Source organism: Phocoena phocoena, chromosome 10 (assembly GCF_963924675.1).
Source record: "Phocoena phocoena chromosome 10, mPhoPho1.1, whole genome shotgun sequence".
Classification (NCBI taxonomy): domain Eukaryota; kingdom Metazoa; phylum Chordata; class Mammalia; order Artiodactyla; family Phocoenidae; genus Phocoena; species Phocoena phocoena.
In genome coordinates this window covers 83,971,634-84,076,249 of record NC_089228.1, presented here as the reverse complement: position 1 = coordinate 84,076,249, position 104,616 = coordinate 83,971,634, and the positions used below count along the sequence as shown (strand labels likewise).

Here is a 104,616-nt window from a genome sequence, read left to right as displayed (position 1 = left end):
CTGCCCTCCGCCAAATCTGGCTTGGAGCATCTTCTCGTTGACCCCCAGTCTTCCCTGGGTAGGAGGAAGGACACCTCACTCCGGGGCTCTGATCGCTTGGGGTCAGAACTGTCAGTTTGAGAGGGGCCCCCAAGAAGTAGAGTTCATTCAGGCCAAATGTTAAGTTTTTCTCTTTTTCCTAACTCCGCGATAGGGGAGAGTGAACTAGGAAGAATGTGATTTTTTTAATGTTAATTTTGGGTTGTTTTGGTTCTTTATGTTCCCTTTTCCCCACCCCCAGAAGAATTTGAAGAAACCGTTTTATTTCGTTTTCATTTAATTATCTAAGGAGAAACAACACAGCTATCCAGCGGCCGGTTAGCTCAGTTGATTAGAGCATGGCGCTAATAATACCAAAGTCGCGGATTCGATCCCCGTGCGGGCCAAGCTGTACACAGTGAGATCACTTTCTTACATTTATACACAGACGAGAGTTCTGCCAGTTTTAGGTTCACCGCGATATCACAATTAATGTGTGGAAGACAAACCTCTCGCTGAGAACTTTAAAAAATTTGAACACACGCCTTTGATGTCCCCCAAGGTTGCGGTCCTGTTTTGACTTCCATCTGCAGGGCGAAAGGTTAGCAGGGAGTGACCCAGCAAGGGAAATAGAGCCGCTTTGGGCATATTATTTTTCCACTGGGTAACTGATTCTTGCAAAGAAACTGACCCTATTGGATTACTTTCGTCCAAAAAAACCCTGGGAAACCATCCACACTTTCTATACTTCCACACTTGGGTCTTAACTAGTTCTGCGAAAGATGAAACAAGATTTTTTATATGACCTGTGGAAAAAATGCATTAATATCAACACTAAGAAAGAAACAGTTTCGCCAACTGTCTCTTTCTAACAGGGAAAGAGCTCCCAATGACCAAACCTGGAACAGTCTGAACAACAAAGAGTGTGGTTTTGGATTATAGAAGTTACCTTTTTGTAAGAGACACTTACAAAAGAGACACTCTATCTACTAAGTTGAAGATATACATACCCTATTATCCTAGAAATACACAAAGGAAATATGTGCGCAAGGAGATTCGTATAAGAATGTTCATAGTAGTATTGTTTGTATAGCCAAGAACTGGAAACAACCTGAATGAACCTTTACAGTAAATTGGATACATAATGTTGAAAACTATTCAACAATTGACAATGAACAGATCAGAGCTACACACAAATATATGGATGAATCTTACAAGCATAATTTTGTGAAAAGAAGACACAAAGGAAACATTTAGTATGATTATACTTATATAAATTTAAAAACCACAAAATTATGATACATTGTTTAGGGGTGTATGTGTAGATGGTAAAATGTATTAAGAATGTAAAAAATGATTACAATAAAAGTCAGGATTTTGGGGGGGATAAGAAGAGTGTGGAAGGCAGGGTGAGTGGAAGGGACATACTGAGGGCTTCTGGAGTGCAGCAATGCTCTTTTTTTTTTTTTTGCTCCTGAGTAATGGTTAAATGGGTGTTCAGTTTATAATTAATTGTTAAGTTGTAGAAATAAGGTTTTATTTACTTCTCTGTATTTTGCAACAAAATGTAAAACTAAGCAAAGACAAACAAGGAAGCTTTCTATGTCATCAATGTGTAAAGATTTCCAAAATATATTGTGAGGTACTAAAAGCAAGACCCAGAACATATGAATCTATATATTTACATGCAAATGGATAAAGAAACTCCAGAAGGTTAAGTAACAAATTAATAATAGTAGAAACCTATGGATGATGGAGAAGAGAGAAACAACCAGGTAGGTGAGTAACAGGGATGGGAAGGAAACTTTTAACTGTATAACAATTTATACATTTTTGAACTCTATGAGTGTGTTACCTTTTCAAAGTACAAAACAACCAAATAAATAAAATTTCTTAAAAGCACTATTCAGAAGCCCTATAGGAAAATGTGTCCTCTTTAGAACAGATTCCCACTCCCTCGGAGCCTCATGTATTATCTTCATCCAGCCTTAGCTCCAGTAGCTCAGGAGTCAGGGTTTATTCCTGGACAGTTGAAGGTCTGGAAAGTGGAACAACTACTGATTACACAGATCAACATCTGCAGCTCTCCAGATGGGATTAGAAGTCTTAGGTGCTTAGTCCTAACTGCAGGGTCAAGCTTTAAGTCCTTGCACAAGCACTGACTAGCAATGGTGGGTCACATAATTAAACAGAAGACCCACGGTTAGCAACTCAGTCAGGTTTGTACACACACCCACAACAGGGAGCTATATGAATGGAATTCAGAACCTTTACCTATGAACAGACCATTTCTGTCCCCTTTCAAGGTTGAACTCTTGAAATTTGCTTGTATATCCACCTGTGGAAAAACTCATTTATTGTACCCTGGTAGACCATTCATTCAACATGTATTCAACAAATTGTTAATGAGTAGCTGCTATTTAACATGTACTTCTCGAGATACTGGGACTAAACCTGTGAACAAAATGGGCAAAACTCTATCCTCATGGAGTTCGCATTGTAATGGGAAATGCAGACCAATGAATAAGTAAAATGTATAGTGCAGTAGATAGTGATAAGTATGAATGAAAAAATATAGCAAAAACATAATAGGGATTTTCTTTTTCTTTTTTAATGTCTTGTAATTTTAAATATGTTGAACAGGTAAGCCTGCACTGAGAGAGTGATATCTGAGCAGACCTGAAGGATATGAGGAAATGAGTTAGGCACGTATTTGGGAAAGGGTGTTTCCAGGCACAGGAAGCAGCCTATGCTAAGGACTGAGGCAGGAGTATGTCTGACTTGTCTGAGGAAGAGCAAGGAACTACAGAGGACGGTGGAGGGGAGGAGGGGAGGGCTCTTACAGGCCACAAGAAGCATGTTGGTTTTACTGAACAGGAGGGAAACTCTTGGAGAATTTCAAACCCTTGGGGAATTTTGCACTACTTCTGTGTGTAGAATAGACAGGAAAGGGGCAAGGTTAATAAAAACCAGGGGATCAGTGACGGGTCTATTACAAAAATTGAGGTGATGGATCAGAGAAACGCCTGAGGATCTACATACTGAAAATGTTCCCACTAGCCAGCTGTGATCACAACCACTATTGGTCACAGGGCAGGCTAAAACTCCGTTCTTTCTTCAATGAAATAAGGACTGTTTGGACTTCACCTCAGATTGTGTCTTGTGGCCAGGTAGAACTGGCCTGGAGGAAAAGACAGAAGCAAAATTCCAGAGTAAAGAACTCCCTGTTTATTCACAACAAGAGCAACTTTACATAAAACCTGACGTGCTCAATCAGTAAAATGCCTTTAAAATCGTTTTGCAGAAAGGAAACAAAAATGAATGTAAATTTGTGTCAAAGGAAATAAAGGAGAGGGGAGGAGGTTGGGATTACCATATACACGCTATTATATATAAAATAAATAATCAACAAGGGCCTACTGTATAGCACAGGGATCTCTACTCAGTACTCTGTAATAACCTATATGGGAAAATAATCTGAAAGAAGAATAGATATATGTATATGTATAACTGAACCACTTTGCTGTATACCTGAAACTAAGACATTGTAAATCAACTATACTCTAATATAAAATAAAAATTTCTTTAAAATTAGGTGAGAGATTGATAGGCCTTTTAGTATGATAGCAAAATAAATAGTAAAAGCTGGTTGAATTGTGGATATATTTTGAAGGTGGAGCTGATAGATGAAATGTAAGATCTCAGCAAAAGCAAAGATTCACAGATAACTGCACAGATGGAGTAGTTGTTTACTGAGATGTGGGGAGATTGGGGAGGGGAAAGTTTGGGGGAAAGATTAGGAATTCAGTCTTTGGCAATGTTAAATATAAAATACTTGTCGAGAAGGCAGCTGTATGTGTGAATTTGGAGTTTGAAGGAGCAGTCCAAGGTGGAAAGACATTTGCATATACGTGGTATTTAAGGACTGAGCCCTGAGTGTGCAAATGTAAGATTCATACAAGAGGTAGTTATAATACAACATGTAATAAGGACTATTAATAGGATTGAAATAACTTCAGGGACCCTGGGTGTATTCCAGGAGTTTCTAAACCAGTCTTGAGGAGTCAGCAAAAGCTTCGGGGAAGAGGTAGTGGGTAAGGTCTGAACTGGGATCCAAAGGACAAGTAGGAACTGGCAAATGGGAAAGGGAGAAGGAATTCCAGGGGAAATGCAACCTCGACGTCCAAAAGCAAGAGAGGACACGAAACAGTCAGGAATTCCCCTGCCCCTTTCCACTCCAACTTCTCTGTCACATTTACCCTCCTGCCAGAGGAGGGACTATAGACGTTTGGAGGAAAGTTACATTGGAGAGATTTAACATTTGGATTTGGTGGGCAATATTTTTGTGGCTTCTAGTTACTTCTGTGTGGAGTGAAGTTCTTATTCCGCACCTAGCAGTGCAGTTTCTGGAAGGTAGCACGCAGAGGCAGCCGTGAACAACAGGAGCCTTGGTGTGCAGAGGCTCCCAAAAGCCCTATTCCGAGACCAATTCCGAAAACAAAAATTCTGTTTTCAGACACAGGAATTCCTGTACCCTGTCGAAACGGATCCAAACGTTACCCAATCGGAAATGGAATTCTGAAAATCTGGCTCCCTTGCAGGCAAAGAAAAACCTCTTGAGATTTTTGACAGTTTCTTCTCAAGCGAGGGTTTCCTCAAGGCTTTGCCCCGCCGGCTCCTCCTAGGTTCCCCCTGCAGCTGCTGCTGTGAGCCCAGACAAGCTTCTGAGGAAGCGGGTTCAGAGACTGAATATTTGGCGGATTGGAAACGGGCAGACTTGGAGGCGCTACTGGAACCCTGTGGTTCTCATGGGGACCGAAAAGAGGCCGAGTAAAGGGAGGAGTGAGCTGAGCTAGGGGGGAGGAAGAAAAAGACGGGGGAAAACGAAAAGAGAAGAAGCCATTCTTGTGTTTGAAAACCCAGTTGTGATAACGGAGTTGAATATCGACGAGGGAACATCCGTTTATAAGCAGAGTGGACCAGCTGAAGTGTGTTGGACAGGAAACCCAGAGATCGATGCATCGGAACCAACCTTGGCTGCAAGTTTTGTAGCAACTCCATTGTTAAGCTGTATTCAAACAGTTGAACGAAATCTACTTCTAGATCTTACATCATATTTCACCTTTCCTAAGGTATTTACCTTTCAAAAGTCACCTCTCAGAGGATCAGCCTGCCATAGAAGTGTGGCACGTAAGTCCCACGTTCTCACCTTTCATGGAAAAGTCTCGCCCTTCTGCTTGATAAATTAAGACATTTCTGATAAATTAAGATTCATTTGGCTGTGGCACAGTGCCCCGGGGTGTAAATATGCTCTCCTCTCGGACTCCCATCACGGGAACAATGGGAAGAACTGAATCCTTCAGTAGACGTAGTCTTGTACACGATTTCATGGAGGAGGGAGGACAAATTCCACATTTATTTCCATTATGTCCTCCATTAAAGGGTGTTTATATTATTATGTGTTTATCATGCTTTGATTAATTATGTGCAAGTAGATGCAGATATAGCACAATCCACAAGAAGTATTTTTAATACAGATTTGGGTTCAAAAGAGAAACATCAGATTTCAATGTTTATACCTGGATTTGGTAGAGAGAAGCATGGTAGGAAAATCAAGAAGATACTAAATATAAAAAGATGTTGTATTGGAATAAAATTCTATGGGAGACACGGGATGGAAATAACGAATTCAAGGAAATAAAAGATCAAAGGAAAATCTTTCACAGAAGTTTTACAAGGGCTTTCTCTTCTCTCTCTTTCTCAAGAGATGTCGGTAAGTATTAAATTACTATAGTTTTAAGATTCCTTTGATATAAATTACTCTATCCTTCAGAAAAATTGAACCTTATGAAGAAGAATGTTACATGTCCACTGTAAAAAAATGTGAGGGGGAATATCGAATTTATCATAATTCCGTTGGGGGTTAAGAATGCCCCCAAAGCAATTGAAACTAATAAAGCAAAGGAGACCTAATAAAACGGTGCATACAGAGCCTGGGTAGCTCAGTCGGTAGAGCATCAGACTTTTAATCTGAGGGTCCAGGGTTCAAGTCCCTGTCCAGACACTATGGACCTCTGTTTCCTAGGGCCATTAGTACTTTAGCTTTTCTCCCAAGGAAAATTTGGGTTAAACTTCGAGGACTTTTACCAACCTACCGTGAGAAAAAGCCAAGAAGTCAGCTACCTTCAGCCTTAACTAGTAGTTGAGGTTTGATATTCTGTTCCAAACAAAAGATGGTTTTAGCAGTTTTGAATAATAGAGACTTCCTGAGGAACGCAGTACAAAACCCTTACAGCCCATGAAATATAAGAAGGCTATCCCTCTAGACTAGGGTGCTTTAGAAAAGGAACTGGAAACTATATTTGTTGGGTAAAGTATTCTCTGGGTCAGGACATTTAGATTTTCAGTTCTTCACTCTCACAACTGACCTACTTGGCAGATGGCAAAGCCCTCCACTAAACCGTGGTAATGTCACATTCTAATGATAAACCCAAATGGTAGGGAGTTATTTCACAAATACTGCAGTATGATCTTTAGGTGAAATGCTCACCCTACCCAGAAATATTGGCATACTTTACCATATGTTTCTGCAATTTTGTCCTGTTGTGTGTTGGTGGTGCAATTTCTTGCTCAGTGGATTGTATTTCTCTTTAGAAATATACATTTCCCCCCTCCCTCTCTGTGGAAGGATTGTATTTCCCATGCCATTTGAAGATTATGTGATGGTCTGCATAGAAAATGCTAAGGAACCTAAAAACAAACAAACAAACAAAATTCCTCCTAGAACTAATAAGTATGTTCAGCAAAGTCACAGAATACAAGATCAAGATAGAAAAATGAATTGTATTTCTATATACTAGCAATAAACATGTGAACACCAGAATTAAAATACAGTACTTTTTTTAAAAAAGGAAAAGAACACTTAGATGAAAATCTATCCAGACATGTGAACATGTATATGCTGGAAACAACAAAACTATAAAATTCTGATGAAATAAATCAAAGACCTAAATAAATGGAGAGAGATTCCGTGATTATAAAACTCAACATAGTTAAGATGTCAACGCTCCTGGAAATGATATAGAGGTTTAACATAATTTAATATAATTCTTATCAAGATCCAGGTAAGATTTTTTTTGTAGCTATAGACATGACTATTCTAAAATTTATATGGGAAGAAAAATGAGTTAGAATAACTAAAATGATTCTTAAAAACAGGAATAAAGTAGAAGAAAATATTCTTATTATTTCAAGACTTATTATACAGCCACAGTAATAAAGAGTGTACATTTTTGGCAGAGGGATAGATATATGTTGATGAAACAGTATAGAGAATCCAGAAAGCACCACATGCAGGTACATCTAAATTAATTCTTACAGAAGTGCAGAGGCAATTCAGTAGAGGAATAAAAGTCTTTTCACAAGATTGTGGTGGAGCAATCCATAGGCAAAAGAAGACAACCGCCGCCTAAACCTCACACTTTATTTAAAAAGTAACTGAAACTGGTTCATAGATTTAAAATAAAACATAAAACTATAAAACTTTTAGAAAAAATATGAGAAAATTTGGGGGACCTGGGGCTTGGAGGAGAGTTCCTAGATGTAACACCAAACACACAATCCATAAAAGACAAATTTGACTGACTGGGTTTCATCAAAATTAAAAACTTTTGCTCTGCAAAGGACTCTGTTAAGAAAATAAACAAAGCAAGGTACAGACTGGGAGAAAATATTTGTAAATCACATATCTGGCAAAGACATATCTAGAATATACAAAGACCTCTCACAACTCCACATTATAACAACACTCAATCCAATTAGAAAATGGTCAGAAAACATGAAAACACTTTTCACCAAAGAGGATATACAAATGAGAAATAAGCACATGAAAAGATGTTCAATATCACTAGTCATTGAGGAAATATATATTAAGACCATGGTGAGATATCACTACACACCTATTGCAAGAGATAGAATCACAAATGGTAACAGCTGCCAAACGCTGGTAAGAATACAGAGAAACTGGACCTGTTATACATTGCTCATAGGAATGTAGAACGGTGTAGCCACTCTGAAAAATAGTTTGTCAGTTTCTTAAAGGGCTAAACACACACTTACCATACAACTCAGCAATTCCACTCCTAGGCATTTATCCCAGCACAATGAAAACTTATATCCACACAAATCCTTGTGCATTATTATTTATAGGAGCTTTATTTGTAATAGCTCAAACCTGAAAACAACCAAAATGTTCCTTAATAGGTGAATAGGTTAAACAAGCTGTGGTCCACCTATACTATGGAAGTATACATCCATACTCAACAGTAAAAAAAAAAAGAACTATTGATACATGCAACCTTGATACATTATCTTTGCAACTTCATGTGAATTTATAACTATAATTACTTCATGTGAATTTATAATTATTTATGATTATTTCATTGAAATAATGTATTTATTATATAATAAACACACTTCCTCTTCCTCATGGACTTGGCCATGTGACTTGATTTGACTAATGAAATGTCAGTGGAAATGTCCAGTCTGACATATCAGAGAAGTAAAGAACCATTATGTGGGGATGAGGTAGAAGAGCCCTTGGTAATCAAATCACCTTGTTCATAGATAGGTGAGTTCTGTATGTTGCTGTGAGCTTTAAATGAACTGCTGTGACACAATCTCCCACTCAGAAGTAACCCTGCAAGATAATGGTGAAAAGAAATCCTCCCAGTGGCTAGAGCTTTAGATGGTTCATTTGATGTTCCTCTTTACATGGAGAGAGAAGTGGCCTAAGATAAAGCTGTATATGGGATCCTAGGCAAAAGGGAATGGTTGGCTGGAAGGTCAGGAATCTGAAAAGCATAAGATTTGAAGATTAGAGACCAGAGGTGTGGAGAAATGCATGTGGACTGACTGGTGGGAATTGTCACAATGTTGAGGATCTTTTCTCATATATTAATACCTTCCAGATAAAATCTACTTCATAACAGCCACTGAACAATTAGCTGCACAGATCAACTCATCCAGTAGATGTCATCACCCTCAGGCATCAATAACAGGAATTTCTCATTTTAAAATATTATTAAAAGATTGAAGGAAGGTTTTTTACCCTCTTTTTTTTTTCCTTCTTGGTGTGGGGCTGAACTTTAGTGAGTCATGTCTCCAAGTATCTCAAATGATCCCAAATACTTTAAGGTTGAAATTTCCAGTATACAAACATCTAACTGATGCTAGAGAGCCATAAACCACAGCTAGCAAGAGTAAATGCTGAATGGATGGGGTAACATTGCAACCAGTGTACTGTGACAACACAACAAAGGCAGGTGAGGATTATTCATCCTAGAAGAAATGATAGGAGAAGTTAATATACAAATCGTTTGAAGTAGTCACGGGAAATGGAGAGCAGACTGCATTTGTCCAAAACCTATGGATCCATTGATCCCAACATTTGAACAAAAGCTTGAAGGAGGCCAGGGAGTAAATCTTATAGATATCTGAGGTAAGAATTCTCTACACAGAGGGAAGAGCATCAGAACAATATGTTGGACACGATAAAATAGAGGAATAAAAGCAAAATATTCTCTAAGAGGTGAAGACAAATACCTACTTAGTCACACAGGCAAGAATCCTTCGGCAGATGAGGAGAAAAAGAATCCATATCACAACTGTGGAGTAGAGGTGGGAAAAAATTAAAAAACGGAATCAGAGAGGACTGTTTAGAATAAGTGTGATTTCCCTTCACTAACTGCAGGAATAATCACAGATAGGGGCATGTGGAGTGTAGTCTCTGGGAGAGTTAACACTGTGTCCTGTTTGATACAAAAAAACCCTGATGGCATTAGAACCATTTCCTTAATTCTTTGACCACTGTGGAACGGTCACTGTCTTTCGCATCTTCCTTATCTGACTCTAAAAGGAAGAGACATTTCGAATACCATTATATAAGTGACAGTGTTTTTCAAATCACTCAGAAGTGAATGGGTGTAAAATCAATGTAAAAAAAAAAAAAAGGTCATGAATGGTATTTTAATAAATGGAATAGAAGATATAGGAATAGAAATAGGAAATATCAGAATAAACCCATGCAGTAAAATACTGTTTGGTAGAGTTTGGTCTCTCTGTCTCTCCAAATATCTATCATCTATCTATAGCTGTATCGATATTGGTATAGATGATAGACAGAGATAGATTCAGATAGTTATCTCTCTCATATATATATATATATATATATATATATCTTTCTTACATATGTATAAATGTATATATATATATACATACATTAGTTTGCATATTGTACTGAGTTGTGACTTAAAATGTATTTCGACGCTGAGTTGCAGTCAGAAAAGTTTTGAAAAAAAACTTTCTTGAGAGGGTACAATTTGAAGATGGCAGCATCTCCTTGAGATGACAAATATCTGGGGGTGGGGAGTCGGTGTATGAGATCCAAAGGAATAATGGAGTTTTCCTTTCCTTGGCTGAGGTAGCTGTATAGCTGGGCTCAGGTGAGCGTAGCTGCAGACCCGAGGAGCTGCATAGCTGGGCTCAGTGCGCGTGGCTGCGGACCCGAGGAGGGTCCTCTGCTGGTGCGAGCTGCTAAGCTCGCCACTCCACCATCGTTCCTTAAGTTTTATCGTGGACGGGGACATGGAGTACAAGGAGAAAAAACAAACGAACAAAACAAACGAAAACACACTAGCATACAAGCCTCGACCTAGCCATGTGACTGAAGCAACACTCTATGCTCACTATCCAAAAGCTTCCAGTACTAAAGAGAAAAGATTTACAACCTTCCAGACGGGTCCCGTCTAGCGACATCGCAGAGGCAGCCGCAAATGATAGCTGTGTTCGGGAACTTCCCAAAGGTTCTGCTCTCTAATATAAGCTTCGGGAAAAGGAAGGTCCTATCTTATTAAAAAAATGTATTTGTTTGTTTAGTCCAAACGGCCCCAAACAAGATAGAATCGAAATTGTGACCCCCGTGTAATAATTTGAGAAACAAACTGGGTGAACTCTATTTCAGGCGCACCGTACTGAAAATCTTGCGCCCTTGCGAGCAAGCAAAATGCCTCTCTTTTATTCAAAGTGTCATCTATAAGATTTTTCGACAGGTAACAGAGGAGATGGTTAACACGTTTCCTTTCCGGTGGCAGCAGAGTTGGCTGCACGACTTCCGATCTTCTCCCCGAGAAGGGTCCACCCAGAGTTTTGCTCCGCGGGCTCTTCCTCCGCTCCGAGAGGCTAGCGGCTCCAGGGAGTGGGGAGGGGTGCTGGGGAGGAGGTTCAATGCCGAGCTTTGGGCACTCTTGGGCAGGTTGGAAAATTGCAGACCCGAAGGTGATGACCCTAGGTCATGTGGTTGCGGAAGAGCTGATCTACCTGCCTCGAGAGAGAGGGGCGACAGAAAGAAAGGAAATCAGAAAGAAAGGAAATCGAAAAAAATGTTCAGCGCAGAAACGGAGACATAATCATTGAAGGGAATAACAGTGGCTTCTGTCAGCGGCTAAGCAGAGTGGCGCAGCGGTAGCGTGCGGGGCCCATAACCCAGTGGTCGATGGACCGAAGCCATCCTCTGCTAGAGAGCTTTTCCATCCCTTGCTATTAAAACTTTACTCCAACTCGGCTACAAGTACGCACAAACACCGAATCAATTCCTACCTCTTCCATGTTCACTCAGTTAACATTCTCGAGTTTGAGAATCCTCTAGTTTGCCTTCTTGCTTCCCACCTTACTTTGAAATCCCACCATTCTCTCACTAGGCAATTCCAAAACCCTTCTAGCTATCTGAAGTGACACACTGCCCCGAACTGTAAAATTGTAAAATTCCTTCCATCCCTGGTGTCCAGTAGAGGAGCAATGGAAATATTCCTTCAGCGGAGGCGGTCTTATATCAATATATTGTATGCGACCTCCCGGAGAAAGAGGTGATAAATTCCATATTTACTTCTGTTACAACTTCCAGTAAAGGCCCTTTCAAATTTGTTATCTACTTACGATGTTTTCATTGATTGCATTCTATTAGTAAATGAAAATATAAATGAAACCAAAAAAATTAATCATAACAGATTTGTGGTTCTGTCACATATCAAAATTTCAGATTTCAGTGTTTATACCCATATTTGGTGCAGACTAGTATAGTAGGACGATCGAATAAAGACTTTAAGCGTAAGCATACGTTATATTGGCGTAAAATTCTGTGGAAATACAAATTCAAGGAGAAAGTGATCGGTGAAGTGGGAGATGTCTGGACCCATTTTTGGACAGTGTGGGTTTTGAATGGAACTCATTCTCCGAGTTCCTTAACTTAACAACCTTAAAATGACGTTTCTTGAAAGAATCGTATTCAATCCGTGCCATTTTTATTGTTATTGGAAGGAATGGTGTTACAAATCTTAAAACGTTATTCGTTTTTCAATTTCTCAGAATGTTAGTGCCCTAGTTCACTCAGGCTAAGCCTGAATATTCAGCCGCAAATTAAATCTCCCACTTCTTTGCTCCCCTCCTGGAGCTCCGACCCCACCGGGCTAGGTGAGGATCGCGATTGGAGAGGGTGGCCGGGGCGCGGGGACGGGGAGGCGTGGCTGAGCGAGGGACAAAGCCGGCTGCCTGCGGAGGCGCTCAGGCTCTTGGTCGGTAGACAAGAAATCCCTTTGGCCCCCTCCGGAGCCTCGCGAGCCCGCCAGAGTGCCATCGTACCTGCATACTCAAAGTGCGAACAATCGAGGGCGACACACATTCAGCCTCGGGGAGGCGTATGGAAAAGGAAGGAAGGAAAAGGCAAAGGCAAAGGAAAGGAAGAAGGGCGGGAATCCCCAAGCAGCAAATCCGGCCTCCGTTATTCCCCGCTGCTGGCGCCACGAACGCCGTCTGGGCTGCCCAGGTCCACGCGCCCGGGTCTCCGGTCCCGCGCTCCCGGCAGCGCCCCGCCCCTCGCCCCCAACCTCCACCGACTCACCCTGAGGGGCTCGGACTGCCCTCCCTACTCCGACTCCGGGGGCGGGCGGGCGGACTCGGTGCCGGGGCCGGGAGCCGGAGTCTGGAGACCCGGCGCCTGCTCGACTCTAGCTCTGGGACTCCGGCAGCGCGCTTCCTCTCCAATCCCTCTCCTCGTGCCGCGCGCCGCAACCCGGAGAGGAGAGAAGAGAGGCCAGAGCGGCCAGCTTAGGCCTCAACCTAGCAGAGCAGTCTACGGGCGCTGCTGAGGTCCCGCGTGTCCTCTGTTTCCACCGGCCGCTCACTTTCGGATGCAGGACCTGGAGGGTGAGGAGCTCCCCGAGACCCTTTCACTTTCCTCGCGCAGGGATCCTAACCGACACCGGAACACTTCGACTGCGGCTGAGTCACCAGGCGTCAGAAACCTCGGGAGCCCAAACCCGAAGTCAAAGTCACCGACCCCGCCTCACTGCTCCACATGGGCACTTACGTGGGCAAGCTGGGACTCTGGCCGTCATCCCAAGCAGGGGGGCGCACAGACTTGTCGGAGAGGCCCTTGAACCGCCGGCCAGCTCAGCCCCTTCATCAGGTTCCCTGGGTTCAGCAAGTCCATCGTGCCCACCCTGCCCCTCGGCACAGACCTGCGAGGAGCCTGCCGAACTGGGATCCTACCAGTCCCAACGCGTGCGTGGTCAATGAGGCTTGGAGGCGCTTTCGCATGAACAGGTCCCAGAATTCCATCGTGGGGCCTCTTCCCTCAGACTGGTGGGAAAGTTACTTCAAGGGGAGTATCTGGTCTCTTCGGCACCCCAGGGCAACATGGAGCCCGGTGACCAGGAGGCTCGCTCCTCGTGAGCCCCCCTCCACTGCCCCAGCAGAGGTAGCGAACTCTGCAGGGGTCTCACCTTCTGAGAAGCCCCAGACCCATGTGCGAAGGAGACAGTGCTGAGGGCCCTCGGAGAGTGCAAGAAGGGGAAAGTCAGATGGGAAGAACCACTTTTTCCATGAGAGCTTGGACAGTAAGAGAAGGATTCCAGAGACCAGACTATCTGCGTTTAAGCCTCTGACGAAAAATGGAGTCCTCACTTCTTTTGTACCCAGGCCTGGGCCTCTGAAGAGAAGCCTCGACTGCTGGGGCTCAGGTCACAGCTCGAATAACAGGCCCAGCTGCTCCTCCATGGACTCCTTGGCCAGCACACACACACAGGTGGCCCCCTTAGCTCCCAAAGAAATGCTATTACAAGCTCTTACAGCTCTTCTAGAGATTTCTCTGAGGCTTGGAAGAGAAGTATTCCCAGTACATAACTCCAGATACCAGAGTGGCCAATAAAAAGGAAAGAACATTGGTCATCCGTCTCACTCTCCAGTCCCACTGGTATCAGATGAGTCCCCAGAAACATCTGGCAGCTCTGGGCAGCAAAATCAGATTCCCCTGCTTCTGTCAAGCCCCTGGAGCCTGCTGTCCCTGACTCCGCCTCCTCAGCTGGGTTATGCAGTCCCCGAAGACCTGGCCTTAGGGAAGAAAGCTGGACTCCAACGGAGCAACAAAGCCAGAGAAGATACGACTGAGGTCACCACAGACTCTGTCCCTGACACTTGGTCTGCTATTCAGCCTCCCCTGTCCCAGGGCACTGATCCTCAGCTGGAAAGCTTACATAAAATGCAGAAGTCTCCAAGTCCACTGGCCTTCCCACAACCTACCGGAGAGGCAATCTGTGTGGCCCACTCGCCTCTGAAGACAGCGAGCCTGCTGGCCTCACGTGGGTGCTCCCAGTCAGAGCCCCTTTCAGGCACCTCTTCAGACTCAAAACCCACCACTACTTTCATCCTTCTGACCCTTGTTTCTCCCACAGCACCAGTCACTGACACCACGTGGCCACTTCAGCCTCTCAGGCTGCCATACCCCGAGACTCACCTGCCATTTACCCTGCAGCACCCACTATGCAAAGCACTTTGTTTGGATTGATGAGCAGCCCAGCCCCCCATCTTCCTGCATCTGCACTCCTGTTGCAACTTCTGGTAAGTAATTCCTCCATAATTACGAGTGAGAAATGCTCAAGTAGGGAACCAAAGCTTCTACTTTTCTTTTAATTTGTACCTTATAAAATCACCCTCTACCTCACATCTCTCCCAGATAGGGTGGGTAGGGCAGGAAGACTCTTGGACCTGAGAACAAAGGGAGAAAGGGAGGAAGAGCAGATACCGAAGCTGACCTCTGTACTGTAACCAATGGGAGGTCTATGAGTAGCTACGACATATTCCTTAGCACGTATCATCCTGATGGAAAAAAAGAAAAGGCAAGAATGACTCCCTGAATACATCTATCTCCTGTTTTACGGATACCTTGGAAGAGACCTAACTGGAAATATAATCAATCTTAAGTTGGTCGATAAAATAAATTGTTGAAATGAGTTTATGATACAGGAATTGCTATAAAACTCATATCTATTCAGAGGCAGAAGGATATTAAGAAACTTGCCCAAGCTCAACTAGTTAGTAAAGGTTAGATTTGGGATTTCAACCCTATTGGCTCCAAAGTGTGTGTTCGCTTCTCCCTCACTACAGCAAGTCACCAAAGTCAGGACTCTAACCCAGGTATATACGACTCTAAATATCCATGCTGTTTTTACTCTGAAAGGCATTCCACAACCCAAGATTGCCATCTTACAGTGCGGGGGGGGGGGGGGGGAGGGTGCAAGAGGAAAAGTATTAGACAATTTCTACAGCTCTTTACATGATAATTTAACATTTATACAGTGATGACTGTATACCTTGCATCGTGCTTTGCACCAGCCATTCAGAGGTGAAGGAAAACTTCTGCTTTGGAGATTACAATTTAGTGGGGAGACTGGTAAGTAAGCCAGTGATTCCATAACAAGCGACAGGTACTAAGGGAATGGAAGCAGGGCAGAAGGTCATCTTATCTAAGTCTTGAAACTTGAATTCTGTCTTACGGTGTGTGTTCTCCAGTTCTAGCAACTGGAGAAGGGTATTTCAGGCCAAAGACAAAACACGTGCACAGGAGGGTCTGGAAGACAGAACGCATCTATCTGGGTAACTTTCAAGGAGTCACACATGGTTTGGGAGAAGAAGGGGCAGATCATGGGTATGCTTATAAACCATATCGCGCAGTGTGCACAGGGTTCCAAATACAATGGAGAGTCATGGAAAGATTTTAAGTAGGAAAGAGACAAGCTTGGGTTTAGATTGCTCTAGCTGTCATGTGAGGGAGGAGTCAAACGGGGACAGGCTGGAGGCTTGGAAATGTGTGGGAGGCTGCGGAGACACCAACAAAGATGAAAGATACAATACATTCAAGCTAGGTAATTAATTACCTGGTTAACAGGGATTGTTAACCAGGTAGTTAACAGTGGGCATGGGGAGGCAGTAGAGAGAGGAGGGATTAAGAAGCAGGACTTGGTGACCGATTGCACCGTGTGGGCAGAGGAGATGGGCAGAATAAGGGTGAGGGGGAGTTGGAGAAGACCGACCCTTAGCCATTTGACTTGGAGGATGGAAAATGTAATTTTGGCAGAATACATGGAATGTTTATAGACTTGAGTGTGAAGTGACTATGGAATATGAAGGAAATATTTGTCATATTCAATCATTCATTCACTGAAAAAATACTGGGCATCTGATACTGGTTACTAGGCACTCTTCTAATATTTGGGATGTTCTCAGTGACATAAAATTCCTGTTCTTCTGGAGTTTATGTTCTAGTAGGGGGTGTGATTAAAAAATAAACAATAAACATAATAGGAAATAACTCCCATGTGAAAGAGATTGCAAACGGCATGGCAAAAATATAGAGCAGGGTAGGTGGGTTAAGATGGCGCTACAGTTTCATCTGAGCTCTTATGAGAGGTTGACATCTGAGCAAAGACTTGAATTCACTGACAGACTCAGCCATGCCAGAGTACGAGGGAAGAGGATTCCAGGCAAAGAGAAAACCTGGTGGAAGTCCCCCGGAGTGAGATGTGGAACAAGCAGAGGCTTTGGGACAAATAAATGACATGACTTGACTCACTTTTAGGATTGTTCTGGCTGCTGGCTGAGCTGGGACGGTAGAGGAGTGAAAGCGGGGAGACTGGGAGGAGGGTTCTGCGGGAATCCAGGTGGGATTCAATGGTGGCCCAGACGAGGACGCTTACAATGCAAGTGGAGAGAAGTGGTCAGATTTATATATATATTTAACCGATTTGCTCTTAGAGGGGTTGTGAGGTGTGAGATGAAGAGAGGAATCCGGGATAAAGCAAAGGTTTTTGGTTAGAGCAAATGAATGTATGGAGTGTCTGGTGAGGGCTAGGGAAAGATTGGAGCATTGTCAATGTACCTTAGAATATTGAAATCTTGGGAAAAGGTGAGATCCCTTACGGGGAGGGTATAGAATATGAAAAAGAGGGCTAAATTCGTCGCTTTAGATCGGCAGGAAGTTAATGAACTTTTCAAGTGCAGTTGGTACAAGTAGCTAAACTCTTCAAAAACATTTTTTTAAACTGCTTCATCTCATACAATTAAAAAAATGAATTCCAGATGGATTAAGGACTCTGATAGTATGAAATAAAATTATTTTAAAATAATTTATTTTTATAAATTATTTTAAATAGGTAGGAGGAAGGAAGCCTCCCTGGGTGAATCTGATCTTTTGGGGGGCTCAGAGTCGTCAGTCAGAGAGAGGCCCCCAAGAAGTAGAGTTCAATCAGGCCAAATGTTTTGTTCCCTTTTTCTTTTTCCTAACTCCGAGATGAGGCAGAGTGAAATAGGAAGAATGTAGAGATTTAAAAAATTAACCTTACTTTTCAGTTGTTTCAGTTCTTTGTGTTCCCTTTCCTTCTCCTCCCTCCCCGCCTCCCCCCGCCCCATCCCTCCGGACCCCCGGACCCCCGCCCCGAGAATTTGAAGAAACCATTTTGTTTCCCTTTTACGTAATTGCCGACAGGGGAGGAACAGGCTACCGGTTAGCTCAGTTGGTTAGAGCGTGAGTGCTAATAACGGCAAGATCTGTGGGTTCGATCCCCATACAGGCCAATTTGTACGACGACGCTTACCTCTTACACTTCTACACAGATGAGAGTTCTTTCAGTCTCAGGTCCACTGCGATGTCACAATTAATGTCAGGGAGACAGACAAACCTCGCGCTGAGAACTCAAAAAAAATTTAAACACACATCTTTGATTTACCCCAAGGTTGAAGTCCTCCTTTGAATCCCATCTACAGGGTGAAAGGATAGTAGTGAGTGACTAGCAAGGGAAATAGAGCCGCTTTGGGCATATTAGTTTTCCACTGGGTAACTGATTCTTGCAAAGGAACTGACCCTACTGGATTATTTTCGTCCTAAAATAAACTGGGAAACCATCCACACTTTCTACACTTCCACACTCGGGTCTTAACTAGTTCAGCGAAAGGTGAAACAAGATTTTTTTATACGATGTGTGAAAAAAATATTTATTAATATCAACGCAGTAGGAAAGAAACAGCATTGCCAATTGTCTCTTTATAACAGGGAAAGAGCTCCCAATGACCAAAGCTGGAACAGTTTGAACAACAGATGGTGTGGTTTTGGATTATAATCCAAAGTATAAAATACATATTCATGAGTCCATACTGATGTAAATAAATCAATGAATACAAGAGAAGGGAAACATTTTCCTTACAGAAGAATTCCAACTAATATAAGTAAATGCTCCCCCCACCCCCCCAGGAGATGAAGCTTAATCCCCTCCCTTCCGGAATATGGGCCATACTGAGTGACTAACTTCTAAATAGTAGAGTAGAAAGTAGGAAAAAAATAGGAACTTCACAAGGAAGAAAAATGGCAAACACTACCTTAAAAATGATCAAGGTTGGCATCACCAGTGGTAAGCTATGCTCCTATCATGTAACATCCGATATGATGCGATGGGACAAGTACTTTATCTTTGTGGTCTCCCACAAAAACCTATAACCCCAAACCAATCATGCAAAAAATATCAGACAAACCCAGATTGGAAAACAGTCAAGTATGCTACAGAAATACTTCATCAACACTGAGAAACTGTCACAGACTAGAGGAGGCTGAATACAATGTAGGATCCTGGAAACAAAAGGGACATTAGTGTAAAACCTGGTGTGATATAGTCAAAGTCAGGAGTTTAGTTATTAGTAAAGTACCCACATTGGCTTCTTAGTTTAAACAAAGGTACCATGATAATGGAAGAAGCTAATATTAAAGGAAACTAGGTAATGAGTATAAGGCAATTCTCTGTATTGTCTTTGCAACTTTTCTAAAATTATTCCAAAATAAATATTTAATTTAAAAAATTACAATAAGAAACATGTCTCTTTGCCACCACTGAAATCAGTGTTGAGGCAAACGCCTGGTTGACAGTAGTTCCATGATAGGTAGTTGTTCAAAGCTGAAGGAATGTGGTATTGATGTCTTATTTTGGTGAGGGACATGGCAGAGATATTTATATGGTTATCTGTGCTAGATGATGTATACTTGTCCTGCCAAATACTCTCCTAGAGTCCCATTCGCACACTGAAATGCAAACCAGACCAATGAGATTTGTCTTTAGCGTGTAAAAGACATCTGAAATGGAGCCATCTGGTTTATGTTGAACTTGAAGTTTGGTGGGTTTCTCTCACAAAGTTTCACATCACACCCAAAGGGTCCTCTTTCCTATCTTGGGCCTAAAATATTTCCATTTGGGCCAATAAACATCTGAACCCCTTCTCTTTGTTACATCCTGCCCCACAAAACTGGTATGTTTATCTATCACACCAAGGTCCCATTATAGAATCCAAGTTTTTCAGAAAGAACAGTGGCCAGTTCAATGTTCTTTGGTGGGTTCTTCACAGAGCTCAGACTTCTCCCAGGTAGTATTAATCACGCCTTCTTTTTTGTTCTTAAATACTTCATAGATTACTTTAATGCTGGGTGGATTTGTGTGTGTGTGTCTGTGTCTGTGTGTGTTTTAAGTTTTGGGCATCTCTGATGTGCATAAATGCAGGTGGTTCCTAATTTAACTTAGTCTTCCCATTAATACACATAATACCTGATACTTAAAATACAATAGGAGAGGTGTATTGCATTGGGCAGAAAATTTTAGATCTTACCGATTTGATTACAACGAAGGAGTTCTTCAAGTAGAAATGAGTGGAAAGAGTGACCTACCTTTACAGAAGTACTTGAGCTGTTGAAACACACAACAAAAGGAAACAAATTGCCTGCTATTGCAAGAGATACAGGCAGTTTCCTTACACTGTTCTCTATCAGCTCAGGAAGCAATGCTGTGTACCTGGCCTAGATATAACACGCTTGTAGAAGTCTTATAGATTGAGGCTAGTCATAACCCACACCATGTGCCAGCACTCCCCAAAGAATTTGAGTAAATGAAAACAAGAAATGGAGATTTGACATTATTTTCCCAAGGTCCCAAATATAATGACAGGTTTGGGACAAAGAACCAATGGAGCCTGACATCACAGTTTGTGCTCTTAAGCATCATTCCATACTGCCTCTCATTCTCAAAGGGGAGGACTACTCTCAGATATTTATGCGTTGATTGTTGATTTCAGGAACTAGGACCAGTTAAGAACTTTATGACATTTTAAAGTAAGACATGTCTACCTAAGTTTTATATTGTCTGTATCTCTGTGACAAACATCGTTCTTAACATGTATACATTTGCTGAATTCTTACCTTCTTTTTTCCTTTTGCATGCCTTTACCTGCCACATAGCTCCAAAATCAATATTGGGAAGCACGTTTCTCTCTTGTAAGATATTGCTTTTTCACAGTACGAGTAGCAAATGGTGTGGTGAAGTTCTTCAAAGTGCTCCAGTTCATGTTATGTTTCAAGACCGATAAGCACCATCATTTCCCAATTGCAGATTTGAAACTGAGAAATATCTCCTATAACGAAGTTGTAAAAGCTCCTAGAAGTGAAATGGCTTGGCTACCTATTTCAAGGGTCCAGAGGCTCAGAAAGTTTTTCTTGTCTTGGCACAGCATGTAAACTTCTGTGCATATTTCAGGCGAGAGAAAGTAAAAGAACTTGATAGAAATTCTGAGAAGTAGTCCCGAGACTCTATCATTAATCAAAAATTCTTGAGAAATGCATTGGTGAAACAGGAAAGTGACATCTCCCTCAAAAACTGTAAGCCTGAGTTTGGTGTCATAGTTGGCTCCGTGGCTTAGTTGGTGAAAGCGCCTGTCTAGTAAACAGGAGATCCTGGGTTCGAATCCCAGTGGGGCCTTAGGTGGCAGTGTTTTAAACATGGCAAATAAAAATTGGAATTAACTGCAGTTGACATGCCTTCAAGTCCCAGGAGGAGATGGGGACAGCATTAGTCCCCTTGCTTACAAAATAAATATAATATCAACAACTCTCCCAAGAGCGTTACTTGCCCTGAAATCATGAGATGAAGATTAGAATTACCTAGAGTGATTGCTTCTTGGTCTTTCCTTTACCTTTTAGATCAGGTGTCAGACATTGCCAGTTCGGTTTTGTGTGATCTTTTCAATTATTTTTGCCTCCTAGAACTTTTAACACAACGGAGACATTTGTTCTTCTTCATTGATTCATTGAATGGTCAACCTCTCCCCTCAGATCCCCCCAATTTTGTGCCAGATAGCTTTCTGGCACATTGAATAGCGCCTTAGAGCCATGCTTCTCAAAATTTTGTGAGCATATGAATGACCTGGTATGGTCCATTACAATGAGGGTTTTAGATGACTACATCTGCAACAGGGCCTGAAAGTCACCACTTCCACAGTCTCCCGGATGAGTGACGTCTACACTACTGTTACGTGGACCATCCAGTGTGAGGCAAGGCTACTGAATTAGTGATCTAGTTTCGATGGGCGTGCTTTCAAGTTCTGCACTTACATATGTTTACAGCTATTTTCCACACCCATTACTTAGTCTGGAGCTGTTTTTACCCGTTTGCCTTTAGTCAAATCTAATCCAAAACCAATAAAAGAACAAGGGAAAAGTTCTAATATAAATTAGAGTAGTGTAAATCAAGTAGTGTTATAACCATTTCCTCTTTTCTTTTTAGTTTATTTTTACTGGATTATAGCTGCTTTACAATGTTGTGTCTGTTTCCGCTGTACAGCAAAGTGAATCAGTTATACATACACATATATCCCCTCTTTTTTTTTTTTTTTTTTGATTTCCTTCCCGTTTAGGTCACCACAAGCATTGAGTAGAGTTCCCTGTGCTATGTGGTAGATTCTCATTAGTTATCTCTTTTACACATAGCCGTGTATATATGTCAATCCCAATCTCCCAATTCATCTCACTCCACCTTCCCCCCTTGGTATCCATAACTTTGTTCCCTACATCTTTGTCTCTATTTCTGCCTTGCAAATAAGTTCACCTGTACCAGAAAATGAATGAGCATTTATCTCTGTGGTTTCATTTGGCAATTTTAAAAATAATTAACTGATTTCGTGCAATCTTATTATAATACTCAGTGCATGTGCCCTTTGCTACCTCAGGCTTGCATGCTTTTTCAGGACAGCTGGTAGGGTCAGGATTGGCCACGTTGGGGGCCACTCATTGACTGCTTTACAGTAAACTTCTAATCAAATTATTGGAGAATAATAAATCATCACTTATGCTGCCAACTCGATATCAGGGAAAAAGCGGACTCCAATCTTGCTAGCTGGGAAATACTGTCTCACTTCTGTGTTTCCTGCAACCTTGGGACCAATCCAAGTTGGAGTTGCTGAGAACAGGAGTTTTCAGCTTTGCTCTTGGTCAGACGTGCTGATGCAGAGCTGTCCTATCAGGAAATTCTCACAGAGAATTCGAGGAAAGACCATGGTTTTGCTGCTGAGCACCTCCCTGATCCTTGAGGTAAAAGCTGGGAAGTGGACAAATACAGTGACGAAGGTCAGGTGAAGTGAGGAGAAAAATAAAGTATAGTCTAGTACGTCAGCTGTTGCACAGATTGACGTCGCTCAGAGCACAGGCGTTCCAGGCCAGTGTGAGTGACACTGGATAAGAAGTTGACTGACGACTCCCACCTCAACCTACTCGGCACAGAGTCCGGTCCCATGAATTCCCAAACACTACTCCTTTTGTCACTCCCTCCTGGGGCACAGCCCACCCCGCCCCTGCTCAGCAGTCTCCTCCGGACAAGCATGCCCTCTCGGAAGTTTGCGGGTCTTCGGGGCTCTGTGTGTTATGTCCTGGGTCCTACGATGAGCAAGAGACGTGGAAATGAAAGTCACAGGGTACTGTCGGGTAGTTCCTTGTAATCACATGCCCTAGGAGCCTGAGGTCACCCTGCGTGGTGTTGGGGAAGGAATTTGGACTCTGCTTTTGAGTTACGTTTGGTTATGAGTCGTAGAGTTCCTATATTCTTATTTTAACACGTTTTTAAAAAGGAGGGAAAGCAAAGTGAGTGAGTGATAATATACTAAAAGAGAAATACTCAAAATTATTAGACTTGGGGAGCACCAAGGAAATGCCGTTTTATTGGACTTGTAAAATCCAACGTGTGTGTGACGTTTCCGTGGTGCAGCGGTCAGCACGTTCGCCTTACACGCGAAAGGTCCCCGGTTCGAAACCGGGCGGAAACAGTGCCCTTCCCAGGCTTTTGCCACTTTACCCACAAGTACAACTACTTCCTTACTACCTTGTTGCCCTCTCTAAGGTGCCCGACCTCAAAACAAAGGGTTTCCAACCTATCCTCACAGCAGCAGTGCTCAGAGCTACATCTTGTTAAAGTACTTACTGCATTTTAACATTTCTGTAGGTTCCTCGGACTCCAACATCTTTTACAATGTGTGAATTATGAGTGTGTCCTGCCAGTCTGTGCCTAGTGTTTTTCTCTCCGAATGGACTTTTGAGGAAAAACGTGCTCAGTTTTTGTTGTTTTGTTTTGCGGGGGGATGGGGGGTGGGGGTGGGGGTGGGTACAGTGTAGCAATCTTTCTTGTATGCTTAGTGCTTATTATGTCCTGTCTAACATATAGTTGCTCATCTCAAAGGCATGGAGTATTTTGCTAAATTTTCTTCAACAGACTTTACTGTTTTCACTTTCACTGTAGAGGCAAATGATTTGAAATGCAAGCAAATGGCCAGGAAGCAGCTGAGGTATGCTTACCGCAATTAGAAATGAATAACTGAATGAATGCCATCAGACAAACAAGGATGTAAATCAAACAAACGAACAACAAAAGGTGATGTTTCCAGATGTCTTCCATCTCTGGCATTTTCTTTTTTTCCTTGCCAGAAATATTTTCAAAAACCTTCAATATGAAATTTGTGTGTGGAGAAGGTGGAAAGCAATGGAGGAGGGGGTGGAGGAAATGAATCAGAAACGTTTCCCGTCCCCAGAAAGTACACGTGGATTTTGTGTCCGGCAGAGGCCGTTGCTTAACCTCACTGTCCTTTCCTTTTTCTCCTAGTTCCCGGGGTCCGCGTTGGTACCCCCGTCAATACCCTCGGGGACTCGGTCTGCAGTCCGCCTTGATCCGGGTCTCTCTGCTCAGGTGTTTCCACAACGCGGTCAAGGCCAAGCCGCCCCTTCTCCGGAAGCCCAGGCTGCGCGCCGGGATCCGTAGGCCGACTCGCCTCAGCCACCTAGGCTTGCCTGGGAGGGGTGGCCGCTCGCTGCCACGAGTTGTCCTTTGGGCGCAGAGACCTGTCGCTTACGTGGGTTCAAAGGGCAGTTGCCTTTAGGCACAGAACAGTCCCGGCCGGGCTCGGAAAGGGGTTAGGGTGGGTTTACCGGCGTGTGTGTTTAGAGACAAGTCTGTGGGACAGACGTACGCGGAATGGGGCGCGGGGGCCCTCGCAGGCAGGGTATCGAGGCCGGCAGGGGCTCCTCTCGGACACTTCAGGGGCTCGGCATCCCGCTCAACTCAAGGTGCGTGCCCGGCGGGCGGAGATGGTCCGCGTTGCCACCAGGAAGCCCGCCTCTTCCCGGAGTCAGGACCATGAACAGCGCACTCTGGATTTGCCGGGCTGTGTGAGGGATTTCTCAGAAGAGAGAAAGGACAGGGGGAAATGTTCTGATATAGTATATTGAGCTGGTGGTGTGTGTGTTTTAGGCACCGATTTTTTTTTATTTACAAAAACACATGAAGTACCGCATACCGTATTTCTACTTGATGGTTATGGAAGAAATGTTCACATATATTAAGGTGTGGGGAAGTCATGGCTTACATATGATTTAACTAAAACTTAACCCTGACTAGAGCAGCCTGTTTTGCGACCTATTAAACATACCTTTTACATCAGCTTTAACCGTTAAAAAAACCCAAAAAACATAAAACAAAACCATACCGTTACATCTGCTTTAACCATTTAACTTTTACCATTACCAGAAGTAAAAATGTCTGTTTTAAAGATGAAGATTAAACGCCTCCCTTCCTGGGACGCCAGTGCCAGTAGTACTTCCGCTCTACAGGGACCCTGGCTCTTGTCCCTCGTGGACTAAGGGGAGTCACATGATCTGAATGCCTGGGAGTTTTCTCAAACGTTTGGGGGAATTTTAGCTGGCTTTTGCTTAGATTGGGTCAGACTAGATCTCAGATTCTGTGAACTTTGAGAGGACAAAAGTATGACAGACAGAAAGCAGTGTTTCTAAAAGAGTTGCCTATCACCTAAACATCTGATGGCTATTTTATTATGTGGCCCTGAAGATTATGGCCTGAAATCCTCTCCATGGCCACTCCTGTGTCTTCAGCTTCATTTCGTACCTCACTGCCCCCTCTCTCCCAACCAGCAGCCCTTTGTCCTACCTGCCAGCAGTTCCTCTTGTTTCCCAGGGATGTGTGCACATATCATTCGTTCTACCCCAAATACTCCTCTATACCTAGTGAACATCTCCTCAACCTTGAAACTTGACCTCCACCATTACTCCTTCAGACAAAACTTTCTAAGTAAATCTTCACATTTCTTCTAGCACTGTACACCTCTCTTTTATTGCAAAAGCCAGTTAGGTGAAAGATGGCAAAGCTGGGATGAGAACGCATTGCACTCTGGATTCCAAGTTTGGGCCGTCAAGAACATTACCATACCATGTCTGTCTCTCAACATCCAAGGTCCTTCTCTCGAGGCAGTTGTACATTTTGAGGCATCTCTTTTGCCCAATTTGAAAACTAAAATAAACATACAACCAAATTGTCTAAAAAGAGCATGTCTGTCTGTTTGAAATGTATGTGGTATTAAATCAGTTCCTAAATTCCCACATTCTATGTCAAATTTGATTTCTGGAATGTGTGTACCTTTACTGAATGACTGAATTCTTGCCTCGTTTTGCCTTTACCGTTGACTTTTGCATGCTTTTATCCGATGCATGGTTTATCACAGAATTTGCCCATGATTCTCCCTCTTAGTGAGGCTTACTCTTTTAACAGTAAGAGGAAAAGATGTGATTCTTACAGCCGAACTCATTTCCAAACCAAATAAATGTGCACTATTTTTTAACGCTTAATTAAAGAGAATACAGGGCAGTCATTAGTCATCCACGCACACATCATCAGGGTCCAGTAGAAGTACATCAGAATATATGACGCGGGTGGAAGCATGGCAGATTAACAGATCGATTGCAAAAATTTGCAAAGAGCACTCGCAGGAGAAAACTTGCTTTCAGGGAATGACATTCTTGCTATCACGTATGGAATGTTCTAAGGGTAACAATTCTTATGATTTTAAATATAGAAATTGAAAACAACGTTGTAGTATATACACTCACCGCGAATTACATGAATCTGTCGGAGTCAATGGTTTTGCGGTTATTTCCATCCTCATTCCGGAACCAGCGACTTCGGAGGTTTCATTTAATTAAATAGGCATGCTTAAGGCCCTGTTTCACGCAGGGGCCAGTGGCGCAATGGATAACGCGTCTGACTACGGATCAGAAGAGTCTAGGTTCGACTCCTGGCTGGCTCGGGACCCTTTTGACACCCAATCACCTTGCAATTGACACGCCGACCAATTCTTCAAACTTTCTCCGATCGCAAGGACGTGCTGGGAAAAGCTCCCTCACCTTCCTTCTTGTTGCCCCACAGGGCAATCAATCCCGCCTCTTGCGCAACTCGGAAGGACACTTCAAAGGCGATCACAGGAACGTTCACAATCTAACGCTTTCTGGTTTCAATCTCATACCGCAAATATGGAGAAAGGTTCAGTCTCACACGGCAAATATGGAGAAAGGATCGCACAGAGACACCTATACACAGATTCAAATCAAAGAGGCTTTAAGAAAAAAGAAGAGGAGGAGGAAGAACAAGAAGAAAGAAAGAAAGAATCAATGTGGATCTACGAGTGTCTTCACCAATATTAGCTTCACTGGGTTACCCCTCAACCCCTTCCGAATAGAGAGACGAGAGGCTTTGACTGAGGCAATGGTAAATCTAGGAAGGCTGGGCTTGTGCGGGCCGGATATTGGAGCTGGTCCTGACCACCACGCACTCCACATTCCATGCCGCAGCTTGCTTTCCAGGACCGCGACTTCCAGAAGAGCGCTGGTTAGACAGTTCCAAAATGCGGGGGGTAACGTGAGTGACGTGTATGCTTTTTTTTTTTTTTTTTTTTTCCTTTAAGTAACCTGCGCCTTCCAACTCTCAGAGACGTGTAACCACCTTGGGTGGTAAGGAGTAAAAGCACGCGTGGCCCGTACGGGAATCGAACCCGCGACCTTGGCGTTATTAGCACCACGCTCTAACCAACTGAGCTAACCGGCCGTGACGTGACTTGCGTTTTCCCTTAAAACTTTTAACCATCATTTCCCGCAGTACCTCTTCGGCCAAAGACAAACGTTTACTTTTCACGGTCCTCGGACACCTAGCTGCTCCATGTGTAACCCACCAAAGATCTGCTGTGCCCTCTACACAGAGAGCCAAACTCGGACAGCAGCCCTTTGTCCAAAATGCAGCCTTGGGTTCCACGGCGCCGAGCCATTTACACAACAGCACATACTTCCATGGACTCCCCCGGCCGTTGACCGCAGCTTCCTCCAAAAACGTCGGCTTCCTCTTTCACGTCCAGGAGTACGACTGAAAACCGGTGTGCCTTCTTTCCGTTTGGTTTTCTTTCAGGAGACAGCGTCTCATTCTGTTTATTTTGGGTGGAAAGCAACAACAACCACCAAATTCTCCTGAGAGAAGCTACACTTAGAACTTAACCTTTGAAAGAGGTTGGGGGGTGGGGGCGGGGAAGGAGAGAGGGCGCAAGAGGAACGAAAGAGGAGAATAAGGGTTGGGCACTCGGGGGCCGGTTAGCTCAGTTGGTTAGAGCGTGGTGCTAATAACGCCAAGGTCGCGGGTTCGATCCCCGTACTGGCCACCCCTTTGGGTCACCTCCGCAGGGACCTTCCCCTGCCGAATCCGTCACGAGGAAACTTGCTTCTTAACCTACACACACCTGCGAAGAGGGTAGAGTCCTCTCTATAACAACACGTTCCAAGTCCAACCGTCCCTCGCGGACCTTTTATCCACTCCTTACCCAACTCGGCTCTCGGCCTACTACAACTTCAACATTCTTCCCAGCAGGCAGTGTACTCTTTCCTCCGGGACCAGTGGCTGAGGACAGAGACACGTGCAGGGCCAGAGGACGCAAGAGTGGGAGCTCGACCTAACACGAAAAATGGGCGGGAAAAAGTGGAAAAGATTACTGGCAACCTTTGGTTACAAGCTTATTCGCTTTTCAATTCTCTTTCCAAAGTAGTTGCACAAGCAACGTCCTTTCTCAAATCCTCAAGAGATACAAAGTAAATAGGCGTTCTTCAAGGGTCGTTCTTTCCACGTCTCTGACGACTCTTTCAGAGGAACTGACAGCCGAGATTGCCCTGTGAGGAAGGACCACGCCAGGCAGACTGATTCAGGATACTTCCTCTTCCCTCCATGTCAGCAGCTCTTTGAACACTTTGAGAAAGAAACACAAAACACAGACTTTTCTTTTCTTTCTTTTCTTTTCTTAAGGACAGGAATCGAATCTGGATTCCTTAGACAGACGTGCGTCTCATATCGTTGCTTCTGACTTGAAAGGACAGTTCAGTATCATGGTAACTTCTCTGATCTTTGTGGGAAGTCCTTCCACAGACTTGTACAGTTTCCCTACCTGCGTGCGCTACCAGTGCTAAGCTCCACGTGGAGTGCTTTCTGGAGGTTTCTCTTCTCGCGGCTCTCTCCTTTCTGGTACTCTGTCCTGCCAGCTTTAGCTGCCTTGGTCTCCTGGACTATCCGCCCCGTCACTGCAACTCAGGGAGTTCACCAGCCTCCGCCTGGGTTCCTGTTCCACGCACTGGGGCCTGGAAACTCTCTCAAGGCTGCAATCCCAGGTCTCACCTCATGCCCAGAAAACTCGCTCACTCCTTTCTTTCTGTCAGGGAGCACCATCCTTCTTTGCCTGATGTTTGGTGTCTTGAAAACTGTTTCGTCTATTTTGTCGGGTTTTGCTTCTTTCAAGCCGGAGGGTGTATCTGATCCTTGAGATTTCGTCTTAACTGGAAACAGGACTTTCTGCCCTTTAGAAGACGAAGGGGGAAAGCTGAGGCCTCTTCGGTGTGTGCTGGGGGTTGCAGGCTCCGAGTGAGCAGAGGCAGGCGGGCTGCTTAGTGCAGCGGCCTGTCTCAGGGCAGTTGGCATTGCCTTCCTGGGAAACGTGGGGCCTCATGTTGCGTGTGGCAAACAGTGTGCACAGGTATTGCACTGGGGCTCCAGGCTGCAACTGGGCCAACCTGTCTGGAGGGCTCAGGCTACAGGCCTCAGCGCCGGTCAGGTGGTCTCCTCTGGTGTGTGAGTGTGATGTGTGTGTGTGTTGGGGAGCGGGGGTGGGGTGGGGGTGGGGTTTGGGCCAGGGGTGTTTCCGGGACAGCAGGGCTCTTGTTTGAGAGCAGGGTTGAGTCCAGGAGTGCTGAGGGGCCGATGCCGCCAAAACGGGCATTCGGATCTCTGTCCGGCTGGCAGGCTGAAGGTGGGAGTTTTCTGATGAGGGGGTGGGAGCCTTGGAGGGCGTGGGATCTGGGCACTCTTTCCTTATCGCCGCCCCGCTGTCGCCCGCGGGGCATCGGAACACCTACGTGCTCCGTCAGTGCCTCACCGTGGGTGAATTCCGGTCGTCCTCTTGGTGGCCTGGTGATGACTGCCACTTAGCACAGCCTCAGAGGCTGAGATTGGATGAATCAGTGGGACCCGCCCAGCACCTGAGTCCACTGGAATGACCCCGCTCCGTCCTTCCTTCCCTTGCTGCCTCTAGTACCCTTTCTCTCTCTCTCCCCACACACACCCCCGTCTCTCCTTTCCATTAGGTTACTACTTCTCTGTGGTACCCTTTTCCCAATACTTTATTGAAGTACATTTTTAAATGAAAAGCGTTTATGTGTGGTTTGAGCTGATAAACTTTACCGATGTATCCTACTCCCATGTGACCACCACCCAGATGGAGACTGAGAACATTCCCATTAGTCCAGAAAATTGCCTTATGCCCCCTTACCAGTCAAGATTGCATCCTGCAAGCTAATCGCTGTCTGATTTCTAGCACCAGACAGTTTGCCTGCTCTTGAACTTCATAGAAGTGGAATCATATAGCATATCCTATCGTGAGGCATTTTGGGGGTCCAGCGTGATATTTCTGAGAGTGATCTGAGTCCTTCCACGTGCAATAAGTCACAGAACTTTGTTCCTCTTATTGCTGGGAAGTTGATTCTTTCGATTTTATAAACAAACCAAAATTTGTCTGTATATACAAGGACACATGACATAGCTCATGATGTTCATAGTGGGGGAAAAAGGAGGTCGGCGCAACAGCCTGTCAGCAGAGTGGCGCAGCGGGAGCGTGCTGGGCCCATAACCCAGAGGTCGATGGATCGAAACCATCCTCTGCTAAGCTTCCTTCTTCTAACGCCCAGTTCTTTTCTCCTGGATCGCAGGCACAACATAGCGAGAAGAAATTTCGTCAACTTACACATGCACCTTCTTCTTCGACCACCTCTATAGAATCCATTGCCACCCCCTACCTAACCACTGTAAACCAGTTAGCGTTTTCCTTTCCCCTCCTTTTCCTTTCCTTTCCTTTTCTTTTTTTCTTTTTTCTTTTGCCAGTTGGGAGGGGGGGACGGGGGTGGGGAACACAATCCACCCTCCTCACTCATTTCAAAAGAGAAGCGAATCTCTAGCCCTTCTCACTCGAGAATACTTTAAAAATTTACCGTTCATTTCCAATGGATCAGTATCATTTCTTCCAGGCAATAAAATACACACTTCACTCCAGTTAGGGTTTTATATTTTCTTTACACTCGAAAGAAAAACATTTTTTCTTGATTTCTGCCCGATGACTATGTCGCATTTTTACTTGGGCTCGAGTCTCCTACCCTTTGTCGCCTCTTTTTTCGCTCCTACGCATGATTTATCAAATTTAGATCAAGTTAATGCGAAAGCTTTGTGAATCCTTTTTGAAAGCAATACATGTTGCAATTACCATGAAGACCCCATTCGCGTGCACTCTATGGGAAAAACAGAAGCAAAGGAGTTAAATGTGAAATGGCAGGAGAAAATGAAATGAATGTGTTAAAATAAAAACATCTGTGCATCACTATCTAACTGTCAAACTCAGGGGGGAAGAACACACACATGGAAGTCTTAGGAAAAAAAAATTTTTCCCCCGTTTTTTGAGGAAAACTTTTTAGTGAAAGTACTCTTTAATGAGTCCTTACATCATGACAAGGAAGTATAAATTCCTCCAAACAGGAAGCACCCTAAATAATGAGAATTTTTAAAAATCAAAGGGAAAACTAGAAATGAGCTGAAGATGGGGATAGAGGGACCTGTTCTCTTCCTCTACCTGTTGCTTTGAAGGTGTTCTTATCTGGACGTCCACTAAACCAACACTCTTCAACTTATTTTGCCTGCTTACCCTCTAAATTGTTCAGAGGAGCGAATAGCCAGGTTCTGACCAAAACTCTGGGTCCTTTGGCTCTGCAACGTGTGCCACCAATGTGACGGAAGGGAGGGTTTACGCCTTCAAGACACCTTTCCTATGGGTCCCCAAGAGGTCGACGCCACATCACTTCCGTGTGTGAGATGTGATGAGATAAGCAGTAAACCACGCTCTAAGAGTAGAGAGGAATTGCACTCAGCCAGCCAAGAAAGAACACTCGAGAGTCTGGGAAGGACACGTGCAATGCACAATTCTTTTGTCAAGATAGAAGGTAAAAGAGCAAATGGCACAATCCCCACCACTAGAAAAGTCGACGAGGATGGGATTCGAACCCACGCGTGCAGAGCACAATGGATTAGCAGTCCATCACCTTAACCACTCGGCCACCTCGTCCCACTGTGGAGAAGTGCTTTTGAATACTTTTTAAAAGTCTTGCTTTTGGCAAAGCCTTACCTTTTCATCTTTCTGTACAGTACCATTCTTCAAAGTGCAGTCATTTTAAGAGAATTTTCACACAGAACCAGTTCTTTCCCTCTTTCTCCTGGGAGCCTTTCACACTTTGATAATCTTTTAACCTGCTCATGTCTCCAGCCTTAATTGTCATCCTTCCTCAGTACTCGCATTGCCTTCCAGTCAAGATAAAATTTTTTCTATTCTCCCCAATCTCCATAATCTTCTCATTCTTCACCGGCAACACTCTAGTCCCCACCTGTGCCCTCACTTCCCCTGTCTTCATTCTCTACACGTTCCTCAGATCTCAGTTTGGGCCTTACAGCTCTCCTCCCCGTCTCCCTCCTCTCCCCCTTTCCTTCCTCTTCCCCCCCACCCCTCATCCTCCGTCGAAAAGCCCTTCTTACTGAGCTTTTACAGTTGAAAATATTTCGAGAATACGTTTTCTCTCAAAACATATTCTCATTCCGTTTCTATCACAGAATTTTATCCTAATACTATGTATTTTTATGCTCAATTACCCAATCATGTCACTATGCAATAGAAAGTATTTATTTACATTAACTGGAATCCAAATTTCAGTTATTTCCAGTGACTATAAATCTGTGTTTAAGTGTTTTTTTTTTCTCGGACTTGAATTACCTTCACATTTAGTAAGAGCACTCAGTAAAAATATTAATAGCTAATTTTGATAAGGAAGTTGTTACATATGTAAAGTAGAATTGCATTGGTAAGACATTTTTTAGTGAAAGGGCAGGGAATATTTTCTCCCATCAATTCATGCGTTTGTGGATGAAAACTTCTTATGGCTGGAATAAGAAGAATTTGGTGAAAATTAGCAAAAAGACCATTAGTTTTGAATAAGTGTGTGGCTTACAAAAGGTGCTTTTATGATTATTTAAGGTGCATTATTAAAAGTAGAATCTTCAATACATTTCCACTTTTCATCTAAATTTAACAAACAGTGGCAATAAGTAAGAGTGATAGTGAGCAGGGGTCTAGTAACTACATAAAAATTATTTTTACAAAATATGGATTTCTATTTGACAGATTCAAGGAGAATAATTTTTTTACGAGTCTGAATAAGTGTAAAAATATTAAAGCACTAACTTTCTGTGATATATATGTATGTTCCCTTCATTAAAACTGTAGTGTTCGTAGTTGGAAGTAGATGAAGAACTTGTCACTTTCTCCTCTGTGAAACTGTATAAAATACACAAAGGAGACGCAGCCCTGTGTCTTGTTTACAGGTGAGACTTTGGAGACACCAATATTCCCATTTGTGTTTTGTCAACAGGGAATATTTTTACCCCTGAAGTAACGTGCCACAGTAAAATGTTGTATAAAAAGTAATAGAATGGCATGATTTGCAAGGGAATGTGAAAGTAGAATCCGTTCACATCCATCGGGAGCCAGCGCGCGATCAGGAAGATACATTTTAGGAAAATGTTTCACTGTCTCCTACTGGATCTGGCCATCTCCAGAGTAGCAACGATGTAGTTGAGTTGCTCTGGGGTACAGTGCTCTCGATTTTTCCATCTTCCTTAAACACTAGAGCTGAGTTTTCCTGTTCACATTTCTTTTCTCCTCGCCTCTTCCATCCCGGGCTCTCTCCAAAACTAAAAGACCCCAGCAATTCCTAGGACGACCACTCTTTTCGAACAGGCAGAAGAGGGTCCGAGCTCTGGGCCAGACCAGGAACCGCAGAGAAAGCCAAGGAGCAGCGCGCCCAGCAAAGTCCTCAGGGAACCCTCACTAGGAAATGTCGGGGTCGCGTGGAGTAAACTCCGCCGTCAACAGGGAAAAGTCTGTATAATTCAGTTCATTTGCCCGCTTTTCGAGAACAGGCAAAGTTCCAGGTGCAAACGACAAAAGCGGCGCGTGCAGCATTCCTGCCTCAGTTCCTCCCACCTCCCACTCGCTTTGGTCAGGTATTTCATGTCATTCCCAGACTCTCGAGTGTTCTTTCTTGGCTGGCTGAGTGCAATTCCTCTCTACTCTTAGAGCGTGGTTTACTGCTTATCTCATCACATCTCACACACGGAAGTGATGTGGCGTCGACCTCTTGGGGACCCATAGGAAAGGTGTCTTGAAGGCGTAAACCCTCCCTTCCGTCACATTGGTGGCACACGTTGCAGAGCCAAAGGACCCAGAGTTTTGGTCAGAACCTGGCTATTCGCTCCTCTGAACAATTTAGAGGGTAAGCAGGCAAAATAAGTTGAAGAGTGTTGGTTTAGTGGACGTCCAGATAAGAACACCTTCAAAGCAACAGGTAGAGGAAGAGAACAGGTCCCTCTATCCCCATCTTCAGCTCATTTCTAGTTTTCCCTTTGATTTTTAAAAATTCTCATTATTTAGGGTGCTTCCTGTTTGGAGGAATTTATACTTCCTTGTCATGATGTAAGGACTCATTAAAGAGTACTTTCACTAAAAAGTTTTCCTCAAAAAACGGGGGAAAAATTTTTTTTTCCTAAGACTTCCATGTGTGTGTTCTTCCCCCCTGAGTTTGACAGTTAGATAGTGATGCACAGATGTTTTTATTTTAACACATTCATTTCATTTTCTCCTGCCATTTCACATTTAACTCCTTTGCTTCTGTTTTTCCCATAGAGTGCACGCGAATGGGGTCTTCATGGTAATTGCAACATGTATTGCTTTCAAAAAGGATTCACAAAGCTTTCGCATTAACTTGATCTAAATTTGATAAATCATGCGTAGGAGCGAAAAAAGAGGCGACAAAGGGTAGGAGACTCGAGCCCAAGTAAAAATGCGACATAGTCATCGGGCAGAAATCAAGAAAAAATGTTTTTCTTTCGAGTGTAAAGAAAATATAAAACCCTAACTGGAGTGAAGTGTGTATTTTATTGCCTGGAAGAAATGATACTGATCCATTGGAAATGAACGGTAAATTTTTAAAGTATTCTCGAGTGAGAAGGGCTAGAGATTCGCTTCTCTTTTGAAATGAGTGAGGAGGGTGGATTGTGTTCCCCACCCCCGTCCCCCCCTCCCAACTGGCAAAAGAAAAAAGAAAAAAAGAAAAGGAAAGGAAAGGAAAAGGAGGGGAAAGGAAAACGCTAACTGGTTTACAGTGGTTAGGTAGGGGGTGGCAATGGATTCTATAGAGGTGGTCGAAGAAGAAGGTGCATGTGTAAGTTGACGAAATTTCTTCTCGCTATGTTGTGCCTGCGATCCAGGAGAAAAGAACTGGGCGTTAGAAGAAGGAAGCTTAGCAGAGGATGGTTTCGATCCATCGACCTCTGGGTTATGGGCCCAGCACGCTCCCGCTGCGCCACTCTGCTGACAGGCTGTTGCGCCGACCTCCTTTTTCCCCCACTATGAACATCATGAGCTATGTCATGTGTCCTTGTATATACAGACAAATTTTGGTTTGTTTATAAAATCGAAAGAATCAACTTCCCAGCAATAAGAGGAACAAAGTTCTGTGACTTATTGCACGTGGAAGGACTCAGATCACTCTCAGAAATATCACGCTGGACCCCCAAAATGCCTCACGATAGGATATGCTATATGATTCCACTTCTATGAAGTTCAAGAGCAGGCAAACTGTCTGGTGCTAGAAATCAGACAGCGATTAGCTTGCAGGATGCAATCTTGACTGGTAAGGGGGCATAAGGCAATTTTCTGGACTAATGGGAATGTTCTCAGTCTCCATCTGGGTGGTGGTCACATGGGAGTAGGATACATCGGTAAAGTTTATCAGCTCAAACCACACATAAACGCTTTTCATTTAAAAATGTACTTCAATAAAGTATTGGGAAAAGGGTACCACAGAGAAGTAGTAACCTAATGGAAAGGAGAGACGGGGGTGTGTGTGGGGAGAGAGAGAGAAAGGGTACTAGAGGCAGCAAGGGAAGGAAGGACGGAGCGGGGTCATTCCAGTGGACTCAGGTGCTGGGCGGGTCCCACTGATTCATCCAATCTCAGCCTCTGAGGCTGTGCTAAGTGGCAGTCATCACCAGGCCACCAAGAGGACGACCGGAATTCACCCACGGTGAGGCACTGACGGAGCACGTAGGTGTTCCGATGCCCCGCGGGCGACAGCGGGGCGGCGATAAGGAAAGAGTGCCCAGATCCCACGCCCTCCAAGGCTCCCACCCCCTCATCAGAAAACTCCCACCTTCAGCCTGCCAGCCGGACAGAGATCCGAATGCCCGTTTTGGCGGCATCGGCCCCTCAGCACTCCTGGACTCAACCCTGCTCTCAAACAAGAGCCCTGCTGTCCCGGAAACACCCCTGGCCCAAACCCCACCCCCACCCCACCCCCGCTCCCCAACACACACACACATCACACTCACACACCAGAGGAGACCACCTGACCGGCGCTGAGGCCTGTAGCCTGAGCCCTCCAGACAGGTTGGCCCAGTTGCAGCCTGGAGCCCCAGTGCAATACCTGTGCACACTGTTTGCCACACGCAACATGAGGCCCCACGTTTCCCAGGAAGGCAATGCCAACTGCCCTGAGACAGGCCGCTGCACTAAGCAGCCCGCCTGCCTCTGCTCACTCGGAGCCTGCAACCCCCAGCACACACCGAAGAGGCCTCAGCTTTCCCCCTTCGTCTTCTAAAGGGCAGAAAGTCCTGTTTCCAGTTAAGACGAAATCTCAAGGATCAGATACACCCTCCGGCTTGAAAGAAGCAAAACCCGACAAAATAGACGAAACAGTTTTCAAGACACCAAACATCAGGCAAAGAAGGATGGTGCTCCCTGACAGAAAGAAAGGAGTGAGCGAGTTTTCTGGGCATGAGGTGAGACCTGGGATTGCAGCCTTGAGAGAGTTTCCAGGCCCCAGTGCGTGGAACAGGAACCCAGGCGGAGGCTGGTGAACTCCCTGAGTTGCAGTGACGGGGCGGATAGTCCAGGAGACCAAGGCAGCTAAAGCTGGCAGGACAGAGTACCAGAAAGGAGAGAGCCGCGAGAAGAGAAACCTCCAGAAAGCACTCCACGTGGAGCTTAGCACTGGTAGCGCACGCAGGTAGGGAAACTGTACAAGTCTGTGGAAGGACTTCCCACAAAGATCAGAGAAGTTACCATGATACTGAACTGTCCTTTCAAGTCAGAAGCAACGATATGAGACGCACGTCTGTCTAAGGAATCCAGATTCGATTCCTGTCCTTAAGAAAAGAAAAGAAAGAAAAGAAAAGTCTGTGTTTTGTGTTTCTTTCTCAAAGTGTTCAAAGAGCTGCTGACATGGAGGGAAGAGGAAGTATCCTGAATCAGTCTGCCTGGCGTGGTCCTTCCTCACAGGGCAATCTCGGCTGTCAGTTCCTCTGAAAGAGTCGTCAGAGACGTGGAAAGAACGACCCTTGAAGAACGCCTATTTACTTTGTATCTCTTGAGGATTTGAGAAAGGACGTTGCTTGTGCAACTACTTTGGAAAGAGAATTGAAAAGCGAATAAGCTTGTAACCAAAGGTTGCCAGTAATCTTTTCCACTTTTTCCCGCCCATTTTTCGTGTTAGGTCGAGCTCCCACTCTTGCGTCCTCTGGCCCTGCACGTGTCTCTGTCCTCAGCCACTGGTCCCGGAGGAAAGAGTACACTGCCTGCTGGGAAGAATGTTGAAGTTGTAGTAGGCCGAGAGCCGAGTTGGGTAAGGAGTGGATAAAAGGTCCGCGAGGGACGGTTGGACTTGGAACGTGTTGTTATAGAGAGGACTCTACCCTCTTCGCAGGTGTGTGTAGGTTAAGAAGCAAGTTTCCTCGTGACGGATTCGGCAGGGGAAGGTCCCTGCGGAGGTGACCCAAAGGGGTGGCCAGTACGGGGATCGAACCCGCGACCTTGGCGTTATTAGCACCACGCTCTAACCAACTGAGCTAACCGGCCCCCGAGTGCCCAACCCTTATTCTCCTCTTTCGTTCCTCTTGCGCCCTCTCTCCTTCCCCGCCCCCACCCCCCAACCTCTTTCAAAGGTTAAGTTCTAAGTGTAGCTTCTCTCAGGAGAATTTGGTGGTTGTTGTTGCTTTCCACCCAAAATAAACAGAATGAGACGCTGTCTCCTGAAAGAAAACCAAACGGAAAGAAGGCACACCGGTTTTCAGTCGTACTCCTGGACGTGAAAGAGGAAGCCGACGTTTTTGGAGGAAGCTGCGGTCAACGGCCGGGGGAGTCCATGGAAGTATGTGCTGTTGTGTAAATGGCTCGGCGCCGTGGAACCCAAGGCTGCATTTTGGACAAAGGGCTGCTGTCCGAGTTTGGCTCTCTGTGTAGAGGGCACAGCAGATCTTTGGTGGGTTACACATGGAGCAGCTAGGTGTCCGAGGACCGTGAAAAGTAAACGTTTGTCTTTGGCCGAAGAGGTACTGCGGGAAATGATGGTTAAAAGTTTTAAGGGAAAACGCAAGTCACGTCACGGCCGGTTAGCTCAGTTGGTTAGAGCGTGGTGCTAATAACGCCAAGGTCGCGGGTTCGATTCCCGTACGGGCCACGCGTGCTTTTACTCCTTACCACCCAAGGTGGTTACACGTCTCTGAGAGTTGGAAGGCGCAGGTTACTTAAAGGAAAAAAAAAAAAAAAAAAAAAGCATACACGTCACTCACGTTACCCCCCGCATTTTGGAACTGTCTAACCAGCGCTCTTCTGGAAGTCGCGGTCCTGGAAAGCAAGCTGCGGCATGGAATGTGGAGTGCGTGGTGGTCAGGACCAGCTCCAATATCCGGCCCGCACAAGCCCAGCCTTCCTAGATTTACCATTGCCTCAGTCAAAGCCTCTCGTCTCTCTATTCGGAAGGGGTTGAGGGGTAACCCAGTGAAGCTAATATTGGTGAAGACACTCGTAGATCCACATTGATTCTTTCTTTCTTTCTTCTTGTTCTTCCTCCTCCTCTTCTTTTTTCTTAAAGCCTCTTTGATTTGAATCTGTGTATAGGTGTCTCTGTGCGATCCTTTCTCCATATTTGCCGTGTGAGACTGAACCTTTCTCCATATTTGCGGTATGAGATTGAAACCAGAAAGCGTTAGATTGTGAACGTTCCTGTGATCGCCTTTGAAGTGTCCTTCCGAGTTGCGCAAGAGGCGGGATTGATTGCCCTGTGGGGCAACAAGAAGGAAGGTGAGGGAGCTTTTCCCAGCACGTCCTTGCGATCGGAGAAAGTTTGAAGAATTGGTCGGCGTGTCAATTGCAAGGTGATTGGGTGTCAAAAGGGTCCCGAGCCAGCCAGGAGTCGAACCTAGACTCTTCTGATCCGTAGTCAGACGCGTTATCCATTGCGCCACTGGCCCCTGCGTGAAACAGGGCCTTAAGCATGCCTATTTAATTAAATGAAACCTCCGAAGTCGCTGGTTCCGGAATGAGGATGGAAATAACCGCAAAACCATTGACTCCGACAGATTCATGTAATTCGCGGTGAGTGTATATACTACAACGTTGTTTTCAATTTCTATATTTAAAATCATAAGAATTGTTACCCTTAGAACATTCCATACGTGATAGCAAGAATGTCATTCCCTGAAAGCAAGTTTTCTCCTGCGAGTGCTCTTTGCAAATTTTTGCAATCGATCTGTTAATCTGCCATGCTTCCACCCGCGTCATATATTCTGATGTACTTCTACTGGACCCTGATGATGTGTGCGTGGATGACTAATGACTGCCCTGTATTCTCTTTAATTAAGCGTTAAAAAATAGTGCACATTTATTTGGTTTGGAAATGAGTTCGGCTGTAAGAATCACATCTTTTCCTCTTACTGTTAAAAGAGTAAGCCTCACTAAGAGGGAGAATCATGGGCAAATTCTGTGATAAACCATGCATCGGATAAAAGCATGCAAAAGTCAACGGTAAAGGCAAAACGAGGCAAGAATTCAGTCATTCAGTAAAGGTACACACATTCCAGAAATCAAATTTGACATAGAATGTGGGAATTTAGGAACTGATTTAATACCACATACATTTCAAACAGACAGACATGCTCTTTTTAGACAATTTGGTTGTATGTTTATTTTAGTTTTCAAATTGGGCAAAAGAGATGCCTCAAAATGTACAACTGCCTCGAGAGAAGGACCTTGGATGTTGAGAGACAGACATGGTATGGTAATGTTCTTGACGGCCCAAACTTGGAATCCAGAGTGCAATGCGTTCTCATCCCAGCTTTGCCATCTTTCACCTAACTGGCTTTTGCAATAAAAGAGAGGTGTACAGTGCTAGAAGAAATGTGAAGATTTACTTAGAAAGTTTTGTCTGAAGGAGTAATGGTGGAGGTCAAGTTTCAAGGTTGAGGAGATGTTCACTAGGTATAGAGGAGTATTTGGGGTAGAACGAATGATATGTGCACACATCCCTGGGAAACAAGAGGAACTGCTGGCAGGTAGGACAAAGGGCTGCTGGTTGGGAGAGAGGGGGCAGTGAGGTACGAAATGAAGCTGAAGACACAGGAGTGGCCATGGAGAGGATTTCAGGCCATAATCTTCAGGGCCACATAATAAAATAGCCATCAGATGTTTAGGTGATAGGCAACTCTTTTAGAAACACTGCTTTCTGTCTGTCATACTTTTGTCCTCTCAAAGTTCACAGAATCTGAGATCTAGTCTGACCCAATCTAAGCAAAAGCCAGCTAAAATTCCCCCAAACGTTTGAGAAAACTCCCAGGCATTCAGATCATGTGACTCCCCTTAGTCCACGAGGGACAAGAGCCAGGGTCCCTGTAGAGCGGAAGTACTACTGGCACTGGCGTCCCAGGAAGGGAGGCGTTTAATCTTCATCTTTAAAACAGACATTTTTACTTCTGGTAATGGTAAAAGTTAAATGGTTAAAGCAGATGTAACGGTATGGTTTTGTTTTATGTTTTTTGGGTTTTTTTAACGGTTAAAGCTGATGTAAAAGGTATGTTTAATAGGTCGCAAAACAGGCTGCTCTAGTCAGGGTTAAGTTTTAGTTAAATCATATGTAAGCCATGACTTCCCCACACCTTAATATATGTGAACATTTCTTCCATAACCATCAAGTAGAAATACGGTATGCGGTACTTCATGTGTTTTTGTAAATAAAAAAAAATCGGTGCCTAAAACACACACACCACCAGCTCAATATACTATATCAGAACATTTCCCCCTGTCCTTTCTCTCTTCTGAGAAATCCCTCACACAGCCCGGCAAATCCAGAGTGCGCTGTTCATGGTCCTGACTCCGGGAAGAGGCGGGCTTCCTGGTGGCAACGCGGACCATCTCCGCCCGCCGGGCACGCACCTTGAGTTGAGCGGGATGCCGAGCCCCTGAAGTGTCCGAGAGGAGCCCCTGCCGGCCTCGATACCCTGCCTGCGAGGGCCCCCGCGCCCCATTCCGCGTACGTCTGTCCCACAGACTTGTCTCTAAACACACACGCCGGTAAACCCACCCTAACCCCTTTCCGAGCCCGGCCGGGACTGTTCTGTGCCTAAAGGCAACTGCCCTTTGAACCCACGTAAGCGACAGGTCTCTGCGCCCAAAGGACAACTCGTGGCAGCGAGCGGCCACCCCTCCCAGGCAAGCCTAGGTGGCTGAGGCGAGTCGGCCTACGGATCCCGGCGCGCAGCCTGGGCTTCCGGAGAAGGGGCGGCTTGGCCTTGACCGCGTTGTGGAAACACCTGAGCAGAGAGACCCGGATCAAGGCGGACTGCAGACCGAGTCCCCGAGGGTATTGACGGGGGTACCAACGCGGACCCCGGGAACTAGGAGAAAAAGGAAAGGACAGTGAGGTTAAGCAACGGCCTCTGCCGGACACAAAATCCACGTGTACTTTCTGGGGACGGGAAACGTTTCTGATTCATTTCCTCCACCCCCTCCTCCATTGCTTTCCACCTTCTCCACACACAAATTTCATATTGAAGGTTTTTGAAAATATTTCTGGCAAGGAAAAAAAGAAAATGCCAGAGATGGAAGACATCTGGAAACATCACCTTTTGTTGTTCGTTTGTTTGATTTACATCCTTGTTTGTCTGATGGCATTCATTCAGTTATTCATTTCTAATTGCGGTAAGCATACCTCAGCTGCTTCCTGGCCATTTGCTTGCATTTCAAATCATTTGCCTCTACAGTGAAAGTGAAAACAGTAAAGTCTGTTGAAGAAAATTTAGCAAAATACTCCATGCCTTTGAGATGAGCAACTATATGTTAGACAGGACATAATAAGCACTAAGCATACAAGAAAGATTGCTACACTGTACCCACCCCCACCCCCACCCCCCATCCCCCCGCAAAACAAAACAACAAAAACTGAGCACGTTTTTCCTCAAAAGTCCATTCGGAGAGAAAAACACTAGGCACAGACTGGCAGGACACACTCATAATTCACACATTGTAAAAGATGTTGGAGTCCGAGGAACCTACAGAAATGTTAAAATGCAGTAAGTACTTTAACAAGATGTAGCTCTGAGCACTGCTGCTGTGAGGATAGGTTGGAAACCCTTTGTTTTGAGGTCGGGCACCTTAGAGAGGGCAACAAGGTAGTAAGGAAGTAGTTGTACTTGTGGGTAAAGTGGCAAAAGCCTGGGAAGGGCACTGTTTCCGCCCGGTTTCGAACCGGGGACCTTTCGCGTGTAAGGCGAACGTGCTGACCGCTGCACCACGGAAACGTCACACACACGTTGGATTTTACAAGTCCAATAAAACGGCATTTCCTTGGTGCTCCCCAAGTCTAATAATTTTGAGTATTTCTCTTTTAGTATATTATCACTCACTCACTTTGCTTTCCCTCCTTTTTAAAAACGTGTTAAAATAAGAATATAGGAACTCTACGACTCATAACCAAACGTAACTCAAAAGCAGAGTCCAAATTCCTTCCCCAACACCACGCAGGGTGACCTCAGGCTCCTAGGGCATGTGATTACAAGGAACTACCCGACAGTACCCTGTGACTTTCATTTCCACGTCTCTTGCTCATCGTAGGACCCAGGACATAACACACAGAGCCCCGAAGACCCGCAAACTTCCGAGAGGGCATGCTTGTCCGGAGGAGACTGCTGAGCAGGGGCGGGGTGGGCTGTGCCCCAGGAGGGAGTGACAAAAGGAGTAGTGTTTGGGAATTCATGGGACCGGACTCTGTGCCGAGTAGGTTGAGGTGGGAGTCGTCAGTCAACTTCTTATCCAGTGTCACTCACACTGGCCTGGAACGCCTGTGCTCTGAGCGACGTCAATCTGTGCAACAGCTGACGTACTAGACTATACTTTATTTTTCTCCTCACTTCACCTGACCTTCGTCACTGTATTTGTCCACTTCCCAGCTTTTACCTCAAGGATCAGGGAGGTGCTCAGCAGCAAAACCATGGTCTTTCCTCGAATTCTCTGTGAGAATTTCCTGATAGGACAGCTCTGCATCAGCACGTCTGACCAAGAGCAAAGCTGAAAACTCCTGTTCTCAGCAACTCCAACTTGGATTGGTCCCAAGGTTGCAGGAAACACAGAAGTGAGACAGTATTTCCCAGCTAGCAAGATTGGAGTCCGCTTTTTCCCTGATATCGAGTTGGCAGCATAAGTGATGATTTATTATTCTCCAATAATTTGATTAGAAGTTTACTGTAAAGCAGTCAATGAGTGGCCCCCAACGTGGCCAATCCTGACCCTACCAGCTGTCCTGAAAAAGCATGCAAGCCTGAGGTAGCAAAGGGCACATGCACTGAGTATTATAATAAGATTGCACGAAATCAGTTAATTATTTTTAAAATTGCCAAATGAAACCACAGAGATAAATGCTCATTCATTTTCTGGTACAGGTGAACTTATTTGCAAGGCAGAAATAGAGACAAAGATGTAGGGAACAAAGTTATGGATACCAAGGGGGGAAGGTGGAGTGAGATGAATTGGGAGATTGGGATTGACATATATACACGGCTATGTGTAAAAGAGATAACTAATGAGAATCTACCACATAGCACAGGGAACTCTACTCAATGCTTGTGGTGACCTAAACGGGAAGGAAATCAAAAAAAAAAAAAAAAAAGAGGGGATATATGTGTATGTATAACTGATTCACTTTGCTGTACAGCGGAAACAGACACAACATTGTAAAGCAGCTATAATCCAGTAAAAATAAACTAAAAAGAAAAGAGGAAATGGTTATAACACTACTTGATTTACACTACTCTAATTTATATTAGAACTTTTCCCTTGTTCTTTTATTGGTTTTGGATTAGATTTGACTAAAGGCAAACGGGTAAAAACAGCTCCAGACTAAGTAATGGGTGTGGAAAATAGCTGTAAACATATGTAAGTGCAGAACTTGAAAGCACGCCCATCGAAACTAGATCACTAATTCAGTAGCCTTGCCTCACACTGGATGGTCCACGTAACAGTAGTGTAGACGTCACTCATCCGGGAGACTGTGGAAGTGGTGACTTTCAGGCCCTGTTGCAGATGTAGTCATCTAAAACCCTCATTGTAATGGACCATACCAGGTCATTCATATGCTCACAAAATTTTGAGAAGCATGGCTCTAAGGCGCTATTCAATGTGCCAGAAAGCTATCTGGCACAAAATTGGGGGGATCTGAGGGGAGAGGTTGACCATTCAATGAATCAATGAAGAAGAACAAATGTCTCCGTTGTGTTAAAAGTTCTAGGAGGCAAAAATAATTGAAAAGATCACACAAAACCGAACTGGCAATGTCTGACACCTGATCTAAAAGGTAAAGGAAAGACCAAGAAGCAATCACTCTAGGTAATTCTAATCTTCATCTCATGATTTCAGGGCAAGTAACGCTCTTGGGAGAGTTGTTGATATTATATTTATTTTGTAAGCAAGGGGACTAATGCTGTCCCCATCTCCTCCTGGGACTTGAAGGCATGTCAACTGCAGTTAATTCCAATTTTTATTTGCCATGTTTAAAACACTGCCACCTAAGGCCCCACTGGGATTCGAACCCAGGATCTCCTGTTTACTAGACAGGCGCTTTCACCAACTAAGCCACGGAGCCAACTATGACACCAAACTCAGGCTTACAGTTTTTGAGGGAGATGTCACTTTCCTGTTTCACCAATGCATTTCTCAAGAATTTTTGATTAATGATAGAGTCTCGGGACTACTTCTCAGAATTTCTATCAAGTTCTTTTACTTTCTCTCGCCTGAAATATGCACAGAAGTTTACATGCTGTGCCAAGACAAGAAAAACTTTCTGAGCCTCTGGACCCTTGAAATAGGTAGCCAAGCCATTTCACTTCTAGGAGCTTTTACAACTTCGTTATAGGAGATATTTCTCAGTTTCAAATCTGCAATTGGGAAATGATGGTGCTTATCGGTCTTGAAACATAACATGAACTGGAGCACTTTGAAGAACTTCACCACACCATTTGCTACTCGTACTGTGAAAAAGCAATATCTTACAAGAGAGAAACGTGCTTCCCAATATTGATTTTGGAGCTATGTGGCAGGTAAAGGCATGCAAAAGGAAAAAAGAAGGTAAGAATTCAGCAAATGTATACATGTTAAGAACGATGTTTGTCACAGAGATACAGACAATATAAAACTTAGGTAGACATGTCTTACTTTAAAATGTCATAAAGTTCTTAACTGGTCCTAGTTCCTGAAATCAACAATCAACGCATAAATATCTGAGAGTAGTCCTCCCCTTTGAGAATGAGAGGCAGTATGGAATGATGCTTAAGAGCACAAACTGTGATGTCAGGCTCCATTGGTTCTTTGTCCCAAACCTGTCATTATATTTGGGACCTTGGGAAAATAATGTCAAATCTCCATTTCTTGTTTTCATTTACTCAAATTCTTTGGGGAGTGCTGGCACATGGTGTGGGTTATGACTAGCCTCAATCTATAAGACTTCTACAAGCGTGTTATATCTAGGCCAGGTACACAGCATTGCTTCCTGAGCTGATAGAGAACAGTGTAAGGAAACTGCCTGTATCTCTTGCAATAGCAGGCAATTTGTTTCCTTTTGTTGTGTGTTTCAACAGCTCAAGTACTTCTGTAAAGGTAGGTCACTCTTTCCACTCATTTCTACTTGAAGAACTCCTTCGTTGTAATCAAATCGGTAAGATCTAAAATTTTCTGCCCAATGCAATACACCTCTCCTATTGTATTTTAAGTATCAGGTATTATGTGTATTAATGGGAAGACTAAGTTAAATTAGGAACCACCTGCATTTATGCACATCAGAGATGCCCAAAACTTAAAACACACACAGACACAGACACACACACACAAATCCACCCAGCATTAAAGTAATCTATGAAGTATTTAAGAACAAAAAAGAAGGCGTGATTAATACTACCTGGGAGAAGTCTGAGCTCTGTGAAGAACCCACCAAAGAACATTGAACTGGCCACTGTTCTTTCTGAAAAACTTGGATTCTATAATGGGACCTTGGTGTGATAGATAAACATACCAGTTTTGTGGGGCAGGATGTAACAAAGAGAAGGGGTTCAGATGTTTATTGGCCCAAATGGAAATATTTTAGGCCCAAGATAGGAAAGAGGACCCTTTGGGTGTGATGTGAAACTTTGTGAGAGAAACCCACCAAACTTCAAGTTCAACATAAACCAGATGGCTCCATTTCAGATGTCTTTTACACGCTAAAGACAAATCTCATTGGTCTGGTTTGCATTTCAGTGTGCGAATGGGACTCTAGGAGAGTATTTGGCAGGACAAGTATACATCATCTAGCACAGATAACCATATAAATATCTCTGCCATGTCCCTCACCAAAATAAGACATCAATACCACATTCCTTCAGCTTTGAACAACTACCTATCATGGAACTACTGTCAACCAGGCGTTTGCCTCAACACTGATTTCAGTGGTGGCAAAGAGACATGTTTCTTATTGTAATTTTTTAAATTAAATATTTATTTTGGAATAATTTTAGAAAAGTTGCAAAGACAATACAGAGAATTGCCTTATACTCATTACCTAGTTTCCTTTAATATTAGCTTCTTCCATTATCATGGTACCTTTGTTTAAACTAAGAAGCCAATGTGGGTACTTTACTAATAACTAAACTCCTGACTTTGACTATATCACACCAGGTTTTACACTAATGTCCCTTTTGTTTCCAGGATCCTACATTGTATTCAGCCTCCTCTAGTCTGTGACAGTTTCTCAGTGTTGATGAAGTATTTCTGTAGCATACTTGACTGTTTTCCAATCTGGGTTTGTCTGATATTTTTTGCATGATTGGTTTGGGGTTATAGGTTTTTGTGGGAGACCACAAAGATAAAGTACTTGTCCCATCGCATCATATCGGATGTTACATGATAGGAGCATAGCTTACCACTGGTGATGCCAACCTTGATCATTTTTAAGGTAGTGTTTGCCATTTTTCTTCCTTGTGAAGTTCCTATTTTTTTCCTACTTTCTACTCTACTATTTAGAAGTTAGTCACTCAGTATGGCCCATATTCCGGAAGGGAGGGGATTAAGCTTCATCTCCTGGGGGGGTGGGGGGAGCATTTACTTATATTAGTTGGAATTCTTCTGTAAGGAAAATGTTTCCCTTCTCTTGTATTCATTGATTTATTTACATCAGTATGGACTCATGAATATGTATTTTATACTTTGGATTATAATCCAAAACCACACCATCTGTTGTTCAAACTGTTCCAGCTTTGGTCATTGGGAGCTCTTTCCCTGTTATAAAGAGACAATTGGCAATGCTGTTTCTTTCCTACTGCGTTGATATTAATAAATATTTTTTTCACACATCGTATAAAAAAATCTTGTTTCACCTTTCGCTGAACTAGTTAAGACCCGAGTGTGGAAGTGTAGAAAGTGTGGATGGTTTCCCAGTTTATTTTAGGACGAAAATAATCCAGTAGGGTCAGTTCCTTTGCAAGAATCAGTTACCCAGTGGAAAACTAATATGCCCAAAGCGGCTCTATTTCCCTTGCTAGTCACTCACTACTATCCTTTCACCCTGTAGATGGGATTCAAAGGAGGACTTCAACCTTGGGGTAAATCAAAGATGTGTGTTTAAATTTTTTTTGAGTTCTCAGCGCGAGGTTTGTCTGTCTCCCTGACATTAATTGTGACATCGCAGTGGACCTGAGACTGAAAGAACTCTCATCTGTGTAGAAGTGTAAGAGGTAAGCGTCGTCGTACAAATTGGCCTGTATGGGGATCGAACCCACAGATCTTGCCGTTATTAGCACTCACGCTCTAACCAACTGAGCTAACCGGTAGCCTGTTCCTCCCCTGTCGGCAATTACGTAAAAGGGAAACAAAATGGTTTCTTCAAATTCTCGGGGCGGGGGTCCGGGGGTCCGGAGGGATGGGGCGGGGGGAGGCGGGGAGGGAGGAGAAGGAAAGGGAACACAAAGAACTGAAACAACTGAAAAGTAAGGTTAATTTTTTAAATCTCTACATTCTTCCTATTTCACTCTGCCTCATCTCGGAGTTAGGAAAAAGAAAAAGGGAACAAAACATTTGGCCTGATTGAACTCTACTTCTTGGGGGCCTCTCTCTGACTGACGACTCTGAGCCCCCCAAAAGATCAGATTCACCCAGGGAGGCTTCCTTCCTCCTACCTATTTAAAATAATTTATAAAAATAAATTATTTTAAAATAATTTTATTTCATACTATCAGAGTCCTTAATCCATCTGGAATTCATTTTTTTAATTGTATGAGATGAAGCAGTTTAAAAAAATGTTTTTGAAGAGTTTAGCTACTTGTACCAACTGCACTTGAAAAGTTCATTAACTTCCTGCCGATCTAAAGCGACGAATTTAGCCCTCTTTTTCATATTCTATACCCTCCCCGTAAGGGATCTCACCTTTTCCCAAGATTTCAATATTCTAAGGTACATTGACAATGCTCCAATCTTTCCCTAGCCCTCACCAGACACTCCATACATTCATTTGCTCTAACCAAAAACCTTTGCTTTATCCCGGATTCCTCTCTTCATCTCACACCTCACAACCCCTCTAAGAGCAAATCGGTTAAATATATATATAAATCTGACCACTTCTCTCCACTTGCATTGTAAGCGTCCTCGTCTGGGCCACCATTGAATCCCACCTGGATTCCCGCAGAACCCTCCTCCCAGTCTCCCCGCTTTCACTCCTCTACCGTCCCAGCTCAGCCAGCAGCCAGAACAATCCTAAAAGTGAGTCAAGTCATGTCATTTATTTGTCCCAAAGCCTCTGCTTGTTCCACATCTCACTCCGGGGGACTTCCACCAGGTTTTCTCTTTGCCTGGAATCCTCTTCCCTCGTACTCTGGCATGGCTGAGTCTGTCAGTGAATTCAAGTCTTTGCTCAGATGTCAACCTCTCATAAGAGCTCAGATGAAACTGTAGCGCCATCTTAACCCACCTACCCTGCTCTATATTTTTGCCATGCCGTTTGCAATCTCTTTCACATGGGAGTTATTTCCTATTATGTTTATTGTTTATTTTTTAATCACACCCCCTACTAGAACATAAACTCCAGAAGAACAGGAATTTTATGTCACTGAGAACATCCCAAATATTAGAAGAGTGCCTAGTAACCAGTATCAGATGCCCAGTATTTTTTCAGTGAATGAATGATTGAATATGACAAATATTTCCTTCATATTCCATAGTCACTTCACACTCAAGTCTATAAACATTCCATGTATTCTGCCAAAATTACATTTTCCATCCTCCAAGTCAAATGGCTAAGGGTCGGTCTTCTCCAACTCCCCCTCACCCTTATTCTGCCCATCTCCTCTGCCCACACGGTGCAATCGGTCACCAAGTCCTGCTTCTTAATCCCTCCTCTCTCTACTGCCTCCCCATGCCCACTGTTAACTACCTGGTTAACAATCCCTGTTAACCAGGTAATTAATTACCTAGCTTGAATGTATTGTATCTTTCATCTTTGTTGGTGTCTCCGCAGCCTCCCACACATTTCCAAGCCTCCAGCCTGTCCCCGTTTGACTCCTCCCTCACATGACAGCTAGAGCAATCTAAACCCAAGCTTGTCTCTTTCCTACTTAAAATCTTTCCATGACTCTCCATTGTATTTGGAACCCTGTGCACACTGCGCGATATGGTTTATAAGCATACCCATGATCTGCCCCTTCTTCTCCCAAACCATGTGTGACTCCTTGAAAGTTACCCAGATAGATGCGTTCTGTCTTCCAGACCCTCCTGTGCACGTGTTTTGTCTTTGGCCTGAAATACCCTTCTCCAGTTGCTAGAACTGGAGAACACACACCGTAAGACAGAATTCAAGTTTCAAGACTTAGATAAGATGACCTTCTGCCCTGCTTCCATTCCCTTAGTACCTGTCGCTTGTTATGGAATCACTGGCTTACTTACCAGTCTCCCCACTAAATTGTAATCTCCAAAGCAGAAGTTTTCCTTCACCTCTGAATGGCTGGTGCAAAGCACGATGCAAGGTATACAGTCATCACTGTATAAATGTTAAATTATCATGTAAAGAGCTGTAGAAATTGTCTAATACTTTTCCTCTTGCACCCTCCCCCCCCCCCCCCCCGCACTGTAAGATGGCAATCTTGGGTTGTGGAATGCCTTTCAGAGTAAAAACAGCATGGATATTTAGAGTCGTATATACCTGGGTTAGAGTCCTGACTTTGGTGACTTGCTGTAGTGAGGGAGAAGCGAACACACACTTTGGAGCCAATAGGGTTGAAATCCCAAATCTAACCTTTACTAACTAGTTGAGCTTGGGCAAGTTTCTTAATATCCTTCTGCCTCTGAATAGATATGAGTTTTATAGCAATTCCTGTATCATAAACTCATTTCAACAATTTATTTTATCGACCAACTTAAGATTGATTATATTTCCAGTTAGGTCTCTTCCAAGGTATCCGTAAAACAGGAGATAGATGTATTCAGGGAGTCATTCTTGCCTTTTCTTTTTTTCCATCAGGATGATACGTGCTAAGGAATATGTCGTAGCTACTCATAGACCTCCCATTGGTTACAGTACAGAGGTCAGCTTCGGTATCTGCTCTTCCTCCCTTTCTCCCTTTGTTCTCAGGTCCAAGAGTCTTCCTGCCCTACCCACCCTATCTGGGAGAGATGTGAGGTAGAGGGTGATTTTATAAGGTACAAATTAAAAGAAAAGTAGAAGCTTTGGTTCCCTACTTGAGCATTTCTCACTCGTAATTATGGAGGAATTACTTACCAGAAGTTGCAACAGGAGTGCAGATGCAGGAAGATGGGGGGCTGGGCTGCTCATCAATCCAAACAAAGTGCTTTGCATAGTGGGTGCTGCAGGGTAAATGGCAGGTGAGTCTCGGGGTATGGCAGCCTGAGAGGCTGAAGTGGCCACGTGGTGTCAGTGACTGGTGCTGTGGGAGAAACAAGGGTCAGAAGGATGAAAGTAGTGGTGGGTTTTGAGTCTGAAGAGGTGCCTGAAAGGGGCTCTGACTGGGAGCACCCACGTGAGGCCAGCAGGCTCGCTGTCTTCAGAGGCGAGTGGGCCACACAGATTGCCTCTCCGGTAGGTTGTGGGAAGGCCAGTGGACTTGGAGACTTCTGCATTTTATGTAAGCTTTCCAGCTGAGGATCAGTGCCCTGGGACAGGGGAGGCTGAATAGCAGACCAAGTGTCAGGGACAGAGTCTGTGGTGACCTCAGTCGTATCTTCTCTGGCTTTGTTGCTCCGTTGGAGTCCAGCTTTCTTCCCTAAGGCCAGGTCTTCGGGGACTGCATAACCCAGCTGAGGAGGCGGAGTCAGGGACAGCAGGCTCCAGGGGCTTGACAGAAGCAGGGGAATCTGATTTTGCTGCCCAGAGCTGCCAGATGTTTCTGGGGACTCATCTGATACCAGTGGGACTGGAGAGTGAGACGGATGACCAATGTTCTTTCCTTTTTATTGGCCACTCTGGTATCTGGAGTTATGTACTGGGAATACTTCTCTTCCAAGCCTCAGAGAAATCTCTAGAAGAGCTGTAAGAGCTTGTAATAGCATTTCTTTGGGAGCTAAGGGGGCCACCTGTGTGTGTGTGCTGGCCAAGGAGTCCATGGAGGAGCAGCTGGGCCTGTTATTCGAGCTGTGACCTGAGCCCCAGCAGTCGAGGCTTCTCTTCAGAGGCCCAGGCCTGGGTACAAAAGAAGTGAGGACTCCATTTTTCGTCAGAGGCTTAAACGCAGATAGTCTGGTCTCTGGAATCCTTCTCTTACTGTCCAAGCTCTCATGGAAAAAGTGGTTCTTCCCATCTGACTTTCCCCTTCTTGCACTCTCCGAGGGCCCTCAGCACTGTCTCCTTCGCACATGGGTCTGGGGCTTCTCAGAAGGTGAGACCCCTGCAGAGTTCGCTACCTCTGCTGGGGCAGTGGAGGGGGGCTCACGAGGAGCGAGCCTCCTGGTCACCGGGCTCCATGTTGCCCTGGGGTGCCGAAGAGACCAGATACTCCCCTTGAAGTAACTTTCCCACCAGTCTGAGGGAAGAGGCCCCACGATGGAATTCTGGGACCTGTTCATGCGAAAGCGCCTCCAAGCCTCATTGACCACGCACGCGTTGGGACTGGTAGGATCCCAGTTCGGCAGGCTCCTCGCAGGTCTGTGCCGAGGGGCAGGGTGGGCACGATGGACTTGCTGAACCCAGGGAACCTGATGAAGGGGCTGAGCTGGCCGGCGGTTCAAGGGCCTCTCCGACAAGTCTGTGCGCCCCCCTGCTTGGGATGACGGCCAGAGTCCCAGCTTGCCCACGTAAGTGCCCATGTGGAGCAGTGAGGCGGGGTCGGTGACTTTGACTTCGGGTTTGGGCTCCCGAGGTTTCTGACGCCTGGTGACTCAGCCGCAGTCGAAGTGTTCCGGTGTCGGTTAGGATCCCTGCGCGAGGAAAGTGAAAGGGTCTCGGGGAGCTCCTCACCCTCCAGGTCCTGCATCCGAAAGTGAGCGGCCGGTGGAAACAGAGGACACGCGGGACCTCAGCAGCGCCCGTAGACTGCTCTGCTAGGTTGAGGCCTAAGCTGGCCGCTCTGGCCTCTCTTCTCTCCTCTCCGGGTTGCGGCGCGCGGCACGAGGAGAGGGATTGGAGAGGAAGCGCGCTGCCGGAGTCCCAGAGCTAGAGTCGAGCAGGCGCCGGGTCTCCAGACTCCGGCTCCCGGCCCCGGCACCGAGTCCGCCCGCCCGCCCCCGGAGTCGGAGTAGGGAGGGCAGTCCGAGCCCCTCAGGGTGAGTCGGTGGAGGTTGGGGGCGAGGGGCGGGGCGCTGCCGGGAGCGCGGGACCGGAGACCCGGGCGCGTGGACCTGGGCAGCCCAGACGGCGTTCGTGGCGCCAGCAGCGGGGAATAACGGAGGCCGGATTTGCTGCTTGGGGATTCCCGCCCTTCTTCCTTTCCTTTGCCTTTGCCTTTTCCTTCCTTCCTTTTCCATACGCCTCCCCGAGGCTGAATGTGTGTCGCCCTCGATTGTTCGCACTTTGAGTATGCAGGTACGATGGCACTCTGGCGGGCTCGCGAGGCTCCGGAGGGGGCCAAAGGGATTTCTTGTCTACCGACCAAGAGCCTGAGCGCCTCCGCAGGCAGCCGGCTTTGTCCCTCGCTCAGCCACGCCTCCCCGTCCCCGCGCCCCGGCCACCCTCTCCAATCGCGATCCTCACCTAGCCCGGTGGGGTCGGAGCTCCAGGAGGGGAGCAAAGAAGTGGGAGATTTAATTTGCGGCTGAATATTCAGGCTTAGCCTGAGTGAACTAGGGCACTAACATTCTGAGAAATTGAAAAACGAATAACGTTTTAAGATTTGTAACACCATTCCTTCCAATAACAATAAAAATGGCACGGATTGAATACGATTCTTTCAAGAAACGTCATTTTAAGGTTGTTAAGTTAAGGAACTCGGAGAATGAGTTCCATTCAAAACCCACACTGTCCAAAAATGGGTCCAGACATCTCCCACTTCACCGATCACTTTCTCCTTGAATTTGTATTTCCACAGAATTTTACGCCAATATAACGTATGCTTACGCTTAAAGTCTTTATTCGATCGTCCTACTATACTAGTCTGCACCAAATATGGGTATAAACACTGAAATCTGAAATTTTGATATGTGACAGAACCACAAATCTGTTATGATTAATTTTTTTGGTTTCATTTATATTTTCATTTACTAATAGAATGCAATCAATGAAAACATCGTAAGTAGATAACAAATTTGAAAGGGCCTTTACTGGAAGTTGTAACAGAAGTAAATATGGAATTTATCACCTCTTTCTCCGGGAGGTCGCATACAATATATTGATATAAGACCGCCTCCGCTGAAGGAATATTTCCATTGCTCCTCTACTGGACACCAGGGATGGAAGGAATTTTACAATTTTACAGTTCGGGGCAGTGTGTCACTTCAGATAGCTAGAAGGGTTTTGGAATTGCCTAGTGAGAGAATGGTGGGATTTCAAAGTAAGGTGGGAAGCAAGAAGGCAAACTAGAGGATTCTCAAACTCGAGAATGTTAACTGAGTGAACATGGAAGAGGTAGGAATTGATTCGGTGTTTGTGCGTACTTGTAGCCGAGTTGGAGTAAAGTTTTAATAGCAAGGGATGGAAAAGCTCTCTAGCAGAGGATGGCTTCGGTCCATCGACCACTGGGTTATGGGCCCCGCACGCTACCGCTGCGCCACTCTGCTTAGCCGCTGACAGAAGCCACTGTTATTCCCTTCAATGATTATGTCTCCGTTTCTGCGCTGAACATTTTTTTCGATTTCCTTTCTTTCTGATTTCCTTTCTTTCTGTCGCCCCTCTCTCTCGAGGCAGGTAGATCAGCTCTTCCGCAACCACATGACCTAGGGTCATCACCTTCGGGTCTGCAATTTTCCAACCTGCCCAAGAGTGCCCAAAGCTCGGCATTGAACCTCCTCCCCAGCACCCCTCCCCACTCCCTGGAGCCGCTAGCCTCTCGGAGCGGAGGAAGAGCCCGCGGAGCAAAACTCTGGGTGGACCCTTCTCGGGGAGAAGATCGGAAGTCGTGCAGCCAACTCTGCTGCCACCGGAAAGGAAACGTGTTAACCATCTCCTCTGTTACCTGTCGAAAAATCTTATAGATGACACTTTGAATAAAAGAGAGGCATTTTGCTTGCTCGCAAGGGCGCAAGATTTTCAGTACGGTGCGCCTGAAATAGAGTTCACCCAGTTTGTTTCTCAAATTATTACACGGGGGTCACAATTTCGATTCTATCTTGTTTGGGGCCGTTTGGACTAAACAAACAAATACATTTTTTTAATAAGATAGGACCTTCCTTTTCCCGAAGCTTATATTAGAGAGCAGAACCTTTGGGAAGTTCCCGAACACAGCTATCATTTGCGGCTGCCTCTGCGATGTCGCTAGACGGGACCCGTCTGGAAGGTTGTAAATCTTTTCTCTTTAGTACTGGAAGCTTTTGGATAGTGAGCATAGAGTGTTGCTTCAGTCACATGGCTAGGTCGAGGCTTGTATGCTAGTGTGTTTTCGTTTGTTTTGTTCGTTTGTTTTTTCTCCTTGTACTCCATGTCCCCGTCCACGATAAAACTTAAGGAACGATGGTGGAGTGGCGAGCTTAGCAGCTCGCACCAGCAGAGGACCCTCCTCGGGTCCGCAGCCACGCGCACTGAGCCCAGCTATGCAGCTCCTCGGGTCTGCAGCTACGCTCACCTGAGCCCAGCTATACAGCTACCTCAGCCAAGGAAAGGAAAACTCCATTATTCCTTTGGATCTCATACACCGACTCCCCACCCCCAGATATTTGTCATCTCAAGGAGATGCTGCCATCTTCAAATTGTACCCTCTCAAGAAAGTTTTTTTTCAAAACTTTTCTGACTGCAACTCAGCGTCGAAATACATTTTAAGTCACAACTCAGTACAATATGCAAACTAATGTATGTATATATATATATACATTTATACATATGTAAGAAAGATATATATATATATATATATATATATATGAGAGAGATAACTATCTGAATCTATCTCTGTCTATCATCTATACCAATATCGATACAGCTATAGATAGATGATAGATATTTGGAGAGACAGAGAGACCAAACTCTACCAAACAGTATTTTACTGCATGGGTTTATTCTGATATTTCCTATTTCTATTCCTATATCTTCTATTCCATTTATTAAAATACCATTCATGACCTTTTTTTTTTTTTTACATTGATTTTACACCCATTCACTTCTGAGTGATTTGAAAAACACTGTCACTTATATAATGGTATTCGAAATGTCTCTTCCTTTTAGAGTCAGATAAGGAAGATGCGAAAGACAGTGACCGTTCCACAGTGGTCAAAGAATTAAGGAAATGGTTCTAATGCCATCAGGGTTTTTTTGTATCAAACAGGACACAGTGTTAACTCTCCCAGAGACTACACTCCACATGCCCCTATCTGTGATTATTCCTGCAGTTAGTGAAGGGAAATCACACTTATTCTAAACAGTCCTCTCTGATTCCGTTTTTTAATTTTTTCCCACCTCTACTCCACAGTTGTGATATGGATTCTTTTTCTCCTCATCTGCCGAAGGATTCTTGCCTGTGTGACTAAGTAGGTATTTGTCTTCACCTCTTAGAGAATATTTTGCTTTTATTCCTCTATTTTATCGTGTCCAACATATTGTTCTGATGCTCTTCCCTCTGTGTAGAGAATTCTTACCTCAGATATCTATAAGATTTACTCCCTGGCCTCCTTCAAGCTTTTGTTCAAATGTTGGGATCAATGGATCCATAGGTTTTGGACAAATGCAGTCTGCTCTCCATTTCCCGTGACTACTTCAAACGATTTGTATATTAACTTCTCCTATCATTTCTTCTAGGATGAATAATCCTCACCTGCCTTTGTTGTGTTGTCACAGTACACTGGTTGCAATGTTACCCCATCCATTCAGCATTTACTCTTGCTAGCTGTGGTTTATGGCTCTCTAGCATCAGTTAGATGTTTGTATACTGGAAATTTCAACCTTAAAGTATTTGGGATCATTTGAGATACTTGGAGACATGACTCACTAAAGTTCAGCCCCACACCAAGAAGGAAAAAAAAAAGAGGGTAAAAAACCTTCCTTCAATCTTTTAATAATATTTTAAAATGAGAAATTCCTGTTATTGATGCCTGAGGGTGATGACATCTACTGGATGAGTTGATCTGTGCAGCTAATTGTTCAGTGGCTGTTATGAAGTAGATTTTATCTGGAAGGTATTAATATATGAGAAAAGATCCTCAACATTGTGACAATTCCCACCAGTCAGTCCACATGCATTTCTCCACACCTCTGGTCTCTAATCTTCAAATCTTATGCTTTTCAGATTCCTGACCTTCCAGCCAACCATTCCCTTTTGCCTAGGATCCCATATACAGCTTTATCTTAGGCCACTTCTCTCTCCATGTAAAGAGGAACATCAAATGAACCATCTAAAGCTCTAGCCACTGGGAGGATTTCTTTTCACCATTATCTTGCAGGGTTACTTCTGAGTGGGAGATTGTGTCACAGCAGTTCATTTAAAGCTCACAGCAACATACAGAACTCACCTATCTATGAACAAGGTGATTTGATTACCAAGGGCTCTTCTACCTCATCCCCACATAATGGTTCTTTACTTCTCTGATATGTCAGACTGGACATTTCCACTGACATTTCATTAGTCAAATCAAGTCACATGGCCAAGTCCATGAGGAAGAGGAAGTGTGTATATTATATAATAAATATATTATTTCAATGAAATAATCATAAATAATTATAAATTCACATGAAGTAATTATAGTTATAAATTCACATGAAGTTGCAAAGATAATGTATCAAGGTTGCAGGTATCAATAGTTCTTTTTTTTTTTACTGTTGAGTATGGATGTATACTTCCATAGTATAGGTGGACCACAGCTTGTTTAACCTATTCACCTATTAAGGAACATTTTGGTTGTTTTCAGGTTTGAGCTATTACAAATAAAGCTCCTATAAATAATAATGCACAAGGATTTGTGTGGATATAAGTTTTCATTGTGCTGGGATAAATGCCTAGGAGTGGAATTGCTGAGTTGTATGGTAAGTGTGTGTTTAGCCCTTTAAGAAACTGACAAACTATTTTTCAGAGTGGCTACACCGTTCTACATTCCTATGAGCAATGTATAACAGGTCCAGTTTCTCTGTATTCTTACCAGCGTTTGGCAGCTGTTACCATTTGTGATTCTATCTCTTGCAATAGGTGTGTAGTGATATCTCACCATGGTCTTAATATATATTTCCTCAATGACTAGTGATATTGAACATCTTTTCATGTGCTTATTTCTCATTTGTATATCCTCTTTGGTGAAAAGTGTTTTCATGTTTCTGACCATTTTCTAATTGGATTGAGTGTTGTTATAATGTGGAGTTGTGAGAGGTCTTTGTATATTCTAGATATGTCTTTGCCAGATATGTGATTTACAAATATTTTCTCCCAGTCTGTACCTTGCTTTGTTTATTTTCTTAACAGAGTCCTTTGCAGAGCAAAAGTTTTTAATTTTGATGAAACCCAGTCAGTCAAATTTGTCTTTTATGGATTGTGTGTTTGGTGTTACATCTAGGAACTCTCCTCCAAGCCCCAGGTCCCCCAAATTTTCTCATATTTTTTCTAAAAGTTTTATAGTTTTATGTTTTATTTTAAATCTATGAACCAGTTTCAGTTACTTTTTAAATAAAGTGTGAGGTTTAGGCGGCGGTTGTCTTCTTTTGCCTATGGATTGCTCCACCACAATCTTGTGAAAAGACTTTTATTCCTCTACTGAATTGCCTCTGCACTTCTGTAAGAATTAATTTAGATGTACCTGCATGTGGTGCTTTCTGGATTCTCTATACTGTTTCATCAACATATATCTATCCCTCTGCCAAAAATGTACACTCTTTATTACTGTGGCTGCATAATAAGTCTTGAAATAATAAGAATATTTTCTTCCACTTTATTCCTGTTTTTAAGAATCATTTTAGTTATTCTAACTCATTTTTCTTCCCATATAAATTTTAGAATAGTCATGTCTATAGCTACAAAAAAAATCTTACCTGGATCTTGATAAGAATTATATTAAATTATGTTAAACCTCTATATCATTTCCAGGAGAGTTGACATCTTAGCTATGTTGAGTTTTATAATCACGGAATCTCTCTCCATTTATTTAGGTCTTTGATTTATTTCATCAGAATTTTATAGTTTTGTTGTTTCCAGCATATACATGTTCACATGTCTGGATAGATTTTCATCTAAGTGTTCTTTTCCTTTTTTAAAAAAAGCACTGTATTTTAATTCTGGTGTTCACATGTTTATTGCTAGTATATAGAAATACAATTCATTTTTCTATCTTGATCTTGTATTCTGTGACTTTGCTGAACATACTTATTAGTTCTAGGAGGAATTTTGTTTGTTTGTTTGTTTTTAGGTTCCTTAGCATTTTCTATGCAGACCATCACATAATCTTCAAATGGCATGGGAAGTACAATCCTTCCACAGAGAGGGAGGGGGGAAATGTATATTTCTAAAGAGAAATACAATCCACTGAGCAAGAAATTGCACCACCAACACACAACAGGACAAAATTGCAGAAACATATAGTAAAGTATGCCAATATTTCTGGGTAGGGTGAGCATTTCACCTAAAGATCATACTGCAGTATTTGTGAAATAACTCCCTACCATTTGGGTTTACCATTAGAATGTGACATTACCACGGTTTAGTGGAGGGCTTTGCCATCTGCCAAGTAGGTCAGTTGTGAGAGTGAAGAACTGAAAATCTAAATGTCCTGACCCAGAGAATACGTTACCCAACAAATATAGTTTCCAGTTCCTTTTCTAAAGCACCCTAGTCTAGAGGGATAGCCTTCTTATATTTCATGGGCTGTAAGGGTTTTGTACTGCGTTCCTCAGGAAGTCTCTATTATTCAAAACTGCTAAAATCATCTTTTGTTTGGAACAGAATATCAAACCTCAACTACTAGTTAAGGCTGAAGGTAGCTGACTTCTTGGCTTTTTCTCACGGTAGGTTGGTAAAAGTCCTCGAAGTTTAACCCAAATTTTCCTTGGGAGAAAAGCTTAAGTACTAATGGCCCTAGGAAACAGAGGTCCGTAATGCCTGGACAGGGACTTGAACCCTGGACCCTCAGATTAAAAGTCTGATGCTCTACCGACTGAGCTACCCAGGCTCTGTATGCACCTTTTTATTAGGTCTCCTTTGCTTTATTAGTTTCAATTGCTTTGGGGGCATTCTTAACCCCCAACGGAATTTTGATAAATTCGATATTCCCCCTCATTTTTTTACAGTGGACATGTAACATTCTTCTTCATAAGGTTCAATTTTTCTGAAGGATAGAGTAACATATCAAAGGAATCTTAAAACTATAGTAATTTAATACTTACCGACATCTCTTGAGAAAGAGAGAGAAGAGAAACCCCTTGTTAAACTTCTGTGAAAGATTTTCCTTTGATCTTTTATTTCCTTGAATTCGTTATTTCCATCCCGTGTCTCCCATAGAATTTTATTCCAATACAACATCTTTTTATATTTAGTATCTTCTTGATTTTCCTACCATGCTTCTTTCTACCAAATCCAGGTATAAACATTGAAATCTGATGTTTCTCCTTTGAACCCAAATCTGTATTAAAAATACTTCTTGTGGATTGTGCTATATCTGCATCTACTTGCACATAATTAATCAAAGCATGATAAACAGATAATAATATAAACACCCTTTAATGGAGGACATATGGAAATAAATGTGGAATTTGTCCTCCCTCCTCCATGAAATCGTGTACAAGACTAGGTCTACTGAAGGATTCAGTTCTTCCCATTGTTCCCGTGATGGGAGTCCGAGAGGAGAGCATATTTACACCCCGGGGCACTGTGCCACAGCCAAATGAATCTTAATTTATCAGAAATGTCTTAATTTATCAAGCAGAAGGGCGAGACTTTTCCATGAAAGGTGAGAACGTGGGACTTACGTGCCACACTTCTATGGCAGGCTGATCCTCTGAGAGGTGACTTTTGAAAGGTAAATACCTTAGGAAAGGTGAAATATGATGTAAGATCTAGAAGTAGATTTCGTTCAACTGTTTGAATACAGCTTAACAATGGAGTTGCTACAAAACTTGCAGCCAAGGTTGGTTCCGATGCATCGATCTCTGGGTTTCCTGTCCAACACACTTCAGCTGGTCCACTCTGCTTATAAACGGATGTTCCCTCGTCGATATTCAACTCCGTTATCACAACTGGGTTTTCAAACACAAGAATGGCTTCTTCTCTTTTCGTTTTCCCCCGTCTTTTTCTTCCTCCCCCCTAGCTCAGCTCACTCCTCCCTTTACTCGGCCTCTTTTCGGTCTCCATGAGAACCACAGGGTTCCAGTAGCGCCTCCAAGTCTGCCCGTTTCCAATCCGCCAAATATTCAGTCTCTGAACCCGCTTCTTCAGAAGCTTGTCTGGGCTCACAGCAGCAGCTGCAGGGGGAACCTAGGAGGAGCCGGCGGGGCAAAGCCTTGAGGAAACCCTCGCTTGAGAAGAAACTGTCAAAAATCTCAAGAGGTTTTTCTTTGCCTGCAAGGGAGCCAGATTTTCAGAATTCCATTTCCGATTGGATAACGTTTGGATCCGTTTCGACAGGGTACAGGAATTCCTGTGTCTGAAAACAGAATTTTTGTTTTCGGAGTTGGTCTCGGAATAGGGCTTTTGGGAGCCTCTGCACACCAAGGCTCCTGTTGTTCGCGGCTGCCTCTGCGTGCTACCTTCCAGAAACTGCACTGCTAGGTGCGGAATAAGAACTTCACTCCACACAGAAGTAACTAGAAGCCACAAAAATATTGCCCACCAAATCCAAACGTTAAATCTCTCCAATGTAACTTCCCTCCAAACGTCTATAGTCCCTCCTCTGGCAGGAAGGTAAATGTGACAGAGAAGTTGGAGTGGAAAGGGGCAGGGGAATTCCTGACTGTTTCGTGTCCTCTCTTGCTTTTGGACGTCGAGGTTGCATTTCCCCTGGAATTCCTTCTCCCTTTCCCATTTGCCAGTTCCTACTTGTCCTTTGGATCTCAGTTCAGACCTTACCCACTACCTCTTCCCCGAAGCTTTTGTTGACTCCTCAAGACTGGTTTAGAAACTCATAGAATACACCTAGGATCCCTGAAGTTATTTCAATCCTATTAATAGTCCTTATTCCATGTTGTATTATAACTATCTCTTGTATGAATCTTACATTTGCACACTCAGGGCTCAGTCCTTAAATACCACGTATATGCAAATGTCTTTCCACCTTGGACTGCTCCTTCAAACTCCAAATTCACACATACAGCTGCCTTCTCTACAAGTATTTTATACTTAACATTGCCAAAGACTGAATTCCTAATCTTCTCCCCAAAGTGTCTACTCCCCAATCTTCCCCCATCTCAGTAAACAACTACTCCATCTGTGCAGTCATCAGTGAATCTTTGCTTTTGCTCAGATCTTACATCTCATCAGCTCCACCTTCAAAATATATCCATAATTCAACCAGGTTTTTTTTTTTTTTTTGCGATACGCGAGCCTCTCACTGTCGCGGCCTCTCCCGTCGCGGAGCACGGGCTCCAGACGCGCAGGCTCAGCGGCCATGGCTCACGGGCCCAGCCACCCCGCGGCATGTGGGATCTTCCCGGACCGGGGCACGAACCCGTGTCCCCTGCATCGGCAGGCGGACTCTCAACCACGGCGCCACCAGGGAAGCCCTCAACCAGGTTTTACAATTTCCTTTGCTATCATACTAGAAGGTCTATCAATCTCTCACCTAATTTTAAAGAAATTTTTATTTTATATTAGAGTATAGTTGATTTACAATGTGTTAGTTTCAGGTATACAGCAAAGTGGTTCAGTCATACATATACATATATCTATTCTTCTTTCAGATACTTTTCCCACATAGGTTATTACAGAGTACTGAGTAGAGATCCCTGTGCTATACAGTAAGTCCTTGTTGATTATTTATTTTATATATAGTAGCGTGTATATGGTAATCCCAACCTCCTCCCCTCTCATTTTTTTCATTTGACGCAATTTTACATTAATTTTTTTTCCTTTCTACAAAACCATTTTAAAGGCATTTTACTGATTGAGCACCTCAGGTTTTATGTGAAGTTGCTCCTGTTGTGAATAAACAGGGAGTTCTTTACTCTGGAAATTTGCTTCTGTCTTTTCCTCTCGGCCAGTTCTACCTGGCAACAAGATACAATTTGAGGTGAAGTCCAAACAGTCCTCATTTCACTTAAAAAAAAAAAAAGAATCTTAACCTGTCCTGTGGCCAATAGTGGTTGTGGCCACAGCTGGCCATTGGGAACATTTCCAGTATGTAAATTCTGAGGCGTTTCTCTGATCCATCACCTCAATTTTTGCAATAGACCCGTCATTGGTCCCCCGGTTTGTATTAACCTTGCCCCTTTCCTGTCTATTCTACACACAGAAGTAGTGAAAAATTCTCCAAGGGTTTGAAATTCTCTGAGAGTTTCCCTCCTGTTCAGTAAAGAAACCAAAGTGCTTCTCGTGGCCTGCAAGAGCCCTCCCCTCCTCCCCTCCACCGTCCTCTCTAGTTCCTTGCTCTTCCTCAGACAAGTCAGACATACTCCTGCCGCAGTCCTTAACACAGGCTGCTTCCTCTGCCTGGAAACACCCTTTCCCAAATACGTGCCTAACTCATTTCCTCATATCCTTCAGGTCTGCTCAGATATCACTTTCTCAGTGCAGGCTTACCTGTTCAACATATTTAAAATTAGAAGACAATAAAAAGAAAAAAGAAGCCATCCCTATTATGTTTTTGCTATACTTTTTCATTCATACTTATCACCCTCTACTGCACTATACATTTTACTTATTCATTGGTCTGCATTTCCCATTACAATGCAAACTCCATGAGGATAGAGTTTTGCCCATTTTGTTCACAGGTTTAGTCCCAGTATCTCGAGGAGTACATGTTAAATAGCAGCTACTCATTAACAATTTGTTGAATACATGTTGAATGAATGGTCTACCAGGGTACAATAAATGAGTTTTTCCACAGGTGGATGTACAAGCAAATTTCAAGTGTTTAACCTTGAAAGGGGACAGGAATGGTCTGTTCATAGGTAAAGGTTCTGAATTCCATTCATATAGCTCCCTGTTGTGGGTGTGTGTACAAGCCTGACTGAGTTGCTAACAGTGGGTCTTCTGTTTAATTATGTGACCCACCATTGCTAGTCAGTGCTTGTGCAAGGACTTAAAGCTTGACCCTGCAGTTAGGACTAAGCACCTAAGACTTCTAATCCCATCTGGAGAGCTGCAGATGTTGATCTGTGTAATCAGTAGTTGTTCCACTTTCCAGACCTTCAACTGTCCAGGAATAAACCCTGACTCCTGAGCTACTGGAGCTAAGGCTGGATGAAGATAATACATGAGGCTCCAAGGGAGTGGGAATCTGTTCTAAAGAGGACACATTTTCCTATAGGGCTTCTGAATAGTGCTTTTAAGAAATTTTATTTATTTGGTTGTTTTGTACTTTGAAAAGGTAACACACTCATAGAGTTCAAAAATGTATAAATAGTTATACAGTTAAAAGTTTCCTTCCCATCCCTGTTACTCACCTACCTGGTTCCTTCTCTTTTCTCCACCTTCCACAGGTTTCTACTATTATTAATTTGTTACTTAACCTTCTGGAGTTTCTTTATCCATTTGCATGTAAATATATAGATTCAAATGTTCTGGGTGTTGCTTTTGACACCTCACAATATATTTTGGAAAACTTTACACATTGATAACATAGAAAGCTTCCTTGTTTGTCTTTGCTTAGTTTTACATTTTGTTGCAAAATAAAACATACAGAGAAGTAAATAAAACCTTATTTCTACAACTTAACAATTAATTATAAATTGAACACCTATTTAACCATTACTCAGGAGCAAAAAAAAAAAAACAAACAAACAAAAAAACAGAACATTGCTGCACTCCAGAAGCCCTCAGTATGTCCCTTCCACTCACCCTGCTTTCCACACTCTTCTTATCCCCCCCACAATCCTGACTTTTATTGTAATCATTTTTTACATTCTTAATACATTTTACCATCTACACAAACACCCCTAAACAATGTATCATAATTTTGTGGTTTTTAAATTTATATAAGTATAATCATACTAAGTGTTTCCTTTGTGTCTTCTTTTCACAAAATTATGCTTGTAAGATTCATCTATATTTTTGTGTGTAGCTCTGATCTGTTCATTGTCAATTGTTGAATAGTATTCAACATTATGTGTCCAATTTACTGTAAAGGTTCATTCAGGTTGTTTCCAGTTCTTGGCTATACAAACAATACTACTATGAACATTCTTATACGAATCTCCTTGTGCACATATTTCTCTTGGGTGTATGTTTAGGATAATAGGGTATGTATATCTTCAACTTACTAGATAGAGTCCAACTGTTTTCTAAAGTAGTTGTATCAGTTTAGACAATAGTGGTGATGAAAGTTCTTATTATGTCACATCCTTGCCAAATAGTACTTCTTGTCATATTAATTTTAGTAATTCTGGTGGAAGATCAGTAGTATTTAATTATAGGATAACTTGCATTTTCCTAATTTCTAATAAAGTTGGTTGCTGTGGTTTTCAAATATATATATTTCCACAAATTCTTTGGCACTCCTCTTATCAAAAGGTGGAGTCTGATTGCCTTCTCCTTGACTATGGGCTGGACTTAGTGACTCGCTTCTAAGAAACAGAATGAAGCCGAAGTGACGCTGTGTTTGACATCTCAAGCTAAATAAAAGACAAACGTCTTCTGCCTGTCTCACTCTCTCAAGAAGTCATAGACTTCATAGAGTCATGGACTCATAAAAGTTCTTTATACCATATTTTCATGCTACTCCTGTTTGTAATTTATATTGGAAATATCTTCTCCCATTCTGTGTTTCATTATTTTATAGTGTTTTTTTTGGATTAACAGAGTTCTTCATTTCACTTAAATTTATCAAATTTCCCCTTATGTTTAGTGCTGTTGTGTCTTATTCCTTTAGAAACCCTCTCCTATCCCAAAGTCCTCCAGGATTTCGAAATATTCTCTTCTAAATGCTTTATACTTTTGCCTTTTACATTTCAGCAAATTAATGCAGCTGAATTAATTTTTATGTTTGGTGTATATTTTCCATATAGAGATCTAATTATGCCAGCACAATTTATTGAAAAGTCCTTCCTTTCCTTACTCTTCTACAGGGTCCTGTTTATTACATACCAGATGTGTTCTTTTTTTTTCTGTTCCATTGGTCCATTTGTCTATCCTTGCACCAATACCACTCTGTCTGAGTTGATAAGTCTTTAAAGGAAGTTTTCATGTATGGTTGAGAAAGTGTCCCCTTCTTCCTCTTTCTCTTCTTCTTCCTTTTTCTTGACGTTTTTAGCTGTTCTTGGCTCTTTGCATTCTCAAATATTTAGAAAGATCTTATTAAATTCAACAAAATGTTGAGATTTTAATTGGAATTACATTAATCTATTAATCAATTTTAGAAGAGTAAATATTTTTACAATATTGTATTATTTTACAATCTATAAACATAATATGTAACTTCAGTTATCTAGGTCTTATTTAATGCCACTCAATAGAGTTTTATTTTTCCTATGAAGAATTTTACATTGTTTCTTAAATTTATTCCTGTGTATTTGATATTAATGCCATTTTAAGTTTAATGTTAGAATTCATAGAAAAACAATTTATTTTGTATCCCACAATCTTGCTAAATCTCTTACTGATTTTAGTTATTTATGAGGATTTAAAATTTTCTGCATACTGAAGTAATAACTCTAAATAATAAGAATTTTATCTCTTCATTACAATTCTCTCTTTTGTTTGTCTTGCTTTGCAGCACTGGCTAGGACCTACAGTACAGCATTGAGTGGTAGTGGCCTTACTACTCTGAGATAGCTGAGATAGCTTTCACAATTTCACCATAAGTGTGATGCTGCCCTTAGCTTTTTATACATGTTCTTTTTCAAACAAAAGAAGTTCTTCTCTATTTGTAGTTTGCTTAGAAGTATTATTATTACTGGTGAATGTATGTTGAATTTTATCAAAACATTTTCTGCATCCATTGAGATGATCATATGTGTTTCTCCTTTGATTTTTAAAAATAATGTTAATATTCCTTTATTTTTTATATATATTTTTTATAGCTGTGCAGCCTGTGGGATCCTAGTTCCCCTACTAGGGATCGAACCTGAGATGCCTGCAATGGAAGTGTGGAGTCCTAACCACTGGACCCCCAGGGAATTCCCTTCTTTGATCTTTCAGTGGGATGAATTAATGTGGATTGATTCTATAATCTTCAGCCAACTTTCATTCTTTGGATAAATCCAACTTGGCAGTGCTGTATTATCTTTCACACTTACGTTGATAGACAGTGGGTCAATAGTTTGTTCAAGAGTTTTGTATCTATGATCATGAATGAGACTGGCTTGGAATTTTCCTTTCTAAATATTGTCCTTTTCAGACTTCTGTATGAAGGCTATGCTAGACACAGAATGAGTTGGGAAGAGCAGACTCTCTTACTCTCTGGAAGCATGGAACTGTTCTTTCTTTACTGTTTGACAGAATCCACTGGTAAATCTATCAGTGTCTAGAGCCTTTTTTGTGGGAAGATTTTAAATTATTGATTCAAGTATACCCCAATAAACCTGACTTTAAAAAATGTCCTTTGGCAAGTTACATTTCCAGTCAATTTTGGTTTCAGGGCCATTAGGTACTATTATTATTGTTCAATAGAAAGGATATCTCCTACCCCTTCTGAGTCTACCATTTTTTGACTGACTAAATAATTTATGCCATCATTGAGGTCACAGCATAATAAAATAGTTCACATAAGTTATGATATAATATGAACAGTATACTATAATAGCTTACTGTAATAACTATTATGGTATATTGTATACTATATATTACAGTATGTTATATTATATAATTAATAACATATAATATTATATATGTTATATAATTACAATAGCAAACTTCCCACAAAGTGTCTGGCACATTTATATATCATCTCATTTAATCCCTAAGGTAACTCTTGACAGGTAATCTTGTCATTATTTTACAGATGAAGGAAATAACTCTGAGAATTTATATGCTCTGACCAAAAGTTACACAAATGATAGGTTGAGAAATTGGTGCGCTTAACCATTTTCCATACCAATTCCCTCAAATGAGCTATTTCTCAAGAGAATGTGCAGACTGCTCAAATTTTTTTTGGTTTTGCCTATTTCTTACTAAATTCATTCCTAAATATTTTTTGTTTCTGTAGCTATTGTGAATAAAATCTCTTTTGCATTACATTTTCAAATTATTGTTAGTATAGTGTATATGTATTTGTAGTACTATTAACTTTATTTTGTAACTGCTTACAAAATTGTGTGAACGTGTCATGCATTTTTCTGGTGAGAAAGTCTGCGACTTTCATAGGTTCTTAAAAGGATACATAAATTCAGAAAAGCTTAAACACTGCCGCCTTAAGTCCAGGTTTTCCCAAAGCTTTTGTAGCAAGTCCATTACAGTTTATGCTTTGTGTGAACAGTCTTCTTGGACACCAAAACAAACACCAAACTTTGAAAGTCTGGACTACTCTCCAAAACCACGTACTGGATAAGTTCCATAAGTGGATTTTTTTCTGTCCCTAGGTAGTGAATTTAAAATCACAGGATTCTGAGGTAAATCTTCGTATTTTCAGGCCATTGTCTCTATAGCCACAGGAAGAAGTCAGACAACAGACCAACGGACTTTTCTAGATGTTCTGAAACTCAAAATGTATTCTCATTCAGATGACCCTTACATATATAGGTGTGTAAATAACAAATGAACTTCCCAATTTCATCTTTTCTTGGTAATCTGCCCAAGACATATTTCTAGTTCCTTTTCATCTGGGAGATGATGGCAACACTACTCAATTTAGTAGAGAAAGTTACATTGCAAGATTAAGTTTGAATAAATTCTAGGAAAGCTAGCTTTATTTTATTATTTTTAAAATAAATGTATTTATTTATTTTTGGCTGTGTTGGGTCTTTGTTGCTGCGCGTGGGCTTTCTCTAGTTGTGGCGAGTGGGGGCTACTCTTCATTGTGGTGCTCAGGATTCTCTTTGTGGTGGCTTCTCTTGTTTCAGAGCACGAGCTCTAGGCAGCCGGGCTTCAGTAGTCATGGCCCTCAGGGTCTAGAGCACAGGCTCAGTAGTTGTGGCACACGGGCTTAGTTGCTCTGCAGCATGTGGGAACTTCCAAGACCAGGGATGGAACCTGTGTCCCCTGCATTGGCAGGCATATTCTTAACCACTGCACCACCAGGAAAGTCCCGAAAGCTAGCTTTATATACCAACAGTTCGATTCATTCTTTGCTGGGGTTTTATCCAACATCATATCCCTAAGAAAAGATCCCAATGTTCTTACTGAAATAAATCAAGGAATTTATACTATTTTATCTCAATATTCTTCAATATTCATAATATGTTGCATTTTGGAGAAAAAATACAAGGGTAATATATAGCATATATGGCATATGGTCTGTATCCTCACTGAATCACACTTGATGTAGAGTAAATAAGTCACAATTTAAGAACCACATCTACAGAAGCCTGCATTAGTAATAAAAACAATAAATATGGACCTTAAATATAAATTAATCAGGCAGTCCAAATTTTCAGGTAAGTAAATCAAAGTTTAAAGAGGTAAAGCAACTTACCTCAAAATAATGAATAGACCTAGTTAGTAATAGAGCTGAGATTAGAATCCTGGACTTCCAAAACCCAGACATGTGCTCTTTCCACTGAACTATGTGGTCACCCTAGGAAGTTGACAGGTTTTTTTGTTTGTTTGTTTTGTTTCTGGCTGCGTTGGGTCTTCGTTACTGTGCTTGGGCTTTCTCTAGTTGCGGCGAGTGGGGGCTATTATTTGTTGTGGTGTATGGGCTTCTCATTGCAGTGGCTTCTCTTGCTGCGGAGCACAGGCTCTAGGTGTGCAGGCTTCAGTAGTTGTGGCACATGGGCTCAGTAGTTGTGGTGCACAGGCTCAGCTGCTCCATGGCATATGGAATCTTCCTGGACCAGGGATCAAACCTGTGTCTCCTGCATTGGCGGGTGGATTCTTAACCACTGCACCACCAGGGAAGTCCTGAAATTGACAGTTTTCAAGATCTTCTTTCTATTTTCCTGCGGAAGGTCTCCATACTAGCCAAGTTCCCAAGGCATTCAGAGAATTTCTTTCCAGTGTGAAGCTTTTCATGTTGAACAAAAGAAGAGCTTTGTCTAAAGGTTTTCCTACACTCAGTATGTATATTTGCCTTCTCGCCACTATGAATTTTCTGGTGTTTTTTAAGATATGTGTTCTGGCTAAAGGCTTTCCCACATTCATTACATTTGTAGAGTTTTTCTTTAGTATGAGTTTTCTGATGTTTTTTAAGGTCTGTCTTCTGGCTGAAGGCTTTGCCACATTTATTGCATTCATAAGGTTTCACTGCAGTATGAATGATCTGATGTTGAATAAGGCCTGAACAGTAACTAATGGCTTTTCCACATTCATTGCATTTATAAGATTTTTCAATGGTATGAGTTTTCTGGTGATTTGTGAGGTTTGTACTCTGACTGAAGGCTTTTCCACATACATTACATTTATAAGCTTTATCTCCAGTGTGAGTTCTCTGATATTGAATAAGTGCTGACCAATCACTGAAGGCTTTTCCACAGTCATTGCATTTAAAGGGCTTCTCTCCAGTATGAATTCTCTTGTGCTGAATAAGAGCTGAACAGAAACTGAAAGCTTTCCCACAATTGTTACACTCATAGCACTTCTCTCCAGTGTGGGTTCTCTGATGCTGAATATGCCCTGAGCGGTCACTAAAAGCTTTCCCACATTCATTACATTTGTAAAGTTTTTCTCCAGTATGAACCCTCAGTGCTGTGTAAGAAATGAACTCTGGGTAAAAGTTTTCCCACATTCATTACATTTATATGGTTTCTGTCCTCTATGACTTCTCTGATGTTGAGTAAGGTACATACTTCTGCTGAAGGCTTTCCCACATTCCTTACTTTCATATGGCTTCTCTCCAGTATGAGTTCTTTGATGTCAAATAAGAGCTGAGTAGTTACCAAAGGTTTTCCCACATTCATTACACTCATAAGGCTTCTTTCTCTCCAGTGTGAGTACTTTGGTGCTGAATAAGGGCTGAACAATCATTAAAGGCATTCCCACATTCATTGCATTTGTATAATTCCTCTCCAGTATGCATTCTCTGATGTTGAACGAGGTCTGAACAGTAACTGAAAGCTTTCCCACAGTCATTACATTCAAAAAGTTTCTCTCCAGTATGGACAATATGATGTCGGGTAAGAGCTGAGTGATCACTGAAGGCTTTCCCACATTCGTTACATTCATAGGGCTTTTCTCCTATATGAATTCTTTGATGTTGAGTAAGATGTGCACTCTGACTAAAGGTTTTACCACATTCACTGCATTCATAAGGTTTCTCTCCAGTATGAATTCTTTGTTGTAGAGTAAGATGTGTGCTCTGGTTAAAAGCCTTTCCACATTGAAGACATTTATATGGTTTATCACTAGTATGAATTCTTTGATGCTGAGTAAGTGATGTACTACGACTGAATGTCTTGCCACATTCAGTACACTTGTAAGGTCTTTCCCCACTATGAATTCTCTGATGTTGAATAAGGACTGAGCAATAACTGAAGGCCTTCCTACATTCATTGCATTTGTAGGGCTTTTCTCCAGTATGAGTCTTCTCATGGTTTGTTAAATGGGAACTCTGGTTAAATCTCTTTTCACATTCATTATATTTAAAGGGTCATTCTCCAGTATGACTTGTTTGATGTTGAATGAGAGTAGTGTAGTCTCTGAAGGTTTTCCCACATTCACTATATTTATAAGGTTTCTTTACATCACATTTACTTTGTATAATTAAATCTGAGTTTTGTTTGAACATTTTCCCATGTGTACCACATTCGTGGCAATGCTCTTCTATAGTAGGACTTCCCTGGTTGTCCAGTGGTTAAGACTCTGTGCTTCCAATGCAGGGGGCGCAGGTTCAATCCCTGGTCAGAAAACTAAGATCTCATATGCCGTGCAGTGCATCAAAACCAAAACCAAAACCAAAAAACCTACTAGAAAATTTTAAATTATATATGTGGCTTGTATTATAGTTCTATTGGTCAGTGCTCGTTTAGAGAGATTAGACATTTGCTCAAGGCTACAGAGCTAGTTAGTGGCAGAGCCAGGACCCAACCCAATCAGCTGGGTGAGAGAGTCCACCTTCTTCAAGACTGGTCCCCATGTTGTGTCAGCATATTCTCCATCACAGAACTAATCAGTCTTTTTTACTAGACTTTGAGCTTCTGGAAATCATAAACTAAAGTCTTTAACCTTTGAATCGTCAATTCCTAACACAGTATCTGACATATAGAATATGCATGAGGAACGTTTGGTGATTTTTTTTTTATGAGAATGCCACAACGATAGCAGTTTTTTTTTTTTTTTTTTTTTTTTTTGCAGTACACGGGCCTCTCACTCTTGTGGCTTCTCCCGTTGTGGAGCACAGACTCCAGACGCGCAGGCTCAGCGGCCATGGCTCACGGGCCCAGCCGCTCCGCGGCATGCGGGATCCTCCCGGACCGGGGCACGAACCCGTGTCCCCCGCATTGGCAGGCGGACTCCCAACCACTGCGCCACCAGGGAAGCCCGATAGCAGTTTTTAAAAATTAGTTTGTCCACTTTTTTTTTTAAACTAAGCCCTAGAAATTACTTAAAGCAAAAGCTGAGATAAAGCCACTATCCTAATACTTGGAAGAATAATGTTTGATATTGTGTATCTCCTTTTAAAATAATTACAGGCATAAATGCTAAGAGGGATATTCAACCTGTAAACTGAAACAAATTTCAGTTTACAGTTCAGTTCCTAGAGTTTCCTTCAGAAACCATGAAGGAACCCATGGAGTAGCTGGAAATTTAGGTGAGTCAGAGCTTTACACTGTCATGCACAGCATGAAAAGATGGTTTCATAAAGGACAGTGAACTCAATCAATTTTATCGGAGAAAATAAAAGAGGGCTAGGAAAAGATAATCAGATTCTTTCTGAAAGAAAAGTAGAAATGCCCTTCATAAGCATATTTGCAACACAGTGGTGAAAGATAAACAGAAATTATAGTCAAGAAGTGATTGTGTGATCATTAAAAGAGCAACATTAACAACCACTTTTAATATTAATTGACTTGCTTCAAAAATTACTTGCATTTTAAAGGAAATTTTATATCAAGATCATTAATATTACAAATAATTCAATTAAATATATAGCTATTAGCATAAACAATGTTCTTTTGTGTATTATCCTGTGGAACTGTGTAAATACCTGCCATGAGGGTTGGTATAAGAGAAAGGATGCACAGTAGATGGAAGTACATAAATAAAGAGGCTAAGACTAAAATGAGGATGAGATTCAGATAACTGAACTTGAAAATCTGCAACTTTATTAGGGTTTTCTTGGTTGCCTAATATACATGATTAACTTCATAATTCTTACTGGACTTTATAGTAGAAAATGTATTTTCCATTTGTAGAGGTAAAAAATCAACTTTAATGAATTATCCATACATTCCTCATCTTTATTTTTTGCTTGTTTGATTTTGTCCAGTAGTATGAAAGGCATATGATCATTGCATGCTTGTCAATATATCTTACATTTTTAATAATTTTATATATCATAGATATATAATTTTTTTCCCCCTGCACTGGGCAGCTTGCGGGATCTCAGTTCCCTGACCAGGGACTGAACTTGGGGAATGGCAATGAAAGCCCAGAATCCTAACCACTAGGCCACCAGGGAACCCCCCCTCCCCCCACCTAAAGCCTAGTTTGAAATTAACTTTCAGCTTAACTTCATTTTTATTTATATCTGTCCAATCTTTTATTTGAAACTTCTTTATTACTTTCATCCAAAAATCAAAACACAAATAAATAGGAAGCCCATATTTTAGGGACAATAACAAGTTCTACAACTCAGGCTTATCACAAGGATTAGATAAATTAATATGTAACAAATATGTAAATACGTTAATATGTAAAGCACTTAGAACACTTAGAAAGTAGCTATGTGAGGTTAGTTTCAATTAATGTCATCCATTACATCAACAGACTAAAAAAGAGAAATTATATGATCACATCAATAGATGCAGAAAAAGCACTTGAAAAAAATCCAACAACATTCATGGTAAAAACTCTCAGTAAACTAGGAATGGCGGGGAACCTTCTCAACTTGCTAAGACAATTTTTAAAAAATCTTCAGCTAACATCATACTTAATAGTGAGAGGCTTGAAGCTTTTCCACTATGATGAGTTACAAGGACAGGATGTCCACTCTCACCTCTCTTTTTCAAAAATGTACTAGAAGTCTTTGGTAATGCGATAAGACAAGAAAAGGAAATAATGGTATACAGACTGGAAAAGAAGAAATAAAACAGTCTTCATTCACAGATAACATGATCATCTTTGTAAAAAATCCTAAAGAATCAACAAAAACTCTTAGAACTCATAAGAGATTATAGCAGGATTGCAAGATACAAAGTTCATACACAAAAGCCAATTGCTTTCCTATATATAAACAATGAACAAGTGGAGTTTGAAATTAAAAACACAATATCATTTATATTAGCACTGAAAAGAATAAAATACTTTGGTATAAATCTAACAAAAAATATATAAGACCTATATGAGGAAAACTACAAAATTTTGGTGAATGAAATCAAAGAAATAAATAAATGGAGAGATATACCATACTCATGGATAAGAAGACTCAGTATTGTCAAGATGTCAGTTCTTTTCAACTTGATTTATAGATTCAGTGCAATCCTAATCAAAATCCCAACTTATATTATGAATATAAACAAACTGGTTCTAAAGCTTATATGGAAAGGGACAAGACTCAGAATAGCCAACACAATATTGAAAGTGAAGAACTAAGTTGGAGGATTGACAATACCCAACTTCAAGACTTACTATAGAACTACAGTAATCAAGACAGCATGGTAAAATAATTGGTAAAAGAATAGACAAATAGATCGATGGAACAGAATAAAGAGCCCAAAATAGACCCACATAAATATAGTCAACTGATCTTTGACAAAGGAGCAAATGCAACACAATGGAGTAGAGATGAATTCTCAACAAATAGCACTGGAACAACTGGATAGCCACATGAAAAAAAATTAACCTAGACACAGACTTTACATCCTTCACAAAAACTCAGAATGGATCATAGACACACATGTAAAATACAAAACTATAAAACTCTTATGAAGGAACATCGGAGAAAACCTAGATAATATTGGGTATGATGATGCCTTTTTAGATACAAAGTGATCCATGAAAGAAATAATTATTAAGCTGGACTTCATTAAAATTAAAAACATCTGCTCTGCAAAAGACAATATCAAGAGAATTAGAAGACAAGCCACAGACTAGAAGAAAATATTTGCAAAAGACACATCTAATAAAAGATTGTTATCCAAAATATACAAAGAACTCAGACCTCAGCAATAAGAAAACAACTCTGTTAAAAAAATGGACCCAAGATTTTAACAGACACCTCCCCAAAGATACACAAATGGCAAATAAGCATATGAAAAATGTTCCACCATGATATGTCATCAGGGAAATGCAAATTAAAACAAATAGATAACACTACACATCTACCAGAATGGCCAAAATCTGGAACACTTACAAAAACAAATTCTGGGGAAGATGTGGAGTAATAGAAACTCCATTCACTGCTGGTGGGAATGCAAAACGTACAGCCACTTTGGAAGACAGTTTGACAGTTTCTTACAAAACTAAACATACTCTTACCATATGATCCAGCAATTGTGCTCCTTGATATTTACTCAAATGAATTGAAAACTTATGTTCACACACAAAAAAAGGGGCAGCATAAATAGACAGACAGACAGATAGATAGATAGATAAAGATACATATACAAGCACAGGTAGTGAAAAATTCTATCAAAAGAGTAAGGTAAGGGGATAAGGAATAAAGAGGATCTTTATTGTAGATAGGATGGCCAAGGAAAATTTTTATGGGAGGAAACATTTGATCAGACCTGAGTAAAAAGAGGGAGTGAGCCATGAAGATATCTGAGGACAGACTCAGAGAACAGCAGGTACAAGATCTCTACATCAGAATCCTGAGGTGGGAATAACTTCAGGATGCTATGGGGAGAATGGGAGGCCAGTGTACCTGGAGAGAGTAGTAAGCTAGGAGAGTGTAAGAAATGAGGAATGGATCATTACGTGGTGTAAAATACAGCCAGCCCCCGGGATCTGAGGTTCGTTTAATCCATGCGTGCAGAACCCACGGTTACTGAGGGCCAACTATACTGAACAATTTTACAGAAAAGACTTGAACATACCAAGATTTTGGTAGACACGGGGGTCATGGAACCAGTCCCTTGTGGATACCAAGGGACAACTGGAATGCCATCTCCCTTATTCTTCAAGGATATGGGAGAACTTGCTTGTTAAATTCTTACAGTATAGGACATACTGGCTTTATTATCATAGGCAGTGTTATTTAATGGAAAAAAAACACTCAGCTGGGGATAAAGGACCCTGGATTCTAATATCTGAGTAAAATGCTGTAAAAGTATTAAGCAAGTCAATTTGAGTCTTGGTTTCTTCAGTAACAAAATAATAGGGTTAACAGTAACTGTTCCCCTTGTTTTACAGAATTTTGTAGGGATTAAGCAAGATTAAAAAATTTTAAAGGCCCACTAAATTTGAACATTTGAAGGGAGAGGTTTGGAACACTGCTTTTCAAAATGTGGTCCCTAGACCAGCAATCTGGAAATCACTTTGAAACTTGCCAGGAATGCAAACTCTTAAGTCCCACCCCAGACCTACTGAATAAAAACTGGCAATGGTCTTAGTAATCTGTGTTTTAACGAATCCTTCAGGCGATTCTGATGCACACTCAAGTTTGAGAAGCACTGGTTTAGAAGAAGGTGAAATTGTTGAGCCAGTCCCCAAATTACCAAGCAATGAGAATTTCCTCTTGGAGGTTCAGAACGTTGCTGCTTGCAGCTGCCATGAGCTAGTAAATATACTGAATATTTCACATAATTCAGGATCTCAATGAGCAGGAACTGGCCCATATAATGACTGGAGGAAAGGGCCCCTACTAGCATTTAATGTGTAAGAGCCAGGATGCTAGATGCCCTTCAGCATGGGATAGTCCCATACAATTTTCAAATGTCCTGCAGGACATTCACATGGGTGTAAATCTGTTGACAATTAGCAGAGCCTAGAACCTAACTCTTTTTTACACACGACTACAGAGTTTTGTGTTTGTTTTTCCAGTGCTAATATACAATGATTTTTCTCTAAAGGTAACTACAGTCTAAATCAAGGTACTTTTTCTGAATTTTACTAATATTTGGATATTTTATCAGTCTGAGATGCAGTGTGTTCCTTTTTTATTTCTCCTCTATTTTAGAGTTGGAGCATTATATAGCTTTTAAAAGTATGTAGGTTAATTTTACTAATTTAATAAACTTTATTTCAGGATAGAAATGAAAGCATTACAAAATATTTTTTATAAAAAGGGACTGTTCAGTCTGAAAGATTTGAGAGCCACTGACATATATTGCATCATTTAACCTCACAACATCCTGATGAAGGTACTCATCAAAGTTAAGTAACTTGTGCAAAGTCACCACACAGTCAATAAGTCTCAAAGCTAGGATTCAAATTCAGACTTGTTTGCCTTCAAACACCAGGCTTAATGAAAACTATTTTCACACAAAAACCTGTGCATGAACACTTAGGTCAGCATCATTCATAATTACCAAAAACTGGAAAAATTCAAATGTCCATCAACAGGTGAATTGATTTTAAAAAAAACAAAACTGTGGTATATCTATTTAGTGGAATATTACTGAGCAACAAGAAGGAGCTGACACACACAAGATAGATGAACCGCAAAGGCATTGTGCTGAATGACGGAAGCCAGTCTCAAAATGTTATGTAATGTATGATTCCATTCAAGACATTCTGGAAAAGATAAAACTACAGAGATGGTGAGTAATCAGTGACTTCCAGGGGTTAATGGTGTAGAACCGTACGCCCCTCTCAGATAGATTTTACTGTATGATAATTACAAAACTAACTAAACCAGCCCGTTTTCTCTGTGCCATGATGGATAAAGGACTGGCGTGGAAAAATGGGGTTACTCGAGGCAACACAAGGCGTGATTTTATTTTGGTCGAGGCTTCAAGCATCCCTTCTCATACAGACCCCACCACGCAGGCCCGGAAGTTTTCTCCCCACCTTCTCACACAAAGCTCCTGCCCCTGTGTTCTCTCACCCATCAAGGTGAGGAAAAGGAAACCTACCTTTCCTCAAATTCAGTCTCCAGATCTCTCTCACACTCGATCTCATCGATTTCTTACCTTTTAATGCAAAGTCATCGCCTCCACCTTGCAGTGCTCTGGCTGCTGTGACATCACGAAGGCTCTGTTCTCTGTATTATCGTTGGCTCTGTTTCCTTAGTGACCCTGGGCCTCCACCAGATGAGTCCCCGGTCCGGGCTAGGGGGCTTTCTCTTATCCAGTTTGAGGCTCTTAGAGAATTCGCCTCTGCCCCTCCCTCTCGCGCACCTACCTCTTTCTGACATCTGGAGGCCAGGCAGGGCCTTGTATTTTATCACCAGCGCCCGCCAGCTGCTGTCACTCTCTGGATGGTCCCCTTAGCGCCAGGCTCCAACGCTCAGAAGCCGTCGCAATCCCGGGGTTCCTGAAACCCCGATCTTGCACGGCCCCCGAGCTGGCTCGAGTTTCCGCGGAGTCACACCGCAAGTTCGATGGCCAAGAGGGAGCGTCCTGGTTTCCCCCGGGGCCCTTCAAGGGTCAGCGACAGCCACAGGTAAAAAGGTGAACCTCCGCCCCCACTTCTGAAAGAGCAAGGCCTACCCCCAGCGAAGCTTCAGACTCTGCGAGGCTTGACCCACTTGTCCCGAGTAGGAGAACCCCAGACAACTCGCAGCTGGGAGCACTGACAGTGTTCCCCCGTCCCAGAACTACGCTTGCGCGCCTCTAGCCGTCCCTTGAACCCGTTCTCCCTCCAACGAGTACATTTCCCAGCAAGTCTGCGACTGCTCTGATTCAGGGGCAGGGGCGTGTCTAGATTCGACCCCTGTAATCCTAATTGGGCAGAACTAGGCGTGGCCACTGGAGAGCATCGCTCGCCTGGAGTTTTCCCAGTATGGTCCTGATTTATGTGACACCTCCACGATGACTGGGATTTATGTGAATAATTTGCATGAAACAAAGTTCTTCCAAATTACAGCATTCACTGTTCTATAGTAAGCAAAGGACAAAGGCAGATTCCTATTAACTTTTTACGACTTACATTAAACCACTAATTAAAAATTAGTGTCATAGGAAAAGCAGTCTCCTTTATTTTATAATAACAATAGCCAGTGATTATTAAGCACATACTGTGTGCCAGGCACTCTTACACTTTATATGTATTATCTCAACTGAAAAAGCAAAAATCAGCCCTGCCATTAACCAGACTCAGATGACACTGATAAAACCTGCTGCAAAGTTAATAGCAAACAATCTTTCCCCCAAATCATACTGCAGCTGTAAAGTGTCATAATGGTCCTCTTTAAATACCACTTTCTTACCAATGCGACATCCCCATCTTTGCCTTGCTACTCCCACTTCAAAAAAAAATACTGAGAAGTGTTGCTTGCTAAAATCACAGACTGTCAAACTATTTGACATCCTATCAGGAAAAATGAACGTCTCACTCTTGCCTGGAAGATCAGAGCCCTCTTTGAAAGAAAAACAATCTCTATTTCCAAGCCAGGTGCAGAGCTTCAGATACAGCATTTTCAGACACAACGTATCACATTTACCATAACTTTGAGATTTCTAAAGAGAGAGGACCTGGAGTCCACTTTTTAATCCAAACCTGCCTTGCAATGAGCCTGTTAAAATGCTACAATAACCCTGGTTCATCCTTTGTGAGATGCTCCATGGTTCTCCTGGTGACCTTGTGGTAGCAAGTGAATAAATCTAATTTTGTTGGACTATAAGTTTATCTCTGTTAGCCCTTATCAGATATGTTTTAACACATTTTACTTCGGAACATAAGCTCAGAGACTGGCACATTGTAATCAAATAGTTAATGATTTATGTAATCTGTTTCCTCATTTTACAGATTACAGATGAGGAAACAGATTCAGAGAGGATAAGTAACTCACCCAAAGTCACCCATATGGTTTGGCTACAAGAACTCATATTCTTAATTGCTGTGTTTTGCACCCAACTACTTTCCAAATGCAAAGAAACAGCCCCAAGATGTTACTTGCTTAACGTTTCACAAATAGCAAATGGCAAAACTACAATTAGAGTCCTTATCTAATCCCAGTCCAGTTCTTTTCCTACTCTACGTCACTGTACTTTCTGGATATGTATGTGTGTACAGTCTAGCTCATCTGCCTGATTTTGTATAGACTTCTGTATACTATTTATCCATGCATGACAATATCTCTGAGATCCAATACCTTCATATTTAAAATGGAAAATAAATTAGGTGCCATCCCTTGGTAAGGTATGACCTTGATGTTTTTTGTTGTTCATTCTAGCAGTGATGAATGTTAAGGGGCCTCACACTGAGAAGCATATCGGTTATTGTGAGAAATCAGTAATGCACAGAAAAGCACAGTGCCTAGTACTGAATAAGTGTTGTTTTGTCAGCATCACTTAAAATGTCTTCAGTTCCTTCCTAAATGGACAAGCCTGAGAAAACCACCATCAGTGGATTTAGGGGATTGGCTCTCTACATTTCTAGATTCTTATATCTAAGCAAGTCTCTCATATATTTTGATTAATAATGGACAGAATTTGAGAGCTTCACAAGGTATGGCGTTCTCCCGTGGTACATTTTGAAGATTGTTCCTTAGTGGTTCCTAAGGCGGTTGTGAAGATTAAACGAGTTAGTAATGTAATGTTGCTGAGACCACAGCCTGGCAAATGACACAGGAGCATCTCAAGGAAGTTGGGAACAGTTAAGAGAGAGTCAAATGGAACTCATAATTAAGTATCTAGGACCTCGATAAAAACTGCCATGGACATTCAAATAAAGCAAAATAAGAAAAGTACAAGGAATACTATCTGGGAAAATTAAAAACTAGAAAATCATTGTCAAAATAAAATAGGCATGATTAAATTTTATGATATTCAATGATGCAGCAAGAGATGGAAATATGTATATATGTGTGCATGTGATATGTGTATAGAGAGAAAAAGAGAAATGAATGCTGCTGAATTTGAATCTGGATCCTGTAGATTTTCAAATTTAAATAAAGACCCAGTTTTACAAACTTTTTAAGAATGTTACAGATCTTAAAGAAAAAATATATTACCTGAAAGAGAAACAACAGAAATTATTGAATGGGCTATTAAAATTAAAAAATTTCAAATATTTGTTGACATATAATTTTTAAGTATACAGGTAATGACTTGACAAATGTATACACTTCAGTAACCATCACCCCCATCTCTCTCTACAGAAAGCTTCCTAGAGACACTTTTGCAGTCAGTATCCCTGTATATAACATTTTAACAATTTCCCATTAAATATATGAAATCAGAATTTTTAAAATTAAAAATACAGTTGAATCATAGATTCTATAATGAAAATTTTATATAGTACTTTATTTGAAGTTATGTCTCTTGGATTTGTTAACTAAATGATTTTGCAAATGAAAATCAGCATTATTGACTTTTACATACTCAAACTGCCCAAAATACCAGTTGTTAGAACTGTACCAAAATAACCACAATGTCATTAACCCATCAATGGATAGCTTAAATTGAAGTTAGTTGAAATTTAACTTGTATTTTCCATTTATTATCACTAAATATTGACCTAAAGATTTAGAGAAATAATTTTTGTACAATATATTGAAGCTATTTCTGTTGCCAATGTTTGGCTGTATTGTAATTGTTGCAGTGCCATACAATCTAGAGTATATTTTAAGTTGTGTTTGAACTTACACTGATTAACAGTCAACTAAAACTAAATAGAAATAAAGTTTAAGGAGGAAGCAGAGCAGTTCTGAGAAGGAACAGGAGTAAACCAAGTCCCCCAGTTCCATCATGTTTAGGTGATTTCTGGTTTTATTCTTCTATGTTGTGGGTATTTCAGGGGAAATCTGATTTATTATCATCTTACCTTTCTACCTAAGGCCGAATCTCTTAAAATGATGTGCTTTGTAAACCAAATACAAAGTAATAAGAAATAGGCTTGGAGATTTAGTATCTTTGTTTTTCCCAATCTTCTACTTGCTCACTGGTATGTTCAAAGGGGAGAAGATAGACTTCAAAGAGTACATGCTTACATCCTGTAGAATGTATTTTTGTGAAATAAATCTTGAAAATCACTCTCTGTCCATGTGTCTTTCCTTAGATAAAACCTCATGGTGTTGGGGACGAGAAGGTAAAGAGAAGCATAGTGATGGAATTGCTCTGGTAAAGGGATCAGTTATTTAAAAGGTATCCTCTTGCTCTTGCAGGTCCTCTGTTATTGTCTCTGTTATGGTGGAGAAGACCCATGTGATAGATACCTGGATTCCTGGCTTCTCTGAATAGAAATTGTAGATACAGAATTTGAGATGCTCTTCCTAATTAAAAGCAGTTTCTCAATTTTATTTGGGTGATTCTATTTCCAGTTGGGGCATTCCTATTTTTAAAAGCCTAAAAAAGTTTCTGAGGATGGGAGTACAACAAATCTGACCAAAAATCTATTAACGATACAAGCATTTACTACAGTCACTGTACAAAGCCCTAAGAAAAAGCTGCTAAGGAATATCAGAACCACACAATACCTGTCCTCAAGTATAGTATCTCACAAAACTTATTTAGTGCTCTCTTGCTCAGAATATTAACTTGCTGACCTTTCATGAAATGTCAGATCTTACATAAACTTTCCTTATGTTAAAATCTTTGATATCTGGTGATGACTGATATTTACCAGAAGTCATTAGTACTCATCGCATTAACGAAATTTCTAGGCGTGTGAGTTGGCAGATGCTTAAAAGAACTGAACTATGGCTGAAGGCTTTTCACACTCACTACATTCACAGGGTCTTTCTCCAGTGAGCATTCTTTTGGTGTTTGGTGAGACTTGCATTCTGGCTAAAGACTAACACATTTACCACATTTACCACATTCATAGGGTTTCTCTCCAGTATGTATTGTCTGATGTGTGGTAAGGTGTGAACTCTGGCTGAAGGCTTTTCCACACTGGCTACATTTACAGAGTCTCTCTCCAGTGTGTTTTCTGATGTTTGGCAAGATTTGCACTCTGGCTAAAGGCTTTCCCACATTTATAAGGCTTCTCTCTGGTGTGGATTACTTGATGTATGGTAAGGTGTGAACTCTGGCTGAAGGCTCTCTCACATGCATTACACCTGTACGGGTTCTCTCCAGTTTGAGTTCTGTAGTGACTTCTGAAAGCAGAGTGGTCTCTTCAAGCCTTCCCACAATCAACACATTTAAAGACGTTTTCTCCATTATGAGTCCTCTGATAATGAGTCAGGGATGATCTTTGGCCAAAGCCTTTCCCATACTCATTACATTCATATGTTTTCTCTCCAGTGTGTATTTGTGATGCTGAATAAGAGCTGACCAATTTCAGAAGGCTTTTTTACATTATAACTTTGCACTCAGAGGGTTTCTCTCCAGTGTGTATTCTTTTATGTTTAATAAGTGATGAGCTCTGGCTGAAGGACTTCCCACACTCATTATGTCCATAGGGTTTCTCACCAGTGTGAGTTCTCTGATGTGTGTGTGTGTGTTTTAAAAAAGGTTTATTTATTTTATTTATTTTTGGCTGTGTTGGGTCTTGGTTGTGGCATGCGGGATCTTCACTGAGGCATGCGGGATCTTTCGTTGCAGTGCGTGGGCTTCTCCCTAGTTGTGGTGTACGGGTTTTCTCTTCTTTAGTTGTGGCACGCAGGCTCCAGGGCACATGGGCTCAGTAGTTTGTGGCATGTGGGACCTAGTTGAGGCACGAGAGCTCAGTAGTTGTGGCACACAGGCTTAGTTGCCCCGGGGCATGTGGGATCTTAGTTCCCTGACCAGGGATGGAACCTGCATCCCCTGCATTGTAAGGCAGATTCTTTACCACTGGCCCACCAGAGGAGTCACTGTCTGATGTTTAATAAGAGAACTCCTGCTGAAAGTTTTCACACAGTCATTGAATTTGAAGGGTTTCTCTCCACAGTGGATTTTCTCATGCTGAGTAAAGGTTACATTCTCACTGAAGATTTTCCAACTATTACATTCAGAAGATTTCTCTCCAAAATGAGAAGATAAAGGGTGACTCTTTGGATGATTATTAAGAATAGTAACTGAAAATTTTCCCACATTCCTTACAATCGTATTGTTTCTCTACACTGCACATTTTATGTTTCATTAGCTCTGTATTCTGTTTGAAAATACCTTCAGTCATATCACACTTATATGCTCTCTTTCCTATAGGAATTTTTGTTGTATAATAGGATATATTCTTGCAAATTTTCTTTTTGCCTGGCCCCTCTCTTTGTTGAGTATTTTTTTGCTGGCAACTGACATTTGATCCTATACTCTGCTGGTCTCCCTCTCTTGGCACTCCAACCTATTCTTTACATTCCCTATCTTCTCTCAAGTTTAGGTTTCAGGGACCATCTTTGGTAAGTCTTTTCATTATTGCTCCCAAGGCGGTCTTATTCAGAAACATCCTGATTTTCAATAGACTTTTTGGTCTCCAAGATTATTTTCTCAGCGTGAAAGAAAATTTTTTAATGCATGTGTCTTGTGCTGAGTGACAGGAAACTGGTGAAGGTGAAGTGATATCATGAAAACATGTCCACGGATATATATGGCTCTTACACTCTGAAATATGTCTTTGCATTTAACAGCACAGAGGGATGAGGAACGAAGATATACATAGGACAAGAATGGTATGAAAGGAGGCCACATCAATCTATATACATAATTCAAAATGTGAGAGAAGGAAGGGAGGTGATCTAGTGGGAAGCATCATCAGAAGTTAGACAGATGGACCAGAAAAAAGGAAAATGGTCATGCCATTTGCAGGGAAATGACGGGTTGGGGGTAGTGGGGTGGGGGAGAGAATACTGGAAAGCTGGAGGCAAAGCAATTACTCGGAGATGTTTGGGCACTTATTTCGCTTTTTACAGTCGAGTGAGAATATCACCTCCTGCTGGTGTTTTCAATACCAGAATCAGGAAAGTCCAATCTGAGTAAACATTTCTTTTCTTTCTTTCTTTCTTTCTTTTTTTTTTGCGGTACGCGGGCCTCTCACTGTTGTGGCCTCTCCCGTTGCGAACACAGGCTCCGGACGCGCAGGCTCAGCGGCCATCGCTCATGGGCCCAGCCGCTCCGCGGCATGTGGGGTCTTCCCGGACCGGGGCACGAACCCGTGTTCCCTGCATCGGCAGGCGGACTCTCAACCATTTTGCCACCAGGGAAGCCCCCTGAGTAAACATTTCATTAAATGAAAGTAGCAGGCTTCCTGAATAGTGACAAATGCCCCTACTATAAAATTATGTGGTACACCATGTGCAAAACAATGTCATCTTCAGGTACCTGGCTTTTGTTGGGGGATTCTGAGGAATGTGGTGAGCCACAGTGAGATATGCTGCATCTGTTCCTGCTCTGTAGGACCACCTAAGTTTCAAGCTTGAAGACAGTTGGCTAATTAGTTTAGAAATTTTCAGGGTTTCTTTTTATTTGGTAAAGAGGCTCTCTTTCCCCCAATCCCTAGCCCATTTGAAACATGCATATGTATAATAAGTGGGAAGGTATCTGAACTTAAAATCTAGGTCTTCGTGCCTAAATTATGTGTTTCCTGACTAATTTCATGGCTGGCAGTCTCTCCTCATCATAGCCATCTACGTTCTCCCAATCTGTTCTCTACAATTTCAAGGTGACACTGTTTTGCACACAGTGGGGTTTTATAACCATGGACCACACAAGAGTCTAGGTAGATGGTGAGGGCAATCATGGCATTCCGAAGTGTCAGGAACCCAGGCTCTTCTATCTTGTTTGTCCATCATGTATAAACTTGACCTCAGACTCCAAGATTATAAGGAGAACAGAAGGGATAAAGAAGGGCAAAGATCAGCAATTTCTTCAGAAAGTTTCCCAGAAGCTGCCACCTGACACTTCTGCATATATTCTATTGAGTAGAATTCTAAGATAGCTCCAAGATTCCCACTCCTGTGGTACTAACTCTGTATAATCTCCTCCCTTTGAGTGTGCATAGTTCCTGTGACTATGGTGGGGTAGTCATTTCCTTGATTAGGTTACATTATATAAGACTCTATGGTAGCAGACTGGACAGATTCTCCTTCTGGCTGTGAAGAAGCAAGATGCCTCACTGTGACAGGGCCATTTGGCTAAAACCAAAGGACAGCCTCTAGTTGCTAAGAACAATGCCCAGCCAAAAGCCAACAAGAAAATGGGTCCTACACAAGGAACTGAATTCTACTAACAAACTAAATGAGCTTAGAGAGGATCTCAAGCCTCAGATGAGACTGTGGTTCCAGCTGACATCCTGATTTCAGCCTGTATTAAACCCTGAACAGAGAACCCAGTTGAGCCGTGTTCTGACTTCTGACCTACAAAAATGTGACATAATAAATGGGTGTTGTTTTCAGCTGCCAAATGTGTGGTAATTTGTTATGCAGCAACAGGAACCTAACACAAAATGTTTAATGGATGGATAAATAAACCAATGACTTGAAGAAGTGATTACTGGAGAATGGTACTGTTGAAAGGGAGCTTTTTCTACAGAACCTACCATTAACTACAATAAGTCAAATAACTTTAGATTTGATTTTAGAAGTGTATATATGGGAACATAAATTTTAAGGTGAGAGGATAAAATGTGTTAATGCTCTGAACACTGGAATGGCATTTCTGATGGGAATAAACTCATATTTACCTGGTGTCCTGCAGTTAGATGCATGGTAGCCAGCCTCTCTCCTTTGGGCTCCATTTTGAGGGAAGGAAGAATCCTGGGAAGACAGAGATGTCAAAAGAACATGCAGTCCTGAAGACAAACTACTGACCAGCAAGTCCCTCAGAACAACAGATGTGGCCCCTACCTTCTCTCCAAAGAAAGCTATCAAAAGAAGCAAAAGGACAGATATAACTCCCAACTCCTAAGTTTCAGAGAAAGGAATTCTTATCTCTGTTATTAGAGTCGGTTTCAGGCAACAGTTATCTGGATGCTATCGGGGGCAGGAACAGAGAGGGAAGCATGAGGACATAGGATGCCTGGGCAGGGAACACTAGGAGGTGACAATCAGATACAAAAAAGGAAGATGAAAATATTAAGGAGAAACTTTACCTCAGTAAGGTGTTCATGTAGTATAAAGTGTTATATCCTTTTTGGAGAGTAATTTGACCCCTCATACCACAGGATCATGCAGCATTTTGTTGAAGTAATAGTACTCTTAACAACTAGTTATAAGAGAATCATTTTTTACAAAACAGAATCTTTTAAAAACAAAAACAATCACAGGTTAAAAGATGATCCCTGCAGAAAGCATTAAAATATCAAAAATTCCAAACAATCTAAATATGCCATAAAAAGAAATAAAATTTACAAAGTATTAAAATGGCATCTTGAGGGAACAGCCCACCCCTATCAAAATAATTATGAAAACTACACAGCCAACATATAAAATGCTTGTGATAGAATGAAAATGTCTGAAACAATTATTGTGACTATTCTACAATTATAATTGAGTAAAAAGTATGCATTTATCTAGTCAGGGAGTGGAAAGAAACATGGAAAATACACTTGATGTGTTTTAAGATTCTGGCTGATTTTTGCCCTTTTCACTCTTGTTGGAAAGTTTGTGCAGTAATAGAAAATAAAATTACCTAGGATTGACTCTGTGCCTAAAGAAGGGTAAGGAAAACTTATGTTTCCTACTTTTACTTTGCAGACTGCCTTCTTCTAAGCTTATTCCATTAGTACATTTTTTCTATAAGCCATACTTATTTCTTCCTCATTTGGGTTAAATCCTCCAGAGACACAATCTTCATTATTTTCAGAGTTTTGAGACAAAATTTAAACTCCTTGTTCAGGAGGATCTGAAACTGTTTCAGCACAAGTAATTTCACCATTTCTTTGATCTTGCCAGTGCCAATGCTCTAAAGACCTCTGGGTCAAGTTTGTCTGTCGATTGATCCTGCACAACTAGCTTTTCCTCCACATAAGGGTTCAGAAGATGTCTGAAAGGAGCTGGAAGATAAAGCTTCTCTTCAGACTGCAAATCCTCTTCCAACATGCAATTTCTTTGGAGGCTCACCTTCATCTCAGGCATTTGAGCTGTACTTTCAACCTCTGAAGTTCCAAGCTGAGGCCTCTATCCAGAAAACCTGTGGGCAGAAACACAACTGCAAACATTTACTGAACAGTACTCTGTAGAGGACACCAGGATTCCAAACTTTTAAAAGATGTTAAACTATTAGGGGGAAGGTTGACAGGAACCTTTATTATATATAAATCAGATGGACAAGCAAAACAGTGGGACATCAAGCCATCATATGCCTCCTGCAAAAAGAAGGACAAAGCCACATGTATCAGTATTCTTGTCAGAAAATTGAATCTAAATCTAAATATAGTCTTTAGATATAACCACCAGCTTGTAGAGATTACAGAGGACATAAATTGTTTAAAAAAGAAATGTTAATTGATACCACTAATATGTAATTATCCAAATCCAAAACGTAGGAAATTCTACATGATGAATGACCCTGTTTCTTCAACAACAGCAACAACAAAAATGGCATGGGGAAAAAAAGAAAGGAGATTGTGAGAAAATGGCAGAGTAAAGAAATCCAAAAGTCTGTCCCTCCACAAAAGCAACAATTGCAATTCTGGAAAAAAACTGTCAGAATCAACTGTTTTAAAATTCTAGAAATTAACCAAAACTTGCAGCAGCCATTGGAATGCTTAATAATCAAGGAAAATCATCTGAATCTTAGTAAGAACAGTGAGCTTTATGGCATTTTAACTGGTCCCATTCTACACTCCCTAGTTTGTCAGTAGCCTTGAAGATAATAGCCCTCATTTTCAGCACGGGTACTAGTACCAGAGGGAATAGAATAGACCTCATCCACAAAGAATTGTGGTTTTTTTGTTTTACCTGTCAGGTGGGTTCATGGAGGAATGACTCAAAGAAAATATAAGAAGACTGAACACTTACTAATTCATTGTATGAGGCCAATATTACCCTAATACTAAAGACAGAAAAAGACATCACAAAAAAATCAAAACTACCTAACAATATCCCTTATGAATCCAGATGTTAAAATCTTCAACAAAATACTAGTAATGTGAATTCAGTAGCATATTTAAAATATTATATACCACAGCCAAGTGAAAGTTATCCCAGGAATGCAGGATGATTCAACATAAAAAATCAGTGTAATATACCTTATTAACAGAATGAAGGGGGGAAACCACTAGTTCATCTTAATAGATGTAGAAAAAGCATTTGACAAAAATCCAACACCCTTTCATGAATATATATATATATCACAACAAACTAGGGAAAGAAGGGAACTTCCTTAGCCTAATTAAGGGCATCTATGAAAAAAACCACAACTAACATCATGCTTAACAGTGAAAGACTGAAAGCTTTCCCCCTAAGATCAGGAACAAGACTAGGATGTCCATTCTTGCCACTTCTATTCAACACTGTACTGGAAGCTCTAGCTTAGGCAATTCAGAAAGAAAGGAAAAAAAAAAAACAAACAAAAAAAGCATCCAGATTGGAAAGGAGCAAGTAAAACTATCTCTATTCACAGATGACACAATCTTCTATCTAAAACCCTAAAGAATCCACACACACACAACACACACACACACACAAACTATTCCAACAAACGAGTTCAACAAAATTGCAGGATAAGATAAAATTGAAAGATCAATTTGCAAAACTCCGTTGTATTTCTATATACTAACAAAGAATAATCCAAAAATAATATTGAGAAAATAATTCTATTTATAATAGTATGAAAAAGAAAAAATACTTAGGAATAAATTTAACCAGAGAAGTGCACAAAATTTAAAATGAAAGTTATAAAACACTATTGAAAGAAATTAAAGAAGATCAAAGTAGGGCTTCCCAGGTGGCTCAGTGGTTAAGAATCCGCCTGCCAATGCAGGAGACATTGGTTCGAGCTCTAGTTAGGGAAGGTCCCACATGCCGTGGAGCAACTAAGCCCGTGTGCCGCAACTACTGAGCCTTCACTCTAGAGCCTGCGGGCCACAACTACTGAGCCCACATGCACAACTACTGAAGCCTGTGTGCACTGAAGCCTGTGTGCACTGAAGTCTGTGTGACTAGAGCCTGTGCTCTGCAACAAGAGAAGCCACTGCAAGGAGAAGACCGCGCACCTCAACGAAGAGTAGCCCCCGCTTGCCGCAACGAGAGAAAAGCCCCTGTGCAGCAACGAAGACCCAATGAGGCCAAAAAGAAAGAAAGAAAAGAAAAGAAAAGAAAAGAAAAAGATCAACGTAAATGGGAAAATATCTGGTGCTTATGCACTGGAACACTTAATACTGTTTTAAAGGCAATATTCCCTGGATGATCTACAGACTAAGTGATTCAAAATCTTAGCTGCCTTCTTTGCAGATATGGACAAGCTGATCCTAAAATTCATATGGAATTGCAAGGGACACCAAATAGGGAAAGCAATCTTGAAAAGAACAAAATAAGACTGACACTTCCTGGTTTCAAAACTTACTACACAGCTACATTAATCAAAATAGTGTGGTATGAGCACAAGTCAGTGGAACAGAAGTGAGAGTCAATAAACATATGTGACTATGGTCAATTGATTTTCGACAAGGGCTTCAAGACCATTCAATGGGGAGTCACTTTGGGGAATCACTTTTTCAACAAATTCACATCCAAAAGAATGAATTTGGATCCCTATGCCCACGTATTCAAAAATTAACTCAAAATTGATCAAAGACCTAAATGTAAGAACTAAAACTCTTAAAAGGAAATGTAACTATAAACCTTTGGGACACTGGATCAGGCAATTATCTTAAATATGGCACCAAAAGCACAAGTAACAAAAGAAAAAAAATAGATAAATTGGGCTTCATCAAAATTTAAAAATTTGTGGATCAAAGGACACTATGAAAAGTGTGAAAACAACCCATATAATGGGTGAAAATATCTGCAAATAATATATCTGACAAGGATCTAGTATATAGAATACACAAAGAACTCTTATAACCCAGCAACAAAAACACAACCCAATTTTTAAAACAGGTAATGGATCTGCATAGTCATATTGTCGAGGAAGACATGCAGATAGCCAATAAGCATATAAAATAATGCTCAATACCATTAGTCATTAGGCAAATGTGAATAATAAAAACCACAAGATACCATTTCATACCCACTAGGGCAACTATACTCAAAACAATTTGATTTTCAACAAATATTGATAAGGACATTGAGAAATGGAACCCTTACACATTGCTGGTGGAAATGTAAAATGGTGCAGCTGCTGTGGAAAAGTTTGACATTTCCTTGAAAATTTAAATATAGAGGTACCATATGATCCAGCAGTTCTACTCCTAGGCATAAACCCAAGAAAACTGAAAAACAAAAACAAACAAATAAACAAACAAAAACACATTCACACAAAGTCTTATACATGAATTTCCATAGCAGCATTATTCATAATAGGAAAAAGTGGGAAAAATTCAAATGCCCATCAACAGATTAATGGATAAACAAAATGTGTTATATACACACAATGGAATATTATTCAGTCTTAAAAAGAAATGAAGTGCTAAAAAATGTTACATGTGTGAACCTTGAAAGTGAAAGAAGGCAAACACAAACAGCCACATATTGTATGACTCTATGTGAAATGCTCAGAACAGGCAAATTCATAGACAAAAGAGAACAGTGTTTGTCAGGGGCTGGGGAAAGGGTGGAATGAGGAGTGACTGCTCAGTGTGTACAAAGCTTCTTTGGGGGTGATGAAAATGTTCTGGAATTAGATAGCTGTGATGGTTGCACAACATTGTGAATATACTAAAAGCTAATGAATTACACACTTAACTGGTTAAATTTTATGTTATGTGAATTTTACCCCAATAAAACAAGAGAGGCATAACCCACACAAAAACTTGCATGCAAATGTTTATAAATGCTTTATGCATAATCTTCAAAACTTCAAAGCAATCACGATGTCCTTCAACAGGTAAATGAATAAACAAATGGTGTACGCCCAACTACTGTGGATCCAATACAATCCAACAATAAAAAGGAATGAGAGATTAATTCACACAATATCGATGAATCTTAAATCCTTTTTGCTAAATGAAAGAAGCAAACTGAAAAGGCTACATACTACATGATTCCATTCATGACGTTCTATTAGAAAGGCAAAACTAGAGGGATGGAAAACAGATCAGTGGTTGCCAGTAGTTTGGGGAGAGGAAGGTATTTGACTAGGGGAAGCACAGAAGATTTTTTAGGGTGATGGAACTAACCTGTATCATATTGTAGTTTGGATATATAAAACTATGCAGTTTTTTAAACCAACAACTTTACAACATAAAGAATGAGCTTTAATAAATTAGAATTTTTAAAAACCCAATCAGGAGATTGGGGGATCTTAGGATAGATTGTAAGATGTGAAAAAAGATTCTAATTATGTTACAAATGTATGACATGACCTCACTAAGGAGGATGGAGAATAAAGGGAATGATTTAAGTATCTTTGGAAATGACTGGAAACTGTAAGACTCAGACAAAAGGAATTAACTTCACACAGCACTCTAGTTGGTATATTTGTTTCTCTTGGGAATATGAGAAACAAATTCTGCAACAGCTGTACATGTACACTGGAGTTGAACAGATAAGTAAATGGATGGTTGACTGTGAGTGCCAGGTTTCTCACTACTGGGCAGGGAAGTTACAAATAAGCTAGAGAGAAGGTTAAAATGATACACGTGGTATTGGATTAGAGTCAGAGACATCAGCATGTATTCACCTTTAGCTTAATATAGATATGGATGGATACAGAAATAATTATAGATATGTATGGATATATTGGTTAGTATACATATATAGTATAGTCTAACACTGGCAGCTGAGAGAGCCCAGAAGCAGTGACACCTCAGTGACAATGAGCACACCCTATATTGTTGACTCCAGGACTGGGACAGAGAAAATACAAGATGAACCTGGAGCATCTTGTATTGACAGAAAGTAAGAAAATGCTTAAAAAAATAATGGGGAAATGGGTAGGGGGAATGTCAAAGTGACATAGGACCCAACCTAAGAGCACCCAATGGCCAAAGCTGAAATAATTTGAGCAATAAAATAGTGTGCTCTTGTATTATAACACAAAGTATAAAATAAATATCAATGGATTCATATTGATATAAATAATTGAATAAATAAATAGGGGATTAAAAAACTAATCTCCCTTACAGAGCATTCCAAATAATTTATATAGCTACTCTCCCCTGCAGGATGGGGAGGTAAATTTCCCCTTCTCCCACTCCTTCTATGGGCTATGCTTATTGACTTGCTTCAAAGAATAGAATATGGAAGGAGAGGTAACTTTACAGTGGGGAAACCTGGTAAATAATACCTCAGTCAGGTGATCAAGAATAATATCATCAGTGATAAGTCATGTTAATAGCATGTATCCTTGATATGAGATGTATCCTTGATGTGATGAGATTGGGACTTCTCTTCTGTGGTCTTTTGTACCCAAACCTATAACCCCAGTCTAATCATGAGGAAAAAAATTAGAAAAATCCCAACTGAGGGGCATTCCACAAAATACCTGACCAGGTCAAGGTCATCAAAAACAAGGAAAGCCTGAGGAAAATGCATAGATCAAAGGAGACTAGGGAAACATGACATGTAAATGTAACATTGTATCCTGGAAAGAGTCTTGGAACAGAAAAAGAACATGAGGGGAAAACAGTGAAATCCTAATAAAGTGTAGTGTTTAGTTAATAGTAATGTACCAATGTTGGTTTCTTAATTGCGATAAACATACCATAGTAGTATAAGATGTTAACAATAGGGGAAACTAGGTCAGGGGTATTCAGGAACTCTCTATACTACCTTTACAACTTTTCTGTAGATTTAAATTTAAATAGATCTAAAAGTATTTAGAATTAAAAGTTCATCTTTTAAAAAGAGAAAGACTTAAACACAATGTGTGCACCTCATTTGGGACTAATTCAAACAAACAAACTGAAAAAAAGTGGAGGGGCCTCCCTGAAGAAGTAGTTGATCCAAGTCTCAGGTGGGGAATACATAGTGAGCATAAAGGCAGTTATGCCAGGAAACAAGGAAGGTCTCTGAAAATACAGCAAAAAGACACAGAAGCTGACTTAAAGGTCTTTCCATTAGCAAAATTTTAGATAATTCGAGAATCAAAAGAATGATGACAGTAATGCATATAACATGTTGAATTTTTAAAAGAATGCTTGAGGACATAAAAATATTGATAAGAGGGGAGAAATGTACCTTAACATTATGCAGATACCGCCTTAACCTAAGTGATCAAACTTAACCAATAGTGGGACAAAGTGACATAAAGTACCTTCTGATGTGATGCAATGGGAGATACATATGTGGTACTCATGCCAACAATGCTTAATCATAATCTAATCATAAGAAAATAACTAGCCAAATCTTAATTGTGAACATTCTACAAAGCAACTGACCTTTACTCTTTAAAAATGTCGATGTTAAAAAACACAAAAAGGTGGATGTAGTATTCAATATCACAATTTATTTATCCATTGTACTTTTTTTTTGGATATTTGAGTTATTTTCAGTTTTTGCTACTATAAATTATTCAGCTATGAACATTCATGTACATGATTTAGGACACTTGTGTATGTATCACTGTTGAGAATTTACCTGGGAAGGGAATTATGGGCTCATAGCATATATATCTTCAATTTAGTTAATACCAAACTTATTTCCAAAGTCATCATACCAACTTAAATTAAGGGGTTAATTGTGCAAAGTTCTGTACTTTTGTGTGGTTGGATCTTTCCATAATTTTTTAAAAATATAAGGTTAATAAGGAGGATAATTTCCTTCTCCTAAGACATACTACCAAAGGGGACAAAAAGAGAAAGAAGGGAGGGGGGAGGAAGAAGGAAAATAACCCTAAAAATTATATATGATTATCTCTAACATTATTCTAAGTTTTTTTCCCTTTCCTGGTTTAATGGCTGGGTGACCAACACAGAAGAGTTGAAAAAGAAAGTATGATACGCTCTTACCGGCACAAGCCAACAGTATCTATCTTCAATCCCTAAGGATAGAGTTACTTTTCTTTCCTTGAATCTCAGTTTCAGAGTCCCTCACTTCTACTACAATCCTTGAAATGGCTGTGTTTTACTCATTCTGAGAATACCAGCATCTTTCCCTTTATTCTCATCTATAACCCTCAAGCATTTCAGTTTAATCATCTACTAGTGAAGTACTTTCTTTCCATTCAGAAATACATTTTACTTTGCAACTATTACAAACTTGCCTCTATGTGTGTATGGTGTGTGTCTGAGCCAAAATTTCACAAAACAACAATTATTCCTACTATACATGTTTGCTGTTACTCTTATTGTGTGTATAAGCTACTCTGGTATACATATTTGCTATTCTATTTCTTTCTTTCTTTTTTAAAACGCTGTTTGCAAGCCAGTGGCTCAATTTCATAACTCACAATGGTCCCAAAGTTTGAAAAACACTAGTCACTACAGCTTCTGATCCTCAGATACTGTGCCACCATCTAAATGCTAATCTTTCCCGGCAGTCTATTCAGAGCATTCCTTAGCAGCAGAGGACTTTGTCCATCTGAAAATCTCGAGTCAAAGGTTATCTCCTGACAAAGGGAGTTCTCTGTGTCTCACGCGTCTCCTCTGTCCTCCTATATGGCATATAGTTCGTTGTAAGTCAGTGTCTACTTTTGACCACAGAGTAATACGTTTTATAACCCATTACACACACTTGAATACACAAAAGCTTCACGAAACAAATACTTGCCCTTTCTATATGTGTTGCTCTCTGATACTTTCTATTCCATTTGGGTAAAAAAATGCTTTCACTCTGAAGAAGCACTTTATTTCTATGGCTCTGGGACCTGGAGATTAAAAGAAACAATGAGAAGTGTCCAACACAAAAAAAATGAATCTCTGTGGAGAGAACCCTCACTCTGCAGCTCGAGAAAGAATACTGCAGCCTTCATCCCCAAGTCCTACTTACTCCGGGAGGTAACAAGAATGGCCAAATGATTTTTATAAAGCCCATTTTAAGGATGTAAAGTAGGTGCATGACGTTGTTATTAAAGAAAAAGCATGAGTCCCCAAAATCACTCTGGCAGAAACAGTCATCCTGAGTGTGTCCCAACCGATCTCTTGAACAGGGAGCAACACAGATCCCACAATGGGGAAACCTACGAGGAAAAACAGAACGGAAAAGGCCGACAAGTGCTAAAGAAAGGCCTTGATGTGCACACTTGCCTGGAACAAACCTCAGCATTGGCGATAAAACTCGAGACTTCACCTGGAGGACAGGCGGTTGCCAGGATACGTAGCTATCCATCCAGACACTCCCACGACTCTGTCCGGAGCGTTGTGGTGCCGCAGCCTCACAACTGACAGTGGGGCATCTCCATAGAAAGCTTTTCCGAAAGGGCAAAGCGTACTGTCAGCCAATACTCCGGAACACACTATTCAGGCTCCCACTAGACACTCACCCTCCCAATTAACGCGGGCTGGGGCGACGGAGCCAAGGGCCAGCGGTGGGAAATGACGCAACAGAGGCGCCGGGAATCCTGTGCAACCAGCCGCTCCCGCCGTCTCCATGGAAACAGCCAGATTGGTCCCAGCGCTCAAGGCAGCGGTTTTTGATCTGAACCTAGGAACCAAGGGTCAAGCTTAGCACTCTAAGTCCGCCTGTCTTCCTGCTAGCAATCCAGTTTTGTTTATCCTCCCATGTCTTCGTCTTCTTGGCAGAGAATAACGCCTGCGCAAAACCAGAGTCTCAGGTTCCATTTATGTTGTTTAGGAATATAATCTGGGTACCCTTACCAAGGCTTATTTAACATCCAGAGCAGATAACTTTTTTTAACACTTCTCTCCTCTGTACAAGAAAAATTATTTTCAGTAATAATCCTGAAATGGAATGAATAATAATAATGGCCAGTGAAATAGTCTTTATTTCACTTCACATATAATTATGAAAGTTTTAAAGAAGTTTTTAATATAGGCCAAAAAGTTTTTAAATAATGGATTGGTATTTTTAATTACATGAATGTATTTCTGGGAAAAGATGAAAGAAACTCACCTACATATTAGTGTGTTGCAGTAATGAATAATCACTTCATAGTTTCTGTTTTTGAGTCTTCTGCAAATTTCTCAATGACTGACAAAATTTATCCTGTTTGTATAATCACCTTCAATAGACAGTATAGCCAGATTTGTCAATTTATCATCCCTTGTAGCTGATTGAAGAACGCTTTATTTTTTTTAACATCTTTATTGGAGTATAATTGCTTTACAATGGTGTGTTAGTTTCTGCTTTATAAAAAAGTGAATCAGCTATACATATACATATATCCCCATATCTCCTCCCTCTTGAATCTCCCTCCCACCCTCCCTATCCCACCCCTCTAGGTGATCACAAAGCACTAAGCTGATCTCCCTGTGCTATGTGGCTGCTTCCCACTAGCTATCTATTTTACATTTGGTAGTATATATAAGCCCATGCCACTCTCTCACTTTGTCCCAGCTTACCCTTCCCCCTCCCCATGTCCTCAAGTCCATTCTCTACGTCTGCGTCTTTATTCCTGTCCTGCCCCTAGGTTTTTCATAACCTTTTTTTTTTTTAGATTCCATATATATATATGTTAGCATACGGTATTTGTTTTTCTCCTTCTGACTTACTTCACTCTGTATGACAGACTCTATGTCCATCCACCTCACTACAAATAACTCAATTTTGCTTCTTTTTATGGCTGAGTAATATTCCATTGTATATATGTGTCACATCTTCTTTATCCATTCATCTGTCGATGGACACTTAGGTTGCTTCCATGTCCTGGCTATTGTAAATTGTGCTGCAATGAGCATTGTGGTACATGACTCTTTTTGAATTATGGCTTTCTCAGGGTATATGTCCAGTAGTGGGATTGCTGGGTCGTATGGTAGGAAGAACGCTTTATTTTATTAAATTCATTTTAAGAAGTTTCTTTCACATGAAGCAACAGATATACAAATTGGGAAAATCTTAAAGGTAAGTTTGGTAGAAGTTCATAAAAGTCCCATTTCAAAATTCACAGCAATTGTTTACAAATGGATTTTAAATTTCTCTGCAGTACAAAAATTGTAAAGACATGAAGTCCAAGAAGTCACATAGAAAGGTGTAAGTTAAGTATGCTCAGCATTTCTTCTGTTTTTAAGATTAAAATTTTTTTCTTGTCCCTCTTCTTCCAACCAATTTCTCTCCTTATATTGCTTAAACTCCTTATATTCAGGAGACCCTTTCCCCCTTAAAGAACACAAGATTTAATTCTAGCCTTGTATCTGTCTGTGTCGTTTCACTCTTCATTCCATGATTTGTGAAAGGAAATGACAGTTATGTCATGGAAGAGGGATGAGTAGGAACGTCCAGGACTCAGTCCGTCCATAGAAACAACTATTGAGCTCGCAGGACTGTGTGAAGCAACTCTTTTGGAAATCTGGGGTCTAGTCAAACACTTGCAGAGTCCAGAAGAGAGATTGATGAAGAGATTGATAAATTTTGGTGAATCTCACTGTTTCATACAATGGCTACCATCCCCCATCTCCTAGCACTATGGCAGGCAGCCAGTGGGGACTATGGGCCTTGCTCCTGGTGTAGCTTTCTGGTGCTGTGGTAGGCAATAAAGACCTTGCACTCTAAACATTGGGGTTTAATGTTTTGATTGCTTATCACTGCTTTTGGTTGCTGAGGAGCCAGTACAGAGTCCAGCCATAGTTTTAACTCCAAAGAGCTGAAATGGCTTCCCAACCCCTAGGGGTTTTTAAAAAACAGTGCTTCACCCCATAAGCTTTGGTGTGTTGTGCTTTTGTTTTCATTCTTCTCAAGTTATTTTCTAATTTCCTTTGTGATTTCTTTTATGTTCTTTTTTGTTTAAGACTATGTTATTTAATTTCCACACGGTTACAAATTTTCTAATTTTTCTTCTGTTATTGATTTCTAGTTTCATTCCATTTTGATCAGAAAATATTCTTTGTATGATATTAATCTTTTAAAAATTATTAATGCTTTTATTGTGGTTTTACATATGCTCTATCCTGGAGAATGTTTCATGTTCACTTGAGAAGAATGTGTGTTCTGCTGTTGTTGGGTGAAATGTTCTATATGTATATTTTGTTAGGTCTAACTGGTTTATATTGTTGCTCAAATCCTCTATTTTTAAAAAACTAATCTTGTTGCTCTATTCATTAAAGAATTCCATCTGCAATAGCATCAAAAATAATAAAATACCTAAGAAGAAATTTAGCCAAGGAGGCAAAAGATTTGTACTTCAAAAAGTACAAAACATTGCTGAAAGAAATTAAAGAAGACCTAAGTAAATGGAAAGACATACCATGTTTATGAATTAAAGACAATATTAAGATGGCAATACTACTCAAAGCAGATTTGATGTATTCCCTGTCAAAATCCCAACAATGTTTTTTACAGAAATAGAAAAACCCATCCTAAAATTCATATGGAATCTCAAGGGACCCTCAAAACCAAACCAAATTTTGAAAAGGAACAAGTTGGAAGACTCATACTTCCTAATTTCAAAAATTATCACAAAGCTACACAGTGGTAATCTCAACAGTGTGGTGCCGGAATAGGGATATACGTCTAGACCAATAGAATAGAAAAGAAAGCCCAGAAAAAACAAATTCCACGTATATATCAACTGATTTTCAACCAGTGCTAAGACCATATAATTGGGAAGTAACAGTCTTTTCCAAAAAATGGTACTGGGAAAACTGGATATCCACATGCAAAATAATGAAGTTGTACCCTTACTTTACACCAAATACAAAAAAATAATTCAAAGATCTAAATTTAAGAGTAAAACTATAAAACTCTTAGGATAAAACATAGGTAAAAATCTTCATGACCAGAATAGGATCCTGATTTTACTTACCTTTACTTCTCTTGATGGAATTTGGGAAGTGTCCTGCATTTAATTGCATCTAAGCATCTAGACTGTGCAAAAAAGCCTGTTTCCCCAGAGATGGTCTGAGGACCACCTGTGTTAGAATTACCTGGGATGCCCCCTGAAAATGCAGTGTTTCTGGGACTTTCCTCTGACCAACGAGTGCGAAGCCTGGGAATCTGCATTTTAACCAGCTCTGCGGGTATGCTGTTTAAAACTAAACCACTGGTTTGGACTATACTGCATAGAATGTATTAAGATCTTCAGGACCTTTCTAGGGTCTCCAGCATCAACTTTCTCAGGCCTCTAGCATCAACTTCTCAATCTCGGCGTCACACACACCAGGGTAAGTGCTTTGCAAAAATCTCCGGGAAACAACCTGGCGGTCCCGGACTCTGCAGCGCAGGCGCAGAGCCACGGCCTGTGGTGTGCTGCCCATTCTCCTCATCGTCTCTGTTCTCTAACAGATCATCTGCTCGAGGAGAATTAGGTCAGGGCCGTTGATCAGGCAATGCCTGGCCCCACATACTGACAAGGACACGACCAAGGGTCTGAGTGGAAGAGTGTCTGTGACCTCGGGAACCTTGGTGAGCGCGGGAGCAGTGGGTCGACGCAAGCGTTTGCCGTTAATCCTTCCGGCTTCCTCAAGCCCCGCGTACTAAGGTTCCGTCTAAGCGTGGGTCCGGCCCAGGGTGTGTCCCGGCGCTCGCCCCGAGGCGGCCGGTGAGTGGGGCACGTAGGGCTCCGGGGCCCGGGGCCTGGACGGGTGGGCCTGGAGGCTCTAGGAATTGGTTGTGCGGAAACACTCAACTCTCTCGGGGGGAGACCGGCGAGAGGTCCAAGGGTGGTCTGGCCTCAGATCCGGCCGAGAGGTGCCTCCGCGGCTGGGACGCGGCACGGTGTCTGCGCGGCGCCCAGCGCTCGCCTTGCGGGTGGGCACAACCTAGTTCCTCAGCTGCAGTGACAGCAGGTGGTGTTCTCCGGTGAACCCCTGGGAGATGGAAAAGCTCAGGGTTTCATTCCGCTCCGCTCTAGCTGGGCGAGGAAGGGCTTCTGTACTCGGGGTGTTTCCCAGATGCTTACCGTGTACCAGGCACTGTTCTAAGAGTTTTTACCTGCGTCAACTCATTTAATCCTCGCGTTAACCCCATGAGATGTACGGTTATTATCCTCATGTTACAGATTTTAAAATTGGGGCACACAGAGATGAAGTACCTTAAAGTTACAGAGCTTGAGAGTAGTAGTATTTATTTTATGGTTCTGATGATGACGGTTGTACTTCAGTATAGTAGATGTTGTTAGGGGTATTGACAAATGCTGTATATCCAATTCTGTGAATTTGTTGTGATTTTGAACCAATCTTCAAGGACACTGTTGTCTGAAGACCATCTTTTGGTAAGCCTGGAGACTTGACTGTCTCTGTTTTAGAGTTGAACAGAGGCTGCCTAGGCCCTCCTGCTGACTCTTGTGTATTCACAAAGGCTCCAGGAAGTAGTCAGCCCGATACCAGAAAGCAAAGCACCAGAAGAAGAGCTATTCCAGAACCTTCAGAACCTGCTTCCTTCTGAATGAGATAATTTCTTAATATTCAAGAGAGTATATACAAGGGAAAATTATTCCAAGATCAGCAGTTGATTATAAGAGAAAGTGGCATGGTCAAAAGAATTTCAGATGGTTAGGGTAACAGGAGGGGGTCAGGGCTGTGAGGGCTGGAAAGTTAGTCATATAAAGAGGAGAATGGGTTTTGCTGGTGCTGCAGCACTTTGTGACCACTGTACTTTCGAGAATAATGATTTGGTAAGGTTACAATATCTATGGACCAGTAAGGTGATCCAGATAAAACTAAAGTATGAGGAAGAAAGGAGAAAAAGAGAAAAGGAGAGGCAACATTCCACATCACGGTGGAGGAACCCCTTGTATGAAACCTGGATAAGGGTATTGTCCTAACCTTGTGGAGACAGAGACCTCCTAGCCTCTCTGAAATATATCTGGGGGCTCCTCCTGACAACTTTGTCATATCCACCAGCTCTGCCTTCCCCATTTCATGTGCATCCTCCAAAGCCAGGAAAAAGAATGCATCTGTCTACACTCTAGAACAGCAGCACAAATCCTCTGAGAGCATCTTTCCCTAAAGGTATACTATCACAATTTAAAAACTAATTCATTTGAGGTAAGCACAGCAGTAATATCTCCTTATGTCATAGATGATATTCTTTATAGTAAGCTTTGCCATTTATAACGTGTAGCATTCACAGAAGCTTTGTGAGAAAAGACAAGCGAGTACTAGTGATGCCATTTTATAGTGTGGGACCAGCCTTTCAAAAAGGTGAGTGACTTGCCCAGAGATGCACAGCCCTGTGGTGGAGCAGTATCATCTGCCTTCTGTTTTGACTCTCAGGAGGAAGTAAGGGACTACTGCCTACTCCCTTTGAACTCACATCCCATGTGAGGAAATCGATAAGCAGACTGGATTATATGCCTCGGAACACCTAGAGAGTTTAGAGAGAGTTTGGACTCAGCCCAGACCAATTCCCTTTACCTTTTCTCATTAAAGAACTAGGGACTTAAACCCAGACATAAATGGCTACTGTCATTTTCTTTGTGTCTGGGAGGAGGTGGGGTTACTTTGGGACATTTGTTTTACCTCTTAATACCTAGGGTTGCATTCACCTGGCCCAGTGTGGGCATTACTAGACCAGTGACTCTGGATACCTTAGGATAAGACCTGTTATCCCCAGATTTTTTTTTTTTTTTTTTTTTTTTTTTTTGCCGTATGTGGGCCTCTCACTGTTGTGGCCTCTCCCGTTGCGGAACACAGGCTCCGGATGCGCAGGCTCAACGGCCATGGCTCACGGGCTTAGCCGCTCCGCGGCATGTGGGATCTTCCCGGACTGGGGCACGAACCCGTGTCCCCTGCATCAGCAGGCGGACTCTCAACCACTGCACCGCCAGGGAAGCCCGTGTTATCCCCAGGTTTGCCCTTGACCAGAAAGAAAACGAAGAGGAGGTGGAAGAGGGAAAGGCAACTTTCTATCTCACTATAAGATCGTATACCATATATGTTAAGGATTCTTCCTTCTTTTCTGGAAGTTTGTGCCATCTCGCCAAATGGAGACACATGTATTTCTCTTTTCAGAGAGTGTCCCTTCTTAGGTGAGTGTGGCAAATTTTGCCCAGTATGGGATTAGTCCCTGGTTGCCTGCTGACTGCTTTTGATGTCCTCCTCAGCACCCCCTTGCTCTATTTCAGCATTAGGCAATTGGCCTCTTTCTCAAACAGTTTCCTCTGAAACATGGACCTTAGGCTCTCACATGTCTCTGGGGATTTGAAAAAGAGTCTGTTCGTTCTAGTCTTATCCCCTTAGTCTAGGCAGATGGGTCTGTGCCTCAGAGTTTGGAATCTAAAATTAAATTCCAGGAATCAGACAGCTCTGGACTAATCAAGTCCAACATCTGCCTTTTACAGATGAGGATACATAAAACCAGACTGGTTATTTTTCCTTGGTTTTTATTTAGCTACCAACAGAGCTATGATCAAAATCCAGATTACTTGGTAAATGTAATACCAAGTAATTATTTATACCACGGGGCCTCTATCTGGTGTTTCACTGATTTATGCCAAGGATGCCACTTGCTTTGTGGTGGCACTTTAGTGGAAGCCAGGAAATTTAATCCTTAGTTTACCCAGATAGGGCTTTTGGTGTAGTTGGGACTTATTGCAGCCTCTCAGGATAGTCATCTCTCAGAGGTAGTCACTCTTGTGTCAAGGTCATGCTGGTGTCCTGGGATCAGTGGTTTAGTTTCTTGGCCCTTTAGAGGCCATATGAATGGAAAGCATGACTCAAGTGTTTTTTCCCTGCTTGTTGAGAAGAAGTAAGTATGATGTAGTGTAGTGAATTTGAGTCCAGGATTTATCACTTGGACTTGGGCTAAATTACTTATCCTTTCTGTACCTCAAATTCTTCATTTGTATTGTGGAAATAATAATAGTAACCCTCTCATTGTTGTGAGACAAAAATGAGTCCGTATTCATAAAATGCTTAGAATAGGCAGACCCAAGAGAAAAGACCAAAAACGGGCCTTTCCAGAGGCTGCACCTCCAACTCACGTTCCTTTCACAGTTGGGTTCTTCTTTTTTTTAATGTAGAAACTTTCCCCAATGTG

General features: G+C 41.8%; 3 protein-coding genes and 15 non-coding genes across 18 annotated transcripts; 8 read left to right on the top strand and 10 right to left on the bottom strand.

Annotated features, from left to right (window-relative positions):
• The first annotated feature begins 6,009 nt into the window (after window positions 1–6,009).
• TRNAK-UUU (transfer RNA lysine (anticodon UUU)) lies at window positions 6,010–6,082 on the top strand. Its single transcript has one exon. It is a non-coding gene; the product is annotated as a tRNA-Lys (tRNA).
• A 7,344-nt stretch (window positions 6,083–13,426) lies between these two features.
• On the top strand, window positions 13,427–27,745 carry LOC136129677 (POM121-like protein 2). Its single transcript, XM_065885994.1, is given in 9 exon segments — window positions 13,427–13,862; window positions 13,865–13,947; window positions 13,949–14,143; window positions 14,146–14,292; window positions 14,294–14,830; window positions 14,833–14,967; window positions 24,412–24,603; window positions 26,967–27,450; window positions 27,693–27,745. Coding segments are annotated over 9 exon segments (2,262 nt in total).
• On the top strand, window positions 21,118–21,191 carry TRNAT-AGU (transfer RNA threonine (anticodon AGU)). The gene has a single exon. It is a non-coding gene; the product is annotated as a tRNA-Thr (tRNA).
• On the top strand, window positions 23,454–23,526 carry TRNAV-UAC (transfer RNA valine (anticodon UAC)). Its single transcript has one exon. It is a non-coding gene; the product is annotated as a tRNA-Val (tRNA).
• TRNAR-ACG (transfer RNA arginine (anticodon ACG)) lies at window positions 26,775–26,847 on the top strand. Its single transcript has one exon. It is a non-coding gene; the product is annotated as a tRNA-Arg (tRNA).
• Window positions 27,568–27,641, bottom strand: TRNAI-AAU (transfer RNA isoleucine (anticodon AAU)). Its single transcript has one exon. It is a non-coding gene; the product is annotated as a tRNA-Ile (tRNA).
• Window positions 27,746–28,168: 423 nt separating the features above from the next.
• On the top strand, window positions 28,169–28,242 carry TRNAI-AAU (transfer RNA isoleucine (anticodon AAU)). The gene has a single exon. It is a non-coding gene; the product is annotated as a tRNA-Ile (tRNA).
• Window positions 28,243–30,710: 2,468 nt separating this feature from the next.
• On the top strand, window positions 30,711–30,782 carry TRNAM-CAU (transfer RNA methionine (anticodon CAU)). Its single transcript has one exon. It is a non-coding gene; the product is annotated as a tRNA-Met (tRNA).
• Window positions 30,783–32,144: 1,362 nt separating this feature from the next.
• Window positions 32,145–32,226, bottom strand: TRNAS-GCU (transfer RNA serine (anticodon GCU)). Its single transcript has one exon. It is a non-coding gene; the product is annotated as a tRNA-Ser (tRNA).
• Window positions 32,227–35,510: 3,284 nt separating this feature from the next.
• TRNAM-CAU (transfer RNA methionine (anticodon CAU)) lies at window positions 35,511–35,582 on the bottom strand. Its single transcript has one exon. It is a non-coding gene; the product is annotated as a tRNA-Met (tRNA).
• A 2,468-nt stretch (window positions 35,583–38,050) lies between these two features.
• Window positions 38,051–38,124, bottom strand: TRNAI-AAU (transfer RNA isoleucine (anticodon AAU)). Its single transcript has one exon. It is a non-coding gene; the product is annotated as a tRNA-Ile (tRNA).
• A 423-nt stretch (window positions 38,125–38,547) lies between these two features.
• Window positions 38,548–52,866, bottom strand: LOC136129676 (POM121-like protein 2). Its single transcript, XM_065885993.1, is given in 9 exon segments — window positions 38,548–38,600; window positions 38,843–39,326; window positions 41,690–41,881; window positions 51,326–51,460; window positions 51,463–51,999; window positions 52,001–52,147; window positions 52,150–52,344; window positions 52,346–52,428; window positions 52,431–52,866. Coding segments are annotated over 9 exon segments (2,262 nt in total).
• On the top strand, window positions 38,652–38,725 carry TRNAI-AAU (transfer RNA isoleucine (anticodon AAU)). Its single transcript has one exon. It is a non-coding gene; the product is annotated as a tRNA-Ile (tRNA).
• On the bottom strand, window positions 39,446–39,518 carry TRNAR-ACG (transfer RNA arginine (anticodon ACG)). The gene has a single exon. It is a non-coding gene; the product is annotated as a tRNA-Arg (tRNA).
• Window positions 42,767–42,839, bottom strand: TRNAV-UAC (transfer RNA valine (anticodon UAC)). The gene has a single exon. It is a non-coding gene; the product is annotated as a tRNA-Val (tRNA).
• On the bottom strand, window positions 45,102–45,175 carry TRNAT-AGU (transfer RNA threonine (anticodon AGU)). Its single transcript has one exon. It is a non-coding gene; the product is annotated as a tRNA-Thr (tRNA).
• Window positions 52,867–53,075: 209 nt separating the features above from the next.
• LOC136129675 (zinc finger protein 665-like) lies at window positions 53,076–72,081 on the bottom strand. Its single transcript, XM_065885992.1, is given in 6 exon segments — window positions 53,076–53,749; window positions 61,439–61,583; window positions 61,668–61,912; window positions 70,317–71,033; window positions 71,036–71,273; window positions 71,275–72,081. Coding segments are annotated over 6 exon segments (2,826 nt in total).
• TRNAK-UUU (transfer RNA lysine (anticodon UUU)) lies at window positions 60,210–60,282 on the bottom strand. Its single transcript has one exon. It is a non-coding gene; the product is annotated as a tRNA-Lys (tRNA).
• Window positions 72,082–104,616: the final 32,535 nt, after the last annotated feature.